Source organism: Heterocephalus glaber, unplaced genomic scaffold, assembly GCF_053883595.1.
Source record: "Heterocephalus glaber isolate CG9 unplaced genomic scaffold, H.glaber_assembly_v1.0 deba00001444, whole genome shotgun sequence".
Lineage (NCBI taxonomy): Eukaryota > Metazoa > Chordata > Mammalia > Rodentia > Bathyergidae > Heterocephalus > Heterocephalus glaber.
In genome coordinates, this window is record NW_028258297.1 from 10,001,548 (window position 1) to 10,112,652 (window position 111,105).

A 111,105-nucleotide genomic window follows, 5' to 3' on the forward strand; every position below is an offset into this window, starting at 1 on the left:
CTGGCCCAGGCTAAGGCATGGGACAGCTGGCCGGCCTGCTGGCTGTATTTATCCCCCACCACCCCTCCCACTGTAGGCCCCTCGGAGGCAGCTCAGCCCTCCTGCGCCTGCCTGCCTGCAACCTCCCCTTCCTTCTATGGCTGCAAATTGCAGCCTGCAGGGCCTGCATCTCTTCCAGGCAGGGCTCTGTGACCTGCACAGGTCAGTGGACCTTCTGGCCCCATTTTCTCATCTGTGAGCCGGGGCAAGCACCAGCCACACATGCCAGGCTGGCAGAGCCTGGGCTTGGTAAAGGGGAGGCCTCCCCATGCCCCCACCCCTTTCCCAGGCAAGGCAGGGAAAGCACAGTGAAGCTCCCCTACAAGGCCTCAAGGGCTGGAGAAGGGGCCTGGTATGAGCCCCAGCACCCTTCTGCCAACTCTGGCCAGGACACTTGGCTGTCTCACTGACTCCCCTGGTATCACTACTGCTCAAGAATGTGGCATTCAGCAAGCTCAGTCTCCCGGTGTGAAACAGGACAGGCCAAGGGTATACCAGCCCAGCCCTCGACACAGACTAGGTCCGAGATTTGCCTGTCATTTGTTTCAGCCTCCCCAGCAGAGTTCCTGGAAGGCTGGGGTCACATCTATCCATCCTGTGTGACACCTACCCAGTTTCTGATTTCAACAACATGAATGTTTGTTAAATGAATAAATGGTGAAAACTCTAAAAGCCCACAGGACACTACAGTTTTTCCTCCAACTTCTTCCACCCCATCTTTGTCCCTCATTAGCATTCGGGTTTTGGTAACAGATCTTTTCTAAGATCTTTTCTAAGAACTTTCCAGAGGCCTGGAAAGTTCCATCTCTCTCTAGGGGAGAAAAAGGAATAAAAATGAAATCTACATGATCCCTGGACTCAAAGGAGTTTAGAAATGTTTTTGCCAGGGGAAGAGGACAGACCAGGCCAGGACCCTCTCCCTGGCACAGGCTGAGATCCACCATGGCCTTGAATCACTTCACCCCCGAACCTACCCCTAACTCTCATGGAAATCCACTCCTACCCATAGCTGAGGCCTTCCTTATGTCTTTTGTGGAACCTGGGCCTCAGCTTCCCACCCACCCAGTGACTGGCCTCCATGGGAAATGACTATCTGGACTTGATTCTGGATCCCATCTTGGGAGGGGCCCTACCCTCCCCCTCTCACTTCTCTGGGCACATCGCTCCCCAGCCAAAACCCACATGGCCCGGAGCCCCCGCCCACCTTCTGTAGCCAGCCCAAGGCCCTCAGTAGCCTGTCCTGAGCCCATCTCCTGACTCCTGCTGCCCTGTGTCACCAGCCCAGGGTGGTGGCTCTGCACATATCCAGGCCTTGGACCTCTGCTCAGGTGGGGCCCACAGCTGGCTTCATGCTTGGCATGTCACCTGGCTTCTCTGTCTCCTCGGAGCTGTGCTCTCCCCCGGGAGGTCTTGTGGGGACACTGATGAGAGCAGTTGGAATTGTCACTGTTTATTCACCTGTTTCTCCCCAGTGCAGGAGAGTGTGAGGGGTCTCAGGTTTTGGTGGTTGGTTATCTCCAACACCAGGTATGATGCCCAACGCAGAGCAGTAACTACAAATATTTATTGAATAAATTAAGGCACCAAGACACTGGCATCCTCCCCCTCCAGCCTAATAACACCACTGTACTTAGAAGAACTAAGGTTAATTGCATGTTTATTACCTCATTCAACTCTCACAATCCTGTGAAGTAGGTCTCATAATCAGCCCCACCTTACAGAAGCCCGCAGGGACCCAATGATTCAACGGAGGTCTCACACCTCCATTTCAAGGTCAAGAGGCTTGGATCCACCAAACAGGCTAGCTTGGCACCCAAGTCGCTTCTCATTCCATGCCTGTCCCCTGCCCCCTGCCTCCTGCCCTGCAGCCTCTGCTTCAATACAGGGTCCAACTCCAGTACAGTCCTCCTCTATCATAAGCACCTGCTCCTGAATCCCCACCCTCCATTAGTAGAGTTGTCACATGCCACCTACATCACCACCCTCAAATCCTCTCCTTGCCCAGAGCCCAGCCCACCACTGCAGCCATGTGCCACGGGGCCCAGAGTAAACCAGGCATGTGTACCAGCGCACCATCAGGTCCTTGGCCATCCTCTCCAAGCCCTGCCAGGTACTGCCCTGGATGGGGAGCAGGTCTAGAGGTGAAACACACAGGACTCCGGGCCCTGCCAGGCTGGGAGAACCAGAGAGGGAGGACCAGGACTTCCATTCCAGATTTGCAGATGAGCGCTGAAGCCCAAGAAATGATGGGCACTGGATACACTTTCAGTCATTGTTTTATGAATGAATGGAAGGAAGGAAGGAAGGTAGGTAGGTAGGTGGGTGTTCCGGGTCTCAGAGCAGAGACCGCTCTAGGGAACAGAATATATTCCCCCATGAGAACCTCACTGGGCAGCTCCGGGCAGGAAGGGGCCACTTCAAGCTTGGAGGCCAGGTGGTGGCTGTCAATTGGACCCCGAGTCCTCCCAATGCATCGACCCTGACTCTTCCTCCCTCCTCCTCTGTCCCCAAAGGGGAGGGAGGTTCCATTCCTAATCAGGAGGTGTTCAAGAGCTCGATGTACCTCTAGCCATGTAGCAATCGTTAATCTAGGAGCTCCTCTGTGCCAGGAACAGTGCTAGTGCCTGAAGTGGGGTTCATTGTCCCCACAGCAAGGGGTCGCAGAGGGATCAGCCCTCAGTGGTTTATGGGAATGGAGAGGAGGGCCTTCCCTCCACTCTACTAGGTTCTGGCTGGGCTATAAACCAGGTTGACATAAAAGTGCTGAACAGAAGAAAAACTGTATTTAATGACATACATCAGCATGAGCATCTCAAAAAATCTAGGACTTGAAGGAAAGTCAGATGATGGAAGCTTATATAGTATCCTGAGCTACAAGAAGGACAGGGGCTTGGGCTTTGGACAAGGGGAGGCCAATGTAGGCTGGCGGGTCGTGCAGAGGTCTCTGGTATTGGGGAGAGAGACTACTCAAGTCGATTTCTTTTACAAAAGGGCAGTTACCTGAGGGACTGGAGTTTCTCAGATCTGTTCAAATCTGCCGAAGAATTCTACTTTGGGGTGGCACATTCTGACCTCCTACAGTCACATTTTGGGACGGTGTGTCCCGAGTCCCAATATTAAGGAGGACTCAGCGTGCCTGCTGGAGAGGAGTTTAAATGGGAGAAGCCGGGGTCCCCAAGGAGGGTTCAGTGCCCCTTCAGAGGTCAGGGAGTCGGGGGCTCAGCGTCCCTCGCGGAAATCTGAGCCCCTTCGCCGGCAGGCTAGGTTCCTGTCCCAGAGGGCGGGGCCAGGAAGGCTCGGTGGGGGAGGGGGACTGCCCTTCGGGGGTCTCAGGGAACCTATCAGGGGTCTCAGGCATCCGATCGGCGTTCGGGGACGTCGGCTGGGTCGTGTCCCCAGGGGGGCGGTGCCTGCCACCACGTCACTGAGGGGGGCGGCGGTGCCCAGCCTCGCCCGCCCCGCGCGCCCTGCGCGCCCGTAACTCACAGCAGGTCGGGCCGGTGCCGGTGCAGGATGGCGCAGAAGGCCAGGCCGTCCCGGAAGGAGCTGCTCAGGTCGCGGATCTCCACGCCGCCGTAGCCCTCGCACTGGCGGCGGCACCAGGCCAGCAGCGCGCCCCGCGGCCCGGCCATGGCGGGTTTCCGGCTGCGGCTCGGGGTTCGGGTCCGGGTCTCCACTCGGGGCCGGTTTCCGGCTGCGGCCCAGAGCGGCGCGGCTCCGAGCTCGGGGCGCCCTCCGGCGGGGCGGGGCGGGCGCGGTGTCCCGGCTCGTCGCGGGCGGGTCCGGGCCTGGCCCCCTCTCCCCGCCCGCCCGGACCTGCCCGAGCAGCAGCGCCGCCCCGCGTGGCCCGCCCGGCCCGGCCGCCGCCTACTCACCGCTGCCCGCTGCTCGCATTGTGGCCGCCGCCCGGGGCCCGCCAGCGCCGCGGGGGAGCGGGGAGGGGGCGGCTTGTGCCCCACCCAGCGGTGGCCCCGCCCCCGCAGCCGACCCACGCCCACCCCCTGCCCCACAAGGGCCTGCACCCCATGGCCCCTGTCTAGGTCGTCCCCGGGCCACCCCTTCCCCAGGGCCAACCCCTCGGAGAACTCTGCGACAACCCGCGACCCGCACGCGAACCCCTCCCCATCGCACCCCGCGGCTCCTAGCGAACCCTCCTCCTCCAAGCGCGGCACCTCCGTCTTGTTCCCGGAGCCTGCCTCCTCCCTCCCTGTAAGTCCCCCTCGCTGACTTCTCTAAGGCCACCCCGCACCCCGCCTGAAACCCTGCAGACCCCAGCACCCCCGCCACCCGGGTCCACCAGCTTTCTTCACCTGGCCCTCCAAGCTAATAAAACACCCGGCCAACAGACAGCTATTTCACCATGCCCACCCCCACAGTCTGGCTGGGGCTCGGGCCCTCCAGCACCATCAGTCCAGGTGACCCTGTAGTAACAGTCACAGGACTGAGCCCCGCAGCCAGAGCTGGTCCTGCACAGTTCCCCTCTTGGGCTGTGTAAACTCAGGGTTCCCTTCCCACACCCATGTGGGACGCAGGTCCCTTCAGCCCTGATTAAAGAAGCAGGGCTTTGTCCCCTAGCAGGCCATTCACATCTGGCTCTGGAACACAAACACACACACACACACACACACACACTATCTAGCCCCTTCCAGACCCTGCCACTGACCCCTCCCCAGGGCCTCTCCTGACTCTAGGCTGATGAATCAGCCTTGCTGAGCTCCGGGGTGGTGAGATCACCCTGACCCGTGCAGTAGCTGGTTGGAATGGGTCTGTCACTGCCTCCCAAGAAAAGGAACAGACAGGGTCTTAGTCATCTGGAACAGGGGTTTTGGAGTCAGATCAACCAAGGCTCCAATCTGGCCTCTCCCATTCCCTGGCTGTGTGATCTTGTGCCTCCCTAAGTCTCAGGGTCTCCATTTCTTGAAAATGAGGATATTCCTGCTTTACAAAGTGGCTGAGAGGATGAAGATGCAAAGTACGTGGCCCTCCTACCGTCTAACCACTGATGCATGGTAGTGGTAAATGGGATGAGATAGGTTGAAATCTTTTGTACCCAACTTGTCACTTGGGCCTTGGGATTAAATTATCAAGAAAAGAGGTGGCTTTGGGAAAAGTCTACCTCCTCAAAGACCAGAGAGTTCCAATCCAGAATACAGTTATGATCTGAGGCCTGGGGACCCCAGCTGTCCAATCAGGGTCAGCCTCATGCCCCTGGGCGTGTGCAAAGCTGGAAGGCAACCATCTTGAGCCAGATTGTGGACTCTCAGTTCACTAGGAAGGGGCTGTCAGGTTCCAGCAACCCAGCCAGCCTTTCCTCACCAGCCTCAGGCCGCCATCTCCTACCCTGTGTCCTACAGGAAGCAACTCCAGAAAATCAGGGTCCAAGTGCTCCCATTAAATCATGGCCATGGACTCAGGATCCTGATACCAGTATGCAACTTGGCCTTAAAGATCACCCAGGACTCATTAAAACCCAGGAGGGAGCCGGGTCCAGTAGTGCAGGCCAGTAATCTCAGCTACTAGGGAGACTGAGATAGGAGAATAGTAAATTTGAGGCCAGCCTGGGCAACAAAAAAATATATAAAGGCTAGAAAAAATAGAAGGCCTAGAACCTGCCTCAACCTCATCTCCGTGGTCCACACTCCAGCTCCAGGCTCTACTGTCAGGATTGCTTCCCTGCCATGCCCAGGACAGGGAAGCTGGTACAGAGGTCTCTGTGTCTTGGTCTCCCACATGTCCATCTCCAAGGGATGGAAAGCATCCAGGTGACTGCCTTCAGATAAAAGCATTCTTGGTGTCAGAGCCCATGGGAGAACAGGGATGAGAGCTCCGTGTCCCCTGGGAAACCAGCTTCAGTTCTGTAGCAACAGCTTGTAATTACACCAACCAGGTGGGTAGTAGAAATGATGATTAAGGCATGAATGAAAAATGAAAGACCCCTTTGATTATGCATGCTGGAGATTTGGTTCACTGCAAGCCCCTGGGATCAATCCCCAGTGCCATTCCCCCAAAATACCATATACTTTATGTCCCCAAAATATTATACATCCCAAGAAGAATTGTGTCCTAGGGGATTCCCTTTAGGTCACCAAAGACTGCTCCAGATCTGGCCTTGTCCCTCTGATTGTCATAGCAGCTTACACAGCAGAGCCCTCTGGCTTCCATCAGCAGTGTGTGTGGCCTGATTTGTGTGCTTTATAAACACAGCTCACCATGGTAGGAGGCAAGGACCTGCACAACCACAGCTGTGTGACCACAGGCCAGACGACTCACCCTTTGAACCCTGGCTCCCCTGCTGCCCTGTGAGGGGGATAATAACCTTGGCTGGGCCATGGCCCAGGCTGTGGGCACTCAGGTGAGGTCATGGATGGGGAAAATGCTGTGTAGACTCTGAATCCAGGGTTCAGGTGAGGGTGCATCTGTATTATCAGATGAAGTCAGAAGCCACAGGCGGATCATAAGGCAGATACTTGCTCAGAATCCTGCCACAATTTCAGGATTAGGACTGAGTGACTTGAGCCCTTAATTTTCAGTGTTTTCTGTTTTATTTTTATTTATTTATTTTGGTTTTTTGGAGACAGTGTCTTTTCTTTTTTCCCTGTTATCCGGGATCAAACTCAGGACCTTGTGCTTACAAGGCAGGCACATTGCCACTGAGCTAAATCCCCGGCCCTGGAGACAGGGTCTTGCTTTGTAGGCTGGCCTTAAACTCACTGTGTAACCCAGGCTGGCCTTGTAACTCATGGCAGTCCTCCTGCCTCAGCTGGGATTACAGGTGTTCACCACCACACCTGACTTCTGTTTTATTTTTTATTAATTCAGTAGGGCTGGAGGTGTAGCTCACTGGCAGAGCTTTTGCCTAGCATATGTGAAGCTATGGGTTTGTTTCCCAGAACTGCAAGGAAAAAAAAGGTGTTGTAAGAGAGTGACTAATGGGGACATACAGGGCAGCCACCAAGATAATGACATTTGAATTGAATGATGCCTATCTGCCAAGAAGTCAGGTTAAGCTGAGGATTTTAGCTCAGTGGTGCCCCACCTGCCTCGCAAGCACAAGGTCCTGAGTTCGATCCCCGGTACCAAAAAGAAAGAAAAAAGGTTGAAAGCAAGCCAGTGAGACATCATGACAGAGCAGAGTTTGAATCTTTTTGGGGGGACATGGTGCTGGGGATCAAACCTAGGACCAAGTACATGCTAGGCAAGTGCTCTCCCACTCAGCTACACCCCTCCTGGTGAGAATGAATGAGGAACTGACTTGGACCTGGGGCATACATCATATAGAGATCTCAAGGTAAGTTTGAGAGGGACAGGAACCCCTGTGGATGGGACACGGGGTTTGGGGACAATGAATATCATCGTGGCCACCTGGGAACCTCTGGCCATTGGTCCTGGCTCCCTGATTGTGTACCTGTTCAGAGGTCCATGTCTTCTTCCATCTCAGAGCCCAAGGTGGACCTGTGTGTTCCTGGGGTGGGAGTAGCTGCCCAGCCAACACATTCACCCAGACTGCCTCTTTGCCACTGATTTGCTGAAAGGCCCTGAACAAAGGTGTCACCTGCCCAAAATTCATCATCACCATCTTTTTTTTTTTTTTTCAGGTACTGGGTATTGAACTCAGGACCCTGTGCTTGCAAGGCAGGCTAGGTGCCACTGAGCTAAATCCCCGGCCCATCAACATCACCATCAATAGAAGCTGAAGATCCACCCGTGTGATGTGCAGGCCCCATTTCCAGGACTCTGTCCTTTGGGAGTGCTGTCCCAGGGCCCCTGAGATACACACACAGATATGTTTATGGTTCATGAGCTACAGAGCATGGGAAACCACCCAAGTGTTCCTTAGTAAGGGGCCGGGCAGTCAAGTTTCAGCACAGCTGGACAACAGCAAACCCACACAGCTGTGAGAAAGCATGTCCTGGGAAGCCAGGTGCAGTAGCACATGCCTATAGTCCTACTTACTTGGCAGGCTCAGGCAAGAGGCTCAGGCTCAGGCTCAGCCAACGTCATTCTGGGCAATGCAGGAAGACTACAGCTCTTAAAAGAAATAGCAGAAATGCGTCCCAAAAAGAAGTGAAAAAAAGCTGTAATCCAAATATTCTGAGAGGCAGAGGAAGGAGGATCACAAGTTTGAGCCCATCCTGAGCAACTTAGCAAGACCCTGTCTCACAATAAAAAATTAAAAGGGCTGGGGTTGTAGCTCAGTGTGAAGGCCCTGGGTTCAATCCCCAGTACTGCCCAAAACAGCAAGCTGTGGTATATAGGATCCCATTTTTGTAAAACTTACACATATATGTACAGATAATTGTGTATCTAAACACATATATAAGCATAGAATTTTGTTTTGTTTTTTGAGACAGGGTCTTGTTATATAGTTCAGGTTGGCCTTGAACTGTGAGCCCAGGCTGGCCTCGAATTTGTGGCAATCCTCCTGCCTCAGCCTCCAGAGTGCTGGGATTACAGGCATGTGCCACCATGCCCAGCTACACATAGCATTTATTTATTTATTTATTTATTTTGGTACTGAGGATCAAACTCAGGCCCTTGCGCTTGCAAGGCGGGCAGCGAAACCACTGAGCTAAATCCCCAGCCCATACACATAGCATTTTAAACATCAGGAGAAAAGGGTATGGGTCCAAATGGTCTCAGAGGGCAATCCTGGCAGTAAGACTGGGGGCTACAGCACATTCTATTTTTACAAGTAATTATGGTTCGAATTTATAACGACTAGTACATGTAACTTTTTCAGATAACAGCTGAATTGAGATATAGTTCACATACCATAATATTCAGCCTTTTAAAATGTATGGTTCCTGGTTGCAAGACTCACAAAGGTCATTCTTTTCAGCCCACTGCCTAAAACACATAGACTTTGTTGTTAATAAAATATTTTCTTTTTTTTTTGTATTTATTTATTTTTCAATTCAGTTCATTGGTACATTTTAGGTTTACAGTACAGTTACATTCATCATTGGGATCTTGTACCTTCACATGATGTATCTTGGTTCTTATTTTTTCCCCATTCCCCTGCCCTCCCTTCACCCCCTCCACCTAATAAAATATTTTCTTTATGAAAATAGTACGGTTCCACTGTTTTTCATGTATTCCCAGAGTTGTGTGACCACTGCCACCGTTTAATGTTAGGGCTCTTTCATCGCCCCAAACACTGTGTCGCCACCAGCCAGCACTTCCAGGTTCCCTCCTGCCCTGCCACTCCCCCGGCCGCTGGCGTCCAGATCTGCCTGGGTCGCTGGATTTGCCTGTCCTGAATGTTTCATATAAATGGAACCCGGCATACACTTGTGATCTTTGTGTCTGCCTTCTTCACTTAGCATAATTAGCCAGTATAACTGTTTTAGCAGTATTTTTAAATTATGGTAAAATATACATAATGTACAATTTTCCATGCCAGCCAGGTTTAAGTGTACAGTTCTATGCAGTGGGAGCGTTCACATAGTTGTGAAGCCACCACCACCCTCATCTCCAGAAATTTTCCATCTCTCCCAATTGAAACTGTGCACGCATCCTTCTCCTCGGCCCCTGGAGAGCACCATTCTATATGAATTTTTTTTTTTTTGCACCAGGGATCGAACTCAGGTCCTTGTGCTTTCGAGGCAAGCGGTGGAACCACTGAGCTAAATCTCTGGCCCCACCATTCTATATTCTATGCTGTTGCTTTTTGGGTTTTGGCTTGTTTTTTTGTTTGAGACAGGCTCTCACTAAGTAGCTTAGGCTGGTCTTGAACTTGCAGCAATCCTCTTGCCTTGGCCCCTCAAGTGCTGGGATTACGCCATTCTGTTTTCTTTCTATTTGAATTTGACTCCTCTAGGGACTTTATATAAGTGAAACCATACCATATTTACCACTGGTTTGATTTTTTTAACTTCTGCTCTGGTTATAGTATTAAGCACTCACTTAAAAAAAAGCATTGCATTTTAACTTTTTTATGCCAATACAGCATTGCTTGCAGTTTAATGCCATTGGGTGGAAATTAGGCTCTGCTTTTGCTTTTATTATTTTATTTTATTTACTTTTTGTGGTGCTGGGCATGGAACTTGAGGTCTTGTCCCAGCCAAACGCTCTATCATGGAGCTCCCACTCCAGCCCTAGGCTCTAATTTTAAAACCAGCCCCAAGCAAGCAAGAAAAAATGTGCCCACTCAGCACCAAGGCTACAGGCAGATCACTGGAAAGCTGAGAAATCTGGGTAACTCAGGGAGGCGCAAACATAACTTTTACAATGAAAAACAGTAAATGAAATGAGAGAGCAGCAGCCGCATCTGTGACTTCTAATGCAGGACAGCACATTTCTAAGCATCTTTAACATCAGATTCTAGGATTCTTGTCCTTGGATTCTCTGAGTTCCATGGCTGCTTCTGCAGGTCTGACTACTCTTCCGCCCAGGCTGTGGCCCGGGCCCTTGGCTCCAAGCTGGTCCCCAGGGGGCAGCCTGGCAGAGCAGGGGACAATAGGAGCACTGTGGGCCCCAGGAGCAGGCTTGGACAGTGGAGGCGAATGGGAGGCTTGGGGCAGGCTCAGCAGCTGCACCACAGTCTCCACCGTCGTCCTGGGCCACTGGCAGCTCTGAGCATGCCAGGACAGCACCCTGAGCCCTCACTGCCGCCTGCATGTGGCCCGGGTCCCTGGAATTAAAGCTATGTCTGAGGTCAGCGCTGTTCCCAGCCTCTCTGTCCAGACCACCCTCCCTCATGCATCCACAAACGTTTGGCAGGGCTGCCGCCCAACCAACCTCCACACCAGACGGCCCTTAACTAGGCACTCCGGAACAGGAACAGGACCTGCCTGGAGCTGGGAGGGCGGTGCTCGCTGAGCTGGGAAGCTTGGACTTTGTCTCTGGGACGTCCAGGAGACAGGCAGGTCAAAGAAGCTACTGAAATGTCCAGCCTGGAAAGTTCCAAATCTAGCACCGCCCCTCCACGTGCTGAGAGGAGAGATGGAGCCCAGGGAAGAGGCTGTTGCTCAGGGTCGCAGAGGCCTTCAGAAGGGGAGGTCTCAGCCATCTCACCCCCCTCTCAGCTGCCCCTGGACTTCTAATTGCTGCTCTTCCAAACCAAACCCCACTTCCTGAAGCCTTCCTTGACAGGTCCCAGGTGAAAGGGCATGGATCTCAAGAGGGCATCCATGCTGAGGGCAGAGAGGAACTCAGAGGGCTGTAAAACAGAACTGGTAACCATCACAACCAGCAGTCAAAGATGCCATGCTGGATAGGGCGGAGATCTGGGGAAAGTGCTACGGAGTACCCACAGGGCCTCTCCCTCTGGCCAGGGGCAATCCTCAAAGGCTGCATGGAGGAAGTGGCTTTTTTCTTTTTTGGTACTGGAAATCGAAACCAGGGACTTCACACTGAGCTACATCCCCAGTTTTTTTATTTTTTGAAATGAGGTCTCACTACATCACTAAGTTGTCCAGGCTGGGCTTGAATTTTCACTCCTGCTGCCTCAGGCTCCAAGATTATGGGCATGTGCCACCATGTCTGGCTTAGGAAGCAGTGTGTATTTATTTACTTACTTACTCAGAGACAAGGTCTAGCTATGTAGTTCAGGCTGGCCTTAAACTGACTATGTAACCCAGGCTGGCTTTGAACTTGCAGTGATCCTCCTGCCTCAGCCTGCACAGTGCTGAGATTACAGGTCTGCACCACCACGCCAGGGTTTGGTAAGTATTTGTACATAGGTATGAGATACAGAATAAAAGACACAGCTAACTGTTCTGGGCACCAACTGTGCTCCAGGCACTGTGGCTCCGTTTTTGGTGCGCTGAGGTTTGAACCAGGGTCTCACACATGCTAAGCAAGTGCCCCAGCAGAGCCCCACCCCAGCCCACAGTGGGTATGCTGTTGTGTGAAATGCATCACCTCGAGACTGCCCAGCCTGAGCTAGTGCTCTGCACTGGTGAGAGTGCAGCTGAGCGGACACAGCCTATTGGGAGCATCATGGCTGAAAGGTGCAGCTGGGACTCAGCCTCACTCTTCCTGACCTCAAAAGGAACCTCCTTCGCCCTCAGGAGTATTCCTGTGAGTGGAGGCAGGCCCTGTGTCCAGTTTGACACTGTCTCATTCACTGTGGGCTTCCTGGGTGGTAGTGGGGAAAAGTCCTCCCAGCAGCCCCAGCTCCACGGTCCAGAGGGCTGGGATGCACTAAGGCCATGACCCATGGTGCCCAAAGCTGGCTCTGGGGGGCTGGGGATTTAGCTCAGTGGTTCTGCCACCTGCTTCATAAGCATAAGGTCCCGAGTTCGATCCTCAGTACCAAAAAAAAGAAACAAAACCAAAAAAGCTGGCTCTGGGGCAGCCCCGGCCTCCAGCCTTGGTCTTGGGGGAACTTCCCATCTCCCTTTCGTATAATCAGTCCTGGGTTTCCCCAGGAGGCCAGAGGCTGACCTTTGGGCGCTAGAGTGGTGCTCAGGGCCCTAAGACTTGGGCTCCTGTTGCTTAGGGTTGGTCTCCATGGCAAGGCCCCTGCCTGTGCTCTGGCTGTAGTTTTAGGGGAGCCCAGGGGTTCTGGGCCATTAGAGCGGTCATCTTCCCAGTATCAACCTGGCCTCTCTGCAAGTTGAAGGCAGGAGAGCAGAAACGGCTCCTGAGTTTTCCTGACAGGAAGGCCACTTCTCTGAGGACTTAGTGACAAGGAAGGGGCTGTCACATACAGGAAGGGGCTGTCACATACAGGAAATGGCCTGCTTGCTTCCCAGTTACCTGACTCTAGGCCATCCAGTGAGCCAGGCAGCTCTTCCTGCCAGAAACAGAAAGTGAATTTTCTGTTGAAGCTCTGGGAGTTGCTTTCTTCTCTAAAGAGAATAGAGGTTAGACAGGGCATGCCTCGCCCCTAGGTGACATGATATGACACAACACCACACACCTGGGGCCGGGGATTTAGCTCAGTGGTTTCGCTGCCTGCTACACACCTGGGTCAACCTTCTAGTGTCAGATTTGGAGATCTAGAAAGGCCCAGGACCGGGAAGATGACAGTCGCCACTGACTGACAAGGATGCAGAGGTTGGAGCCACGAGCCTGAAATTGCCTGGTTTGAAGAGGGACGTGAAGTGGAAGGAGCATCCCTCCTGCCCCCAGCCATGACTGGAGGGAGGACAGGCCCCCTCCTAGGCTGCTGGCCCAGAGGAAGATGGGGCTCAGGAGGAATTCTAATTGGCTGGAAGGTGTGGCTGGACCAGGCAGGGTGGGGCAGAAATAGGGAAAAGCCAGTTTTTACAGCTGGCTTAGCAGGAATGTGGAGCCACAGGAACCAGGATGAGCGGCTGCTTCCCATACCCTGTTCTTCCGGAAAACCTCAGGAAACCACTGGGCAGCTTTGAAGGCCCATCCCCCACCTCCCTCTCCACCTCTTCCTGAACCCCTTCCCCACCCTGGAGGCCAGTCCTGCACCCGGCCCTGCCACACACTGGCTGCGGTGTCCACTCTGCAGGGCGAGCTGGGGCTGGATGCGCAGAAGGGAAAGGATGGGCGGGAAGAGCCTGGCAGATGTGGCCAGTTTCTGTGCGCTGGGGGCTGAACTGGACAGTGCCCCCATCCATACATCTGTGCCTCTCGGCTCCACAAAGGACTGATAGCTTTCTTTCAATCCTCATTCACTTATTCCTCAGGCATCTGTCATTCATTCAACAAGATCTCTCTATTTGGTTTCAGCCCCAGCTCTTCACTGCCTCTCCCAACTCTTATGCCTTGGGTTCCTCCACTCTATGTCCCACCGGCTCCCCAAACTCCTGTAGGACCACAGTTCTGTACCCCTGCATGTGCCTCCTGTTCCCGACCTGCTCCAGCACCAGCTAGGAGTGGCTCTGCCATCACCCAGCTGCCCAAGCCAGAGCTGGGCTCTGCCCCCTGCAGCCTCAGGTCCAAGTTCAGTTCTCTGTAACCTTCCCACCTCCTGTGAGCCTCCCGCCCCTCTCCAGGCTTGCTGGGCTGTCCCGCACAAGTGCCTCAGCCTCTCTGGGAACTTCTCCACCTCTCCCCGTTGGCCTTCCCTGGGGTGCTAGGGACAGAACTCAGAGCCTGCACAGGCTGAGCGCGCACTCTACTCTGTGCTGTACCCCAGCCCTAGGACTCCCTCTGGTCTGTGGAGGGACAGGCAGTGGAGAAAGCTCCTACGTGGTGTCTGGAGGCTGCAGGTCCCAGACCCACCACAAAGTTGCCAGGCTAAATAGTTTGTGGTCAGGGCTGGGGCTATAGCTCCAAGGCAGAGCACTCACCTAGCACATATGAGGTCCTGGGTTCAATTCCCCAGCAGTGCAAAAAAATAAATTATAGTGTTACATGCTTTTGTAATCCTAGTGCTCTGTGAGGCTGAGGCAGGAGGACTGCAAGTTCTAGTCCAGCCTGGGCAATTTAGAGACTTAGATCTTGCCTCAAAATTTAAAGGGAGTAAAGGGGCTGGGACTAGCTCAGTGTAAAGGCCCTGGATTCAATCTCCAGTACCACAAAACAAAACAAAGTAGCTAGGCTACTTCACATATGACCTTTCTGCCTGTATGATCTATGATTGCCAAGGTCACAGATAGCTAATAATAATGGCCTTCATTCCCTAATCACACACAAGGTACTGGGCTAAGAATTTTACATAATTTAAGCAACAGAGCGATCCTGAGGTGAGAGAAATGCACACTGACATACCTCAGGCCACAGTAACTCAGCTAATACGTGGCTGTCAGGACTCAAACCTGATCCTGACCAAGCCTCACACACCTCTATGCCACCTGCCCTATCAGCACAGAAATCTCTGGTAACCAGCATGACCCAGAGCTCCGGCTTGTAACAAAGCCCTGCTCCCCTTATGGACAGGAGGATTCTGAAGCCACCTGCTCCACACTCTGGGCAAACGGAATCAAACTCCCTCGAGTTGGCAGCAGCTGCTGACTGCGCCCACTTGCTCCCTGCTTGGTGCCAGGCGCAGTTCAGCTGTGCCTGCCCCCTCCCAAGGCTGTGCTGCCCGGCACCCCGCCGGGCCAGAGATGGCCTGGAGCCAGCGCTCTCACACACTGGGTCTGTGTGACCCTGGGCTCAGGCAGCGGGGCAGTGTAAGAACACTGTGAGGCTGGCTCAGACACAGTTCACTTTGACCAGGAAAAACGCTCATGATAGAGAGAGGGCTTGAAATGAACTGAGAAACTCTGGGTGTTGAGTTCCAAACAAGTTCACCTAGAGAGCCACTCAGGTGTCTGGATTCCCACAGCCACCCTTGCCAGTGTCAAGACCAGTGGTGGGGACAGCAGGTGACACTCCTCAGGAGAGGCCAAGCGTGGCCCCTCCCCCAGCCAGAGAAGCAGGTGGTGGACAGGCAGGGAGTGGGGTGGAAGCCCTGGTGGCCTGGCCTGGCTGTCACAATGCTTGGCAGGTCCCCACAGCCACCACGAGGATCCAGCAAGCTCACAGACGAAGGGCTTGGAGAGGAGCCAAGTTTTCACCAATGTTTAAACTGATTACATACTGACAGAATGCTTTTGTTTTTTCCTCCTTTGGGCAGTGAGGCTGTGTTTCAGACATCACAGGCTTTCTTTAAAACTGGGCTGACCTGGGTCGAAATCCTGACCCTGTCCTTTGGCTCTGGGACCATGGACAATCCTGAAGCCTCCAGGGAAGAATGGCTTTCCACCTCACTCAGACTTAGTCATGGGCCTTTTCCTCTCTCCAAGCCTCATTTTTTGGGGATACTAGGGATGGAACCCAGTGGCACTCCACTGCTGAGCTACCTCTCCAGACGCTTTTGAGACAGGCTCCAGCTAAACTCCACAGGCTGGCCTCAAACTCACAATCCCCCTGCCTCAGCCTCCCCAGTAGTGTGCTCCACCAGGCCCAGCTTCTCCTCCGGCCCATCTGCTCGGACTGGCCTTGCTACATTTCCTGGGTAGAGTGTGCTCCGGCTTCAGGAGCTTTGCACCTGCTTTCCTCTACCTGGAAAGCTGTCCCGCAGGGGGCTGTGGCATCTGCCTCCTTGCCCTCCTGGTCTGAGCCATGATGCCGGTCAGAGACCTCCACCCTTGATGTCTCCGTAAGCTATTGTCGCCATCCAGCACACACAACAGTTTAGCACCGATGTCTCCGCCCATTGAGCCAAACCCCACAAACACAGGGATCTGGCTCTAACCCCCCAGCCTTGCAGTACCTGGCTGGCAGCCATCTAGTCTTCTGCTCATAAAACCCCACAATGTCTCAGTGCACACTCGGCTCCTTGGGCTGCTGTGAACAAATCAACTGCCTTGAAACAGAAACCCATCTGCCCTAGTCCAAATTGAGCTACCTGTGCCTGGGAGAACCTTGCCCTGCTTCTCCCAACCTCTGATGCCCCCCACCCCCATTCCTCAGCTTGTTGCTGCCGGGCTTCGACTCCTCCCCCTTCTCCTCCTGGTCTGAGTCTCACCTCAGTGTGTTTCCTGTAAGGGTACTTGTCACTGGACTCAGGGCTCACTTAGATAATCCCAGATGATCTCACTTCAAGACCATAGTTCAGGCTAGGCACATGGCTGTAACCCCAGCAATCTGGGAGGCTGAGGCAGAAGGATCTCAAGGTCCAGGCCAGCATGAACAACTTAGGGAAACCCTATTCCAAAATAACAAAATGAAAAAGGGCTGTGGATGTAGCTCAGTCCTTAACTTAGATCCTCAAAGACCTTTTCCACAAAAGGTCACATCGACAAAGTGTGTGGGATTGGATGCGGACCCATTTTGGCAAATGTCACTGGGAACCCACTGCAGCAGCATTCAACAGTGACCATCATAATCAACAGCAAAGGGCACAGAGGGGCTGATGGACTCCAAGTGTGTGTGGGAGCATAAACAACCGAGCCACACTTTGGCCAGGCAGCGGCGGGCACCGCACAGCATCTCATTCCTCACACCTGCGGTTCCCACCCTGGTTTTCTACAACTGGAATGAGGCCAAGAGACAGTGATGGCTAAGGACAGGCTGAGAGCCAGTAACACTAACACTGCCACCGACATCCAGGGTAACAGGTCCACCCTTCAGAGGGCCCACGACAGACACACAGAGACTCAGCTCTGCCTGGGCAGCGGACAGTGAGAACAGCAGTTCGGAGCCAATGCTTGGTTTCTGGACAGCTGTGTGACCTTGGTCAGGTCACTTAATTACCCCAGATCCACCTCCTTGTCAATGAAATGGGGAACTGCTCCTCCTGAACTGCAAGGGCTATGCATACTTATGGGGACCTCTGGGGACATCTCCTGGCAGTAGAGGCGTCCATGTTTCTCTCCAGGCCCAGTACTGCCACTGAGATGGTACACATACTCCAGCAGATCACTTGAATCTCACAGAATTCCTCTGAGGCACGAGTAAGATATGAACTGCAAAACAGTGACGTACAACACAGGATCAGAGACTTCAGTCTGCAGGCTCTAAGTGACGAGCCAGGAAAGCAGGAAGGACAGGAAGGAAGGGGTGGGCTGCGGCTCAATCCCAGTACCCCTCCCCCCAATAATGAGATGACAAATCTAGCTCCAAAGATCCTTTACTGAAATTGGCTTATATTTCACTCCTTAATTTGAATAAATTTCAACTCAACTGATGGCTGATCTGGTAAAGGCTTCACGGTGACAAGAACACTTCCCACCTACAAGGTCAAAAGAGGTCCCAGACTGATCAGTGTGAATGTCCTCAGGGTCTCTGCCCCATCTTCTTCAGGGTTCGGTTAAGCTAGAAGGGAACAGAAGCAGAGTGAGAGCTGGGCATGGTGGCACACACCTGGAATCCCAGTGCCCCGCGATGCTGAGTCAGGAGGCCTGAAAGTTCAAGCCCGGCCTGGGCAACTTAGAGACCCTGTCTCAAAATTTTAAAAAAGGGTTGAGGATGTAGCTCAGTGTAAAGGTCTTGCTTCAATCCCCACAACTGCAAAAACAAACTAAAGCAAAATTAGATACAGACAGTGTGCAGTTACTTCCAGGGACTCCACTGAAGCCAAGGAGGGTGCCTCTGGTGTGGGCGTCCCTGTGTGTGGGAAGCCCTGACATTCACTGGCCCTGTACTGTTCACTGCTTCGGAGTGTCGAGTCCTGTTAAGCTTCAGCTTCCTCCTTTCCCAAGGGTCAGGATCCTAGCTGGAAGCCAGCGCTAGCCTATGGCCCAACAGGACCTGGGTGGCTACAAGGCAGAAAGGGCACCGGACTCTTGCCATTCTGCAGGAGGAGCCTGGCCTCTGCTGGACAACTCTATGCACTGGGACACAGTGGCTCCAGCAATGGCCACAAAGGGACACCCCATATTCAGACCCAAAAAACCTTTCATCAGGCCAGAGATGGAATGTACCAACTCCGTCAAAACAGAACCTGCTGTCGTCCATCCTGCAGGAACTGGCCAGACCTGTCTAGGCTGAAAGCCCTGCCAAGGGGCCAGGATAGGGACGGTAAGAGCAGGCATCATCCACCCATATTAGGAAAGGGCAGGGAAGGAGGGAGCGGCCCGAGGCAGAGGGAGTGTGTGGAGAAAGATGCCCAGAGAGGGCTGACACAGCAACTCTTCAAGCCCCACCTCCACTCCCAGCCCCACAGCCAGCCAGGCTACCTCAGCACTACAAGGGCTGGCCTCGGGCTTTCTTGAAAATAGACACCTGCACACCACAAAACCTTTACAAGCTCCTCACCCACTTCCTCATCTCTGCCCTCAGCCAACAGGCCACCCTCTCAAACCTCTCACCTCTTCAAACTTGTGGATCTGACGAATGAAGAAATCCCCATAGCGCCTGGCAACCTTGGTGTCTGCGATGTGGATCATGTCCTGTGGGGAAGCACAGTCAGAGAAGCTCACAAAGGGGTGCATGGGGAGCTACCCGGAAGAGCTCTACCACCTGTGTATCGAAGAGCAGTGAGAAGACACGATTTACAACTGCGGATGTAAGGCTTTCACAAGGGGTGCAGTTAATTCCACCCGAAGAGTCTCACAGCGAAACTGTACTTGTAACCAAACTGCTGGCTCTTGGCAACAGCTGTGCTAGTCAGGCAGGGAGACTAAGAGAGGATGGAGCAGGTTAGTGACACTACAGGAGGAGGGTACCTCAGGCACTGAGAGCAAATCCAAAGGACAGCAGGGAGGTGACATAATAGCAGGGGAGGGACAGAGTGGCCTGACAGTTAAAACACTGGAAAACTCCCACTCCTGACGTCTTTTTACTTTTGGTGAGACCGCTCCTGTCAGGGTTAGCTCAGCTCTACCAAATACAGTCTTCCAAAAGCCATACACTTCTGAGTCAGAATTTAGAGCAAGACGAACTGTTAAAACCAAACTTCTAAACTGTGCCAACAATTCCATAATTAAATATACACCCAAGCAGCCAGGCGTGGTGGCTGTAATCCCAGCTCTCAGGAGGCAGAGGTAGGAGGATTGCCATGAGTTCGAGGCCAGCATGGCCTACACAGTGAATTCAAGGATAGCTGGCACTACATAAGTGAAACCCTGTTTCAAAAAAAAATTTTTAAAAACCACCCAAGAAAATTAGAAACATACATTCACCCAAAAACTTCACGAGCATTCATAGCAGCATTCTTTTTTTTGGACATGAGGTCTCACTATGCTGTCCAAGCTGACCTCTAACTTCTGGGCTTAAGAGATCCTCCTGCCTCAGCCATAGCTTTGGCTATAGGCATGTGCCACTGTCCATGACTCTGTAGCATTACTCTTTTTTTTCAGTTTTTGTTATATAGAGGATCAAATTCAGCAGCATTCTATCACTGAATTAGATCTCTGGCCTTTTTAATTTTGAGACAGTCTTGCTAAGTTGCCCAGGCTGTCCTCAAACTTGTGACCTTCCTGTCTCAGCTTCCTAAGTAGCTTACAGGTGTGTGGCTCTGTGCCCAGCTGCATTAGTTGGGTTTTTTTTGGTACCAGAGATCCAACTCGGGTCCTTGCGCTTGCGCAGCAGGCGGCGAAACCACTGAGCTAAATCCCCAGCCCTTGTTTTGGTTTTTTTTGAGACAAAGTCTCACTATGCGGCTCAGGCTAATCTTGAACTCACTATGTACCCCAGGCTGGCCTCAAACTCAAAGCAATCCTCTTGCATCAGCCTCCTGAGTGCTTCAATTATAGGCGTGTAGGGCTGGGGATTTAGCTCAGTGGTTCTGGTGCCTGCTGCACAAGCACAAGGTCCCGAGTTCGATTCCCAGTACCAAAAAAAAAATTACAGGCGTGTGCCACTATGCTTGGGTTCATTAGCCTTAATAACCAATAAGTCAAAATAACTCAAATGTCCATTAAGGAATGGATAAATATAAGATGGCGTATTCACACAAGGGAATATTATTCAGCCATAAGAGGGAATAAATAAATGCTGAAAATGTTCTAAGGTGGATGAACCCTGAAAACATACTCAGTGAAAGAAGCCAAGCATAAAAGGCCACATGTTACAGGATTCCATTTATAGAAAATGTCAAGCACAGGCAAATCCACAGAGACAGACAAGTAGGTTAACTTTATTAGGGATGGGGAAAAGGAGGAACTGGGAGGGACCACTAATGAAGAATTTCTTTTCAGAAAATGGAAAAAAAAAAAAAATGAATCACATCCAGTAAAAAATAACTAAGTACTTAAGGAGACCCTGAGTTGAAAAAATAAAAAATAGAAGAGAAAGGAAGAACTAGGTAGAGTTAAAGAGAATTCATTATGGATAGGATGGTTAATCAAAAGAAATTATCCAGCATACAGGAGACAAAAAGGAGCATACAGAAGAGGATTTAAAAGATGTGGAAATAAATGTGCAAGGCCACAGATATGCCAATTACCCTGATCTGACTATCACGCATTGTATATAATAGCACACTGTATGCAATCACTATGTGTCAATTAAATTTACCGAAAAACAAAAAAAGCCAGCTATGGAAGCATGAACCTATAGTCTCAGCTTCTTAGGAGGCTTAGGCAGGAGGATTGCGAGTTCAAGGCCAGCCTGGGCAACTTAGCAAGACCCTATCCTCAAAATAAAAATAAAATGGTTGGGGCCGGAGATTTAGGTCAGTGGTTCTGCCGCCTGCTTCACAGGCGCAAGGGCCCGAGTTCGATCCCCGGTACCAAAAAATAAAATAAAATAAAATAAAATGGTTAGAAAGTAGATCGGTGGGGAGCCATGGGATTAATCCTAAGTACCACAAAAACAAAAAAACAGACATAGAGGACAGAATGAGTTCTAACATATATTAAATAAGACTTGCAGAGGAGAAGGGATCAAATAATATTTGAGAGACACTGGCTAAGAATATTCCAGAAGAGACAGAAGACACTCATCGCCAGACTCCACACTCCTGCAATCTCCCATCAGGGGTGTGAGCCTGCCGGGACAGAACAGATGGCTTCCCTCACAAACCGGGAGGCAGCAGTGCACAGAAAGCCATGCTAGGGGTCTGGAATCTTTTAATTCTGGAACATCTCACTTAAGAAAACAAAATAAGAGTTCTCTTAAAAACCTCATTAGGACATTAAAATGCCCAGCTTGAACTTAAAAGTCACAACAGTGAAAACACACTGTCCTTCAACCGCCTCTCCTTCTGAGGAAACCACTGCTACATTGTTTGGGTGTCCTTACAAAAAGAAGATAGACAGATGACAGCTAGCTAGCTAGCTAGATAGATGGATGAACAGAAAGACAGACAGACATGACAAAAAACAGGGATTTAGGGGCCAGGGATTTAGCTCAGTGGCACCACACTTGCCTTGGAAGCACAAGGTCTTGAGTTCAATGCCACCAAAAAAAACCCCAAAACACAAAAAACAGGTCTTTGGTCGCTGAGTAGGATGGTGCACGCCTATAATCTCTGTCACTGGGGAGACTGAGACAGGAGCATTACAGGTTCAAGACCAGCCCGGGGCCAGGCATGGTGGCACACACCTATAATTTCAGTGCTTGGGAGGCTGAGGCAGAATTGCTACCAGCTGAGATCAGCCTGGACTACATAGTTAGTTCAAGGCCAGCCTGCACTACATAGTGAGACCCTGTCTCTCTCAATCCATCCATCCATCCATCCATCCATCCATCCATCCATCCATATATACCAACAAACAAAAAACCACAAAAAGTTCTGGGAACGTAGCTCAGTGCAAGAGCATTTGCCTAGCATGGTCAAAAGCCTGGAGTCCAAGACTCAGTACAAAAAAAAAGAAAGAAACAAAAGAAAACCTTTTGTACATTACATATAACACCAAGACCACACAAATGCCCATCACCAGGGGATGGAGGAACCGCAGAAGGATTAGTGCCCTATGACAGGGCAGTATGTGTAATCAAACCATGGCTACTCATAGTAACAGCAGCAGCTCATTCTCTCTACACTAACACTGAGCAAGAGAAGCGACACAGAAACAGCACACTGTAGAAACATTACACACAGCTCACAGGCAGACAGCACTGATCCACCGTGTCAGAAGTCAGGACAACAAAGTGCTTCCACCTATGCACCAAGCACTCCTCCCGGTGCTCCACCCTCACCTCGACCACAGCGCCTCTCTACCCACTGCCATTCTGCAGCCTTTCTCAAGCACACAGGGCTCTTCTGCCCTGGCCCTTAACTCTCTCTGCTCTCTCTGCCTGGGATGCTCGTCCCCTTCAGTCTTGCCTTCCAGGTCACTTGCTCAATACAGCCTTCCTGAGCACCATATTTAATGCCACAGCCTTGCCTCCCACAAGCTCAAACCTTGCTCTAGGACTGGGCAACCTCTAACCTACACAGCTGGCTCACCCACTGTGTATCAGTTTGAGAGGAAGGTCAGACTGTGATGCGAGATGCTGGTGCAGGGGACAGCCGTACCTTATCAATATAGAAGTCGACCTCAGAGGCAGACTGGAACTCGCCATCCAGGGCAGAGATGCCACTGGTCCACACCAGGTTCTTCATCTTGTGCTTGAAGACGAGGAGCTGGATGCGGAACTCCTGCTCAGTGAGGTCCAGGAAGCCAGCCAGCTTGGCCACGGGCATGGTGGTGTAGAGCTTGAGGAAGCTGCGGATGGTGGACAGCTGGGCCTGCTGCTGCACCTCATCAGAGAACACCTTGAGCTGCTGCAAGAAGGGCTCTTTGTGGTAGTTGGGGTGCACGTTGTCATAGTTGGGCACCACTGGTGACAGGAACTTGGGGCAGGAATAGCTGAAGAGCTCCTCGTAGACCTGTGGGTCACCTTTCTGCATGCGCAGCATCTTGTCACCATACTTCTCCCGCAGCTGGAGGTGGATGCTCTCGTCAATCCGCATGGGGTACATGGTGAGGGCGATGGCCAACAGTGCGTGCATCTGCTCATTTTGCTTGTTGATCTAGGACCGGGGTCAAATGAGATGGACTCTGAGCCCAGATGCCATTATGGCCCAGCCATCCTCCCAGCTACAAGTTGCAGAGACTTCCTCTTCTTATGCACATATATGACACCACTCAACTACCACAGCACCTCTTCCAAGCTTCCCTCCAGCTCTGCTGAGCTCCTGCCCGAGCCACATCCTTCTCAGTTGTCCCCTAGGCTCCTCACCAGGAGCTGTCTCAGGACTGAGCTTCTGCCTCACACCTTGCTGGTGGGTCAAACAGGATCCAGTTACCCAAAACCCATGATGCCACCTCAGTGCTTCCAGAAGACTACTCTACCTGGGCGTGAAGGTTGCTGTAAATCTCCACCCCAAATCCCTCTGGGCTTGCCCTCCGGCCTGGCTGGCTGCAGGAGCTGCACGACCACCTCAGGTCCAGACCCCCTGCTCTAGCTGTCCTCTCTGCATAGATGGCAACCCCAGGCCACCCATCCTGAGCCCATCCTCCTCCTCAGCTCAGTGCCTGAGAGCAGCAGCCACATCTAAGTCATTCTTTTATTCTTCTGCAGTGCTGGAGATCGAACCCAGGGCCTTACACATGCTAGGGACACTTCACCATATATATGAGAGATATATGTATATGACATATATATGTATATACAACATATATCTCTGTGTGTATATGTATATATAACATATCTCTCTCTCATATATATATATATATATATATATTAGTTTTTGGAGATAGTTTCTCTATGTAATCAAGGCTGGCCTCAAACTTGTGGCAATCCTCCTGCCTCAGTCTCTCTAGTGCTGAGACTACAGGCGTGTGCCATACCTGGCTATGTATTTATTTAATTTTGCAGTGCTTGGGATTGAACCTAGGGCCTTGCATATGCTAGGCAAGCATCCTGCCAGTGAGCTAAACATCCACCCCTTCTAAGTCATTTAAAACACCTACAGCCAGGGAACATTCAGCACACTGTCGCTGAATGAATAAATGTAGGCATAAAACAAAATGTCCTTATTATCAAGATATTAATGATCAGCATGTCACGATGACACATACCTGTAATTCCTATAATTCTGAGGTTGAAAGGTCATAAGTTCAAGACTAAGACTGGACAACTTGGCAAGAGTTTATGGCAAAATAAAATTGGGGGAGGGAGTATACTTTAGTGCTCCCTAGATTCAATCCCCACCACTGTCAAAGAGGGGGGAAATGTTACATAATCTGAGGTTAACAGGCATAATAGCAGGGTGTGGTGGTACATGCCCGGAATCCCAGCACTCCAGAAGCTGAGGCAGGAGGATTGCTGCATGTCTGAGGGCAGCCTGGGCTATACAGTGAGTTCAAAGCCAGCCTGAACTTCAGAGAAAGACACTGTCTCAAAACCAAACCAAACCAAAAAAAGGCATAATAAAGAAGGGCCAGCTATAAAAATAATTCTTTAGAGGGGCTGGGGATATAGCTCTGTGGTAGAGCACTTGCCTAGCATGCACTACTGCAAAAGAAAATATCATGTGGAACAGAAAGAAAATATACATGGTCTCACAAGCAGAAGCTTTAAAAGCTTATTTTATAGAAGTAGCAAGTAGAATAGCAGCTACTAGAAACTAATAAGAGAAGAAGTTGAGACAGTAAGTATCAAAATAGATACATAGAAGGAAAAGGAATTAAGTGTTCTATAGCACAGTAGAATGATGGTTTGTAATAGCTTATAAAGAACTAGAAGAGGGCCGGGGATTTAGCTCAGTGGTTCCGCCACCTGGCTTGAAAGCTCAAGGCCCTAAGTTTGATCCCCGGTACCACAAAAAAAGAAAGAACCAGAAGAGAGGAGTCTGAAGGCTTATAACTTAGAGAAATGAAGCCAGGCATGGTGGCACACGCCTCAAATCCCAGCACTTGGGAGGGTGAGGCAGGAGGATTGCCCTGAGTTTGAGGCCAGGCTGGGCTATATAGTGAGTCCAAAGCCAGCCTGCACTAAACAAAGTGAGACCCTATCTCAAAAAACTAAAAAAACTAAAAAAAAAGACCCAAGAAACATAATACATGTCTAAGGCCATATGAATGCTAAATATCCTAATTTGATTACTACACATTATATGCATTCATCAAATTGTCATGCTGTACCCCATAAATAAGTACATTTTAAAAAAACTGTATTGAAGTCATTTGTAGGAAAATGGATGCACTGCGAGACTACAGTGCTAAGTGAAATAAATCAAGCTTAAATATCGCATGATTTTTCTTTCTTTTTTTTTTTTTGGTACCAGGGATCGAACTCAGGACCTTCCGCTTGAGAGGCAGGTGGCAGAACCACTGAGCTAAATCCCCAGCTCACATGGTTTTTCTTATATGAGAAACCCAAAATATAAATAAAGGCTAAAATAGCCAGGAGTGGTGGTGCACGCCTGTAATTTCAGCGCTTGGGAGGCTAAGGCTAAAACAGGAAGATCAATTAAGAGGGCTGGGGATTTAGCTCAGTGGTTCTGGCACCTGCCTTGCAAGCACAAGGTCCCGAGTTTGATCCCCGGTACCAAAAAAAAAACAAAAAAAACCCAAACAAACCAGGAAGATCACCATTAGTTCAAGGTTACCCAGGGTTACATAGTATACTGAGTTCAAGGCCAGCCTGTACCACACACCAAAACCCTATCTCAAAAAACCAAACCAAGGGGACGGGGATGTAGCTCAGTGGCACAGCACCTGTCAGGCCACTGCGAGGTGCTGAGATTGATCCCCAGTACCAAAAATTAAAAAAACCCAAACAAATCAAACCAAACCAAAAAGCACAAAATAAAAGTCAGACAATAGGTGGGCTGGGGATTTAGCTCAGTGGTACCGAGCCTGCCTTGCTAGCCCAAGGTCCCAAGTTCCATCCCTGGTACCAAAACAAAAAAGTTAGACAATAGGAAATAGTGAGATCTTTAGCATAAGGGAAAGGAACCAAGAGATGGAAGAGGGGGAGGAAAGTAAGATTAAAAAAGGAAAAAAGGAACTGTGGTAAGTCCGTAAGAGGGACTCAATCATTATGTAATCGTTTATTACTATAAACGTGTACACAAAATATATACATTATGTAAGTTCAAGAGATGGAGATTAAAAAAGAATTAGCCATGGGCTGGGGATTTAGCTCAGTAGTTCCTCCACCTGCCTCAAAAGCACAAGGTCCCAAGTTGGATCCCTGATACCAAAAAATAAGAATTAGCCAGGCCTGGCGGTGCACACCTGTAATCCTAGCGCTTCAGAGGCTGAGACAGGAGGATCGCCTGAGTTTGAGGCCAACCCGAACTATATAGTGAGACACTGTCTCCAAAAAAAAAGAATTAAGATGTGTCATGTACATGTACCAACTCTTCATGATAAATGTAATCATTATGTACTACAAATGTACTAATATAAACATTTAAATTTAAAAATAAAAACCAAGTGTGGTGGCGCACACCTGTAATCCTAGCACTTGGGAGGATGAGGAAGGACTGCTATGAGTTCAAGACTAGCCTGAACTAATAACAAGACCTTGTCAAACAAAAGCAAAAAAAGTGTTTTAAAAAAAGCATATAGAAGGGCCAGAGATTTGGCTCAGTGGTTTCGCCTCCTGCTGAGCAAGTAAAAGGAGCCGAGTTCCATCCCTGGTACCAAAAAAAAAAAAAGCATAGGGTCTGGGGATTTAGCTCAATGGATCTGCCGCCTGCCCCACAAGCACAAGGTCCCAAGTTCAATCCCCTGTACCAAAAAAAAGAAAAAAAACAAACAAAAAAAGAAAATAAAAAAACCATATACAATAGCAGAATTGTGGGTGGTGTTTACCAAAAACTATTCAAACAGGAGCCAAGGAGTCAGCTGAGGAGACCGCACAGCGGCACCCCCTTACCATCTCATACTTGTACGTAGTCCTCTGGAACATGCTCTTGGTCCTCTGGATGTAGAGGAGGATGTTGGCAAAGACCCGGATGGCATCCTGGTAGCGACGCATCATCAAATATGCAAACCCCACATAATAGTAGGTGGTGACCTGGCACTCCGGCACACGAGAATACATGCTCTGTGGAAGCAGAAGCATTCATGAGCCCCGACTGATCCTACACAGGAACTGACAATCAGTGGGGCCCAGCAGGAGCAGAGCTGGAAACAGGGCCTCTTCCCTTGAAGAGGCCCTGAAATGCCCAGAGGCCTCTGGCTCTCCAGCTAGAGGGGCATGGCAAGGTTACATGACTTGAGGCCTCCGTTTTTCCAGATATTAACTGAAGGGATGGGACCAGATGACCTCTAAAACCTCTTTCAGCTCTCAAGTCTTCTATTACCCCAGTTTTGTACTTTACCTCATTTTTTCAAGTAAGAGGAATGTACAGATGGATACACACACACACTCTCACAAACTAACACCAAACAAAATGTTTCCATTTTCTGAGGCCAGGAAAACCACCACAGCTGATCACCAACCAGTAGGTATGCCACCTTAGAACTTTTGTGAATTCTTTAGACCAGTAAAACTTCAAGAGTAAAAAGCTACCAGTATTGTTCTACTCTAAAAATAGAATCAAAAGACTGTTAAATTCCAGGTAAATGTCATTAACCACCCCAACTGTTCTGGTCCATTATTGTCTTTTTTGTGTGTGTTTTTGTTTGTTTGTTTGTTTTTGGTACTGGGGATCAAACTCGGGTCCTTGCGCTTGCGCAGTAGGCGGAGAAACCACTGAGCTAAATCCCTGGCCCTTGGTCCATTTTTTTCACTGCAGTGGCTGGCACAGCTTTAGTCTCCATTTTGACCCCAGAAATTTGTCTTAAGAGATCAGAGTTTTTCTCAAAATAGACAGCTGTTCTGGCTCCACATAGATGGGCAGAGGTGCTGGGCGATTACCTTCTTGTTCAGCTCGATGTTCTCCAGCACCTTGATGGCCTGATAGTAATCCCCCAGCAGGGAGTGCAGGCGCAGCAGCCCTACCAGGCTGAAGTAGCCGAGCATCTTGTAGAGGGAGTGCCGTCCGTACTCCCCAGCCACACTCTCGGGGTCACCTGAGAGGGACAGAACAGTGACTGCTTCAGCAGGGGCAGCCAGACCTTTGAATGTCACTCAGGAAACTTGTCACCCACTGCCAGCCTCGAAAGCTTCCATAACAGGAAACAACTTTGCCTTTGAAGGAAAAGAAACAGCACAGCCAGCTTCAAGCTAATCTTAAACTAACCGCTACTTGGAAGGTGGCAGTTCATTCTACATTCACCATTTTACTTGAAAGAACGTCTGATCCATGAACCGAAGTCATTCAGATTTGGGCATTTGGCAGCTGTTTTCTCAAAAAATGAAGTGAAGCCTTCCACACTTCAATGGCAGTGTTTGCTCCCAATGAAAAATCTGAGTTTTATTGAGCAAAACTAAAATCTGCCACTATGCGTGCAACAGCTTCCAAATAAAGACTTACTGATGAGACCAGTGGCAAAGGTACAAACCCAAAGGGCTTTTCCCCCTAGTACTGGGGACAAATCTGGGGCCTTGCACGTACCAACCACATACCCTACCATCACCACTATGTGGTTTTTTGGGGGGTTTTTTTGGTACCGAGGATTGAACTCGGGACCTTGCGCTTGCAATGCAGGCGGTGGAACCACTGAGCTAAATCCCCGGACTTCCATATAGTATTTTAAAGACTGTGTAATAAAATGTGTCAAGATACAGAAGATCCTTCTAAATCACCATTATCAGCATTTTATAAAATCACACAGGGGTGGGCCAGGGATTTAGCTCAGTGGTTTCGCTGCCTGCTGCACAAGTGGAAGGACCCGAGTTCGATGCCCTGTACCAAAAGAAAAAAAAAAAAAAAAAAATCACCCGAGTAAAAGACCCACTTAAATTGCAAGATATACAAAAAACACTGATGTGACAAAGTAAAAGTTCACTAACATGGTTTCAGATTCCTTACTGCAAATAGCTTACAGCACATCCCTTGCCAAGTTTCACAGAACTACTTAACTCTACATGGTGTGGTAGTAAAACCATCTATACTACCCAAAAATGCTTTTAAAATAGTCCTCTCTTTCTCAAGTATGAGTGTAAGGCCAGATTTTCCAGATATGCTTCAACCAAAACCTATAGTAAAAGATTAAATGCAAGCCTGAGGATTTAACTCAGTGGCACTGCACCTGCCTGGAAAGCACAAGGTCCTGAGTTCAATCCCCAGTACAGGGCGGGGGGGGGGGGGGGGGGGGGATTAAATGCAAAACAAAACAAAAGATTAAATGCAGCAGAAACCAAACCCCTGCTACCATCTAGGAAGCCAGAGACTGAGAAGATATGCAAAAATGTCACTCTTTTCACTGAAAAACATTTGTAAACATAAGTAAACTTTGTGATTCTCAGTGTTTTAAGAGTCCAAGTCGGGAGTAGTGGTGCACATCTGTAATCTCAGCACTCTGGGAGGCTGAGGCAGGAGGATCAAAAATTCAAGCCCAATTTGAACAATTTAGCAAGACTTGGTCTCAAAAAAAAAAAACTAAAGACACGTACAGTGACACATGCCTATAACCCCATCACTCAGGAAGCTGAGGTAGGAGGGGCACTCTGCATTCAAGGACAGCCTGGGTTATAAAATGAGGCCTTGTCTCTGCCAAACACCAAGGGCAGCTAGTGCCTGTTGCTCCCAGCGCATCTCTAAGGCACCCGCACTCACCTCCGCTCGTGTACACCTCCAGCTGCCGGTTGATGTTGGATTTGTCCACCAGGGAATGAAGGACGTTGAGGACACTGTGGACGTTCCAGATTTTGGGGTTGGTTCGAAGGAAGTCGATCTCCTCCTCTAACTTCTTGGCCGTCTTACAGCGGTACTGACTGAACGACTGGAACTGAGGAGAAAGGGGCAGATGTAGCAGGGGCACAGGCCTAAGTGACGGTCTTGGGTGCAACGCTGACTGACTGGGAGAATGCAAGGGTCGAGCTGTCACCACTAAGTCATTCTCTACACTGCTCCATTCCCCCACTTTTTTTCAGACAGGGTCTCAGTTTTGTCCATGCTGGTCTCAAACTCCTAGGCCTACACGATCCTCCTGCCTCAGTCTCCTGAGTAGTTGGGACTATATGTGCATGCCATTGTACTCAGCTCACTGTTTACTTTTTTTAAAGCCATTTCTGGGGCCGGGGATTTAGCTCAGTGGTTTCGCCACCTGCTGCGCAAGCGCAAGGACCCAAGTTCGATCCCTGGTACCAAAAAAGAAAAAAAAAGCCATTTCTGATTAAGCTGTAAATCCATTTGATTACTGAGAATATTATTCCATAGTTAAGTAAAGATCTCTATTTCATTAAAGAGTTTGAGAAGTAATGGCATTAGGTCTTCTCTAAATTTCTTGTAGAAGGGGAAGCAATACTTCCAAATTCATTCCTGGAAGCAAGCATTACCCTGATATTAAAGCTAGAGAAAAATCCAACCAAAAAAGAGGACTACAGGCCAATCTCCCTAATGAACATAGAAACAAAAATTCTCAATAAGATACTGGCAAACATAATGCAGCAAATCATCAAGAAAGTTATACACCATGACCAAGTTGGATTCATCCCAAGGATCCAGGGATGGTTCAACATATGCAATTCAATAAGTGTAATACACTATATTAACAGAACCAAGGACAAAAACCATATGATCATCTCAATAGATGCAGAGAAAATATTTGACAAAATCCAACACCCATTCATGATAAAAAAAAAATTTTTTTTTCTGTACCAGGGATCGAACTTGGGTCCCTGCGCTTGGGAGGGAGACGATGGAACTACTGAGCTAAATCCCTGGCCCCAATAAAATTTATTTTTAAAAAAATCAATAGCCTTCCTGTACACAAATAACAAAGTCACTCAGAGAGAAATTAGGGAAACAAAATCTTTCACAATAGCATCCAAAAAAATGAAATACCTAGGAATCAATCTAATAAAGGAAGTAAAAGACCTCTACATGGAAAACTATAGTATTCTGAAAAAGGGAGATGGAAGAGGATATCAGAAAGTAGATTACCACTTGTTCTTGAGTAGGAAAAATCAATATAGTGAAAATGGCCATACTTCCAAAACTGTTATACAGATTTAATGCAATCCCAATAAAAATTCCAACAGCATATCTCACAGAATTAGAGAAAACAATCCTAAAATTCACTTGGAAGCAGAAGAGACCTAGAATAGTAAAAGCAATTTTGAGCAACAAAGGCAAGGCAAGGGGCATCACAATCCCTGACTTGAAACTATACTACAAAGCTACTGTGATAAAAACAGCATGGTACTGGGGGGGGGAACCCCCAAGGATCAAAAGAGTAGATTAGAAGATGCAGAAACTCCAGACATATTCAGCCACCATTTTTTTTTTTGGTACCAGGGATCAAACTCGGGACCTTGCACTTGTGAGGCAGGTGGCAGAATTACTGAGCTAAATCCCCGGCCCCGGCCCCAGCCACCTTATCTTCGACAAAGGATCCAAACACTTTCACTGGAGGAGTCTCTTTAATAAACAGTGCTGGAGGGGCCAGGTGTGGTGGCGCATGCCTGTAATCCCAGCACTTGGGAGACTGAGGCAGGAGGATCACTGTGAGTTCGAGGCCAGCCGGCCCTACATAGTGAGTTCAGGGCCAGCCTGAACTACAAAGGGAGAGACCCTGCCTCAAAAAAAAAAAAAAAACAAAAAACGAAAAACAAAAAAACCCCAATAAATGGTGCTGGAAAAACTGGCTTTCTTCTTGCCAAAGATTAAAACTAGACCCATATCTTTCACCATGCCCTAACCTAAAATTGAAATGGATCAAAGATCTAAATAATTAAACAGAAACATGTGCTTGCTTCAGCAGCACATATACTAAAATTGGAATGATACAGAGAAGATCAGCATGGCCCCTGTGCAAGGATGACATGAAAATTCGTGAAGTGTTCCATATTTTTCCAAAGATTAAAACTAGACCCGCATCTTTCACCATGAACCAAACTAAAGTAGAAGTAGATTAAAGATCTAAATAGTAAAACGGAAACATTAAATTTGCTGGAAGATAGGTAGAACTCTCGAAGACATTAGCATAGGAAAAGACTTCATGAACAAATCCTTAGCACAGGAACTAGCACAAAGAATCAACAACTGGGAACTCATCTTATTAAAAAAGCTTCTGGGGGCTGGGGATTTAGCTCAGTGGTGCCACCACCTGCCTCGCAAGTGCAAGGTCCTGAGTTCGATCCCCTGTACCAAAAAAAAAAAGCTTCTGGACTTCAAGAGAAACCACTAACAAAGCTAAGAGACAATCTACAATGTGGGAAAAAAAAAATTTTTTTCCCAGCTATTCCTCAGACAAAGGTCTACTATCTAGAATATATAAAGAACTAAAAACAAAAATCAGACCTCTCCCCAAATATAAAGACCCAATTCAAAAATGGGCATCTGAAATGAACAGACATTTCTCAGACAAAGAAGAGCAGCAAATAAACATATGAAACAATGCTCAGCAACACTGGTCATTTGAGAGATGCAGAGGGTTCTCTGAGATTCTACCTCACTCCAGAAAGAATGGCTGCTATCAAGAAATCAATCAAGGCCAGGGATTTAGCTCAGTGGTTTCCCCACCTGCTGCATAAGCGCAAGGACCTGAGTTCGATCCCTGGTACCAAAAAAAAAAGAAGAAATCAACCAATAAGAAATGCTGGCGGGGTTGTGGGGAGAAAGGAACACTTCTTCATTATTGGTGAGAATGCAGACTGGTGCAACCACTGTGGAAATCAATATGGAGATACCTCAAAAAACTAGGATTAAAAGTCCCATTTGACCCAGCTATTCCTCTGCTGGGTATCTTCCCAAAAGAAATAAAAGAATCATACCACAGCGATATATGCACACCCATGTTTATAGCAGCACAGTTTGTAATAGCTAAAACTTGGAAACAGCCCAAGTGCCCATCAACTGGATACTGGATAAAGATGTGGGTTTTTTAATAAAGTGGAGTACTACTCAGCCATAAAGAATGAGAAACTAGAGACATTTATAGCTAAGTGGATGCACATTGAGGCCATACTCTTAAGTGAAATAAATAGGACACACATGTGTAAATACCAAATAGTTTCTCTGGTGTGAAAAACTAAAAGTGTAAATAAGGATCAAAATGTATAATTGATGCTGTGAAATAGGAAGAAAAGGTTTAAAGGGGTAGGGGAACTGGGAGGGGTAGGGGAAAGGAAGGAAGGGAAAAAGAAAAAGTATGAGAAAAGGAAAAAAATGGAAACAAAGTCTTTATAAATAGGAAAGAGTGGAGGGGGTGGAGGGAGGGCAGGGAAATGGGGAAAAAATAAGAACCAAGATACAGCATGTAAAGATACAAGATCTCAGTGATGAATGTAACTACCGTATACCTAAAATGTACCAAAAAACTTAACGGAAAAAAAAAATAAAACAGAAACACTTAATCTGCTGGAAGATAGAATAGGTAGAACTCCTAAAGACATTGGTGTAGGCAAAGACTATGAACAAAACCTTGGGTGCACAGGAACTATCACAAAGAATCAACAAGTGGGATCTCATCTTTTAAAAAAGCTTTTACACTGCAAGAGAAACCACCAATAGAGTGAAGAGACAGCCTGCAGTGCACAAAAAAATTTTTGCCAGCTGTTCCACAGACAAAATACTATCTAGAATATATAAAGAACTCAAAAATTCAGGCCCCTCCCCCAATTTAAAATCCAATACAAAAATAGGCATCTGGAATGAATAGACACTTCTCAGATGAAGTAGAAACAGCAAATAAATATATGCGAAAATGTTGGACATGACTGGTCATTCGAGAGATGCAAATTAAAATAACACTGCAATTCCATCTCACTCCGGAAAGAATGGCTGTTATCAAGAGATCAACAAGGGCAGGGGGATTTAGCTCAGTGGTTTCGCCACCTGCTGCAAAAGAAATCAACCAATAACAAATCCTGGGGGGGCTGTGGGGAAAAAGGAACCCTCCTCCACTATTGGTAGAAGTGTAGACTGGCACAATCACTATGGAAATCAGTGTGGAAATTTCTCAAAAATCTAAAACTAGAGGTTCATTTGGCCCAGTTATTCCCTTTCTTGGTATCTTCCCAAAAGAATTAAAAGCAAGGCCAGGGATTTAGCTCAGTGGTTCCACTGCCTGCCTCAAAAGAACAAGATCCTGAGTTTGATCCCTGGTACCAAAAAAAAAAAAAAAAATTAAAAGCATTATACCACAGCAATATATGTACACCCATGTTTACAGGGGCACAGTTTATAATAGCTAAATCTTGGAAACAACCCAAATGCCCATCAACTGGTGAATGGATAAAGATGTGGGGTTTTTTTTATACAATGGAGTACTACTCTGCCATAAAGAAAGATGAGCTTCAAACATTTATAGCTAAATGGATGGACCTTGAGATCATACACTTAAGTGAAATAAATTAGACACACATGTTTAAATACCTCATTGTTTCTCTGGGGAAAGAAACAAACTAGGAATAAATACTAAAATGTAAAAGATATTCCAAAATGGGAAGAAAATGTTCAAATAGGAAGGGGAACAAGGGAGGGAAGAAGGGGAAAGGAAGGAAGGGACAAGAAAAAAAGTGAAAATGAAAGAAAAAAATGGAAACAAAGCTTTTGTATATAGGGAGGGAAAGAGGAGTCAAAGGGAGCGGGGGAAATGGGGGAACAAAAAGAAGCAAGATGCATTATGCACAGATAGAAATTCCCTACGGTGAATGTTATCATTATGTATATCTAAAATGTACCAATAAATATTTTGCTAAAAAAAAAAAGTAAATATCTCTATGATTTGAGGGAGCTTATGGGAAAAACTCAACTTGGAATCAAATACAACCTAAAGTCATTTACTGTCTCTGGGCCTCCCGTGCAGCCAGCCTGGCCACCAGAAACAACACAGGGCTCTGGTAGTGATCCATTCCAATGTGGCCTGGCTGTGCCCGGATCAGGGTCACGAGCGACATGTGGCACAGATGAGGTAGGTGTCTGTGTCCCACAACCAACAACCACAGAGGCTGGCCAAGTGTTAGGCACCAACTGAGAGCACGCACGAGGAGTTTCGGGGACAGCTGTTCTACCTAGAGCCAGTGCCGGGCTGGCTGCATTTGTTACAGAGACCAGCACAGCACAACTACCTACCCATTCAGAACTTTGAAGCTTCCTGATTGAGCAGGCATGGTGGCATGTGCCTGTAATCCCAGCACTCTAGGAGGCTGAGGCAGAAGGGTCACAAATTCAAGTTAGCCTAGACAATCTAATGAGACCCAGTTCCACAATTAAACAAAATGGGTTAGAGATGTAGCTCACTGTGAAGTCCCTGGGGTTCAATCCCAGTACTGAAGCGGGGTGGGGGTGGGGGGTTTAGTTTATCTGTGACTGTTCATGAACTCCAAAAATACTATCTCCATCAAAAAATTTCCAAAGTTATAATAAACCAAAAGATCCAGAATATATAAAGAATTCTCATGAATCTTTAAGAAAAATATAATCCAACAAAAAAATCAAGAAGGGGCTGGGGATTTAGCTCAGTGGTTTCACCGCCTGCTGTGCAAGCACAAGGACCTGAGTTTGATCCCTGGTACCAAAAAAAAAAAATCAAGAAAATTGATGATCACATAAAAGAATTGTCAGTTAACAGAGAAAATGCTCAAATACTTTATTATCAGAAAAATGTACATTGAGGGCTGAGATTTAGCTCAGTGGTTTCGTTGCCTGCTGCACAAATGCAAGGACCTGAGTTCGATCCCCGGTACCAAAAAAAAAACCAAACAAAATGTACATTGAGATTACTATTTCCTTCCCATTAAACTGATAAAAATCAGACAGACTGCTAACACTCAGTATAGACAACAGTTGCTCTCATATACTGCTAGTTGTAGTGCATTTTGACACAAATATGTGTCTATTAAACTCAAAGAAATTGCTGCTGGGTGTGGTGATGTATGCCTGTGATCCCAGGGCGCTCAGCAGGCTGAGGGTGGAGGACTGCTAAGAGTTCAAGGCTGAAATACATAGTGAGACCCTGTCTCAAAAACAAAACAAAACAACAAGGCAGGAACTGGGGACATAGCTCAGTGGCAGAGCACTTGCCTAATATGCTCAAGGCCCTAGGTTCAGTATTTAACATAGCAGAAAAAAAAAAAAGTCTCAATAAAGTCAAGGTTTAAGTTTTCCGAGTCACAGCAAAACAGCAAATGGCACAATAGAGCCTGACACCAGTTTTCTTTTTTTTTTTTTGGTACCAGGGATCGAACTTGGGTCCTAGTGCTTGCGCAGCAGGTGGCAAAACCACTGAGCTAAATCCCCAGCCCTATCGACACCAGTTTTCTAACTAATGTCTAAATACAGGTTTAGAGAACCAATAATGTGGTGCTTTCCTTTCAAACAATAACTGGTGCCTCTGCAATGGCAATGAAGGCGGCACTTTCATCACACTTGCAGTTTGGGGAAAAAAAAAAGAAAGAAACTTCTTAATAGTAACAACACACTCACACAGTCGTTGAGCCAACAAAAATAAAGGAGTGGTGAGGAAGAGTCACTCACCCTGTGGGCATCTGCCTGGCCAGGGGGAATCACACAGGTGCTACTGACCCTCAGTCTTTGTGGAAACAAGCCCTTAATCCTCTTGACAAGAGAACACCAGCTAAACCCGGGATATTATGCTTAAGAAGGATCAAAATCTCAGCAAACACCCCTGAAAGGCCAGAACTGGGGGGGGGGGGGCAGGAGGCTCACAAATTCAAGACCTACCCAGGCAACTTAGTGAGACCTTGTCTCAAAAAATAAGAGAGGTTGGAATTAATATGAGAAAATTAAAAAATGGAAACCGTCTTTGTAAATAGGGAGGGGTTGAAGGGAGGGCAGGAGAAGGGGGAAAAATAAGAACCAAGAGAGATTATGTAAAGGTGCAAATTTCCTATGATGAATGTCACTATATTGTATACCTAAAATGTACCAATAAAGTAAAATTTAAAAATAAATAAATGACTGCTGCACAAGCACAAGGACCCAAGTTCGATCCCTGGTACCCCCCTCCAAAATTAAATAAATAAATAAATAAATAAATGAGAGGTTGGAGAGATATAGTTCAGTAGAGTGCTCCTGAGTTCAATCTCTAGTACTAGAACAAAAAACAAAGAACACCTCAGTACTGCAGGTCCTCCTCCCCTTGCTATGCTTCGAAGGGACAGGATGGCCCCCCCCACCTATAACCATGCCAAAGAAGAGGCCAACTCAGCCAATGAGCCAGAAAGGCCAGGGCAGTTTGTGGCCTTCACTATCAAAAGCACTGAAGGCTCATTTTTTTTAGTTTTTTGAGATAAGGTTTGCTATGGCCTTGAACTGGCAATGATCATCCTGTCTCAGCCTCTAGAGTGCTGGGATTACAGGTGTGCCCCACCAGGCCTGACTGGAGCCTCATTTTGAGCAGGAAGCCTCTTTCTCAAAAAGCCCTGTTTAAAACAAAACAACAACAACAAAAAGCCCTGTAAAGGTTTGCTCAGCTCAAGAATCACAACTTCTCAGCACTGGTCACCATCAAGGACTCTCTGGGCTGTGGTGGTCAAACATTGTATTAAAGTGCTGATTTCCCAGTGTGGAGATACCTCAAAGAACTAGGGCTAGAGGTCCCATTCAACCCAGCTATTCCCCTGCTGGGATCTTCCCAAAGGAATTAAAAAATCATACCACAGAGATATATGTCCACCCATGTTTATAGCAGCACAGCTGTAGTAGCTAGGAAACAGCCCAAGTGCCCATCAACTGGAAACTGGATAAAAAAAGATGTGGTTTTTTTATAAAATGGAGTACTACTCAGCCATAAAGAATGAGAAACTAGGGCCGGGGATTTAGCTCAGTGGTTTCACCATCTACTACGCAAGCGCAAGGACCTGAGTTTGATCCCCAGTACCAAAAAACAAAACCCGAGAAACTAGACATTTATAGCTAAATGGATGCATACTGAGGCCATTCTCTTAAGTGAAATAAATAGGACACACATGTAAATACTGAATAGTTTCTCTAGTATGAGAAACTGAAAGTATAAATAAGGATTAAAACGAATAACTGACAATTTGAAATAGGAAGAAAAGGTCCAAAGGGGTAGGGAAGAGGGGAGGGGAAGGGGAAAGGAAAGAAGGGAAAGGAAAAATTATGAGAAAAGAAAAAAATGGAAACAAAGTCTATGTAAATAGAGAAGGGTGGAGGGGGTGAAGGGAGCAGAGAATGGGGAAAAAATAAGAACCAAGATACATCATGGACAGGTACAAGATCCCAATGAAAAATGTAAACCTATTCTATACCTAAAATGTACCAATAAAAGAATTTAAGTAAAAAATAAATAAAATAAAATGCTGATTTCCCTTAAATTACCATGTGAGAGGTACAGTCTGCATAAAACGGGAAAGGATTTGTTTTTTTTCCCAAATGCTGTATTTTAAGAATGAAAAAAGATGAAAAATGGTTCCCAGGATCCCACCTACTCAGGAGGCTGAGGCAGGAGTATCAAAAGTTCAAAGCCATTCATAGCCAAGCATGTTGCTGTACTCATCACTGCAGCACTTGGGAGACTGGGGTAGGAGTTTCACGGTGAGTTCGAGGCCAGCCTGGGCTATATAGTAAGTTCAAGGCCAGCCTGAACTACACAACAAGACCCTGTCTCAAAAAGAAATCAAAGCCAGGGCCAGGGATTTAGCTCAGTGGTCCTACTGCCTGCCTCAAAAGTTCGATCTCCAGTACCAAAAACAAAGAAAAAAGAAAAAGAAATTGAAGTCAATGTGGGCAACTTACCAGGACCCTGCCTCAAAATAAAATTAAAAAGGCTAAAAATGTAGCTCAGTGGTAGAGCACTTGCCCTAGCATGCCTGATCCTTGGGTTCAACCTTTAGCACTGTGAAAAAAAAAATGGTGTTAACCATCATCCTAACAGACTAAGTATACTAATCATTCTGTAACTCAGAATGTTCTGCAGTGTCCCAGAAATCTTCTATCAATCTGTGTGGGTTTTTTTTCTTGGTACCCGGGATTGAACTCAGGTGCAGTGCCACTGAGTTAAATTCCCAGCCCCATCAATCTGTGTTTCAGAGTTAAGGAAATGCACGCAGACTGGGTAACATGCCCGATATCCAGAGCCAATAAATAGCAACAGTGAGCTTCGACTCTCCCAGCTAGCAGCTGCTATACTTTACACCTGGTGTGGTTCTTAGCAGAAGCTCAACAATAGCACCTAAGGCAAGTGACATTTTCCCTTGGATAAAAATGTGCTGGTGCATTCTGATCTAGCATATACCTGGGTAAACACCACCTCAACCAGATATAGTTTCTAATTTGTAGATGAGGAAAGTGAGACTTCAGAAAGGTTAAATAACAAGTCAGCATTACAAAGATGCCACCAGGCAGCCCCCAGACCACCTGTCAAGGTCACGTAAGTACCTTTTTTTTTTTTTTTACAGTATTGTAGATCAAACCCAGGGCCTTCACAATGAGCTACATTCCCAGAGTTTTATTTATTTATTTATTGGTACCAGGGATTGAACTCAGGGCCTTGCGCTTGCGAGGCAGGCACCGGAACCACTGAGCTAAATCCCTGGGGCCCCAGAGTTTTGTTTTGTTTTTGTATTAAATTCTTTTATTGGTACATTGTAGGTATACAACACAATTACATTTCTCATTGGGAATTGTACCTTTATATAATGCATCTTGGTTCTTATTTTTTCCCCATTCCTAGCCCTCCCTTCCCCAGAGTTTTTTTTAAAGTCTCCATAAGTCACTAGGGTCCCCAGGCTGAGCTCCAACTTGCAACACTCCTGCCTCAGTCTTCTTTACTCTCTTGCTTCTAAGTTCATTATCTGGAGTGCTCAGGCTGTTTTCTTCAGAAAACTGTATGACATGGGAGTCCATTGGTGCAGGGTATTTTACTCCACGATGAGGAGTATTTTACACCATGAATCTTTTCAACAACACAAACACTGGTCACTGCTCCTTGCCCATACCACTTTTTTCAAAATGAGGCTGAGGCTGACCAGATACCTGGTAGATGAATTCATCGATGATATCCCAGAGCCACTGGTTGGGTAGTTCAAGAGGAACAGGCCCATCTGCATCTGCATAGATTACAGACAAGTCATATTCAGTGTAATGGCTTTCCCCCTTTAGCAGGGCTGTAGAAATCTTAGTAGTTTCTCTCTTCAAAGGACTATGAATCACAAGACTCCCCCTCATCCCACCTGCACATTAAAATCTGCCAGAAAGCAGGTGTTGCTCATCGTAACTTGATCCCCTTGGCCAAATCTCAAACTTACTGAGAATGTAGTTGAAGAGGTTGCAGTAGTTGTAATAGGATTCAAACCTCTGCTCTAAGGAGGGTCCTCCCTGGAAAGAGAAACAGACACTGAGACACAGATGATTAATTTAAACGTGTTTTACCCATGGTCTACCATGACAGGTGAGGATGCATACACGAGAACTAATGTCTCCCCTCTCTTTCTTGGGAGAAGGAAGACAGCAAGGGCTACAGAGGAAGGGGCACTGAACACTGGGCCAGGTTTTATGGCCACAGATCTTAACTGATGCTCTGGAAGACAGCCATGCAGATCAGATGAAGCAGAGGGGTAAGGTGTTTCAGGAAAACAACAGCAACAAAGGCAAAGAAGTAAAATTGTGAGACTTGAAGGTCAGGGAGTTAGAAGAATACTGCACTGGGCTACACTGGACTACAATGGGCCAGGAAAGGGGAGGCTGTTCAGTGCCAAACACAAGCAGCCAGGCCAGGGGGGCAGCAAATCCATTCCATCTCCTCCTCTATAAATAAAGTTTTACAGGAGTGCAGCCATGCCCACTCATTACATATTGTTCACGCTGCTAGAAAGACACAGCTGAACAGATCAAACAAGAGCCACTGAGGGCTGCAAAGCCATCTGAGGCTCTTCCGATTTAGACTTTCTGTTGCTGGCAAGTGAGAACCACTGACCATTTCTGAGAAGGGGACAATGTATTTGTGGAGTAGAAAGAATGGCCTCGGAATCTTAGCCCCACTCTTTCTAACTGGGGTTCTGGCAAGGCATAACGTGAATCAAATATTGTGACTGGTCACAGTTAAATAAGATAACACATTAAGCATAATAAATTCAATGAACCACCCCCCCACCCCACCCCCTGCCAGGGATTAAAAACCAATCTTGCATGTCAAAGTATCAGACTGGTAACTAGCAAAGAGATTACACTGTCAATAAATTGCTGCTAAATCTTCATCTACAAACCAGAGAGAAGATTAGAGACAGGAAAACCAGCTATTCTATGGTTTTCTCCAAGAAGCAATACACACCCCTGGCTATATTCTCAGCCTGTCCCACAAAGCACCTGCACTTTAGCACTCAAGAGAACGCTCTTGGTGCCAATTTCTTTTACTTACTCAGGTGCTCAAGCATACACACGCTCAAACAATGAACATCTCACCAGACTTAGGCACTGGGTTATAGCAGTAAGTCAAAGTCTAAGAGAGAAGCAAAAGGCCCCTAAATAAAATAACACAACATGCTAGTGATGAGAGCTCTGAAGTGTCAAAGAGTACAGCAAGGAGGGCAGAAAGGGAGAGGAGAGGTGCAGGAAATGTAACTGGCACAGGAGGCAGGGGCCAGATGCAGCAGACCCACAGCCCAAACCTGGGTTTCGTTCTAAGAAAGGATGGAAAGTTGTGACAGAACGGTAAGGAGGAGGGTGACCTCATGAGACTTCAAAGGACTGTGCCGGCTATGCTGAGGATGAACTGAAGTAAGAGTGGGAGCTGACACCAGGACAGTGGCCACTGCAGCAACTGAGCCTAGTCAGAGCAGCAGCAGAGGTGGCCAAGAGAAGCGGCTGGTTCTAGAACATGGAGGACAGCTGAACAGGACATGATATAAGGCTGCATGTCAAGGTGGAGAACTGTCATGAATGACGCCATGGTTCTCAGTTCAATCAGTGGTGAACTTGGGAAGGCTGGGTTTAAAGGGAGTGGGATGACTATTCAGCAGTCATGTGCAGATGGTGAGCAGTCAGCTGGACACTCAAGTCTGAGCTGCAGTGGAGACTGGGGAAAAGGGCAGACGCTTTCAGTCATCACTGCATGTAAATAATCCAGATGGTATTTTAAGAGAATTGGGGCACTCTAAAATTTAGAAATCAAGAAGAATTGAACCCAGCAAGTGTCCAAACCTAGGGTTGTGTGTAAGCACTGGTGTTAAAGGCAAGCCTAGGTTCAACCAGTTTTGCTACTTACTAATTAAATAAATTTGAGGACCAGGAACCTCTTTGCATTTCTTTTTGTTTGTTTTTCTGAGTAAGGGTCTTGCTATGTAGATCAGGCTGGCTTTGAACTCATTATGTAGCACAGGTTAGCCTTGAACTCACAGCAATCCTCCTGCCTCAGCCTCTTGAGTACTGGGATTCCAGGTGTTTGCCACTCTACACCTGACTTCTTTGCACTCTGTCACCAACTCCGCAGGACTGCGAGGATTAGAGATATGCAGATTTGTGCCAAGGACCTAACGGTGTGCCTAGCACAGTGTGCCAGGTCGTTACCGTTAAGATATTTTAGAGGAAGGGAGGCTCAGCAGCAACACACTCAAGGGGCGAGGGGGGAAGAGCATCCGAAGCAGAGGCAGCAGAAAGGGCCAGGGAGCCAGGCATGGTGGCGCATAGCTATATTCCCAGCACTTTGGGAGGCTGAGGAGGTAGGAGGATCACAAGTTGGAATCCCACCTGGGCAATTTGGTGAAACTCTATCTCAAAATAAAAAGGCCTGGAGATGTAGCTCAGCGCAAAGGCCCTGGGTTCAATCACCAGTAGAGGAAGGAAAAGAAGTGTCGGGGAACACCTATTAGGATGGCAGCTTGGAATGCAATACATGGTGATAAACACCCTATCAAGGAAAACTAAGGGATGGAGAGATCACAAAGGGCAGACAGGCTATGTGCCGTTAATTTGTCTGAAACAGACACCCAGGGTGTTCTGGGTTACATGCTACAGGGTGTGGTAGATCCCAGCACACAGGGAGGAGGATTCCAAGTTCCATCCCAGCCTGGGCAACTTAGCAAGACCTTGTCTCAAATTTTTAAAAAATAGAAAGGAGTAGGGGCTGTGGAGAGAGGGGGAGAGAGGGTGATAGAGGAGGAGAGAGGGGGAGACAGAAACAGACAGACAGACAGACAGAAGGGGAACATGTCAACTGCTCTAAGACATAAAACCAATATTAACTAGTGACCATGTTCTAGGGATGAAAATAGCATAGTTAAAAGCAAACCTGCTAGCAACACATAAAATACTCACGCTGACTTTGGCATATATATGTCTATAGTATAATTCTTTATACAAAATCAGGAAGACACCATCTGAAAGAGACAGCAGATGGGTGCTTTAGTAATCCACAAAATGACTGGGGTCTTCTGGTCTTCTTAGTCTTTAAGGTAGAGAAATACAGTTGATTTTAAAGAGTAAGTAACATCTAAACTCTTATGCTTATTCCCAGGATACATACAAGAAAATTCATTTCTCACTGTCAACCTCACCTTAATATTTTAAACATTTTTTCTTAATCTCTTTCATAACAATGTCCTTGCAACATTTAGACTTCTATCACCCCAAAGTGCTTAAATAAGCCAGCAAATAAACATGAACAGTCCCATTAGGTAACAATACTATCAAAGTAGCAAACCCTTTTTTTGGGCAGCACTGGGCTATGTCCCCATGTCCCCACCCCTTTTTTATTTTTTATTTTAAAACTGGACCCAAACTTGCAACCCTTCCTCAGCCTCCCAGAGTGACTGGATTATAGGCATGTACCACCACACAGGGCTACAAACACAATATTTGTATCTTTAATTTGGGAATCCTATTTAGAAGAATTTGTCCTCTTGATAAGATGAAGCTATTAAAAAGAAAAAAAATCCAGACAAGTTTTTTAGGTACTGAACACAGCAGAGGTCAGAGACTGCTGTCCCTAGAAAGGTGTGCTGTGACCCTGGCCTCTGCGAACCTAGATGTGAGGAGGGTAACCACTGTCGCCTAACAAGTAAGGGTGGCTGTGTGGTGCCCAAACTGTTTATGAAAACCTTAAGTTTTATGCTCAACATCTGCTTTCTCTCAAGCAGTCTGGAATCTTGTTAAATGTTCCTCAGGCAGAGATATGACCAGACCCCAATTAAAATTCCTGAGCCTTCCTGGCCAACAACACCACATATTGTCACAATTTGTTGTTGGACGAATTAAGTGAGTCCCGTGTGACTCCACCGGGAAGAGACTCTTGGAAGCTTGAGCCTGATTTCCTCTGGACTTCACATCACCTTTCCTTTGCAAATTTTGCTTTGTATCCGTTTGTTTTAAATCTCATAGCTGTGGCTATAACCACATACTGAACCCTGTGAATCTTCCTAGCACATTATCAAGCCTGGGGATTATCTTAGGTATGGAGATGCTTAAGGGGGCTGGTGGAAAGAAAAAAAGTTCAAGGCCAGGTGTGGTAGTGCACACCTGTAATACCAGCACTCTGGAGGCTGAGGCAGGAGGATTGCCATGAGTTCTGGGCCAGCCTGGGCTACAAAGTGAGTTCCAGACCAGCCAGAATACATAGCAAGACCCCGTCTCAAAAAAAAGAAAAAGAGTTCAGTCTATGTTTAAAAAAAAAAAAGATTATTAGAAGTTAAGTATTTGTACATTCAAAACTACAAAACAGCTGGGGATTTACCTCAGTGGTTCCAGTGCCTGCTGCACAAGTGCAAGGTCCCAAGTTTGATCCCCGGTACCAAAAAACAAAAACTACAAAACAAACCAGGTATTATAACACATCCCTGTAATCCCAGTACACTGGGAGGCTAAGGCAGGAGGATCACAAGTTGAAGGCCAGCCTGGGCAACCTAGTGAGATCCTGTCTCAAAAAAAGACAAAAAGCCGGGTGGGGTGGTGCACACCTTTGATCCCAGCACTTGGGAGGCAGAGGCAGGAGTATCTCCACAAATTCACGAATTCACAGCTAGCTTGGGCTACATAGTGAGTTCAGGGCCAGTCTGAACTACACAGCGACCCTGTGTCAGAAAAAAAAAAAAAGACAAAAAATGAAAACTACAAAACATCACTGAAAGAAATTAAAGACCTTCTAGCTGTGGGTATGGGATGTCTTTCCATTTATTTAGGCCTTCAATTTCTTTCAGTGATGTTTTGTAGTTTTTATTTTTTGTCTTTTTTTTCCATCTTAAAATGGAAACAAGTCAGGACAGAGCTGAATTTCAGCTTTCACATCTGAAAGTCCTTTGTCCCTTTTAAAATTATACAGCCTTCATTCAACAAGTAATTTTATTAACAACTTACTGTGTACCAAGCTTTGGGAAACAAAATGTTGAGCAAAAGAGGCATAAAATCTCTTGCACTTCCTGTCTTAATGACCCCAGCCAATTCAGCCCTCAAAACATGAAGTGTTCATACCTACCATTGCCAACCTGTGAAGCAATGGCTTCGGCCTCAGGCCAAGGTGTATTCTTGAAGAATCTTTCAGTCAGCTTGGTCCAGCTGAAAACCAAGCAGAAAAATTCTAGATCTCCAAACAGGAAGGACGAGAGCTGGCCAGCCCTCATTCTTTAAAGATGTGGACTGAGGCTCTGAGAGGGAAGGCCATCATGAATCAGCCAGATCCCTCAAGTCTACAACTTCTTCCCTCAACACTACTCTACCCTTCACAAGCCCTTTTTCAGTACAGCGTGAAGAGTCCTACCTGAAAATCCAAAATCTGAAAACTTCTGAGAACCAACAGGCCCCTTCACAAGTAGAAACTCCCAGATCTGCCTTATGTGACAGGTCACAGTCAAACCACAAGCAGGCACAGGGCTGTGGTGTAGCTCACTGGTAGAGCCCATGTTCAGCACATTTAAGGCCCTGGGTTTAGTCCCCAGTGCACACACGCATACACACACGCACACACACAAACCAAAAATGCAAGCACCCTAAAAGTATTGTAAAAAATTACATTGAGTCTATGTATATAGGAAACAAATGAACGTCATGTTTAGATAAGACAATTCATTATGTATATGTAAATATTCCATAATCTGAAATCCAAAATACTTCTAGTGTGGAGTATTTTGGATAAAGGATGTTCAAATTGTGCAGTAAACACTCCTTTTATATCAATTAGTTAGGTGTCCACCAAGATTGCAGGGTCATCCCCTGGTTCTGTATCATGAGCTTCAGCCACAGTGAACTGCTTACTGTTCCTTGGGATGAGAACATTTTTTCAACATCCTTGCCTCCACCCCTATGAAGACAAGGATTGCATCTCCTGGAGCACTGTGTCCCTCTCCTAACTGGGAAACAGATCATTCTGTCTGCTGCAGTCTGATGCTACATCTGAACACTGCTGCTTCATACCTACAAGAGGCTGCTGTTCAATTCCCCTCTCCTGATACCTTCTGCAGCTATTTCAACTTCCCTTCACTCTCAAGTCCTACCTTTCCCTCTTCTCCTGCTCTTTCAGTTTCACATATTAACCTGCTCAAGTCTCCACTCAAAACACAGAATAAGCCAGGCAAGGTGGCGTGCGCCTGTGATTCAGCTCTTGGGAGTTGAAGCAGGAATATCACTGAGTTTGAGGCCAGCCTGGGCTACACAGTGAGTTCAAGGCCAGCCTAGACTACATGGTGAGAGCCAGTCTCAAAAAAACAAAACTTGGGCCGGGTATTTAGCTCAGTGGTTCCAGCGCCTGCCTTGCAAGTGAAAGGTCCCGAGTTCAATCCCCGGTACCAAAAAACAAAAAAACAAAACTTGCAGGGCATGGTGGCACATGCCTGTAATCCCAGGAGGATTGCCCTGAGTTTAAGGCCAGCCTGGGCTCCACAGTGAGTTCAAGGCCAGGATGAACTACATAGCAAGACCCTGTCTCCCAAAATTTAAAAAAAAAAAAAAAAAAGCCAAAACTTTCTGGCAATACAAAGTACAACTAAGTAACAGATTCCCAGACCCAAGGAATAACAAACATCTCCTGAACCCTCTGTCCAGAAAACGTTGCCTTTCATCCCTTTTGTAGGAACTCCATCTCTAAGCCAGTCCCACCCAGAAAAAGATCACATTAGCCAAGGGCCCATACCTGTTCTCATAGATGTCCTGGATCTCATACACCTTCTGGTCAATGACATCACTGGAGACACGACTGCCCTGAGCCTCATATACCTTCTGGTCAATTAAATCTGAGACAGTTTTGTGGAAATACTGGATGAAGTTTTTGATCACTTCAGGTATCACCTGATAGGTCTGTTGTTCATACTGACGTTCATAAGCAAGGTCCTGCTTTGGATCTCCTAGAGGGTGCATACAATACTTTACAGAGTGGCTTTCAAACCGATAGACAGTATATGATAGAACACAAGAGATCACCCCACAAACCAAACTCAAGTCTACAAAAACCAGTGTAACAGGGGCCAGGGATTTAGCTCAGTGGTTCCGAGTTCGATCCCTGGTACCAAAAAAGCAAACAAACCAGTGTAATCTCCTTCAGATACTCAGAAGATACACTTTCTCAAGTTGCTACCAATCCCATTGCCCATTTCTTCAGAACAACTGTACTTAAAAGTAACTTCTTACTATTATCTGTTTTGTCTCATAAAACCTATAAGGTCCCTAAGGTCAAGAACCTTGTTTATCTTGTACCCAGACACACTCAAGGCCTAGAAGAGTTATGTGTTGGGGGAGAGGGAGAAAACTGAGGCAAATTTAGTGGTAAGAGGTACTTAACATGTTTTGAAGGACTATCTGGCACTTTCTAACTAAATGTCTTACAACAAGCTACAAAACCTTTCTCTACTTAGTTTTGTCATTTCTAGGAGAAAAAACAAACATACATACCTTATAGGCCCATTTGAAGCACTAAACAAAGTATTTCACAAAAAAGAGCCATGACATTTACTACATACTAAATTAATACAAGTCATTATAACATCTCCAGTAACTTCAAAAGCCTCTCCATACGAATTCATTTGGGCTTGGTCTGAATGACTTACATTTTTCATACCAATTTTTTCTCTTTGAGGCTGGGAGTGCAGGTCAGTGGTACAATACTTGTTTAACATGCACCAGCATGATTCCCAGTACAACCCCCTCACACACAATATTAATTTAAAAAATTTAAAAACCAAAACCAAGTCAGTAAGCCTTTTTTCTTGAGACTATGAAGTGAACCACAAAAAGGCCTGGTTTATAGGCTCTACACAACCACTTCCACCAAGAGCTAATGACTGACTCCAAATCCCGACCATCAAGCAGCAGTGTTTACAAGGCACCCGTCACAGTTGGTTCTGAGACACTCAAAAGCTGCCAGTCCCTAGGAGGACTGAGCTAGCCAAACTTTGGTCTCACCTGTGTGCATATCATAGTCGCCTGGGTAAGCATAGGGGTCATAAGCAGCCTAAAAGGAATAAGACACAGTCAGTAACAGTCCCCAACCAGTAACCTGAAATCCTCCTCCCAGGGCCTATGTGTCAACCAGAGGCTGAAGGCACAAAGGCAGATAAAGACACTGTCCCCACCTTTGAGGAATTCATATGCCTGCGAGAAAAAGAAGAGTAAGTAATGACAAAACATTAAGGATGCAAGAAGTGTACAGCCCAAGAAGCTGTGGGTACCAACAAGTTTTAACCGGACGGACCCCAGATCAGAAGAGCTCAATGAGAGGGCTGGGGATTTAGCTCAGTGGTTCCACCGCCTGCCTCCCAAGTGCAAGGACCCGAGTTCGATCTCCGGTACTAACTCAATGAGAAACATAATAACCCGCCTTCCTTTCGGTGTTAAGAAACGAAGGACAAGGGACGCAGCTCGCGAAGCGAGAATCCGGAGGGGCCGGGTTCTGGGTAGCAACATGAGGGGCGCTCAGGAAGGCCGGAAATCGCCAATGGCGGCCCGCAGGGGCTCCGGGAAAGGCCCGGACGCCGCCTCACTCCCCGGCCGGGCATCCACAGACCCTTGCCCCGGTCGCGGAGCCCACAGCACGCTTTCGGCCACGTTACCTCAGACTCATAGTCATCAGCCGGATAAGACATGGCAGCGGCGCTCGCAAACACCACGGGAAAGAACGAATGGAGCGGTCCTAGCCTGACTCTGGAGACCGGAAGTTCCCTCCCCCTGTGGGCTGTCGGGAAACCGGAGGCTTTTCCGGGGCCGCAGGCAAGCTAAGGTAGCCATGATAGGAAGGACGAAGACTATAAATCACCTAGATTTCTCTTCCTCCTTCCAAGATAGGTCTTCCAAGTAATGTGACTTTAGAATAGTGTTGTAAGCTCAGAAATAATGGCATGAAATAGTTTGGAATAAAGAGTAGGCAAAGAGGAACCAGGAGGAAACCCACACAAAAGATGGATGACAGCTTCCTCCGGCCGGCCTCTTGCATGAAGGGAAATTGAGCTAGAGGGAACCTAATCCGGAGTTTAGATGTAAACTGTTTGCCTGAGGCGAGAATTTTTTTTTTAACTTTTTTTTTTTTGGTACGGGGGATCGAACTCGGGCCCTTGCGCTTGCGAGGCAGGCGGGAGAACCACTGAGCTAAATCCCCAGCCCTTTTTTTTTTTTTTTTTAATGGGATCTCGATTTGTATTCTAGGCTGTCTTCGAACTCTTGGCGATCCTCCTGCCTCAGTCTCCCGAGTATTGGGATTATAGGCGTGCACCACCACTCCTAGCTCAAAAAAATGTCTTCAGGGCCGGGGATTTAGCTCAGTGGTTTCGCCTCCAGCTGCGTAAGCGCAAGGACTTGAGTTCGATCCCCGGTACCAAAAAACCCCCAAACATATATATATATAAATAAATATCTTCAAAACACTATATTTACTGGGTGTAAAAGTTGAGATTTGGTCCCTTACAGTGCAAAAGCGGCGAATTTGGACGCCAAAGCTGAAGCAGGCAATGATAAGGCTTAGGTTCCGGAATTCAAGAGCTCAGGTTGCAGGTCCACCTCCAACTCTGGCCAGCCGAAGTGGGCAGTTCCAATCCCAGGGAGGCCGTCGAGTTAAGAATGGGATTTATACCAAACTAGCAGACACCAGTACATGATTCATAGGGCTCTTTGGGATCAAGGACCTTACAGGGCCAGGGATTTAGCTCAGTGGTTCCAGCACCTGCCTCACAAGCGCAAAGTCCTGAGTTCAATTCTTGGTACAAAGAAGGAAGGGAGGGAGGGAAGAAATGCTAGGAATCAAGGACCTTGTTTTAGCTATCTGCTTATGATTTCCAACATCTGATGAAAATCTGGGCTCCCATCCCTATTCTCCCACTAATTTCCTGTGTGTCCAGGAGCATGTCACTCTCTGGGACAAGCTGCCTTATCTTCTTGTCACCTGACACCCATACTTTTCCCATCAAAGCACATGGAACTCCGGGCTTTGGTACCTGCATCTAGACTTGAGGATGCATTGTCCCCAGATGTCTGATGGGCTCCCTGTTGCCTCCTTCATGTGCTCTGATGCCATCCAGCTAGAGCATCCTATTTAGAATCCCAAGGCTGCTTTCCAAAGCCTTGTGCTCCCTGCTGTTCTGTATTTCTCCCTTTCAGTACAACCTCCAGTGATGCTGTCATGGAGCTAATGGATCTGAAGCTTTACCCCTCTTGGTTCCCCTAGGACTTCTGTTGGCCCAGGGAGGGTCCCCAGTAATGTACTCACGTAGTCATATGATTTTGTAAAATTCACAAAGTAATGTTTTTATTGGCAGTTGTTTTTAAAGTGGCTTTTTCTGCTTGGATTCCATCTTTGTCATATTGTTCAAATCTCAGCTCTCCAGCTTTTTTTTACAACGCCCCCTGGCCCGAACCCAGGGTCTCAATGCATGCTAGGAAGTGCTGTATCTCTGAGCTACATTCTCAGTCCTTTTTTCATTTTATTTTAAGATAGCGTCTTGCAGAGTTGCACAAGCTGTCCTTGAATTTGCAGTGCTCCTGCCTCAGACTCACAAGTAGCTAGAATTAGGGGCCAGGGATTTAGCTCAGTGGTTCCACTGCCTGCCTCGCAAGTGCAAGGTCCCGAGTTCAATCCCCGGTACCAAAAAAAGAAAAAAAATCAAGTAGCTAGAATTGTAGATTCCTGCCTAGTTCTTTGACTTTGTAGATCTGTACCCTTGGACAAATTGCATAACATCTCAGAGCCTCTGTTTCCTGATCTGCAAAGTAGGCATAATAATACCTACCCAGGGGATGGGGATATAGCTCAGTGTTAAGAGGGTTTTCCAGTAGTATGCATTAGGCTCTGGAATTGAGCCCCAGCACTGAAAAATAAAATTAAAAAAAATTAACCAGCTAAGGCTCTGTGAGGTAGAATTACATGATGTAAGATATACCAAGCACTTCATAAATCTCACATGGTCAATGTTATAATGAATCCACTTAGGGCCAGGGATTTAGCTCAGTGGTTCTGCCTCCTGCCTTGCAAGCCCAAGGTCCCTAGTTTGATCCCCTGAACCAAAAAAATAAAAAGAATCCACTTGTCAACAAAAAATAGTCTCTTCGCTGTGAGAAAAAGAAAAAGAAAAGTTTATTCCAGTTAACAGGGACTAGAAATCAGGAGGTTTCTAGCAGCTAGCTGAGAAAAGCTGCGTTTATCACATCCATGTGTGGATGGGCTGACAATGGGAGAGAGATAGTGGCAGCTAGCTGGGAGAGATTTCATTCCTGAGAGGATGGGCTAACACCGGGAGAGAGAGATTATTAGCAATTACCTGGGAAAGGAATTAGGCATATATAGGTATCGAAGGGGCTAAGGAATCTGGGGTGACTTGACTGCCCAAGGACGGTCTGTTCAGTTAAGCACACAATTACTGTACTTTTTAGCGTCAGGGGGTTATAAACCATATTTTTGAGTCCATTAGCCTCACTTACAGGAAAGCAGTTGGTATTCTCTAAAAGCACCCTATTTATTTTTTCCTGTTGATTTAGGGAAGGCCTGACAGTCAATGTCTGTTTCTTTCCCCTGTTTCTTTCTAGCTACTAGTGGAGTTGGCATATGTACTGATAGGTTATGGTGATATAAGGCATATGATCTATAGACCTCCAAATAATATAAGGGAAATATTATAACTCCCAACCTGCTAGATGTCCAACACACTGAGTTTGTGTTCTCTAAAACTGAAGAATGAATTCTAGGAACAATGGAGGTTAAGAGTAGGAAGAATTTATTGAGAGAAAGATAGCTTCTGTCTAAGAAAGACAGAAGGGAGTCGGTCTAGAAAGTGAGGTAAGGCAGGTTCAAGGTTGGACAAAACTATAGTCAACTAATAAGATTACAGGGCCGGGGATTTAGCTCAGTGGTTCTGTCGCCTGCCTTGCAAGCACAAGGACCTGAGTTTGATCCCTGGTACCAAAAAAAAAACACAAAAAAAACTAATAAGATTACAAGTATAGTCGCTTAGGTAATATTGATCCAATGGGAAATCACAAGGTGGGTGTGAGGTAGAACAAAACTATGGTCAACCAATAAGATTACAACAAGTATAGTCACTTAGGTAATATTGATGAAATGGAGATCAAATAGGGAAGCAAGTCACATAGCAAGTGTACATGGAATGAACAAGAATTTTCTGGGAAGGAATGGGCTAGGGAGGGTTTGGTCCCCACCCAAGGTGGTTAATACCTATTTAGAATATCAGTCACTCCTGTTTATCCCTAGGGGAAATATGTGGGTGTAGTAGCTCCTCTTTTTCTTGAATCCTGGTCTTTAGTAAATTGGTCTTGGGTGCTGAGGGCCCAGACCTGTCTGTCTTATAATATTTTTCTAACTAATGTAGCTGTCTACAATAATGGGGCAGAGGAAGAAGGTTGAGATAAATATTAGCATTTTCCCCATATGGACAATAATCATCCTCACAATGGAGTTCTGTAAATACTGCAAAATCTGGGGAGTGGGGATTTAGCAAAAAAGAAAAAGGGAGACTTCATCCCAATGCAGTTCTGCCGGGGATTAAACTCAGTGGTTCCACTGCCTGCCTCAAAAGCAGAAGGTCCCGAGTTCGATCCCCGGTACAAAAAAAAAAAAAAAATCTGGAAGTGCTCTTCCAACAGAGAGAAAGATTACATTTTAACTGTGTTCAGTGAGAGGGTTCGTGTATTGGGAGGAACCGTGGAGTACAGGTTTCTGTCAAGGAAGGGAAGACTGCTTCCCTGAGAGATAGACAGCTATGAACAGGTCCCTTACTTCTCTAGCTTCAGCTCCTCATCTATAAAACAGGAATGATACTCTTTGTCTACCTTATACAAGTGTTTATGGAGTCCGGGATTGAGAGAAGTGCATTGGGGAGAAGACGCTAAGCTTACCCTTAACTTCTCCGTAGGAAAACTGGTTTCCGAGTCTGACTTCTGCGGAGTACTAGTAAGCATTTCAGGGGCACCCAGTCTGATCCTGTGTCCTGAGTTATCTAGCTCACTAGTTCTCGGACTTAAGTGTTGCTCAGATGTAATTACATCAATTATAATTTCTTGTAAAACAGTAATCAGTGCCGGGGTTACCAGGAAAACCCTAACGAAAGAAAATCTATTGTACTTGAAAGCTTTTACTCGATAGTTCGTAGTAATATCTCTACATTTTAATTTATTTTCTTTTTCCTATTTACATTATGTATCTTGTGGGAAGTTAACTTTTTTCCATTCATTGATTTAAAATACGTCTATAGCCATACTTAATGTGGCTTTTTTACTTTCCTTCGTGATTGGCTGTAGATCATCTTAATGTGATTGGCTAAAGCACCTACCCGTCGTCTTTCCCATGATCCGACGGGGGAGGAAAAAGAAAAAAGAGGGTTTTAAAATTCATCTGTTTTATTGGCTCCGGTAGCGAGACACGGGGCGGAGCATTGGAAAGTCCAATTTATGATTGGTTGGCAGGTGCGTCGGTCATGCTGCTGAAAACTCTGTCCAATTGTTTTGTTCGTACTATGGTCTCCTTTTCAGATTGGCTATAATGTGCAGACTGGAATGATCCTTATTGGTGGCAACGCTCCAGCTCGCTCCACGAGTCCGCCCCCCGCCCGGTTGCCGTGGTTGCAGGCCCGGCCCGCCCGCTTGCTGGTTGACAGCGAGACTAAGAGCGGAGGGAAGTGGGTCCGTTGGTCTGTCGGGAACGAGGCTCAGGCGGCCCGGCCCACGCGGAGACGTTGCCATGGCAGCCGCCGCGGGGGGCGCGGACGAGGATCCATGCTCTGGCCGCTCAAGCTCGGATGGCGAGTGCGCGGTGGCGCCTGAGCCGCTGACGGAAGCCGAGGGCCTCTTCTCCTTCTCCGATTTTGGGTCCGCGTTGAGTGGCGCCGCGGCCCTGCCGGGCGGGGCGTCCGGAGGGGCCCAGTCCCCGCTGCGCTACCTCCACGTCCTGTGGCAGCAGGACGCCGAGCCGCGCGACGAGCTGCGCTGCAAGATCCCCGCCGGGCGGCTCAGGCGCGCGGCCAGACCCCATCGCCGGCTCGGGCCCACGGGCAAAGAGGTGCACGGTGAGCGGCCCGGGTCCTCCAGAGTGACCCTCGAGTCTCCCTTCAGTGATAATAATTACTATTGTAACTGCTAAGGACCATGGATTTTTTTTTTTTTTTTAAAAAGGTCTTCCTGCTCAGGGCCACTCATTTCAGGCTTCTCTCGCTTGGTAATTCCTGAGTAGAAACTTTCCATGACTGCGGTGTTTATTACTAGATAATAAAGTGGGGTAGTGAGGACGAGGAGGCCAGAGTCTGTAACCAAGTAGTTGTACCAACTTGTTTAAATGCAGAGTCCTGGACTGGACTTTTCTAATTTTAGTATATGTGCTGCTGAAGCGAGCACATGGAGTGGACTCTTTAAGGCACTTAGCCCTTAGGCAAACTATAAGTCCTTTGAGGCTTAGTTGTCCATCTGTAAAATGGGTACAGTACCTCCTTTAGGGTAATGGTGTGAGAGTTAAGGCACTAGATGCACAGCTATTTTTTAAAGATGTTTTTAGTACTGTACTTGTTTGCAGTACATAATGATTGCCTTCCTCGTCGGGAGTTGCTACCTGTACATAACACATTTTAATTCTGTGCCCCCTACCCCCTCTGTGTCTTGGTCCCCTTCCCATTTGCAAAAGCTGAATGTATAGCTATTAACGTGTGTTTGTTATGTGCTAAAACACTGTTGGATGTTTTGTGATTTTTTTTTCCATTTGCTTTGACTTTTGTTGTGGGAAAAAATACTTTGTGGTCAATGTGTTGTAGAATTTACAGAATTTACTATTGAGAGCAAATTGGTGCTAACACCTGCCTACATTGTTGTCACCTAGTCTAGTGATTACCATTTCACTTTTTTTGTTTTTGTTTTGTGGGGGTTTTTGGTACTGGGGATCCAACTCAGGACCTTGTGCTTTTGAGGCAGGCAGGCAGTTGTTTTGTGTTTGTTTGTTTTTGTTTTGTGCTTTTTGAGACAGGGTATCTCCTCCTTATGTAGTTCAGAACTGGCTTTGAATTCACTATATATAACCCATGCTGACCTCAAACTCCAGGCAATCTTCCGGCCTCAGCCTCCTGAGTGCTGGGATTATAGGTGTGGGCCACCATGCCCAGCTTGATGCTCTTGACTTTCCTGTGTTTTAGAGAGAGATCAGATCTCCCATCTCTGATACAGGATCCTTTGTAATCCTCACAAGAACTCAGAGATAGGGCTGGGGATTTAGCCCAGTGGCTCTGCGCCTGCCTCACAAGTGTTAAGGTCCTGAGTTCAATCCCTGGTACCAAAAACCCCCAAATACCCCCAGAGAAATAGAAATTGTTTCCATTTTACTGAAGAAGAAACAGACTCAGAAACTGCCTTGCCACGGAGGCTACCTAGAAAGTTGCTGTGCCAGTATCAGAGCACAGGTTGGCCTCTTGCTCTGGTCTGTCTACCATATTATCTTCTACATTTTATGGATGCCATGGAAACTGAGGCCCAGAAAGATAAAAATGGAGACTTTTAGGGTCCCTTCTCAGACTAACTATAATTCACTCCAAGTCTTAGTATTGTGAAGATGAAAGGAGAGTGTGAAAGTGCTGTGTAAACTATAAAGTGCTATATGGATGTAGGCAACCATTACATCTGTGTTATCTGAATTGGAATTTTGTAACAATTTGTTGGAAGACAAAGGCATTGCTTTTTTTGTGTGTGGTACCTAGGATTGAAACCAGGGGCTTTGCACTGAACTACATGGTGGGTTTTTTTTGGTACTGGGGATCAAACACAGGTCCTTGGGCTTTTGAGGCAGATGGCAGAACCACTGAGCTAAATCCCTGGTCCTCTTTTTCTTTTTTTTTTTTTTAACAGGTTCTCACTAAGTTGCCCAAACTGGGCTCGAATTTGCAATCCTCCTGCCTCAGCCTCCCAGAGTGCTGGGATTACAGCCATGTACCAGGCTGTAGGCATTACCTGGCTCAAGGCATTACTTTCTATTAGCTATAATATAGAAGTAGTATCATGGGAGGGGGAAAAAAGTTTCTGCTTAGGAGTTACCAAATTTAGGTAAAAGTCCTTCGGGAATGACCTGCTTTGGAGGTTAAAAGATTGTTGGTGTGATCAGCTCACAAAGCTTCCAGGTAAATCATCTCCTTCTGTCTTTGCAACAACCCAGTGCAGGTAGAATAACCGAGCCTTGTTTTGCAGTTGACAGTCTAAGGCCTGAGGGTGTTAAACTGTCTGTCTCAAGGTCAGCAGCTACTACATGTGGCAGAAATAAGATCTGGCTCCAGAAGTCAGATTTGCTACAGAAAGTGGCCTTCGTTCCAGCTGTGGCCGGGTTCAAGTGTCTCCTTGTCTTGTGTCTTGGCACCTTCATTTCCCTTTAGCACTGAGGTCCCTCAAGGGTGGGTGATTGAGGAAGACTTGGAAGCCATGCACTTTCTGTTTCATCAGTGTGATGTTTTTAAAAAGCCTAACATCTCCTATTTTCTTCCCAGCTCTGAAGAGGCTGAGGGACTCGGCCAATGCCAACGATGTAGAAACAGGTGAGTGTGCTTACTGGGTCCAGCTCCAGGATGGCAGGCTGGGCAGATGTAGGGATCAGGTGACCAACGCCACATAGCCTGCCAGCTCCTGCTTTGTGCAGCTCACTGTGATGGCTCTGGCTCTGCAGCCATCTTGCAGAAGGTGAATAAGGCCTAGCTACTCAGTGCTTGTGCTCCCCTGTCCCCCTGAGCCTCAAGTCACAGCATTCCTCATCCAGTGGGCTCCCCAGTGATGCCAGGGACCACTTCTGCCCTTGCCTCGCACCAGCATCCCTCTGGGTAAAGAGTAGGCACTACTTTGAGAACTGGTGGCTGGGCCGGGGATTTAGCTCAGTGGTTCCAGCGCCTGCCTTGCAAGCGCAAGGTCCTGAGTTCGATCCCTGGAACAAAAAAAGAGAGAGAGAACTGGTGGCTAACAGGGTAAACAACTGCTCTTACTGCCAGGTGATCATTTGCCATGTCCAGCTGCTCAGTGACACTGGCCACCAGGTCAAGTGGCTCTTGAACTTGTTTACTTAACAGAGCCTCGGAGAGGTTGTCTGGGGCTCTTCACAGGACACCTTGGTTGGTTGTTTTTTGGGGGTTTTTTGCTGCTTCTCTCCTGATGGGGCAATAGCAGTATCAGAGGGACAAGGACAGCTTTTAGGACAAAAACAATATGTAATTTCATCCACTGACTTAGTGCTTCCTGTGACTCAGGGAAAAGTGGTTGTTAGTGCTCTGTGGCTGCTTTAACAGATTACCCCAAATTAGAAGCCTCAGCCATGTGAGTACAACCATACTGTTCCCTAGGTCAGAAGCCCACACAGGTCTTACTGACCGGGTTTCAGGGCTGGCGAGCTTTCATTTGGGAGGTTCTACGGTAGACTCTATTTCCCTGTCTTTCCGAGAGGCCACCCACATCCAGTCCAGCAACAGTGGGCTATGTCCTTCCCACCTTGCTATCTCTCTGTTTTATTTACTTATTTTTTTGGTTTTTTTGCATTTTTTATGGGCTTACAAACTGCTGTATATGTGTTATAGCACACATAATATTTTGTATATTATGAATATTTTGTATAGTCTGTGTAACCATTTTTTCAAGAGAGATTCATCATTTTTCCCTATTTATACAATGAATATACAACTGTATAACTGTTCTTTTTTTTTGGTACTGGGGATCAAACTCAGGACCTTGCACTTGCAAGGCAGGCAGCAGAACCACTGAGCTAAATCCCAGCCCTACTCTTCTAAAATTTATAAGGTCAAAATCAAAAATCAAAGTGAGGCCAGTGATGCACATCTATAGTCCCAGCTATTTGGGAAACTGAGATAGAAGGATCGCCTGAGTCCAGGAGTCAAGGCTAGCCTGAGCACATAATAAGACCCCCATCTCAGGAAAGAGCCCCAAATTGCTTTGTAATTCCATTCCCCAATTAAAACCATGATTTTTTTGGTGTGTGTGCTGGAGATTGAAACCAAGGCCTTATGTGTGCTAGGTGAGCCATCTCCTGCTAAGCAATCACCTTGGTCCCATAACCACAACTTTTTGTTGTTGTTTTTGTTGTTGTTTTTGTTTTGGTACTGGGGATTGAACTCCAATCCTTGCGCTTGCACAGCAGGCGGCGAAACCACTGAGCTAAATCCCCAGCCTAACCAGAACTTTTTGATACGGGGGATCAAACTCAGGTCCTTGCACTTGCACAGCAGGCGACAAAACCACGGAGCTAAATCTCCAGCCCAACCACAACTGTTTTTTTGGTACCAAGAATCAAACTCAGGACCTTGCGCTTGCAAGGCAGGCATGGTGCCACTGAGCTAAATCCCTGGCCCCTTCAACCACGGCTTTTAATGGGAGCACAGGAGCCCTGGAAAGGCACAGAGTTATTTAGTGTCATCTATTTTCATTTTCAAGATGACCTTCCAGGTATACAATTTGTCACATCAAAACAAAAGGCATGCATATTTTGATGGCTCGAAAGGCAGCGAAAGTACTTTTTCCAAAGGCTCTAATTGCACAAATCACAGTACCAGAGTGGGCTGTTTTGCTCTGTTCCCTTTCAGTAAATGTGCTCTTGGACTCCATGGTTACCCAGAGCTCTTACTTCCACTTTGCTGTCCCAGTGTCCCCACCCCCATCCACTTCTTCACCCCATCAGCAGCACTGACTTAGCCAACCTTACTAACCGGACACTGTGCTTGATACCAAAGAAAAAAACCTACAACATAGCTGGAGGAGACGACAGTGCAGTGATCCCATTTCCAAAGCAAAAACTAAGACACAAAAAAGTGATGTGTTTGGTTGAAGAGCTGTGATTTCTGGAGCAGAAAAACCCAGGTTTAAGTCAGGCATGGTGGTGCACATCTGTAATCCCAGCCCTCAGAAGACTGAGGTAGGAGGATCACTGCAATTCAAGGCCAGCCTGGGCTATAAAAAAAAGTCTAGGAAAAACCCAGATTTGCCTTCCAGCTTTGTTCCTATTGCTTGGGTTAAAGTGTCCATCCAGGCCCAAGACTCCAGCTCTGTGAAGGGGACATGACACCTTACCTAGCTTGAGTAGTGAGCTGTCTGTTGGGTGCTGGCACCTGGCTGTGCTCAGTGTGTAAAGGGATGGGATTGTTTTAGGGCTGTGGCTGGGAAGGAGCAGGACAAGCAGGACGCTTGGGAAGCGCAGGAGAGGGCTGACTTCGCCCAGCGGCTTGTGAGGGGATGAAATTTGGACTTGGGCTGGGAGGACAAAAGTCCTTGAGAGGTTTGCTGGACGAGACTGAAATGCTGATTCTAGATTGAAGCTCGGCAGCAATTTCCCCCCTTTCAGCTAACTGCAGACATTAGTGTGTGACGCCTCCCATTTACAGTGCCTGCAGACTCCAAAGAAGGAATTTCACATCCATTACTCTCATCACAGCAGCCCTGGCAATCAGGAGCAGGAGATTCTGCCCATTTGCAGTGCCCTGGGGCCCAGATCCAGGCCCTGCTGGATGCCCTCAGCCTAGCTCCCTACTTCTCACACTCTTGGCAGTGGACTCCTTTATTTTTTATGTAGTTTAGCCTGGAGTTTAGTCTGTGCTTCCCTAGAACCAGTGTTCTTTCCAGTCCAAAAGGCTGCCTCCTGGGGAGCTGCCCCTCCAAATAAGCATCAGCCTGTAGCAGAGCAGCTGTGTGTAGCCGGAATAGATGTGGATGCAAGCTGAGATAGAGGGACAGGGTCAAAGGCTATGTAGGGGAGGTCTTTTTTCTTTTTCTTTTTGATTTTTTCTGAGATAGAGTCTTGCTATGTAGCCCAACTATGTAGCCCAGAATGGCCTCAAACTCACAATTCTCCTGCCTCAGCCTCAGTTGTACCCTCAGGACAACAAGTCCCTTGTCATGGCAGGGTCTGTGGGGACAGCATCTGGGGACCAGCTTTCTCCTGCCTTGTGGCTACCTTCTCTGGGGCCCAGAGCTACTGCCCATCCCCATAGGGCCTGCACAGGGCTGACACTTCCGCTTCCTCACCTCCCTCCCTCCTCCTTGGTGCTGTCAGTGCAGCAGCTGCTGGACGATGGTGTGGACCCCAGTGCAGCAGATGACAAGGGCCGAACTGCTCTCCACTTTGCCTCCTGCAATGGCAATGACCAGATCGGTAAGTTCTGGGAGGGGCTGGGGTGGGGTGGGGCAAGTGGCATCTGTCCATGGTGAGCGGTCAGGCAGCACAGCCTCGGGATGCCCAAGGGGCTGCATCTCAGGGAGACTTGGCACCGAATACCCTGTCCCTTGGCCTGAGAAGCCAACATTGCCAGGTGGGGAAGGACTAAGCCTGGGGAGAGAATGTGAGAGAGTCCAAGTGGGAAGGGAGCCTGCTGTGAGGACCCAGCACAGGGATGGGTGGTGGAGATTTCTAGACACTCAGGCAGTGCCAAGCACAGCACAGGGCAGCACCCTGTTGTGTTATATTATGGTCTAACTAGCTGCATGTGGTGGCGCATGCCTGTGATCCCAGCACTTGGGAGGCTGAGACAGGAGGATTGCTGAGAGTTCAAGGCCAGCCTGAACTACAGAACCTGTCTCAAAAAAAACAAAAAATTGTGATGTAACTTCCAACAGTGAACTGTGTGTCTTCATTGCTGAGGCACCCCCGGGCCAGCATAGACACTCTTTCCCTGATCCCAGCAGCCTCTCCTACCCCCCCAGGCCATCTCACCATCTGGACCTTATTCACCATGGACCAGGGTTCTTGCTTTTGAATTTCACATCAATGAAAGTGCATAATCTGTGCTGCTTTATGCATACTCTTAAGTTCTTTTTTGTTGTTCAGTCCTGGGGATTGGACCCAAGGTCTTGTGCATAGGAGGCAAGCACTCTACCTCTGAGCTACACCCCCAGCCTTTTATTTTGAGACAAGGTCTCACTAAGTTCCCCAGGCTGGACATGAGCTTGCCATTCTCCTGCCTCAGCTTCCTGAGTAGCTGGGATCACAGGTGTGGGGCACTGCACACAGCTGTACAACTCTTCCATTCAAAATTACAGAATGGGAGCCGGGGATTTAGCTCAGTGGTTTCGCTGCCTGCTGCGCAAGCGCAAGGACGTGAGTTCAATTCCCGGTACCAAAATTACAGCATGACTTCCCATGAATGTGGCATGAGTCCATAGTCTGTCCTTTCGTATGTTGGTTGGTGTCTCGCTGTGATAGCCCCCTTTGCCCATCCTACTGTTGAGGAGCATTCATGTTGCTCTCTGGCTTGGGCCATTGTGAATAACGAATAATGCTGCCGCAAGCGTTCTCATGCTTGTGCTTTGGTGGCTATAAACACTCACCTCTGTGTGTGTGAACCCAGGAGTGGGACTGTCGGTCAGTGGGGTATGGCCAAACTTTCTCTGAGTGTCCACTCCCATCCCCTAGCATTGCACAAGGGTCCCATGTTGTCCCACACCCTTGCCCATGTGGAGAAGGGTGTCTTCAATTTTAGCCGGTCTGTAGCGTCCTGTTGTGGCTTAACTTGCATTTCTCTGCTGGCCAGTGAGATTGAGCACTTCCTCATGTGTCTACTGGCCATTTTTACATCTTCTTTTGCAAAATATTTGTTCAAGTTTTTTTGGTCCATTTTGCTGAACATGCTGTCTTATGGAGTTGTAGGAATTCCTTTCTTTCTTTTTTTTTTGAGACAGGCTTTTGCCATGTAGTCAGGCTGGCCCTGAACTCATTATATAGCTCAGGCTGGCCTTGAACTCGAAATCCTCCTGTCCCTACTGCTGGAATTACAGGTGTATGCCCCCATTCCTAGCCATAGGAATTTTTTATCATTCTGGATATAAATCATTTACTGATAATACCTGACTTGTCTTTTGTTTGTTTGTTTGTTTGGTACCAGGGATCGAACTCAGGACCCTGCGCTTGCGAGGCAGGTGGCAGCACCACTGAGCTAAATCCCTGGCCCTGACTTGTCTTTTTGAGCTTTCCTTTGCAGTCTTTGAGTGGTACCTTACAATGAACATAACTTCCTAATTTTAATGAATTTAGTTTATCAATTTTTTCTTTTGCGTGGTTACTGTTTCTATGACTACATATGAAATCTCTGCCTATTCCATAGTCATGAAGATATTCTCCTGTTTGTTTTCTAGAAGCCTGTTTCAGCTTTCACAGTTAGGTCTATGATCCTTCCAGAATTAACTGCTGTGGGTGATGTGAGGTTCAGCTTCCCCATACAGTGTCCTGGACCCAGGTTGGCTCACCTGTGTGCCCACCCAGCTGGGTAATTGGCAAGCCACAGCAGTACCACAGCCCATCCTCGAGTGGCCCAGAGATGGTCAGGGAGGAGAAGGTTTTTCCTGGAGCTTGGCGTCATCTGCTGGCCTCATTCTCACTGTGGCACTTGGCTATGGGAAGAGCAGGAAGAGCCTTTGGAAGCCTTCACTAGCACTTTCCTTAACCCTTAAAACCTCACTCATGCAGGGCCTGGTGGTGCACATCCATAATGCCAACTACTTGGGAGGCTGAGGCAGGAGGATCTCAAGTTTGAGGCCAGCCTAGATAATTTAGTGAAACATTATCTTGAAATAATACATTTTTAAGAGGGCTGGGGATGTAGCTCAGTGATAGAGTGCCCTTGGGTTCAATCCCCAGTACTACGAAAAGAAAAAGAAAGAAAAGAAAGAAGGAAAACAACCTCAGTTGCATGGCACCTGGATGGGCCAAGAGAGCCTCCTGAAACCCTCAGCTCCTGCCTCAGGGCCCTGCACATGAGCCCTGTTGAGTGGTGAGTGAGTGAGTGGAACAACACAAACAACATCATGGTGGTCACATCCTCACTGAGCAAGCCTGCAGCTAGGCGAGGGTGTGGGTCCTCGAGAAGACAGCATCTGATGATGCCTCCTGGGCTTCCCTGTTTGCAGTGCAGCTGCTCCTGGACCATGGGGCCGACCCCAACCAGCGCGACGGGCTGGGGAATACACCACTGCACCTGGGTGAGTGCTCAGAAGTCACCAGGACCCCTTGTAGCATCAGCAGGCACGGCAGATGGGAGCTTGGGGTCCCACTGGCTCCCAGCAGTGTCTCCCAGCACCTGGGCAAGCCTGAGCCCCAGGCCACACTTCTAGGCACCTGCGTCCCATGGATACTCAGTCACCCTGTGCACCACAGCTTCACAGCTAGAATAGCTTCCTAGCCTCTCTGTCAGAGACCATGGCTATGAGGCCTTTACAAGACACAGGTTCCATCTCCAGGCCTCACTTTCCCCAGCTGTAAATGGAGTGGGTTGGACTTATTGCTGCATCCTCCCAGCTGCTGTCTGGTGATGGTGACCTTCTCAGGAGGAATCAGTTGGCCCGGCACACTGGGAGGCATAACCCTGCTCCCTCCTCCCGCTGGGCCTGGACTCTTAAGTCCCTGTTCTTCCTCCTCAGCGGCCTGCACCAACCACGTCCCTGTCATCACCACACTGCTTCGAGGAGGTACGTGGTCCCTTCTCCCCACTCCGCTCGCCCTCATCCCCAGCATGCTGACCTGACCTGTTCCTGCAGGGGCCCGCGTGGACGCCCTGGACCGAGCAGGCCGCACACCCCTGCACCTGGCCAAGTCCAAGCTGAACATCCTGCAGGAGGGCCACTCCCAGTGCCTGGAGGCTGTGCGGCTGGAGGTGAAACAGGTGAGCAAAGGTACCAGGCCAGCACAGGACAGGAGCCAGGCTCGTACAGCCATGCTGCCATGTGCCCACGACCTCCCCATGCATTCTGCCAGGCCCTAGCGGCTCAGTGCTCCTCTCCCTCCAGATCATCCACATGCTGCGGGAGTACCTGGAGCGCCTGGGGCGGTACGAACAACGTGAGCGGCTAGATGACCTCTGTACCCGCCTCCAGATGACCAGCACCAAGGAGCAGGTGAGCCTCTAGCCAGGCCAGACCCCACCTGCACAGCCGGATGCACCAGCAGAAGAGGCTGTGTCTGAGGCGGGGATGTAGCTCAGTGGCACCGTGCCTGCTTGGCAAGCACAAGGTCCTGAGTTCAATTCCCTGTACCAGGAAAAAAAATGCAGAAGAGCCTGTGTCTGCACCTCCTCACATGTCCCCTGAAGCTGTAGTAGCCCTGCACCCTGGTGTCAACTGTCCCATAGTCAGACACAGGCCACCGTGACCCCTGGGAGGGAGGTGATGCCTGCGTCCTGTGCCTGTGGTGGGGATGATGGAGGGACCTGGGTACCCTGGCACCTGGAACAGAGCCTGGGTTTTGTCCTACAGGTGGATGAAGTGACTGACCTGCTGGCCAGTTTCACCTCCCTCAGTTTGCAGATGCAGAGCATGGAGAAGAGGTAGCGAGAAAGTCTCCCTGCCTTCCTGCCATTGTCCTGCCCTCTGCTCCTCATCACAAAGGAGAAGCCCAGTGTCTGGGACTTTGGCAGATACTTTCCTCGGATGTACTCTCCATGACCCTGAAGTTACTCCTAGTCACCATCTATCATCTCTGTGGACCAGAGGGACCAGGCCAGCCTCTGCAGCTGCACCTCAGCTGTAGCCCATGCAGTGTCCCAGCAGCCCCCACTCATCTGTGACTTCCCTCACAGGCTCCAGACCTCCTCTGTGTTCCTCCTGGCCGTCAGCTGGTTGCCATGAGCTCACTTAGGAAGGGGACCCTCAGCCCAGAGGGGAGCGCTGGCCTGTGACATGGCCTGCACCTCTCACCAGCATGTAGATTTAAGCTCGTTGCCTGATTTTCACAGTGACACTTTGGTGAATTTCTCTGGTTAGAAGGGGAGCCTTGGAGACACTCCAACCTTACCAAGGTTAGGAAGGACCCTGCTGAGCCCAAGACAGGAAGTCCCCAGCCCTTTCCTCCCAGCTGCAGGAGCACCAGGAGGGTGGAGCCGTCTTGCAGCTTTCACTGTCATTGGCTGATAGCTGCCTACACGTGGGAGAGCCCGGGTCCTCATCCCAGGAACCTGTGACCCTTCCCCTTCCCTTACCTGACAAAGAGGCTCATGGATTTAACTAAGGATCCTGAGGCAGATGATCCTGAATTACCTAAATGGGCCAGATTTAATCGAAGGAGGTGAAAGAGGAAATAGGACATGTGCCTATAGAGGCAGGAATTTGGAGGGGAAGGAGCAGGAAGTCGAGGAAGGGGTCTGGAGCCAAGGGACACAAGCCACCCACCTCCAGAAGCCAGAGGCAAGGAAACAGTTTCTCCTCTTGGAACTTCCAGGAGGCACCAGCGCTGACATCTACCTGGACTTGAGTTCAGTGAGATGGATTTCAGCGCCACGCCTCCAGAACTGTAAGAGAATAAATCTGTCATTTTGAGCCATTTTGTGACTTGCTATCACAGCAGTTGGAAACTAACAAAGCAGGGAGGCTCAGGGTCACTCCAGAGAAGGTTTTAGTCCTGTCAGCAGCCCCAGCCCAGGAGGAGAAGCATCCCCCTTGGCAGGGCTGTGTCTGGCCTGCCCCTCCTAGAATGCTGTGACCATGGACTTCAGGGGCTCACTCAGTGTCCCCTGTGTGGCTCTGCTCCATTCCCTTGCCCCAGTCTGGAAATCCTAGCTTATTTCAGAGGAGAGCTTGTCCCCATGTCCCAGTTTGGTACACTTTGGGTCTTAAGTGAACTCTTGGGTCCCCAAGCCCTGGAGGAAAATAGGTGTAAGATACCAACCCAGCAGGGTGTGGTGGTCACACCTGTAATCCCAGCACTGAAGAGGAGGAAGTCAGGATCACTGAGTTTGAGGCCAGCCTGGGCTATGTATTGAGTTCAAGGCTACCCTGAACTGCATAGCAAGACCCTGTTTCAACAAAACAAAACATACTTGCACAACCTAGGGCTGCCCTCGGGACACTGCAGGAGGGAAGCCCAAAGCACCCCAGGTTGGTAGGGCTAGGAAGGCAGAGCGCTATGGAGTGTGGGGACCAGGGGTGCCCTAAAAGGTTTCCCTGCTGGATGTTGTGAAGTGAGGAGCTAGGAGCCACTGTGTGGTGGGAGTAGCTTTCTTTCCTCCCTTCCTCTCTGTCCAGGTGACTTGGCTCCTTCCAGCTGCACCTGCCCAGGTGGGGCCCAAGGGTGCCTTTAAGCTTGCACTCTTCCAGGCTGCCATGGCTAAAGTGGGCAGGGCAGGGAGGATCCAGGGCCGAGAAGAGGCAGGGCAGGAGGGAAGCAAACAAGCTCTGGTTTGCCCCTCTTGGAATCCTCCTGTGGGGCTCCTGCCTCACCCTCAGGTGGATCAAGAAGGTTCAGTCAAGTGGGCCCTTGGAGTGGCATGAACCCCCACAGGTGATGCAAGGTTTTCTGGACTTGTGTTCTGTGATGCTGGGGATGGAACCCAGGCCTGGAGCATACTAGGCTGGCACCCCACCTCTGAGCTGCACCCCAGCCCCATGCAAGCTTTGACTGCCTGGCACCTCACAGTCCTGGGTCACCATCTCCAGACCTGGGCCTCAGTCCCCGAGTACACCCTGGCACAAGGTGGTGTCTGTTGTTGACTCCCTCCCTGGCCATGCAGACATGGACAGAGAGTTTGAGGCGGCTCATAGGTCAGTCATTAAACACTTGCCAGCCAGCTGGGCAGCCAGCCAGTCTGCTTCCCATTTCCCCAAGGATGTTTCCTGCAACCCAAACTCTGTCTGAAGAGCCAGTTGGATAAAATTGGCTCAGAGAGAGTGAGTCAAGAAACACCCAAGTGGGGCCAGGGATTTAGCTCAGTGGTTTCGCCACCTGCTGCACAAGCACAAGGACCCGAGTTCGATCCCCAGTACCAAAAAAAAAAGAAAAGAAAACACCCAAGTGGACCCTGGTTGCTGGCTAGGCTGGGGCTGGGGAGAACTCAGTGGAGGTTGCTTCGGGTTGGTTCTGCTGCCGGTTGCTCCAAGAGCTGCTGATACTGTGGCAGAGTGGGGGCAGAGGCAGGAAGAAGAATCCGTATTTGCTGATTTCATCTCCAGACGAAGTGGAGGTTTTTTTGGTTGTTTGTTTTCTGGAACTGAGCTATACCCCGAGCACTTTTTGCTCAGTCACTAAGTTGCCCAGGCTGGGCTCAAACTTTCAATCTCCCTGCCTCAGCCTCTCAAGAGTGCTGGGATTACAGGTGTGAAAATCCTTTGCTTTGTATGGCACCTTTTGTTCTCCTGAGCTTCCCAACAAAGATGTGGATCCCAGCTCTGGGCCCCAAAGGGAAGTCACAGGCCACAGCCCTAACACTGGACCTCAGGGCCCATGAGATGTGAAGCTGTGCTCATCTTGCTCAATAAGCAGGCTCTAGAGGCCAAGGGGCCTTGCCTGACAGCCCAGGTTGGGGCTTCTGGCTGGAGTGTTCGGTGTCCCCATGCTCGCAGAGCAGCCGCTCTGGCTGACCCACGTGAGCCTGGAGACTGTCCCTGGCTTTGGAAGCGAGGAGGATGGCCATGTCACAGAGGCACTCGGCAGGCAGAGGTGGAGGAGCTGTACCTCCTGGCTGGATTTGAGGGCCATCAGGGAGCCGGGGTAGAGGCCTCTGGACACATCCCCAGTGCTTCAGACAGGACCTGGCTCAGAGCTCAGCTCTGCAGGTCACTAAGACCCAGAGAGGTCATAACTATGCAGTGCAGGAGCCAGGATTCTAACTTGACTGTGTGGTTCCAAAGTTGATGCTTTACCCCCAGCACAACAGTGCCAGAATTGCCCTTGGGGCCCACCAGATGCCCAAGCCAATGTCCCCCTCAGCACACAGCCACCCAGCACCTCCAGTTCTCCCTGATCCTGGCAACTTTGCCCCTCTCCACCCTTCCTCTGGCTCCAACCTCACTCCTACAAAGGCCAGTAAACCTGGCATCAAGCAGCTGCCTCAATAAGTCAGTTGGGTCCTCTTAAGCCAGAAACAATTTCCCCGTGCTCAGCCGGGCCTTCTGGCTTCCTGCCGTCTCGCCTGCAGCCAGCAGCTCACAAATGAATCCTGCATCAGGGCTGAGGAACTGATGTTCATTAACAGGAAACATCAGGGTGGTTAATTGGAGTTTGTTTCCTGAGGTCCACACCTCAGAGTTGATAGACGATGCTCCTACAGCATCAGGCACAGAGGTGTTGGTTATCAAGGCTGTGCCAGGGCTCTCACCTTGCCTGCCCTCCCCAAGCCGCAGCCCTGCCACTGTTGCCACAGGGTGGAGGCTGTGAGGAGGCCGTATCCAAGTCTCTCCCTCCACTGCTTCCCCCAAGATCCTGGACCCCAAGTCAGACATGTGAGTTAAAACCCCAGCTCTTAATCCCTGAAGTGTGGGAGGCAGATGCAGGAGGATTACAAGTTATGAGCCCTCCCTGGAGAATTTAGCAATGAAGTAAGACCCTGTCTCAATATTTAAAAATAAAAAAAGAGCTGGAGCTGGAGCTCAGTGTAAAGGCTCTGGATTCAATCTCCAGTACCAGAAAAAATCAAAACAACCCAACTCTGTTTCGGCCTGGTTCTCTGATCTTGGACATGTTACTCAATCTCCTGAGACTCAGCTTCTCCATCTTCAAATTCTAAAGCAGATGGGCTGGGGACTTAGCTTAGTGGCACTACTCCTGCCTTGCAAGCGCAAGGTCCTGAATTCAATCCCCGATACCAAAAAAAAAAAAAAAAATTCTAAAAGCAGACGACGTGAGTCTCAGGGCCAAGTACAAAGTCTAAAACAGCAGGTACTCAGCACACCACCACCCTGTGGATGCCCGCACCATGTCACCCAGGCCCAGGGGTCTCTACAGGTCCCAACACAGCTCATCCTCTTCCCCTCGCCTTGCCCCCTTGGCCATCCCCACTGCCACCCTCAGTGGCCCAAGCCAAGTTTGGGGTGTCACCCGGGACCCCCTCTTGTTGCCCTCACCAAGTCCTGACCATCATGCCTCCTGAGCGCTGTCCACTTCTCCCCACTGCCCATATCCCAGATCCTCCATCTCCTGCATTCTCACCCACCCTCCTGCGGGATCTCCTTGCCCCAGTCCCTCTGTGCATCCACCCCAAACAGCCAGCCTTGGCAGCCAGAGAGAGCTCCCAAAATCCTATCAAGTCACTGGTTTAAAACATTCTAGTGCCTCCTTGTTATCTTCAGGACGAACCCCAGCCTCTGTTTCAGATGCAGAGTTAGTCACTTCCCCAGCTCAGCTTGCCCACCTTCCCCTGCAGGGGCTTTGTGCCCTGATGCCAGGAGGCCTTCCCTCCTCTCCCCATTGGCCCTGGTGACTCCCACTTCAGGGGTGGGCTCGGGTGCTGGCTCCTGCAGGAAGTCCTTCCTGGTGACGCCCACTAGGCTCGGAGTTCTCTGGCTCCACAGTCCCCCTGCTTCTGTTTTTCTTGCCTCCAGAGGTGCCCTGTTCCTAGAAGGTCCTCAGGCCTAAGAGATTTGGACAGTAGGTGGGCAAGGCAGAAGCCCTCAAGGCTGCCCCAGGCTCAGCTGTGACCTGGCAGGGGCCTGGTCCTCCTCCTATCATAGGCACCAGCCAGGGCTTATTCAGCCTTTGCTGCCACTACCATTGCCTGCCTTGGGCTCTACCGGAAGCGTACCTCTCTCCTAACCAAATTATTATGACCATCTGTTCTTCCAGCATTTCATTAGTCTCCTGAAGCAAAGCCAGGGGCCTTAGGAGCCAAGCCCAAGCCCAGCAGCAGGCATCAATCTTTCTGCCCTGCCTATGGCAGAAGAAAGTGCTTTCCCAGCCCTGTTGCAGCTTGGCTGGTTTTCCTCCCTAGAGCTGAGAGCAGCCTCTCCTGGTCCCCTCTGCTCCCAGCCTCTGCATAACAGCCCTGGGTGCTCTGAGCTGCACCTCTGATGGGACTGTCCCTTCCTGGGAACCCTCAAGGGCACTCCTGTTACCCAATCACCCTGGTGGCCTCCTGTGCCCAATCCCACCCTGCTCCAGGTGTACGAGTCCACTTACTGCTCCTATCCACCTACCTGGCTAGGGCTGGTGCTCGCCTTTCTCCAGGAAAACACCTATTAAATACACTTCTGGGATTCCTGCTCAGATTGCCCAGAAAGGCAGGAGCTACCCCACTGTGCCCTTTCAGATCCCTGTGTGTCCTTCTGTCCCAGATCCATGTTCCTGTGGCAGCAGCACTGTCCTTTTTCCTTTTGGTGTTTGGGTGCAGTATGTTGAGTATTCCTGGCAGGCATGAGCTGAGGTGTCCCTGTCTTGTACCCAAGCCTAGCTTAGTGTAGGCTCACACATGGTTTGAGGATAAAGGAAAAAAACAAGAAAAGGACAAGGTGAGTCTTTCCTCCCCGGCACCCGTCTACCTGTACCTAGTCTCTGCTGTGTACCTACTGTGTGCCAGGCTACACTGTCTCCCTTTGATTCGGGCCCCTGTGTGGCTATGCTGGGCCAGAGACCTGAGAGCATCTGAATCAGGAGGTCTCAGACTGCCACATAGGAGTTTGGGCTGTACAGCTGCCTGTCACCAGGTGAGGAGAGTCCCCAAACCCAAACCCCAGGCAAATGTGGAGGGTTACACGTGGATCCAACTCTGGCTCTGTCACTCCCTGGCCATTCTGAGTTGAGTCCCTTTTCCCTGCCCACAGAACAGCCCAGGTCGGGGGCTGAAATGACCACAGCCTGAGCCAACCAGTGACATTCTGTTCTACACTTTTACTTGGTGAGCACTCGCCATCTGCCATGCAGTGAACTCTGTCACTACCCTTACATGTTTCCCTGGTGCTTCTGGGGTGCCTTTGAGATGTCCCTTGGGCTGCTTGGACCCTAGCCCTGCCATTCATTTGCCACTGAACTCTGGCCTCAGACCCTACCTCAAAGCCTCAGCTTTGCTGTCTGAAAATGGAGATACTATCCCCTGTCCTCCAGAGTTGGTGGAGGCACAGAAGAGATACACTGGGTAATTGGATGGGGCAGCATCACACCTCTTCTTCAGGGAAACACTTCCAACGCTGTGTCCTGAGTCAGCTGAGGGAACCTTGGCAGAACATGGGAGAAAAAACACCAGGGCCCTGCCCTGGAAGCCCTTACCCCCCACCTGGTCTCAGCCTCCTGCTGCCACTCTGACCCCTGGGCTGTGGCAGGTGGTGGGCAGTGACGAGGATGCCCCAGCAGCTAGGAGGTATCCTGAGGAGACATGGAGGCCACAGGGTCTCAGGCCTCAACCCCAAAGCTAATAAACATTATTGATGTGTGGTAAGGGAGGGAGGAAGGTGTGCAGCTCAGAAACCATTGAGACTGATTTATTGGTTAATTAGTGGTTTCTACAGCCGCAGACCTCCCCAGCTGTGAGAGGCGGAGAGAGGGAGGGGACCATGGAGTAGCTGGGGCACAGGGAGGCCAGCTGGGACCCAACCCAGGCTTGGTGTCCCTCTGGAACCAGGAGCACCTGAAGGAACAATGAAGGCAAAGTGTTTAGACCTGGGAATGGATGCAGCGCTGGACAGCCAGGGAAACCCAGCTGGCCCCACCGCCTGGGAGCCACACAGAACTTCCTTAAGGATGGAGACAGGGAGTGCACTGAGGTTTCTAGGGCAACCAGACAGGTATGGGGAGCTGGAGAACTGCAGCCTTGGAAAAGTGAAGCAGGAAGAACCAAGAAAACCTGCGGAAACCATGGAAACAGAGAAGAGGCCCCAGAGGTGGAAAAGAAAGGCCACTGTGTAAAAAAAGTTAGACAGGCATGGGTTTGACTCCAACCTCTACCGAACACTGGCTATATGATCCTACCTTGGACAAATCACTAAGCCTCTCTGGTCCTTGATTTCTACATTTGTAAAACGTGGCTGAGCCTAGCTCCCTTGCCAAGCTATCTTGATATTAACCCAGCACACACAGTGAGAGTTTCGTGAACATGTGCTGTTAGCTACTAGCATTAAATCACATAGGCCAGGGATTTGGGACCAAGAAAGGACCCAGTAATAGGTGGTGGAGGAAGGAGGACCTGGAAAGTGCCTGCCAGGTGAATAGACAGAAAGCTGCTCTCCTGCCAGCCCAGCTTAGGGCACAGTGTGCCAGGCTGAGGGAACTTTTTTCACTGCTCCCAGGGGGATCCGTTGGGCTGGAGCTTAGACAAGTCGGGCCACCTCCTGAATGCTCTTCAGAGGGCTCCTGCCATGGCCCCGTCCCCTAGCCAAAGGCGTCTGTCCCCGGGTAAGCGACTGACAGATGAAGGACGCAGCAGAGTCCAGACTGGCCAGGTTTATTCAGGTCCTCGGGTAGGCAGGGCTCGCGACGTCCCTATGCGGTGAGCATGCTTCCCCCTGGACTCCGCGCCCCAGCCGCCGCCAGCCGGCAGCTCCCCGCGAGGCCTGGCGTCGCCAGGGCGGCCAGCCAAGCCCGAGGACGCCGGGCGAACGCGGCGGAGCGCGCGGCGAGCACCGGGCGGGCAGCGCGAGCGGTGGCGGCGGCGGTGACCGCAGGGCCACAGACGGCGGAAGCGCGCGCGGAAGTGGCGCGAGGCAAGCGCGTAGACTAGCGGGTTGAGGCAGGAGTTGGCGTAGGCGAGGCAGTGCGAAGCCAGGCGGCAGGCGTAGGTGGTGGGGCTGAAGGCAAAGCGGCCGTACCAGAAGCAGAGGATGAGCGCGTGGTGCGGGCCCCAGCAGAGGGCGTAGAGCGCGGCTACCGCCAGCATGGCGCGCCCCGCGCGGCCCGTGGCCCGTCGCCTCGCCTCGGCCGCCGCCCCACCCGCGGGGCCCACGGCGACCCACAGGAAGCGCAGCGTGCGCCCATAGGCCAGGCTAACCACGGCCACCGGCACCAGATAGCCCGCCGCGAAGGTGGCCACGTCGAGGGCGCGGCGGCGCGCGTCCTCCCAGGCGGGCACGCAGAGCTCAAGCGCGCCGTAGCGCACGGTGCCGTAGTAGCTGAGGTAGGGCGCCGAGAAGAGCGCCGCCAGCAGCCACACCAGGCCCACGGCGGCGCGCGCGTTACGCGGGGTGCGCAGGGCCCGCGAGCGCAGCGGGTGTCGCACGGCCAGGTACCTGCGGGCGACAGGCGGGCTCGGGTGAGCGCAGGCTGCGGGCGACTTTGTGCCAGGCCGCGCGTCCACACCGTTCTCAGGGGACCCGGGGACGATGGGACCTTGATCTCCTCCTCTGAACAGAGGTGTGGGGGAGGTTGGGAGGCTTCAGGGAATTGGCAAGCGGTGAGCAGTGGGCAGTGCCTGGCACCTAGCAAGGGCTGAATGGCTGTTAGATGTTGTTCACCGAAATCTTTCCCATGGGAGCCAAACATCGAGGCTCAGAGGGAAGCATCATGAGCTGGGGAGTGAGCCTGGGTCAGACAGCGAGTCATGGAAGTAGGTGTGGGCACAGCCTGGGTCAGGTGGGGGCAGTTATAAAATATCTGATGAATGGGTTGTGGGGTCTTTTGGGGTCATTTTATACTTACAGAGCACCTACTATGTGCCAGGCGGTGTGGTGACATGGGACACAGAGGTGCCCTCTGGAATCTGAGGGTGGAGGTGCGGGAGGACAGGATGGTCCCTACGTGCATGTCTTACAGGGGCCCAGAGAGCTTTCCTTCCCTGCCTCCCACCTACCCTTCTAAAGGATGTGTCCAGGTCTCCCCTCCCCAGCCCAGCCCGGCGCACCTGTCCACCGAGACAGCAGCCAGCGTGAAGCTGCTGGCATACATGGTGAGGTAGATGAGCAGGTGGACGGCTTTGCAGACAAGGGCTCCGAAGAGCCAGGCGTCCAGTGTGTAGATGGTGGCCTGGAAAGGCACGCAGCACAGGATGAAGCAGAGGTCGGCCACTGCCAGGTTGAGGATGAACAAATCTGTGGTGCTGCCCAGCTCCTGCCAGGCACTTGGGCCCGGCTGAAGCAGCACAGCCAGCACCAGCCCGTTGCCCACTGTGCCCAGCAGAAAGATGAGGGCAAAGACCACAGGCACTGCCACAGCCCCCACACTGCCTGGGCTGTCCATCGAAATGTTCTGGGGATCAGCCATCTCCACATCAGATGGCACCTGGGGAAGAGAAGCCGGAGTCCTCAGGCAGGGGCCCTGGCTCCGGTCACTTGGCCCAGGGCCCAGGTCCCCATCCTGGTTTGGCCACATGTGCTAGCCTGGAAGCTCTTCAGGGACAGGAAGTTGAGGGGAAGGGAGAGCAAAGCCAGAAGTCACTCCTGAGACCCATGGAGTGAGCGAGCCCCCTGCACATCACAATGGCATGTTGGGGTGGCTGGGTGCAGTTCCTCTTTTCCTGGGAAACTTAGCCTGGGTTGTGGATAGACATTTTCAACTGAAGAGGCAGCTGGGGACACAGGCACGATGAAGACATGGCAGGTGGGGGAGGGGCTGTGGCAACACCAGGTGACCTTAGGATATGACGACCGGCTACAAGCTGCAGCCTCAGTAAGATACGGATGACATTCCTGAGGCACCACAGAGTCCAGTCTAGTGGCATCCCCACAATGGCCAAGCTGGGAACACCAGATAGGTCACTGCCCTGCTTTTGCACATTGGGAAAATTAAGACCCAGGGAGGAGACATGGCTGCTAATAGCACACCTTGGGTGACAGATTGGGGGCTGCCACCCTGCTATCCTGACTCCATGCTAACAGGAGGTGCCTCTGGCAACCTGTATGTGCCCACACACGCCTGTGCCCATTCTCACCCTGCTCAGCCCACGTCTCCCACCACCTGTGGATTCCCTCACTTGCCTGGGAGCAGGGCTGGGGAACAGGGATAGGGAGCAGGGAGGCAGGGAGAATGAAAGGCAGGCAGTGTGTGCCCCACCCAGCACCCAATACCCAGCACCCAGGCTCCCGAAGCCCAGGCTGGGCACCACCCACCTCAGTCCTGGGCACTGAGCTGCTGCCTGGTCCTGGGTGAAACTGCCAGGCTGAGGTGCCTCCTGATCCGGTGACTGCCCCTTGGTGCTACCCTGCAAGTGGAATCTGCCTCCTACCTCTCCCTCTTCACCTCTAGGGCACCTCCTCTCCTCTGCCCCCGTTTGCTGGGTCAGACTTGGGCACTGCCTCTGGAGTAGCCGCTGGCCACCTCCTCAGTGCATGATTTCCCCTGGTGGCATGCTCTTCTGCTGGGCTCTTCTCTGCCTCTGCATCGCTGCTGCCTCATGCTCTCTCCTTTGCTGGGAGTTAACCATTGATCTGCTCTCACACTGGCTTTGTGGTTAACCCCTGAGTGCCCAGTGCCCAGCCCATTCCCATCACTCCCACCTCCCTGTGGCCCTGCAGATGGTTCCACCTGTCCCTCACCCCTCTCCGCTCCAAGTAGGGATCCAGTCTGAATTTAGAAGGAATTCCTAGTTTTGAATGGAGTTTCCTGGGCAGGGAAGCCAGGACACGAGTCCCCGTTCTACAGACTTCAGGAGGGTTGCTGTATGGTTTGTGTTTAGATGTCCCCCCAAAGCCTCATTCGGGTGAAGTGGGACTTTCTTTTTCAATCTGGAATGTGTGATGCTGGGGTTAGGGGCATGATTACTAAATCTCTACACGTGAGTGATTAGTTTGGCACCACCCCAATCCTGGTAAAATAAAAGGGGCAGAAAGATGCTGTTTAAACTCTCGTTACCTTTTCTGCCTTGAACGTGCCGTGTTCTTTCTCCTCTGCAGTGTTTGTTTGCCATCCCAGCCTCAGAGCCAGCTGATTATGGACTGAAACCTCTATGGACTGTGAGCCAAATAAACCCTTTTTAACTTTGGGTGTCTTGTCTCAGCCAAGAAAGAAAAGTAACACAGTTGCCCTTCCCTGGGTCCTGTGAACTCCCAGGGGTTTATCTCCTTTTGTAGCTTGTTCTAAAGGGTTAATCCAAGGCTAGGGATTTAGCTCAGTGGTTCCTCCATTGGAAGCACAAGTTCGATCCCCGGTACCAAAAAAAAAAAAAAATCACAAAACTAAAGGGTTTTAGGAAAACCTGTCCTAGTCTCACTTTAGCCTGAGAGAAACGGGGAGCTAGGGGCTGGGGATTTAGCTCAGTGGTTTCGCTGCCTGCTGTGCAAACGCAAGGACCCAAGTTCCATCCCCAGTACCAAAAAACCCAAAAAAACCCAGGGAGCTAGTTAAGGTTCTAGAGCTAGAATATGATCTGCACATTTTATTTTGTAAGAAATTTATTATGGCCTAGGGCAAAAAGAATGGACTGAGGGGGAGAGATCTGATGAGTGACCTGTCAGGAGTCTTTTGTCCAGGCAAATAACAAAGAGGTTAACAGGTCTTGGTGAGTGGCTATGTGACTGTCACGGGGTTTTGGCCCAAACCCTTGGAGCAGTGGCACATGGGCAAAGGCTTTTAGAAGGTAGAGGGGCTGGGTCCTGGGGAGCATGGTGTACAGGACTTAGCCACCAGGAGGCTATTGTACCCTAGACAGGTAGTGAGGACAGAAAGCAGTTTGGTGAGTTAGGAAGGGACAGAGTTTTCTAGAAGCAGGGGGTGGAGGGCCATCCAGAGGAGGTCTGAGAGGAGAGGGGAAATCTGGAGGGCCACTGGCAGAGCCTCGAGCTGCATCTGAGGCCTGAGGCTCAGGGAAGACTCTTCAGGACCAATTCCTCCGAGCTGTGCACCAGGGCTGGCTGTGCCTCTGCAGCCCTGTCACCCACTGAAGATGCAGAGAAGCCCAAGTTTTTGGAAGCAGACTCACTGAATAGAAGCTATTAGAAAGCAGACCTCGATTCTTCAAAGGTGAGTGCAGAACCATTAGAATTGTAGTATCTTATGGTCCTTGAACAGGGGAACTGTGGGACTCTAGACCTAGTGTGGCTAGGTGAATCATGGCCACTAATGCACCCTGCACCCTCAGGAGCCTGGATACCTTAGTGCATATTCATAAACCCCAGGATCGTCCACATCAGCTGCCTGAAAAACCCCTGAGATTCAGGACAGGGTCTCCACACCCCTTCCTGGGCATGGGCTCAGGCTGTTCCAGGCCAAAGAGCTCTGGAAGGCAGTGCAAGGCCAAACTAGCATGATATTGCAGGTGAGGACAACAGGGAGGAGAGGTGACTCTGAGAGTGCCAATGCTGGGCAGGCAGGAGGGGCACCGTCATGGCGCACACTCCAGTGTGTCCTTGCTCCTGCTGCTATTCCTGGTGGCCCAGCCTTGAAACTGGTGCCCACTGCAGAGGACTGGGAGCAGTTCTCAGAGCTTTTGGCTCCACAGAACTGATTGCAGCTAATATGAAGCAGGCACTCCGGCCCTGCATGCCTCTGACAACCACAAGCAAACACCAAGCTGAGACACATGTGTGCCCAGAGTGGCTGCTGTGTCTGCCTGATACTTTCTGTGACTCCTTCTGGATGGCAGAGGAGCCACTTGTTGGTGGACTCCTGCCAGGGCGCTGGGCACGCTGAGCCTGGAGCTGACTGAGAGCATGACAGCCCATAGGGGCTCATGTCCTGGGCTCGCTGGGTTGGCACCCAGTTCTGTTCTTGGCCACTGAGCATGGCCTGCCAGCCAGCACACACCATGTACAGTAGATGAAGCTGCTGGTGGAGTCCTGGCCACCACTGGGTGTGTACAGCCCTGAAGCAGGGGGCCTGGCACCAGGTACTAACCCTGTGGTGGCAGCCACAAGTGCTCCTGCCGACCATGTGGCCACAGCTGCACCCATTGGGTTGCATCCCTTCTGGACCCCAGCCTTGAGCTCCTCTGGATTGCAGGCCAGGATTCCCAGAACCCACCTTGAAGCACCTGCAGGACTGGGCCAGGCTCGCCCAGACCATCCATCCCAGTGCTGGCAGACGAGTGGCTGCCTGAGACGGGCCCAGTTTCCTGTCCTTCACGAAGAAGGACCTTGTCATCCTGCCCCACTACAAGCAAACCATGAGCTTTCCAAGGCCACAGCACTCTGAGACCAGGCCAGAGCTGCGGCGCTCGCTGATTCAGAACACACACCCAGCCCCACCTGTAACACCCTCAAGGCTGAGCAACGGAGACCCTCCTCCTCCGGAAGCACCTTTAGAACCAAGGGCAGCGACTGTGGGAAGGAGGCTGGAACCTCCAATAGCGGAGCAGCCAACTCTTGCGAAAGACAAGGGTTGATGGGGCCTTGGCGACAGCAAATTGGCCCTTCAGCCTTGTCTGTGGGCTTCGCAAACACCTCAGACACGGCCTGAACCCTCCTATGGAGGGGGCGGGGCAGGCGATGGCAGCTGTAGGAGCTGAGCTCGCTGCGTCCCCTGGCGGCGAGACAGAAGGGCCTACGTTTCAATTTGACAGCTTTGTAACAGAAGGGAACACGGGAACACAGACACACAGACACACACACGCACGCACGCAAGCACGCACGCGCGCGCTCGACAGGCCTCAGTCCCAGCTCCAACCTGATTCTTCGACCGGCCACAGGACTGGGCCTGCTGAGGGAGAATAAAGTAGACCAAAGTGTCCAGCCAGTCTTTACGCTGTTTTTTCACTCATAGCCACAAGCACAGGGCTCTTGCAAGCCCGGCCCTAGGACGTTTTTTTGGGTGTGGGGGGGTACCGGGATCAAACTTGGGACCTTGTGCTTGCAAGGTAGGCAGAACCACTGAGCTAAATCCCCAGCCCTGGCCCTAGGACTTTGAGTCAGGTCAGAGCCTCTTGGCCTGATTAGAGCCCCCTCTCACCTCCCGGCCCAGGGCAGTGGGGGCTCCTTGACTCTTCTGTCCCCACCAGAGCTCAGGGCAGTGCTCCATGCAGCTCCCCCACTTCTACAAAGGCCTCTACGCAGCGGTCAATGTCTTCTTCGCTGTGCACCACTGAGATCTGCACCCGGATTCGGGCCTTGCCCTTGGGGACCACTGGGTAGCTGAATCCGATGACAAAGATGCCTGGAAGGTAGACAGCAAGGGCACTCCAGAGCCAGACATAATTTGGGGGCATAGCATACAGGGACTACTTTCTGAGGCCCACAGAGGGGAGGACGGGGGTAAGGGGGAATATGACTGTCTACTAGGTTCCCCATTTGCTCTTTGGACCCCCACCAGTCCTTTTATTCCAGCTCCCTTACCTGTTTATTTAGAGACAGGGTCTATGTAGTTCAGGCTGGCCTCAAACTCATGGAGATCCTCTTGCTTTAGCCTCCCCAGTGCTGGGATTACAGGCATGCACCATGCCTAGCTTAGTTTAAAATTTTGGGGTGGTGCAAACCCAGGGCCTTGAGCATGCTAATCAAGTGCAGCCTCTTACCTCTCTTTAGCAGGTCATCTGCCATGAGAGAGGCCAAGCGGGCATCACCCAGCATCACAGGGCAGATAGGGTGATTGGCTCCTGAGATGGTGAAGCCAGCGGCCTCCATCTTAGTACGGAACCTGGGGACACAGCTGAGTGTCAAAGGTAGCTAGGAGTGTCACAGAGCAACCATACCTGCCCCTCAAGGACACATGGGCTAGGATCTATGCCGGGGTCTGCAAGAGGAAACAGTAAGGACAGAGAGACAGACCTCGAGAAGCAGATGGGAGCCAGGCAGGGGGAACAGGAGAGAGGTGGAAAAGGACTGACAAGATGGGGATTCAGGAGGCAGGGAGAGGACAAGCCAGCAGGTGTGGAGTTATCTGTGACCTGGGCAGCCTGGCACCACAGCCCCCAGCCTGCCCAGGCCCTGCTCGAAGCCACACCGATGGGTCTTGGCGGCCATAGACTGGACGATGGTGCTGCTCCCCATGAGCAGGTCCAGGGCCTTGGAGGCACAGCCTACGACGGCGGGAGGCAGGCTGTTGGAGAAGAGGTAGGGCCGGGCGCGCTGCCGCAGCAGGGATACCAGCAGTGCGGGCCCTGTTGTGTAGCCCCCTGTGAGTAAGGAAAGGGGGTGGTCAGGCCAAGCCCAGAGCCCTCCTGAGAGTACAGTCCATGGGGCCTTCTTCTCTGTGACCCCACATCTGCCCTGCCTGTCCTGACACTCCTCCACAGCGCTCCCTGAAGATAAGGGGACCTGGGGGCATAACCCTGTGGCACCTGATGCTCCGCCCAGTGCCTTTCCCAGAGTGGAATTGATGATGGTGACCTGCTCCATCACGCCCAGCAGCTCATCTGTGCCCCTGCAAGGGAAGCAGCCACTGATGCCACTGGCCTCCTGGTTTCCCCAACCCTTGGAAGCCCCACCCATGTCTCAGGTGCAATGTGCTCCCACCGTCCTGTGGGCCCCAGGAAGCCAGTGGCGTGGCATTCGTCCACAAAGACCAGGGCACCATATTGAGAGGCGAGGCGGCAGATCTCCTGCAGGGGTGCGATGTCGCCATCCATGGAAAAGGCCCCGTCAGTGGCCACCAGGCGCAGTCGATGCTTCTGCAGAAAAGATGAGCAGATGGTGAGTGGTGTGGTCATGACTTGGACCACACTGCATATTCCCTGTGCTGCTTGGGACCCTCAGAGATGGGCACAGAGGCACAACCACCTTGGGGGTCTTCCCATCTGGGCCCCTCCAGAGTTTACCATCTCTTCCAGGGCAGATGGGAGCCACTCAGGCCTGGACAGTGAGAAGGGTCTCAGGTCCTGCGCCAGGCCCTAGCCACACAGCACACCCCGCATTTTGCCCAGGGCTTGCACCCCAAAGGCATTTGCTGCCCTCAGGCAGTAGCTACAATGAAATAGTTTTGGGGTCAGAGGATTTGGGCTCTGCTCTTGGTCTAGTGAGGGCAGAGCCTCTCCAAGCCTCATTTTGTCCCCAGGGGAGGCTGAGGGGAACCTAGTGCTCACCCTCCACACCCCGGGCCTCACCCGACCTGGGCCTCCTGCAGCTTGGCTTCTAGGTCGGCCATGTCCAGGTGGCGGTAACGATACTTGTGGGCCTTGCAAAGCCGGATGCCGTCAATGATGGAGGCATGGTTCAGTTCATCTGACAGGACCGCATCCTCAGGAGTCAGCAGAGCCTGGAGGAAGCAACCTCAGTAGAGAAGTCACCTAGTCACCTTCCGGTTCGCCTTCCCCCATGAGTCCCCTGAGTCATGATTTCACTGCAGCCAGGGCCTCCCTTGGGGCAGGAAGGCAAGGCATCCAGCACTGCATCTGGGTTGCCAGGGCCCGGCTCCAGTGATGGCAGGTGAGGAGATCTGGGAAGAACCAGGCCTCATCACCCCAGCCTCCTAGCTGGCACAGGTTATCCCTGAAATGTTCTAGAGGAGGGCTCCTTGCAAGCCCCAGTCTTCCGCCTAGAACACTAACCTGACCCGCCTGGCCTCTAGGAAGGGCACTAGAGCCACCTGGCATGGCATCACCATCCTGCCAGGCTCTGGTAACTGCCCATCCCCAAGCCATCCACAGCCACACCAACTCCCATTCACAGCTCCACATACCTCAAAAAGGCCGGCATTGGCATCAAAACAGCTGGGGTAGAGGATGGCATCCTCCCGCTGGTGGAAGCGGGCAATCTTGGCTTCCAAACTCTTATGGATGCTCTACGGAAAGTGTATGACAGGAGGTGTTAATGCCTGGAGGGCCTTGTCGAACAAATCTTAAGAGAACAGAGGCCGAGAGGGCCATAGAGAGAGACCCTGCCTGGGAGTCCCGAAGCCCCAGCCTCACCCTTCCTTCTGTACCACACAGGCCACCACAGAGCCAAGCAGGAAGGTGGTACACGGCTCTACTGAGGGGTGGGGGACTTGCTAGGTTTTTTCTTCCCAGGTGGATCCTGGTTTTGTAATGCACATCTGTCCAGTGGTGGAATTATGTATGGTTTTGTTTTGTTTTTTAATACCAGGGATCGAACTCAGGACCTTGTGCTTTCGAGGCGAGCAGCAGACCACTGAGCTAAATCCCCAGCCCGAATTATGTATGTTGATGGTAAACAAGATATGCCTTCCTAATACCAGACTATTTTTTTGTAGTTCAGGCTGGCCCTATGTAGTCTATGTACATGTAGCCCAGGCTGGCCTCAAACTTTCGGTGATCCTCCTGCCTCAGCCTCCCAAGTGCTAGGATCACAGGTTTGTGCCACCATGCCTGGCTTGGATTACATAAACTCTGCACTCATTTGGGGCTCTTTTTGTTTTCTTTTTTTTTCTTTTCTGTTGACACAGGGTCTTGCTATGCAGTTCAGGCTGGCCTTGGACTCATTATGTATCCCAGGCTGGCCTTGAACCTGCAGTGATCCTCCTTCGTGTTGGGATTACAGGTGTGTGCCACTACACCTAGCTGATCATTTGGGTCTTTGCTGCTTAAATTCAAAAGGTACTTCATTTGGCCGAGGATTTTTTGGGAAGTACCTGGATGGGAGATAGGAGTTCTGTCCCTGATGTTCATTTAGCCTCATCTTTTGGAATAGGTAATGATACCTATAGGAAGTTAGGAACAGGGCCTCTTGAGCCAGGCTACCTGGGTTCAAATCCCACCCTAATGCACTGTGTTCTATTGGATAAGTCATCAACCTCTATGTGCCTCAGGGTCCTCCTGTTAATAACATGGGTAAAGCAGGAGGATTCATGAATACCTGGCACATAGTAATATAATAGAAGTTTTATGTTTATATTAATTTGTTTTGTAACATTGACTAAATAACAGTCACCATTTAAGTGATTCTGTGTAACAGGTACTGTTCTAAGCATTTAAATGTACTAGGTTTCTTTTTTTCTTGTGGTATTGGGAATGAACTTAGGGCCTTTGCAATGAGCTATAACCCAGACCTTTTTTATTATTTTGAGACATTATTTGCTCATTAAGTTGTTAAACTGTGCAGCCTGGGCTTCAACTTGAGATCTTCCTGCTTCAGTCTCCCAGAGTGCTGGGATTATAGGAACGCACCACTATGTCCAGCTCTTTAATTTGTAACATTCCTATTATGTACTATTGTCCCCATCTTACCAATGAAGGGTTCAAGTCATAGAGAGGATAAGACACTGGCCCACAGTGACAGAGCCAATAAGCAGCAGCACTGGAAACCAAGGCCAGGCAGAATAGCTCCAGAGCCCTCAACCTCAAAACCTGCCGTCTGTTCTTTACCCTCAGCAGGACAGGCGAGAGGACTCTCACCTGCAGCTGGGGAAACATGCTTACAGTGGATGCTCAGAAAGGTAAAGTTTCTTAGCCTGACATGGTGACATACACCTGTAATCCCAGGACTCTGGAGGCTGAGCAGGAGGATTCAAAGTTTGAGCCCAGGGCCGGGGATTTAGCTCAGTGGTTTGGCTGCCTGCTGCGCAAGTGCAAGGACCCGAGATCAATCCCTGGTACCAAAAAAACAAAAACAAAAAAAACAAAGTTTGAGCCCAGCCTGGGCAATGTAATGATTTTAGTGAGACCTTGTCTCAAAATATTAAAAAACGGTTAGGGGGGCCGGGGATTTAGCTCAGTGGTTCTAGCGCCTGCCTCACAAGCGCAAGGATCCGAGTTCAATCCCCGGTACCAAAAAAAAAAACAGTTGAGGATGGAGTCCAGTGTGAAGGCCCTGGGTTCAATGCCTAATACCACAAAATAAAATAAATAAATGAAAGAAAGAGAAAGGAAGAAAGGAAGGGAGGGACAGAGGAGGTAAAGTTTCTTGTTCAAGGCTTCTCAGCAAAACAGGCAGCTAGGCTCTCTTCTCAGCAGCTCTGGGGCTAACGTGGGCCTCAAGCCTGAGCCCTGGGATTTGCTGAGTGGGCCAAGCCCTGCTGACCATGGGAAGCAGACAGCTGGCGTCAACACCCATCCAACCCTCACTGTGTACCTGAGTCCCACAGATAAAGCGGACAGAGCTGAGGCCGGCTCCAAACTCCTGCAGAGCCTGCAGGCCTGCCTGGATCACCTCGGGGTGGCTGCTCAGGCCCAGGTAGTTGTTGGCACAGAAGTTAAGGATTCCTGAGGTGGAAAGAGGAGATGGACACAGCAGCTCAGACTGGGCAAGGAAGGGCCTGGAAGGGGAACAGCACCAGACCCCGGGGAAGTGGTCCTGAGAGGAACTGTCCTGGAAAACTCCACAACAGCCCCAGAAGATACAGGCCAGGACCTAGGCCATGGTGGGGGCCACCAGGAGTTTCTGAAGCCAACAGTCACAGGAGAGCCAAGGTGAGAAAAGGAGTCTCTCCAGTGCTGCAACTTGAAGGATGAGAAGATTTATTTACATTTGGGTTCTGTATTTTGGTACCCGGGATTGAACTCGGGTCCTTGTGCTTGTGGGGCAGGTGGCTGAACCACTGAGCTAAATCCCTGGCCCTTATTTTTGGTTTTTTGAGACAGTCCCACTATGTAGCTCGGGCTGGGCTCGAACTCTCAATCCTTGTGTCAGCCTCCCAAGTACTGGAATCTCAGGCGTGTGCCACCACAACTGGCTCCAAGAAGCTTACACTTTGGCTTTGAATCACCTTCTACCCAAGAAGGAACCTATTACCACTTCCTCGAAGGCTTCTCCTGTCCCTGAAGACCATTATCAACCCCTCGGCTCAGCCTCAGTTTCCTCCAGGGTAAGAGAAGAGGGCTGGGACACTGCCCGCTGCAGTCCTCCAAGGTTTACTTTACTGCCTGGACAGAATCACACCCCAGAGTGGCTGCCTCGGAGACCTCAGTCTGGAGTCAGAAGGCTCAGAGTGAACACAGCTGACCTGAAGAGGAAATTGAAGCCCGAGGAAGGGGAGGTTCACAGCCTGGGAAAGGCAAAGTCAGCATGAGAACTTGGGTCTCCTAATTGGCCATCTTTGATTATATAAGTAACACTGAATTCCCTTGGGTCTCTACATAGATATGACAGCTGTTTGGTTTCTCTGAGGGCTTTGCCCAAAAGCCCTGACAGGTGTTCAGCCTCTGACAAGACAAGTGAGGATAATCACCAGTAGTTAGGGGCATGGACCTGTTCCGTGCCTCCCACAGGAAAGCAGGGATTTCCTGGGATCCCCATTTTACAAACGAATACAGCAGCACCAAGGATTCCATGCCAATTTGGGAGCCTGTTGTTAACACCCATCTGGGGCCAGGCACAAATAGGAGTGCAGTGCTCACAGGCTAGAATGAAAGGAGGGACACCTGCTGTGGCCAATGTGTCTGTCACTTTCCCAAAAGTCCTCAAATCTAAGCTTGTTCTCTTAGACTTTGGCCCTAAGTTGGCCTCTGGTCAGTTAGCTGACCCTCCACTCCAGCTCCAGTATCATTGGACAGCTTGCTGGCTGGGAGGCTTTGGGCAAAACACTTTACATCTCGGGGTTTCAGCTTCTCTGGCTGTAAATGAGATCAGTCACTCCTACTTTGACAGGTTAGCAGCAGTACACGTGCAGCAACTAGCAAAGGTTTTCACAAAGCAGCTGCTCTAGAATTGGGGGTGTTAGCCAGGGGTGGTGTGAAAGCCTGTGATCCCAGCAGCACTTGAGACTGAGGCTTGAAGATTACCGGGAGTTCGAGGCCAGCCTGTGCTACATAGCGAGACTATATATATATATATATAAGAAATCCGGGTTTTCTTGCTGCTGCCTCCCTCGAAATGGCAATGAAGGAGGCAGCTGGAAGTCTGGAAGTTTCTTTTTCGGTCCAGCCTTGCCCTCTGCGCCAAAAAGGTGTTCACGGGTAAATCACTTCCCTCCTTCGAAACCGGTTTAACCAGGTTTACTTAGCCAGGGGAGGCCACCAGGTGCTATGGTGCAAGTACGACCCCAACCCTCGCCCCTTGGATCCCTATTCCAGGGTAAGCCCCGGAGGGCCCCTAGATCACCAGCCAGGTGCCGCGACTCCCAGAAGGGGGAGTTACCTCCGGAGACGCCGTCCACGTAGATGCACGGCCCCTGACGGGACGTAATGACCCGTTCACTCTTCCAGGTGCCTGCCCCGCGGATCCCTTCCAGCTCCCCTTCGAGGATGCCGCGCAGCTGGGCCAGCGCCGACTGCGCGCGGCGGCCGCAGGGAGTCCGGGCGAGCGCCAAGCGCCAGACACCTACAGCCCACATCGCGCACCTCATCTGAGCGCGCCGGCCGGCTGGGGCTGGCGCGCCGCGGACAACACGTCATATGGCCGGGGGCCGGGCCCTAGCAGCCAATCGGAGGCCGAGGGGCTCATTTAAAGGGGAGGAGCCTGGTGGTATCGGTGGATTGACTCAAGTGGAGACCGAGAGGTCCGCGCAGAGGAAGCTGAGGCGGCGGAACTAGTCACGTCAGGTCCCAGCCCACTCCATTCCCATCCCCCTGCCCACACACTCACCTCTTGGAAGAAGAGTGCCTCTGGACCCCAAAGGCTGGAGCCTAGAAGCGGGCAGAGGCATCTTTCAGTTCTAAGGTTTCTGTTCGGCTCTCGGATCCCCCCTCCCATTCTCAGGTGCAAACTCGGCCCCAGATGTCCCCACTGCCCACACAACTGCTCCGCATACTCCTCCAGTCTTAAAAGTGAGGAAAAATACACTGCTCGTTTTTTTCCTTTTCTGGATTTTATTTTAAAGTTTTAAAATTACAACGACAGCAAATTTCTCCCGGCACAAGTAATACTTGTTTTAAAAAGGGGGGTAAGGGGGGGGGCGCAAGTGCGCGATTTTCCTATTAAAAATAAGACAACTGTACAGGTTTTTTCTCCCAGCTCCCGATGTGAAACCTAAGTAGTAGCCCTAGATATGCATATATACAAAACACACACATGCACATAGATCTAGTTTCTATAACTACGTAGCAAATTCCAAATCAACTGCAGTATGTCTTACCGTCCACTCCCTGCCCCGCCCCCTCCCCGTCTACAACTACTTAAAAAAGACTCAAAAGTAAAAAGAGGTCGGGAGGTTTTTAAGTAGCCGGTGGTGGGGCTGGAGCCCTACCAGACCAAGCAAAGCCACGTCTTGTAGAGGAACAAAATACCAAGAGAAAAAAAAAAAAGTCCTCCGAAGACACAATAACCTATCAAATTGTGTGGAAAAACCCAAGATTCATTTCAATAGGGCACACTGAGGCACTTGGCTGACTGACTCCCCGCCCTTCCCCCCCAAAGTTTCCGCTCCCATTAAGAGACTTGGGCGAAGGCACAGACGCGCCCCCCGCCCCCCAGGCTGGTTCCTAGCTGACCGGGAGAAGCTAGTTTCCCCAATCAGCTGTCATTCGGTCCCCCTCCTCTTCCCTAACACAATAGGGAGACCAGAAGGGTAGGCTGACCGAGGTGAGAAAGAACTGGCCTCGGACCCCTAGCTGCTCACCACTGGGAGATGTCACCCCACTGCTCCTCGCCAAAGGTTCGGAAATTCTCATAAGGGAGCCCAACTTAAAGAAAACCTTACACAGTCCTATAAACCTTCACAATTCCTGGGCTCCCTCTCACCTATCGAGAACAAACGCAGCTGCTGAGCCTGTTCTCCCCTTCCCCACCTACCTTCATAGCAACCCCCCCACCAACACAGAACCCACCCAAATCCCGAACCCCGTAAGATTAATGGCAAATCAACAAAACGAAATATAAGTACATCCTCATCATTACAGAGATGAGATTTGTTGTCGTCCTTGCACAACTGGTAAAGGAAAAAGCAATTATTCCACAATTTCTGAGGAATCCAAAGTCTGTCTCTTATAAAGTCAGGATAAATGGAGCAAAAGGTTGCGGAGAATCAAGAAAGAAAAAAGGGAAAAGTATTTACAGAGAGTAAGAGAGGAGTGTCCGTAAGAAAAGGCTTCCTTGTCACTTCTTCTTGCCGGCCCTCTTGGCACTGGACTTGGCTTTGGGCTTCACTGGTTTGGCCTTCTTGGGTTTGGATGCTTTGACTGGCTTGGCCTTGACAACCTTGGGTTTTTTGGCTTTCTTGGGCGTGGCAGCCGGCTTCTTCTTGGCCTTCTTGACCGGGGTGGCTTTAGGTTTTTTGCTTGGGGCTTTGGAGGCAGCCTTCTTGGGCTTGGCTGCCTTCTTTGGCGTGGCCACCTTCTTGACCTCCTTCTTGGTCTTCTTGAAGGCCACTGCCCTCTTGGGCTCGTCGCTCTTGGCCAGCCGGAAAGACCCCGACGCACCCACCCCTTTGGTTTGCTTGAGGACACCGGTGGTCACCAGGCGCTTGATGGACAACTTGATCTGGGAGTCAGCATTCTCACCCACCTTGTAGTGGCTCTTGATGTACTTCTGGATGGACTGGCGCGAGGAACCAGCACGGTTTTTCTCGGTCTGGATGGCAGCCACGATCATGTCTGAATACTTGGGGTGGTCTGTGGACTTCTTGGAGGCCTTGGCCCGCTTGGGCTTGGCCGCAGGAGTGGACGTTGAGTTCTCCGTCATGGTGGCCTGCCTGGTCCCGCTGCTGAAGGCGCCTGCCGAAGGGCCAGCCCTCGTCGGAGGAATCTGCTCTCGGGCCCCCGACTACCAGGCCGGTCCGGACTCGGGCTGTCGGGGATGCGGGCGAGGAACCGCTGCTTCTCTCCTCGCCGGCGCGGGTCGCGGGAGGGCTCGCTGGGCCGGCTCTGCGTGGCCCAGCCCCGCCGGTTTGCCGCTCGGTCTGACCGCCTGGCTCCCGCTCTGCCTCCGCCTCCTCCGCCTCCCCTTTTCCAGCTCCGCGTCTGGCGCTCGGGCGGCGCATCCGGGTATTTAGCGGCGGCGGGCGGACCGCGGTGAGGACAGGGCTGCTGGCTGCCTGCTCCCGGCCCGGAATGGCGCCGCGCCGCCGCCATCTGTGTTTCTTCCGCCGAACAAATCCGACCTTTCCCCCCGGCCTGGGGCTTTCTGCTCCTCGCCGCCGCCCGGGGCCGCTGCTCGGCTCCCTGGGCTCCCCCGCTGGGTAACCCGCGGACCGGGCCGCCGCCCCCCGCGCCCGCCATGCGTCCCAAACGGCGCCAAGGGCCGCTGGGGCGCCGGCACATTTCCCCTTTGCGGGGGACTGGCTCTGCGGGGCCGGGGACTTCGGCGGCGGGAGAACCCCCGTAGCAAAGCTCTCCCCTGGAGCTACCAGGGGCCCGGCTCCCGGCCCGCTGCGCGGCCCCCTAGCCCGGTGGAGCGGCTGGAAAGCGGCCCCAACTAACACACGCAGCCCCGAGCTGGGCGACTCCCAGCCGGGCCGAGCCGGGACAGGGGGGAGGGGTCGCTCCCCCGGGGTCCGGTCACCTCTCAGGAGTCACCCCACCACTGGCCCCCCAGTACCCCACCCTCTCTCTGTCCGTAGGGCCCCCGAGGAAACTTTCCCAGGAAGAGTTGGAAGGGTACTTTCAAACTTTGTCCCTTCCCCCTCCTGGGGCGTCTCTTCCCGAGCGCGCCCCCAGACCTCTGCTTTGAGGTTCCCTCCGGAGGCCGAACCCCCAGTCATGCCTGGGTCTCCAGAGAGACATGGAGGAGTTCTTCCCGGTATCCTGCTGTCCTCAGAGACCCCCACATCTGCCCTGTATCCTAACTGAGAGTTCATTTACATGTCTCACTCAGCTTGCGAGTTTTGGGGGGTGTGAGGTAGAGTTCGCTGCCCCCTCATCCCAATGCCCAGCGTGGGGGTTCAGTCCCCCTCCCAAGGCCTCTGGAAGTGTTGTATGTGTTGGGGGGGCCGGTCCACAATGGAAGAGCTGCCCCTAAGTCTCTAACCAGAGACCGCTCCTGGGGGCCCCTGCAATGAAGAGAGGCCCTGAGTGCGTTGAATCTTGGGGAAAACGGGGCTCTCTGGGGTAGGCGTGTGGGGTGCTCGCGTTCCTTGGCTTGTGACTAATCCTCGGGAAGGGTGTAGTTGTGTAGGGAGCCGTGGCTGGGACCACCGCCATTTTGCTTGGAAGATGCAATGCCTTTGTTAAAATATATACATCTTCCCGGGTGCGACTAGGCAGGTATAGACAAAGCGAATGAGGGGTGCCAGGCTCTGTAGGGAGTCCTGGCATTCGGAGGGACGTTAGGACGTCAGAGACCAGCGGAAGGGACCCCAAACACCTTAGGACCCCTTGTCTGCAGCAGACCTGCTACTCACGTGCCAGACCTACTTGGCCACGGCCCTGGTCTAAGATTCTGGGGGATGCTCGCCCCTTGGCACCCTCTCTCAACAAACACGGTTTTAGTCCCTTCGAAATAAGGCTTTTTAATTAAACAATACCCTGGGAGTGAGAGTTTGTAGCTAGTCAAAATGACGAACGCGTCTCTGGTAAGGCCCGGGAGCTGTTTGCGGACACCGAGGTCCTGCAGGGGAGGGGGAGGGGAGGAAGGTTTAGATGAGGGGGTGGGTCGCAGTTAGGGGATGTGGGGAGGGCTACTACTGCACTTAGGAGTCTGAGACCAGGGCAAACTAGTGCCCCCCCTAACATCAAGGGATGGATTAATCCAAATAATTGGGGGAGGGCGAAGGGGAGCCCAAGATCCGATGTCAGAAGCGGTGTCCCTGGGCTTATCTCGGTGGCACAGGCAGGAAAGCGAAGCCCTGGAGGGCCAGGTTAGTTTAAAAGGTCAAGGTTCTTACTTCGATGATGTCAATTAGCCCCCCGAAGTTGAACAAAATACCGAGGTAGGTTTGTTTTGGTCCTTTTTTCAAAAACAATTCTCCCGGTTCCCACTAGGATCTCGGTGGGGGAAACGCACATCCATCCCCATAGCCACCCCAGTATCCGAGACGTTTTCCACCCGGCGCTCTCCAGAGACATGTCACCGCCACCTGGCTGAGAATGAGGACTGCAGGAATCCAATGACACAATGTTGACTTTTTTTTTTTTTTTTTTTAAATCGCCCAGCGCAGTACAGTTTGTAAACTGCTCTCATCCGGGATTCTCATCCTCTGCGCCTCCCGCCTAGGGGCTGGTAATATGATCACTACCTGCACACCCCCATTTTACTGTGGTGGCCGCGGGGCTTAGGGAGGAACGAGGTCGGGGGGGAGTGAGGCTCAGCTCCTGCGACCCCCAGCCTTCATTCCAAGCTGTCGCGCACATCTCTTCTCCCCGCCCATCCCAGCGACCTGGAATTCTCCCCCGGAACTGGAGCCGGGAAGGGGGAGGGGGAGGGGCGCCCGGGTAGCCGGGCTTCCAGCGTGCGGTCTCCCCTTCTGCGCCTTGGGCGGCGGGATCCACCACCTCTCCTCCGCCTGTTGCGGGGAGGGGGGTTCCCTGGGAGTTGGGCACCGAGGCCCGGGGTGGGGTGGGGGTACAAAATGAGCACAGGCTGCCTGGCGTCCTGGACACCGCAGGGCTGGGGGGGGGGGCTTGGTTCCAGCCGGGCCCACCCGTGGCCCTACGCCGGCGGCTCTCCTGCCCACCCCCGAGCCCCCAATAACGCGAGGCTCTTTAAAGCCCTTTATCCCTGCCCCGCCGACACCGGCTCCTGGGAAATGTAGTCTCCGAGCCCAGCCCGACCCTCCTGAGCCTCCGGCCGCCGCCCCAGAGTGTGGGAATGACCTCAATTTCTCCAGCTCTCAAAAGGGGCTCTACTCGCCTCTAGGACTCGCGTGAAAGGGATACGAAATCCTGCATATAAAAGTGCACATCTCATTAGAGTGCTGGGGTCTGTTCTAACTGGTGCGTTACCAGCATTTACTGAGCACTGGGGATGCAGCGTCTCCATGTTACGGGTAGGAGCCCCAGAAAGGCTCACCGCCCCCAGATGTATAGACTCCCGAGCCCGCCTTTCCACTGGCACCCTGGTCTTGGCAAGACATCCACTCCTGCTGCACTCAGGACTCCTAATGTGTGCCCTTAATTTTTGCCAGCCCTGGGATATGGCTGAAAAAAAAGAGGAGATCCCTGTCCTTGGGGAACTGACATTCTTTATAAAGAAAATAATGGGCTAGGGATTTAGCTCAGTGGTTCCACCACCTGCCTCGCAAGCACAAGGACCCGAGTTCGATCCCTGGTGCCAACAACAACAACAACAACAACAACAACAACAAAAAAAAATATATATATATATATATATAAGAAATAAAGACTAAAGAAGTAAAGTACACGATACTTCTAGTACTTCTTTGCCACGCCATGATTGCAAAGAAACAATTAGAGCAGGGTTGGGGGTTTAAGCTGTACTGAATGGAGGAGGTCTGCAGTTTTAAATAGGGTGGTCCCAGAGGCCCCCCTAAGTAGCTGAGACTTAAAGAAGGTGAGGGAAGAAGCCATTCCTATTCTCAGAAGAATCTTCCAAGCACCAGGAGCAGCTTGTGCAAAGGCCCTGTGGCAGGAATGTAGAGCATGGCTGAGTACAGGAGGACAATGGGATGAGGTGACTGTAAAAAGGCAGGTGGGTGTGGATAAGGACAACTGGCACCTAATGTAGGGTTTGTGGGCCATTATAGGGACTTTGGCTTCCACTCTGAGTGAGACGGGTGCCACGGGAGAGTCCTGAGCAGAGGTGAGACATGATCTGAGCCACACCCAGCTCTGGTCACTTCGTGGGGAAGAGGCTGCAGAGGGCAGAAGCCAGGGTAGGGACTGTTAGGGCAACCAGGTGAGAGAATGGTGCTTTGGCCCAGGTGGTAGCAGTGGAGAGGAGATCAGACAGAAAAGGACAAGGACAGTGCTGGGGACATGATGGGAGAAGGTGGGAAGGCAGCGGAGACATCTGCAAAGGAGACCAAGTAGGAGCAACCGGGCAAGATGGACAGGAAAAGAGGTGTGTGTGTCCGGGAGGGAGGTTGGTGAGCAAGGAGAGTGTGTCAGGCAGCAGAAGAAGGGGCCAGTCCTGTCACGTGCCACCCGCTGGGCAGCAGACAGCATCCATCCTGTGGCATGGTGGTCACCGAAGATGGCTGACCAGAGGGTTCCAAGAATGGCTCCTGTGGTCTCATGTAGCCCTCCCGCTTTGAGACATCTTTCCTTGGGGACCAGAGGAAGTGAGGCGCCCTGCAGGGGTGGGGCTCAGCAGGAGCTGGCTGTGAAGGGTGAGTGGGGTTTCCAGGGGAGCGGTGGACTCCTGAGCTACATGGCACAGTGCACAGAAAGGGGGCACCAGCAAGGCCAGGGCACCAGGGGCGGGGTTCACCCTGGAGCCGGGTAGGAGGCAGAGCGTTGGGTGGGGCTGAGGGCGATTTGTTCAAGGAAGGAGTGTGAGCCACAGGGGCAGTGGCTTTTTGGGAGGCTCCCCAGCTATGGTCTGAGGGCAGAGGGTGAGGTCAGAGGCTGCAGAAGTGCCTGTCTGGAGTAAAGGGGGGTGTGGGGACATAGACATTTAAGGGTCAAGGTGCCCGTCTGGAAGTGAGGCAGTGCGAGCCAGGGCTGCAGGTGTCTCAGGATGTGGGCGGAGGGGCCTGGTAGAGGGCACCTCTTGCTTAGCACCTCTGCCTTGCATCTACCCAGACTTTCTCACCTGGGGCAGTTTTGTGCCCCTGAGGGATATTGGGCAATGCCTGAAGCAGAGAGGTGAAGCAGCTTGCCCACCATCACACAGCTAGCTGGAAGAGGAGCTGGATTTCAAACCAAGGCCGGCCTGCTATCAAAGTGCTTACCCGTCTCCCCTGTGGGAGAACAAACACAGAAGGAGACCCCAGTGGATGAGGGTTGGGGGCTCTGCAGCCCAGGGCTGGGGGGACAGAGGCCTTTTAGCATCCTGGTGACCGTGTTTCCTCCTCTTGGAATGCAGGATGTAATGATGCCCTTGTTCTTAAGTGGGGGACCCCTCACTTAACTCATTTGAGGAATGAGTGGACCTGTTTGGCCCTTGCTGTTGACTGATTGTACAACTTCCCCGGACAGAGCCTTCTTCCCAGGGTGGGATCGCCTCTGTGTGTGATGGTGGCCACTGCATCCAGAGACGCCTTTGTTTTTGTTTTCTAAATTGTGGTAAAATACTTATGACATACCATCTTCACCATTTAAAATGTGTGGATCAGAGCCAGGTGTGGTGGCACACACCTGCAATCCCAGCAATTAGGAGGCTGAGACAGGAGGATTGCCACAAGTTCAAGGCCAGCCTGGACTACATAGTCAGACCCTGCTTAAAAAATAAAAGGAAGGAAGGAGTATGGATCAGCAGCATTAAGAATATTTCACGCTAGGGCCAGGGATTTAGCTCAGTGGTTCTGACGCCTGCCTCGAAAGTGCAAGGTCCTGAGTTCGATCCTTGGTACCAAAAAGAAAAAAAAATACTTCACGCCAGCTTTGTTGGTGCACACCTGTAATCCAAGCTACTTGGGAGGCTGAGGCAGGAGGAAAGTGAGACCCTCTCTGTATAAAATTAGTGAGAGTGTAACTTAGCACAAGGCCATGGGTTCAATCACCAGTAGTGCAAAAACAAAACAAAAGTCTGTTCACATTGTTGTGCAACTCAGTGTTTTCTTCTTGCAAAATGGACTTTTCACCCATTTAACTCTTTATCCCCCCCACCCCGGCAATTAACATTCTATTTTTTTAGTTTATCAACTCTATGAAGCTCATATAAGTGGAAGTGGAATCATACAATTGTTGTTGTTATTGTTGTTGTGTGTATGTATGTGGTACTGAGGAGTGAACCCAGGGCCTTCACACCGAGCTACACCCTCCAGACCGTTTTATTTTTTTATTTTGAGACAAGGTCTCACTAAGTTGCTAAGTTGCCCAGGCTGGACTTGAACTTGCCATCCTCCTACCTCAGCCTCCCAGTGCTGGGATTACAGGTGTGCACCCCCCTGCCCCGGCACAATATTTGTCCTTTTGTGACTAGCTTATTTCATTTAGGGGAATGTTTTAAAGTTCATCCATGTGCATGTGTTAGAATTTCCTTCTTTTTATTTATTTATTTATTTATTGGTACCGGGGATCGAACTCGGGACCTTGCACTTCTGAGGCAGGCAGTGTCACCACTAGCTAAATCCCCAGCCCAGAATTTCCTTCTTTTTAAAGTCTTGCAGCCAAGTGTTGTGGCACAGGCCTATAATCCCAGCACTAAGGGAGGCTGAGGCAGGAGGATCACAAGTTCAAGTCCTGCCTGAGGAATTCAGCAACTTAGTGAGACCCTGTCTCAAAAAAAAAAAAAAAAGAAGAAAAAGAAAAGAAGTTACTCAGTATATGGTCTTTACTGTGCCAAACTAATCCAAACCTGTTGGCTTAAAACAACACAAATGCCAGATGTGGTGGTGCACACTTATAATGTCAGCACTCAGGAGCTGAGGCAGGAGGATCACTTCAAGTTTGAGGCCAACCTGGGCTACATAGAGAGTTCAAGGCCAGCATGAACTACATAGCAAGACCCTGTCTCAAAGAACCAAAACAAAATCAAAAGCTACATTAATATATCACTTTACAGAGCCTGAGTTCAAGGCACCCCAAATGGGCTCAAATCAACCAATCCAAATCTGCCCTTTATCTTTCCCGGCTTCCTTGGCTACTGCATCCCTTGTCTGTGGGCCCTCCCACTCTTCGAAGTCAGCCAGGTCTCTCTGCTTAGAAGCTTCTTTGCTATTGAAGGATCCTTGTGACTACACTGTGTCCACCAGAAGACCTAGGATAACCCATGTCAAGGTCGTCAGATTAGCAGCCTTCACTGGGCGTGGTGACCCACACCTGTGATTCCAGTATTCAGGAAGCTGAGGCAGGAGGATCCCTATGACTTTGAGGCCACCCTGGGCTACATGGTGAGTTCAAATCCAGCCTGAGCTAAAAAAAAAAAAAAGAGAGAGAGAGAGAGAAAGGAAAGAAGGAAGGAAGGAAGGAAGGTTGGAAGGAAGGAAGGAAGAGAAAAGAAAAGAAAGAGGCTTAGCAGCCTTATCCCTTTTGCCACGTGGGCCGTTTTCATAGGCTCCAGGGCTGAGGACATGGGGATCTTTTGGGGCATTGTTCTGGGCCTGCACACTTTCCTCACATGCACCCTGCCAGGGGCTAAGGACATGAGCAGGATCCCTCCACGGCCACCCTGCACCAGGTGAGACCCAATGCCAAGGGCACCCCCACCCAGGGCCCGGGCAGTTGTCAGGCTCAGAGAAATCCGAGTTGGGCTGGAGGCAGGGAGCCCACTCTGCAGATCCCGTGTCCTGCTGTGCTGGGAGGAGAGGGCTACTGGTAAAACGGCTGAACTCGGTTAGGATTGAACCCAAGGCCTTCACACTGAGCTTTATCCCCAACCCCTGTTGTTGTTGTTTGAGTTTTTGGTTTTCTTGAGACAGGGTCTCGCTATATGTACTTTAGGCTGACTTTGAACTCACACTGTAGCACTGGCTGGCCTCGAACTCTTGGTGATCCTCCTGCCTCAGCTTCTCCAGTGCTGGGATCACAGTTTTGTGCCACCACACCTGGCTTGCCCTTTTTTATTTTGAGATGGGGTCTTGCAAAATTGCCCAGGCTGGGCTCAATTTAGCAGTCCTCTTGGCTCAGCCTCCCGAAGTTCTGGGATCTTAGGCCTTTGATACCACATCCAGCTAACGTTGGTTGCTTTCCTTTTTTTTTGGTTGCTTTCCAATTAAAAGACTCCAAGTGCTACCTCTTTCAGTCGGGGACAGGCTGTATTTCTGCCAGGTCCCCAGGAAAGAGTAACACAGGGCTGAGCTGAGAAATGGGACCCAGACCTGTTGTCCTCAACGAGGGGACTACCACAGGTCCCCCTTTCCCCTCCCTATCCATCCTTCTGGCTCCAAGTCTTGCCCCAGTCTGCTCTGACCTCGGTTCCTCCACCTGCCTTGACTACCCCAGACGCAAGTCCCAACCACAGGGCAGAAGCCCCACACACCGGTGCCGAGAGAGGTGCAGGTGTGGGTTGTGCCTGCACACTCGTTGGTGCCTGGGCTGCACAGAACAGAGGTTCGCTTGCCCTCGTGGGCTTGACTGTTACTGTGGTTGTGACAAGCTCTATGGAGGAAAGGAGGAGGGGCCAGGAGACGGCCACAGGGACAGCCGGGTAGGTGGCTGCCTCAAGCCGAGGGCTGGGGTGCAGTGAGGCACCAGGGAGAGGGGCGTGGGGTTTGTTCTAAGGGCAGTAAGAAACCACTGGAAAATTTTCGTCTTAAAATTTTAAGCTTCATAAAATAATTTAGAAAAAAATAATAATAATAGGGCTGGGGATTTAGCTCAGTGGTTCTGCCGCCTGCCTCACAAGCAGGAGGTCCTGAGTTTGATCCCTGGTACCAAAAAAAAAAAAAAAAAAGATTCAAAAATAATAATAATAATTTAGAATCTCACTATGTAGCCCAGGCTGGCCTCGAACTCATGATGACCCTCCTGCCTCAGTTTCCAAGTGCTGGGAGTATAGGTATGCACCACCAGGCCCAGCTCAGTTTTAACTGGTCTTGGACTGGGTACAAATGCAGTCATGGGCTCACTGCTTTCATTCACTATTATATTTTTCACACTTGTCCACGACAGGCAACAGACAAGTTATAGTTTGCTCCTTTTTGTAGCATTGACCAGAGTTCATACAGGTTTCATAGGGAATGAAGCCTATACAATTGGGAGGTTCTCTGGGGAGATAGCTCAGTAGCAGGGCGCTTGTCTAGCATGTGGAAGGCCCTGGGTTCAATCCCCGGCACTGCCAAAAAAAATCTGGTAAACGTTTAAACTGGGTGTGGTGCCATGGCATTTAATTATGATACAGGCCAGGCCCGGTGGCTGTAATCCCAGCACTAGAGAGGCTGGGGCTGGAGACTCCCCATGAGTTTGAGGCCAGGCTGGGCTACATAGTGAGTTCAAGGCCAGCCTGAACTACATAGTGAGACCCTGTCTCAAAAACAAAACAAAGAGGCCGGGGATTTAGCTCAGTGGTTCCACCACCTGCCTCACAAGCAGAAGGACCCGAGTTCGATCCCAGGTACCAAAACCAAAACAAAACAAAAGGTGAATTTATATTTAGAATGAGCAAAGAAATCACAACGAATTGTAAATGTTTTTTAAAAACTGAAAAACCCCACAAACAGTGATGTACACCTGTAGGACCAGCATTCAGGAGGCTGAGGCAGGAAGATTACTTGAGCCTAGGTGTTCAACGTCAGCCTGGGCCACAGAGCAAGACCATGTGTTCAAAGACAGAGAGAGACAGACAGATAGAAAGAAAGAGGAAAGGAGGAAGGGAAGGGAGGGGAAAAAAAGAAAAGAAAAAAGCTGAAAAATATCACAAGCATCACAAAATCCAAAACGTCGTATTTCTGTTAATTTGCCAGTGACCCACAAGGATAGGGCCCCACGCAGGGGCTTCGGCAAGAGGATTCAGCATGGACACCTTCTAGGCAAATCTACCCGGAATGTGGTAGGTTCTGCTGTGGGAAGAGACCACCATTATCATGCTCCGCCTGGTAGAATGCCCCCACAGATGTCCCCGTCCTGATCCAGGGACCTGTGAACCTGCTGTTACATGCAGAGGTGAAGGTTGCAGACTGAACAAAGGCTGCTGAATCCACGACCTTGAGCTGAGTCATCTTGGGTCACCCAGGGGCCCAGTGTCCTCACCAGAGTGGGAGGCAGAGGCTCCTTTCCTTCTTTCTCTCCCTCTTTCTTTCTCTTTGTTTCCTTCCTGCCTCTCTTCCTTCCTTCCTTCCTTCCTTCCTTCCTTCCTTCCTTTCTTTCTTTCTTTCTTTCTTTCAAACACAAACTCGCTATGTAGCCCAGGCTGGCATTAAACTCACATCAGTCCTCCTGCCTCAGCCTCCCCAGTGCTGAGATTACTGGTGGACGCCCTCATGCCCAGTTATTTGTGTTATTTACAACAGCAAGTTTGGTGGTAGTTTATTCTGGCAGCCACAAGAATGAATGGGTCTTTGAGTTGTTTCCAGTTTTTTGTTTTCTAGACACTGCTTCTGTGACTTCCATAGTCCCAGTGTCCTGCGCATACAGGAAACAGCCATAGTACTCCCTCCTCAGCTCTGCCTGCTTTCAGCGCCCTGCCCTGGCTGCAGTATGGACTGTGGACTCCAGAAGGGCAGGAGACAGTGGTGAGACCCTCAGGAAATGGAAGCTGAGGAAGTGAGCAGGAAGGGCAGAGGGGAGCCAAGTGTGGTGGTGCACACCTGTGGTTCCAGCACTTGGGAGGCTGAGCCAGGAGGATCACGTGAGTTCGAGGCCAGCCTGGGCTACATAGGGAGACACTGTCTCAAAAGTAGGGGGTGCCCATGAGAGGAATATTGGGGGACAAGTCCAGGGATGACATGAAGGGTTGAATGGCTCAGGGGGGTGAGGAAGAAATGCAAGACTTCTGGTTTTCTGGAGCGGAAGCAAAGATAAGTGAGTCAGAGATGCCATGGCTGGGGAGTCTGACCCCAGAGCCTCTCTTAGGTGGCTGTCCCCTGGCTGCTTTCTCCAGTGGCACCTCTGGGGCCCCTCCTCCTTCTGGACCTCACCTCCCCACACACAGGCAACCTCTCACCTGCTTCTCCTGGAGTGGGAAACCAGTCACTGTCCCACGTGGACAGAGAAGCGAATGAACAGAAAGACAAACACTCCCAGACCAAGACAGAAAAATTCAGGAACAGTCCAGCAGTTAAACTTTAACTGATTTGAGGTCAACCTTAACTGGTTTCTAAGTTCTCAAGCGAGGAAAATCATCCCCTGCGCCGGGGATTTAGCTCAGTGGTTCCGATGCCTGCCTCGCAAGTGGAAAGGCCTGAGTTCGATCCCCAGTACCAAAAAAAAAGAAAAAGAGAGGAAATCATCCCAAGGTAAACACAGAGGTTTTGCCCCTGCAGAGGTGGCTTTCTTCCTTGCTTGGACACCATCCTTTTATTTATTTTATTTGCAGTATTGAAGGTGGAACCCAGGGCCTCATGCATACTAAGCAAGTCCTCTACCACTGAGCTCCATCCCCAGGCCTATTATTTATTTATTTATTGGTATCGGGGATCAAACTCCAGTCCTTGCGCTTTCGCAGAAGGCGGTGAAACCACTGATCTAAATCCCTGGCCCCCCAGGCCTTTTTATTTTCCTTTAAGACCGAGTCTCACCAAATTGCCCAGGTTGACCTTGAACTTGTGACCCTCCTGCCCAGCTTCCGAAGTAGCTGGGATTACAGGTAGCACCATCTCACCCAGCTTGCTCCAGCCTTTGGAGGCTCAGTGGCTCTGACTTGTGTAGACAGAGAGTATATCCACCCTATATTAAGTGCAGAAAGCAAACTAAGGAAAATATGCAAGAGATCTTATTTTTATAAAATGGAAAAATTAGACAGTGACACACAGTTATATGATCATAGTTCACATTTAAAGAGCAGTTTCTGTGTCCAGCACTGTGTTAAATTGACCTGTTGATGCATTCAACCCTTTGCTGTTATTATCCCTTCCTTTGTAGCCTGGTATGAAAGCACATTCCTTAGCCCTCAGGGAGGCTGAGGCAGGAAGATCACAAATTCAAGCCCAGCCTGGGAGATTTAGCAACACTAATTCTCAAAATTAAAAAATAAAAAAGGGCTTGAGGATGTAGCTAAATGTGAACACTGTAGGTACAGTCCTCAGTATCACAAAAAACAAAACAAACAGAATTCCCCTCCCACCTTAGAAACAGGTGGGCGGCTGAGGAGCCTTAGCAGGAAAGAGACCCGGGGTCCCAGTCCGTCCCTTGTGAGTGTCAGTGGGGTCACCCCCACCTGGACATCTGGACAGTCCTGTCCAAAGTCAGCTGTCAGAGAGGGTGCCTGGGCCTCAGAGGAAGTAATTCCCTGTGTGGGAGGGGTGTGGGCAGTGACCAAGCTTAGAGACAGGTCAGGGCTGATGAGGCAGGCAGACCACACTTGTGGTGTGGCCAAGGGACCCACCCTCTCTGTGTCACCTGTTGCAGGGAGCAGGGGCCTGGCTGGGGTAGGGGCTGAGGGCTGTGTCATCCGGGGCCCTGTGAAGTAGGATGACTTCCAGACGCAGCAAGTCCTGGAATTCTCCGGCGATTCTGGAAGAGACCTCAAGAGGGAGATGCTGGGCTTCTTACTAATAAATGTGTGAGATGCAGGAGAGTTTGATTAAAAAACAGCCACACGTTGTGACAGGTGCTCTCCAAGCTGCTTCCGGGGTGTGGGTGAGTGGGTCACATTGCACATCAGCAGTGGCTGTTTGTTCGGAGAAGCAGAGCTGGCTCCTGATGGGGTTTTATTGTATATCTCATGTGCTTCTATATTGTTTTAATTTTATAAACAATTAGCATGTATTCAGAATACAAAATCAATATTATAAAATCAAGACCTTTTCAACTGGACATAGTGGCTCACAATTGTGATAACAGCACTCTGAGAGGCTGAGGCAGGAAGGTCGAAAGTTCAAGCCCCATCTGGGAAATTTAGTAATTTAGCAAGCCAAACAAACAATAAGAAAGGTTAGGGGTACAACTCAGTGTGAAGGCCCTGGGTTCAATCCCCAGTACTGCAAAAAAAATTTTGTTTTTTTTTCATACTGGGGATCGAACTCAGGACCTTGTGCTTGCGAGGCAGGCAGCGGAACCACTGAGCTAAATCCCCAGCCCCCCCAAAATGTTTTTAATATCTGTTTTTTAATACCTGAAGAAAGAAATCAAAGGAGACATTAGAAAATGGAAAGACCTCCTGTGTTCATAGGCCAGCAAAATTAATATTGTTAAAATGGTCATATTGCTAAAAATGACCTACAGTTTCAATGCAATCCCCATTAAATTCCAATGATATTCTTTACAGAAGTAGGAAGAACAATCCTAAAATTCATATGGAAACACACACACCTAAAAACAAAATAGCCAAAGCCATCCTAAGCAAAAAGAGCAAGGCTAGAAACATCCCAATGTCTGATTTCAAATTATAGTCCAAAGTCATCCTAACAGGATCAGCATGATACTGGCACAGAAGTAGGCTTATAAACCAAGGGAATAAAACCACAGACACAGAAACAAACCTGCACAGCTACAGCCATCTGATTCTAGACGAAGGAGCCAGAAGTATTCACTGGAAAAAAGGGGCTGGGATTGTAGTTCAGTGGCACCATGCCTGCCTGGCAAGCACAAGGTCCTGAGTTTGATCCCCGGTACAAAAAAACCCAAAAAACCAAAAAACAAAAAACCCAAATACACCGGAAAAGAGACAGCCTCTTTAACAGTGCCGGGAAACTGAGTACCCATTTGTAGAAGACTGAAATCCGATGCACAAATCAACTCAAAATGGATTAAAGACCTGGGAATAAGACCTGAAACTTCAAAACTGTTAAAAGAAAACAGAACGGAAATGCCTGAAATATAGCCACAGGCAAACTCCTCCTGAATAGGATTCCCCTAGCATGGGAAATAATAGCAGGAATTAAGAAATGGAGCTGCATGAATCTGACCAATTCCAGCACAGCCAAGAGAATAAAGTGGCAGCCTGGAGAATGGAAGGCATCTCCACCAGCTATTCTGCCCCTGAGGGTTAATACTTGGAGTGTTTAAAGAATTCAAAAAACTTAACACCAGGGGCCAGGGATTTACCTCAGTGGTTCTGGCACCTGCCTTGCTAAAAAAAAAAAAAAAACAAAAAACCCCCCAAAAAACCCAAGTTAACAACAAAAACATCCAAGAGCCCAGTCAATAAATGAAATCCAATAGACACTTCTCAAAAGAAGTATGAGTGGCCAATAAGTAATGAAAAAGTGTTCAACATCTTTACCCATTAGGGAAATGTAAATTAAAACTACTTTGAGATTCCATCTTGTCCCAGTCAGAATGACTATTATCAAGAATATAAGGACCAGGGCCAGGGATTTAGCTCAGTGGTTTTGTCGCCTGCTGCGCAAATGCAAGGACTGGAGTTCGATCCCTGGTACCAAAAAACCAAAAAAACAAAAAAACAAAAAACAAGAGCCAGGTGTAGTGGTGCACACCTGTGATCCCAGCACTCAGGAGACTGAGCCTGGTCATTCCAGCTCAGCCTTGGGTCCTTCCCTTCAGACGTTTTTTGGGTAAGATAAATAAAACACCTCTCTTCCTTCCTTTCTTTCTTAGTGCTGGGGATTGAACCCAAGGCTTTAAGCACCATAGTCACTAAATGACACCCCCAGACTTATTTTTTCTTTTAAGACAGGGTCTCACTGAGTTGTCTGGGCTGGACTCACACTTGTGCTTTTCCTACCTTAGCTCCCAAGTAGCTGCGATTACAGGCATTTGCCACCAAGCATAAGCATCTTTCTTATTTCATCTACTGATGACCAGTTTTGCCAGAACCTGGCCTGGCTGCTGGGAATGAAAACAGCCGATATGAGCCTTATCTTCATGAGACTCAGGGCCCAGAGAGGAGACAAAGATGAAACACATGCTTGTGGGATGCGTCCACTTGCTCACTTGTTGGTCCACTCATGGGGGGAGGGAGGGGCTGGGCTGGGTGCTGGGACAGCCATGTGACTAGCTCTCCAGGAGCTCCGGTCTAAACACTGAGACCCTGGCACCCTCTCTCCATACAGGACAGCCACCTTCGATCCAGGAGCCCGAAGCCCCCAACTCTGAGAGGGGCCTGGGGGTTGGAGGACTGGCCTGGCCCAGTGTAGAGCGACATTTGAGGCCACCTGCCTCTGCCCAGCATGGGACTCAGCTTGGGAGGAGGAGGCAGAGGACACTGGATGGGATATACATGCGCCTGTGCATCTGTTCACAGATTTGCCTGAGTGCGCATGTGCGTCTGTTCATGTGTTTGCCTGAGTGCGCCTGTGCGTAAACTTCAGCCTGCTGAGTGAGTAGCGTGTGCACCCCCCCACACACTCATTGAAGTGTGCACCAGATCTGTGAGCAGGTGAGTATGCTTTTGTGTGTGTGTGGCTGAAACACATCCAGACCCACTCAGCCTGCCCTTGACGAAACTGTAACATGTCCTATGAAATATGAGCTGTAATGTTACATTTCTGTAGCATTAAATGTGCGATTATATACATGAACATCCATATTAGAAATCATAACAAGCCGGGCGTGGTGGCGCATGCTGTAATCTCAGCACTCGGGAGGCTGAAGCAGGATTGCCTGGAGTTCGAGGCCAGCCAGGGCTACCTAGTGAGACCCTGTGTCCAAAAAAAAAAAAAGAGAGAGAAGAAGGAAATCTTAACGGTGAATTGGTGAATATCAGTTAAACACTGTCCTCTGGATGCCACAGACACTGTCTCAAGAATTCCTCACTCCTTCCTATGTGGTCTGTACTGTGATTACCATGCTAGGGGTGGGAACTGGGCCCAGAGAGGTTGAGTGATTTCCCTGAGGTCACACAGCTCATCAACTGGCTCTTTGTTGTGTCCCTTGGAGGCAGATACACAAGTGTGTGGGCTGCAGAGGTGAGCAGGGGTGCCCAGGACTGACAGGGGCACTTTGAGTACTGTGACCCAGTGCATCCACACCTGTGTGTGTGCAGGGAGTGTCTTCCAGCCTGGAGCAGCCTCTCCTGCTCTGGTTTATCTCTGGAGGCTCAGTGGAGTTGGAGGTATTGGAGGTGTTGCCTCTGCCAGGCAGCTTTCCCAGTGTCCTCGGCTGGCTCAGTTGTGTCCTCCGTTCCCCCTGCCGTCTGTGTTGTCCTCTCTCTTGGCCCTTGTGGATGAGGGCAGGACAGGGCATGTCACTTCATACCTGTGTCACCTGGATGTCTGGAACAGGCTTGGCCTGTCCAGGGACACTCACAGGACAGCAGCTGTCCCTCTTTGGGCACAGCCATTCTCACGGCTTCACTTAATCCCTTTTATTGTCCCCTGTCAGGTTAGGGGCAGGTCCTTAGGCAATGTCACTGAGCAGAGGAGCTGGGTGTGAGGCCAGCACGACTGCACCCTCTCACCCACAGTGTACTCTGTTCAGGGCTCTTTTCTTATTTCTTATTCTTAGTTAAGCCAGGTGTGTGGGGGTGTGTGCCTGTAATCACCTCACTCTGGGAGGCTGAGGCAGGAGGAGGGCAAGTTGGAGTCCAGCCTGGGCAATTTAGCAAGACCCTGTCTCAAAAGGATAAAAAAGTGCTGGGGATGGTAGCAGACACTTGTAATCCCAGCAGTCGGGAGCCTGAGGCAGGAAGATCACCAGGAGTTTGAGGCCAACTTGGAAGGTCAGCCTGAGCTACATAGTGAGACCCTGTCTCAAAAAAACAAAAATAAATAAATACAATTTTTTTTTGGTGCTGGGGATCAAACTCAGGACCTTGTGCTTGCAAAAATAAATACAAAATTAAGAGACTGAGAGAGCTCAGTGGTTCTGCTGCCTGCTGCTCAAGCGCAAGGACCCGAGTTCGATCCCCGGTACCAAAAACAAAAAAAACCAAAAACAGAACAGAACAAAACAAAGCAAAACCAAAAAATGCCCGCAAACTTCTGTTTACATTGGGAAATGTAACACATGCACACAGGAAGCAGTTCAGAATCCAGGAGAGCATCTCACACAATGCTGTCCCCAGGTCTCCACGTCCAGGGTCCCTTCACATGGGTTCACTCCCTCAGGGGTGCGCTTTTGGGTGTGAACCCCTCTGAGAGAGCTTTAGCACACGTGGTACATGCGCAAGCCTGCACTGGACATATTTTCTTTCTTTTCCACAAATAGTGACTCCCCCCCTCCCCATAGTTGTGTACCCTGCTTTTTGTATTCTGTTTCCTTCCTTCCTTCCTTATTTCTTATTTATTTATTTAATTTTTTAATTTTTATTTTTTTTGGTACCAGGGATCGAACTCGGGTCCTTGCGCTTGCACAGCAGGTGGCGAAACGACTAAGCTAAATCCCCAGCCCTCTTATTTATTTTTTTGAGACAAGGTCTCATTATGTAGCCCAGGGTGGTCTTGAACTCATGGGAATCCTCCTGGCTCAGCCTCCCAAGTGTAGGTGTGTGCACTACCACAGCCGTCTCTGCCTCAGCACCTCTACAGTGCTGTTTAAGACCACTGTGCACTCAGGGTGGTGACTCTTTGTCTTCCTGAGGAATTCTTCTACAGTTGTGCTGCTGTTCTCCTCTCCCACAGACCTCTGAAGAACCATAGACCAGTGGATGAATGAGTGAAGAGGTGAGCCAGAGGAAATGAATCAGGGTCTTGGCTTCAGGGGCCCCTGTGGTCATGGTCAGCCAGGTACCATGTGAGGGTCAATTAATTATCAGCACCCCATGGCCCCTCATTATGATGCAGCTGCATCGCCATTGGTCACCTTTTGGGCACACTTGGCCAGTGCAGCCATCTGTATGCTTGTGAGGGAGGATATGGCCACTTGGGGGTGACTGGGACATGGCCCTGGACATGTCTGGGCCAAGGACACAGGGCCAGTGGAGGGTGGAGCAGTGACTGGGCAACTACAAGACACAGCTCCTCCCCTTTGCCAGCTTCCTGGAGCCACCCCTGGAGCTGTGAGGGGGCTTACAAGGGCCAGGTACTCAGGCAAGGGCACCCAGAGATGATAGTGCCCAGCCTGGGTACCAAGGGAGTGCCGCGGAGGTGTAGGCATAAGACCTGGGAGCTCTGGGAAGAAGGCTTGGCTGGCCCTCTAGGATGCACACAGTGACAGAGGGCCAGCGACCACGTGGGTGCCCCTGAAACACCCTGCTAACCTCTCTGGGGGCCTCCACCCTTCCTGAGCCCTTCAGGAGGTGGTTTGATTATACATCATTCTGCTTCTCTAGGGAAACTGAGGCAGGAGTGTAGAGATGCCCCCCCAACCTTCTCCATGCTCAGCCCCCAAGTAGGGCACTTAAGGACTTGGTTTCCAAGTGGGCTCCAGTGAGCAGCCCTGGTCTCGAGGCCACTTGGGCTCTGAGACAACAAACTCAGACCGAAGCTCCATAGCCAAGTGACTCAGGGTGCTGCGCTGGGCCCTGGCCCCTGCCTGGTAAACTGGGGGTGATTGGCTGCCTCCCCAAGGGCTGTTCTGGGGGTTAGAGGAGACAGTGTGAGATGCTTATTACTGGGTGGATGTTATCACTGCCAGGGGGAGGCTGCCTGAGCTGGAGGTCTGGCTCAGGAGGCTGGCCTGCTTGAATTGTTGACCTTGGGTGAGTCACAACCCCTCTCTGGGCCTCAGTTTCCTCCCCTGATAAATGGAGAGAGTCATGAGTACTTCAAAGGGTGCCGTGAGCATTAAGAGGGGTGATGTCTATAAAGTGGCCTTGGGCAGAGGCTCCATCAAAGCAGGCTCCTCCCTTCCTGGGCCTCAGAGTCTGCAGGGCCCTTGTAAAGTCCAGATGGGATGCAGGGACGACACAGATGACTCAAAATCACAGCCTGGTCCTTTCATGTACCGGAGACTGCCATTTAGCTCCTTGGGCTGGGTGCTGGGCTTCCCAGTGGGTTTATGGGGAGACCTAACCTCTGCTATTTTGTGGGGACTGTGGCCATGCCGTGCCCTATCTGGCTTAGTAGTCATTTATTTCAGGTTGGTAAATCAATCAACAAACACTCATCCGGCTGAGACTCTGTGTCTTGTGCTGGGCACTGGGGTCACAGAAGTGAATTCAGGCTGCTCCCTGGCCTCAGGGGGCTCACAGTTTGGGGGAATCACCTGGAAAGAATATATCATGGAGCTGGCTGTGGGAGCCAGAACTAGCATCTAGCCCATCCGGCGGATCTGGGAGGGCTTCCTAGAGGTGACAGGTGATGACAGAGTCTTGAATCCTGGGATACTCTACCAGGGAGGGGCAGGTGACACAGGACAGAGAGGGGCATGGCTGGGTCCCCTTGGCAGCTGCAGGTGCCTTCATGCCCTGAAACCCAGAGACCAGAGTGCCCACAGGGTAGGAGAAGGAGGTCAGGCTTCACCAGGAGGACTGGCATGGCCTGCTCTCTTAGGGGAGCAGGTGCTGGGGGCATGGACTGAACAAGAGGGAAAACCTGAGGGTGGGAACAGGGACAAGGCCAAGCAAGTTTATGGAACAGGACCCACAGCAGCCTGGTGGCGTAGTGGCACAAGCCTGTAATCCTAGCACTCAGAAGACTGAAGGAAGAACATTGTTAGAAGTTTAAGACCAGCCTGAACTACATAGCGAGACACGGTCTTTAAAAAAAAAAAAAAAAAAGTAAATAGCAGCAGCCAAGAGAGGTGAGAGAGGTGGCAGGGCCCAAGGTGACCGGGGACCCGTGGGCAGGCAGCCACCTCAGTGTGCCAGGTGCCCCAACTTGCAGGGCTTGAGCTGGCCCAAGACGCTGCCACCCCATAAGAGGATTTCCAGGTGACCCTCGACTTGCATCCCCATAAACACAGTGTAATTAGAAACATCCACTGGGTCCACCTGGCCTCCAAATACCAGCCCTTAGCAACGGCTCGCTGAACAATGCAGGCTTTTCCTCGAAGTCATGGGGTGAGGGAGAGCTGTGGGTCACTGTCACTGTCGGGAGAGGACTGAGTAGCACTAGGCTGGGGAAAGACTAGAATTCCACATTTAAAAGATATGAGGTCAGGGCCGGGGATTTAGCTCAGTGGTTTCACTGCCTGCTGCGCAAGTGCAAGGACCTGAGTTCGATCCCCCGTACCAAAAAAAAAAAAAGATATGAGGCAAAGACACCATTCAGTAGTCCGATCACTCTAAGTCAGAGGGCATGAGAGACAGGAGGGCCCAGGAAGCCCTGAGGAGTGACAGGAGAACTTGCCAGGATGGGTTGGGGGGTTGTGGTCTAGAGGCCTTTGGGCTTTTGGCTCAGATTTCTTGGGGATGGGCTTCTAATAGCAATAAAACACTTGGTCCTGGTTCTTGAAATGCCATGTTCTGGTCCTGTGCCAAGCATTTTATTTATCTACTTAGCTATTTATTTATGTTTTTTTGAGATGGGTTCTTGCTATGTAGCCCAGGCTGGCCTCGAACTTTCGGTAATCCTCCTGCCTCAGCCTCTTGAGTGCTGGGATCATGGCAGGCTTTGCGTCAAGCATTTGTGTATGTGTGTGTGCGCGTGAGTGTGTGTGTGCGTGTGTGCGTGTGTGTGTGAAACATTTTAAATGCATCATTTCATTCAATCCTCACAACAATCACAATAACATTAGCTAGCTAATATTTGTATGACATTTTAACTAGGCACCAGACACTCTTCTCAGCATTTTCCATAAACTATTACCTACTTAGCAAGGTAGCTACTGTTATCTGTTTTACAGACGAGGAAACAGATACCGAGAGGCTGCTCAACTTGCTCAAGGTTGCAGAGTGGGGCAGGGTATGCATGGAGGGCTGAGTCCTGGACCTGGGCTCCCCCTCCAAATCCTGCCCACTGCGCCTGTGCTGGGTGAAGGCATCTGAGTCAGGGAGGGCAGCAGCATGAATATGGAAGAGCCACCAGGACCTGTGTCCTCAGTGTTTCCTGAGGATGGGATGCTGTTGGGTGGCAGTGTCCCCTCCCTGCAGGCCCTGGGGCCAAGAGCGAGTGGATGGCCCCGAACCTCCCACGTGGGATGGCACGGGAGACTGGAGCTCTGGCTTTCAAAAAGGGAGACAGAATGAGGTCCCCCTCCTTGGTGACAAAGAAGGGGCCCTGGAGGGGAACAGATGGGCCACAGCGTCCAAGGATCAGTGGAGTGCCGGGGACAGAGAGCAATGGCTTGGAACAGCCCTCGGGACACTGAGGCACAGGGGCATTGGAGAAGCACAGAACTTCTGTGTGCTGACAAACTCAGAGCCCCTGGTGGCCTCCTCCAGCCCCCGTGGGCTGCTCCATCCTAAGCACCTGCTCATGTGGGCCACCATGCCTGTCCCAGCTTCTCTGTCCTTTCTGCAGTCTCTGCCCCCAGGATCCTGGCCTTTCCAAAGGTTCTGTCCTCTGCTCTCCTCCAGCTGCACAATGCCCCTGGGCTGATCTGAGGCCTGGGATAGCTCCCACTTGCTCACCATGTCCTAAGTCCCAGCTTCTCCCAGGGCTCTGGCCTGAGCCAGGGCATGGCCTCCTGAGATGCCCCAGCATTTGCCCCCGGGTTAGACATGAAGTTAGATCAGGACATAAGGTCACCACCAGCCTCCTCCCTGGTCCCTCCGAAGCTCCAGGCTCCAGAGAAATGCAGCTATGTGCAGTCTCATTGAGTGGCACCTTCCACCTCTGGAGCCCTTGAGGGAGACACCTGTGCACCTGACACTTGGTCCCTGCAGCTCCAGCTCCCTTCCAAGAGGCCCCTGACTCCCAGGCCAGGCTGCCACATCCTCTGCACTGACTGTGGCCACTCAGGAGCTTCCGACTCCACCTCCATCTCCCTCTGGGACCGAGACTCCCTGAGGACAGGATGCTTAGGTCCATGCTGTGTCCCCAGGACCTAATCCAGAGGCAAACTCAGGCTGAGCGCTCACTGCAGAAGAGCAGGAGCTGGAATGGTGTGCATACTTGTAATCTCAGCACTCTGGGAGGCTGAGGCAGGAGGACTGTAAGTTTGAGGCCAGCCTGGGCTACTTAGCAAGACCCTGTGTCAAGGGCCGGGGATTTAGCTCAGTGGTTCTGCCACCTGTCTCGAAAGTGCAAGGTCCTGAGTTTGATCCCCAGTACCAAAAAAACCAAACCAAAACAAAAGACCCTATGTCAAAAGCAAAAATTAAAAAAAGGGCTGGGGATGTAGCTCAATGTAAAGGCCCTGGGTGCAATCACTAGTGCTGCTGGAGAAAAGGGGGAGGAGAAGGGAAAGGAGGAGGAAGAGGAGGAGGAGGTGAAAAGGAAGAGGAGGAAGAAGGGGGGAGAGCAAAGGGGAGAGAGGAAGAAGAGGAGGGAGGGGAGGAGAGGGATGAGGGGAGGAAGCAGAGCGGGCTGGAGGGCCTGGGGTGGCCTTCAGACAGATGCCCAGGTCCAGAATTCCTGAGAAAGGGCTGGGCTGGAGACAGACGTGAGTGGTAGCACAGCCAGTGACAAAAGCCAAGGGCGAGAGATCAAAGTCATCCCAAGAGAAGGGGGAGAGGACAGGAGAGCTGGGGCAGAGCCTGGGAAGGCAGCACCGGAGGGATCGTGGAGGAGGAGCTGGAGAAGTGGGTGGAGGGCAGGAGGCTGAGGAGGAAGGTGCTCTGATGACCTGCCC

General features: G+C 50.2%; 6 protein-coding genes, 1 long non-coding RNA gene and 1 other non-coding gene across 14 annotated transcripts in view; 3 read left to right on the forward strand and 5 right to left on the reverse strand.

Annotated features, from left to right (window-relative positions):
* Micall1 (MICAL like 1) overlaps positions 1-3,671 on the reverse strand; it is a 23,347-nt gene extending 19,676 nt beyond the window's left edge. For 2 of the 5 annotated variants that reach the window (XM_004845634.4, XM_004845633.4), the window contains exon 1: positions 3,526-3,671. In XM_004845634.4, the coding sequence (XP_004845691.1) occupies positions 3,526-3,671 (146 nt within the window). The other 3 variants (XM_004845636.4, XM_021259014.2, XM_021259013.2) reach the window with 3 other exon arrangements.
* Positions 3,672-3,957: 286 nt separating this feature from the next.
* LOC101715785 (uncharacterized) lies at positions 3,958-9,103 on the forward strand. 2 transcript variants are annotated; one of them, XR_205301.4, is made up of 4 exons: positions 3,958-5,926; positions 6,244-6,391; positions 7,255-7,327; positions 7,635-9,103. It is a non-coding gene; the product is annotated as an uncharacterized LOC101715785 (long non-coding RNA). The 2 variants fall into 2 exon arrangements; XR_002395299.2 differs by having other exon boundaries at positions 3,958-6,391.
* An 8,403-nt stretch (positions 9,104-17,506) lies between these two features.
* On the reverse strand, positions 17,507-49,433 carry Eif3l (eukaryotic translation initiation factor 3 subunit L). Its single transcript, XM_004845638.4, has 13 exons — positions 49,288-49,433; positions 48,641-48,689; positions 47,376-47,586; positions 45,726-45,805; positions 43,574-43,635; positions 40,570-40,639; positions 40,298-40,371; positions 29,948-30,119; positions 28,144-28,298; positions 27,157-27,327; positions 22,799-23,296; positions 18,705-18,785; positions 17,507-17,709 (listed from the first exon to the last, which is right to left on the reverse strand). The coding sequence occupies exons 1-13, from the start codon at positions 49,318-49,320 to the stop codon at positions 17,671-17,673; spliced, it is 1,695 nt and encodes a 564-aa protein (XP_004845695.1). The 5' UTR covers positions 49,321-49,433; the 3' UTR covers positions 17,507-17,670.
* LOC147827471 (U6 spliceosomal RNA) lies at positions 32,081-32,187 on the forward strand. Its single transcript, XR_015452392.1, has one exon. It is a non-coding gene; the product is annotated as a U6 spliceosomal RNA (small nuclear RNA).
* A 4,832-nt stretch (positions 49,434-54,265) lies between the features above and the next one.
* Ankrd54 (ankyrin repeat domain 54) lies at positions 54,266-65,987 on the forward strand. Its single transcript, XM_004845639.3, has 8 exons — positions 54,266-54,738; positions 57,184-57,231; positions 60,738-60,836; positions 63,584-63,655; positions 64,094-64,141; positions 64,211-64,335; positions 64,460-64,567; positions 64,925-65,987. The coding sequence occupies exons 1-8, from the start codon at positions 54,414-54,416 to the stop codon at positions 64,997-64,999; spliced, it is 900 nt and encodes a 299-aa protein (XP_004845696.1). The 5' UTR covers positions 54,266-54,413; the 3' UTR covers positions 65,000-65,987.
* Positions 65,988-67,220: 1,233 nt separating this feature from the next.
* Galr3 (galanin receptor 3) lies at positions 67,221-78,777 on the reverse strand. 2 transcript variants are annotated; one of them, XM_087213908.1, is made up of 3 exons: positions 76,146-78,777; positions 74,200-74,576; positions 67,221-73,588 (listed from the first exon to the last, which is right to left on the reverse strand). In XM_087213908.1, the coding sequence occupies exons 2-3, from the start codon at positions 74,556-74,558 to the stop codon at positions 72,808-72,810; spliced, it is 1,140 nt and encodes a 379-aa protein (XP_087070034.1). In that variant the 5' UTR covers positions 74,559-74,576; positions 76,146-78,777; the 3' UTR covers positions 67,221-72,807. The 2 variants fall into 2 exon arrangements, with proteins under 2 accessions (XP_087070034.1, XP_004845965.2); XM_004845908.3 differs by having other exon boundaries at positions 74,200-78,777.
* A 177-nt stretch (positions 78,778-78,954) lies between these two features.
* Positions 78,955-86,414, reverse strand: Gcat (glycine C-acetyltransferase). Its single transcript, XM_004845641.4, has 9 exons — positions 86,192-86,414; positions 84,188-84,318; positions 81,840-81,941; positions 81,270-81,416; positions 80,678-80,832; positions 80,503-80,585; positions 80,166-80,337; positions 79,738-79,859; positions 78,955-79,379 (listed from the first exon to the last, which is right to left on the reverse strand). Exons 1-9 carry the CDS (start codon positions 86,397-86,399, stop codon positions 79,228-79,230), a joined length of 1,272 nt encoding a protein of 423 aa, XP_004845698.1. The 5' UTR covers positions 86,400-86,414; the 3' UTR covers positions 78,955-79,227.
* A 428-nt stretch (positions 86,415-86,842) lies between these two features.
* Positions 86,843-88,993, reverse strand: H1-0 (H1.0 linker histone). The gene has a single exon (XM_013072431.3). It carries the CDS (start codon positions 88,670-88,672, stop codon positions 88,088-88,090), a length of 585 nt encoding a protein of 194 aa, XP_012927885.2. The 5' UTR covers positions 88,673-88,993; the 3' UTR covers positions 86,843-88,087.
* Positions 88,994-111,105: the final 22,112 nt, after the last annotated feature.

Excerpts from the sequence above, each read along its gene's own strand:
- Ankrd54 (XM_004845639.3), top strand. The coding sequence starts at position 54,414 with ATGGCAGCCGCCGCGGGGGGCGCGGACGAGGATCCATGCTCTGGCCGC. Across the intron at positions 54,739-57,183 it reads CACGGGCAAAGAGGTGCACG|CTCTGAAGAGGCTGAGGGAC; the intron begins GTGAGCGGCCCG and ends TTTTCTTCCCAG. Across the intron at positions 60,837-63,583 it reads CAATGGCAATGACCAGATCG|TGCAGCTGCTCCTGGACCAT; the intron begins GTAAGTTCTGGG and ends CCCTGTTTGCAG.
- Gcat (XM_004845641.4), bottom strand. The coding sequence starts at position 86,399 with ATGAGGTGCGCGATGTGGGCTGTAGGTGTCTGGCGCTTGGCGCTCGCC. Across the intron at positions 81,942-84,187 it reads GCTTTATCTGTGGGACTCAG|AGCATCCATAAGAGTTTGGA; the intron begins GTACACAGTGAG and ends CACTTTCCGTAG. Across the intron at positions 81,417-81,839 it reads CCAATGCCGGCCTTTTTGAG|GCTCTGCTGACTCCTGAGGA; the intron begins GTATGTGGAGCT and ends TGCTTCCTCCAG.
- Galr3 (XM_004845908.3), bottom strand. The coding sequence starts at position 74,666 with ATGTGGCCAAACCAGGATGGGGACCTGGGCCCTGGGCCAAGTGACCGG. Across the intron at positions 73,589-74,199 it reads GCTGCTGTCTCGGTGGACAG|GTACCTGGCCGTGCGACACC; the intron begins GTGCGCCGGGCT and ends TGTCGCCCGCAG.
- Eif3l (XM_004845638.4), bottom strand. The coding sequence starts at position 49,320 with ATGTCTTATCCGGCTGATGACTATGAGTCTGAG. Across the intron at positions 40,640-43,573 it reads ATATATATGCCAAAGTCAGC|GGAGGACCCTCCTTAGAGCA; the intron begins GTGAGTATTTTA and ends TTCTCTTTCCAG. Across the intron at positions 17,710-18,704 it reads AGATCCACAAGTTTGAAGAG|CTTAACCGAACCCTGAAGAA; the intron begins GTGAGAGGTTTG and ends GTTCCCTTCTAG.
- H1-0 (XM_013072431.3), bottom strand. The coding sequence starts at position 88,672 with ATGACGGAGAACTCAACGTCCACTCCTGCGGCCAAGCCCAAGCGGGCC.